This window comes from Phaethon aethereus (genome assembly GCF_964289735.1).
Source record: "Phaethon aethereus genome assembly, chromosome: 4".
NCBI classification, from domain to species: Eukaryota; Metazoa; Chordata; class Aves; order Phaethontiformes; family Phaethontidae; genus Phaethon; species Phaethon aethereus.
The window spans coordinates 64,593,465-64,737,643 of NC_138578.1; the positions used below are offsets into that span (position 1 = coordinate 64,593,465).

General features: G+C 42.3%; 3 protein-coding genes across 3 annotated transcripts; 1 reads left to right on the forward strand and 2 right to left on the reverse strand.

The window, feature by feature from the left end:
* Nucleotides 1–30,144: 30,144 nt before the first annotated feature.
* Nucleotides 30,145–35,757, reverse strand: SMIM20 (small integral membrane protein 20; the record flags this gene model as incomplete). The annotated part of the gene is made up of 3 exons (XM_081999692.1): nt 30,145–30,437; nt 31,763–31,819; nt 35,649–35,757. The coding sequence occupies 3 exons, from the start codon at nt 35,755–35,757 to the stop codon at nt 30,400–30,402; spliced, it is 204 nt and encodes a 67-aa protein (XP_081855818.1). The 3' UTR covers nt 30,145–30,399.
* An 819-nt stretch (nt 35,758–36,576) lies between these two features.
* On the forward strand, nt 36,577–73,740 carry SEL1L3 (SEL1L family member 3; the record flags this gene model as incomplete). The annotated part of the gene is made up of 24 exons (XM_081998972.1): nt 36,577–36,654; nt 40,808–41,366; nt 42,986–43,112; nt 45,958–46,079; nt 47,460–47,575; nt 50,363–50,418; nt 51,393–51,525; nt 52,464–52,596; nt 53,319–53,465; nt 53,892–54,097; nt 55,668–55,847; nt 56,986–57,105; nt 57,743–57,883; nt 59,001–59,063; nt 61,288–61,464; nt 63,120–63,247; nt 63,872–63,955; nt 66,358–66,448; nt 66,558–66,642; nt 68,816–68,925; nt 70,228–70,355; nt 71,967–72,069; nt 72,165–72,237; nt 73,574–73,740. The coding sequence occupies 24 exons, from the start codon at nt 36,577–36,579 to the stop codon at nt 73,738–73,740; spliced, it is 3,327 nt and encodes a 1,108-aa protein (XP_081855098.1).
* A 26,280-nt stretch (nt 73,741–100,020) lies between these two features.
* Nucleotides 100,021–112,606, reverse strand: SLC34A2 (solute carrier family 34 member 2). Its single transcript, XM_081999503.1, has 12 exons — nt 112,492–112,606; nt 112,243–112,380; nt 111,533–111,661; nt 110,471–110,614; nt 109,739–109,850; nt 108,018–108,213; nt 107,201–107,296; nt 104,815–104,935; nt 103,927–104,094; nt 102,431–102,547; nt 102,227–102,351; nt 100,021–100,607 (listed from the first exon to the last, which is right to left on the reverse strand). The coding sequence occupies exons 1-12, from the start codon at nt 112,595–112,597 to the stop codon at nt 100,032–100,034; spliced, it is 2,028 nt and encodes a 675-aa protein (XP_081855629.1). The 5' UTR covers nt 112,598–112,606; the 3' UTR covers nt 100,021–100,031.
* Nucleotides 112,607–144,179: the final 31,573 nt, after the last annotated feature.

A 144,179-nucleotide genomic window follows, 5' to 3' on the forward strand; every position in this document is an offset into this window, starting at 1 on the left:
CTTCTAACTCAAGCCTGTGCCATCTGGGGCATAAACAGGCTACTTCCATGTGCTACTTAATTGCACGCTAATAGTCCTCTGTCTAGGAAGCCATTGCACTGACTCACACAGGGTTTATTTACAAGGTACGTTGCAGACAGATGTTTCGGCGCTCCGGGCCAACTGGAAGCTGTGTAGCCATGTTAGAGAAGTGTTAAGCCATAGCTGCAGGTTTGTGAGCTGGGTTCTGCACCTTGCTAACTACAGTCACATCTCATATCTGAGCTCATATCTGATGGTAGAGTGACCACATAGCTATAGATATAGGTATAAGGAAGTGAATAATAATAAGAAAAGCCACAAACAAAAATTTGCTGGAATTAAGATGTCTGATACGTTTTACTTTGTTGAAGAGTATAAAGTTCAAAGATGGCAACTTTAACTTTATGAAATCCAGCAATGAGGAAGTAAACACGTATCACCACAATAAGGTTATTAATCATAGCTGGATCGAAGGTCCTGTTTAAAATGAACAGGATAAGGTAATAAAGACTCTGTGCAAAGTGAAACATCACAAAGAAGCAATCAAATGGCTTATCAAAATAACTGATTTTTGGATGACAGCTTGATCTGCATCAGTGTGGGAACAAAAGGGGTTTTTGACAGTAGCACCTGTAGGTTGAAACAGTCTGAAATTTACCCTCTGTTTTATCAGACTGAGTCAAATTACAGAATCACAGAATCATTAAGGTTGGAAAAGACCGTCAAGATCATCAAGTCCAACTGTTAATCCAATGTCCTGAAGTGCCACGTCTACACGTTTTTTGAACACCTCCAGTGATGGTGACTCCACCAGCTCCCTGGGCAGCCTGTTCCAATGCTTGACCACTCTCTCGGTGAAGAAATTTCTCATAATATCTAGTCTAAACCTCCCCTGACACAACGTGAGGCCATTTCCTCTCGTCCCGTCGCTGGTTACTTGGGAGAAGAGACCAACACCCACATCACCACAACCCCCTTTCAGGTAGTTCTAGAGAGCGATAAGGTCTCCTCTCAGCCTCCTCCAGACTGAACAACCCCAGTTCCCTCAGCCGCTCCTCATAAGACTTGTGCTCCAGACCCCTCACCAGCTTCGTTGCCCTTCTCTGGACACGCTCCAGCACCTCAACATCCTTCTTGTAGTGAGGGGCCCAAAACTGAACACAGGATTTGAGGTGTGGCCTCACCAGTGCCAAGTACAGGGGCACGATCACTTCCCTGCTCCTGCTGGCCACACTATTTCTGATACAGGCCAGGACGCTGTTGGCCTTCTTGGCCACCTGGGCACACTGCCGGCTCATGTTCAGCTGGCTGTCAAACAGCACCCCCAGGTCCTTTTCTGCCGGACAGCTCTCCAGCCACTCCTTCGCAAGCCTGTAGCGTTGCATGGGGTTGTTGTGACCCAAGTGCAGGACCTGGCACTTGGCTTTATTAAACCTCATACAGTTGGCCTCCACCCATTGATCTAGCCTGTCCAGATCCCTCTGCAGAGCCCTCCTACCCTCCAGCAGATCAACATTCCCACCCAGCTTGGTGTCAGCTGCAAACATACTGAGGGAGCCCTTGATCCCCTCATTCAGGTCATCAGTAAAGATATTGAACAAGACTGGTCCCAGAACCAAGCCCTGGGGAACACCGCTTGTGACTGGCCACCAGCTGGATTTAATGCCATTCACCACAACTCTCTGAACTCAGCCATCCAGCCAGTTCTTTACCCAGTGAAGAGTAAACTTGTCTAAGCCACGAGCCGCCAGTTTCTCCAGGAGAATGCTGTGGGAGACACTGTCAAAGGCTTTACTAAAGTCCAGGTAGACAACATCCACAGCCTTTCCCTCATCCACTAGGTGAGTCACCTGGTCATAGAAGGAAATCAGGTTGGTCAAGCAGGACCTGCCTTTCATGAATGCTGGCTGGGCCTGATCCTCTGGTTGTCCTGCACATGCCCTATGAGCACCCTGAAGATGAACCACTCCATAATCTTCCCCAGTACAGAGGTCAGGCTGACAGGCCTGTAGTTCCCAGGATCCTCCTTCCGGCCTTTCTTGTAGATTGTCACATTGGCAAGCCTCCAGTCTTCTGGGACCTCCCCTGTTAACCAGGACTGCTGATAAATGATGGAGAGTGGCTTGGCAAGCTCCTCCACCAGCTCCCTCAGTACTCTTGGGTGGATCCCATCGGGCCCCATAGACTTGTGGGTGTCCAGGTGGCTTAACAGGTCCTTAACTGCTTCCTCCTGGATTATGAGGAGTACATTGTGCTCTCCATCCCCATCTTCCAGCTCAGGGGGCTGAATACCCCGTGGATACCTGGACTGGCTATTAAAGACTGAGGCAAAGAAGGCATTAAGTACTTCAGCCTTGTCCTCATCCTTGGTGACAATGTTCCCCACCATATCCAGTAAGGGATGGAGATTCTCCTTGCCTCTCTTTTTGTTGTTAATATATTTGTAAAAGCATTTTTTTGTTATCCTTTATGACTGTGGCCAGATTGAGTTCCAGCTGGGCTTTTGCCTTTCTAATTTTGTCTCTGCTTGACCTAACAAGATCCCTGTACTCTTCTTGAGTTGCCTGCCCCTTCTTCCAAAGGTGATAAACTCTCCTCTTTTCCCTGAGTCCCAGCAAAAGCTCCCTGTTCAGCCAGGTCAGTCATCTTCCCCACCAGCTCGTCTTACGGCACATGGGGACCGTCTGCTCCTGCGCCTTTAAGATTTCCTTCTTGAAGACTGTCCAGCCTTCCTGGACCCCTTTGCCCTTCAGGACTGTCTCCCAAGGGACTCTCTCAACCAGTGACCTGAACAGCCCGAAGTCTGCCCTCCGGAAGTCCATGGTAGCAGTTTTGCTGACCTCTCTTTCCTTACTTCACTCAGAATTGAGAATTCTATCATGTCATGGTCACTAAGCCCAAGACGGCCTCCGAACAACCGCATCTCCCACCAGTCCTTCTCTGTTTGTAAACAGCAGGTGAAGCGGGCACCTCCCCTGGTGGGCTCATGTCCTGGTTTCAGCCAGGATAGAGCTGGTTTTCCTCACAGAAGCTAGTGTGAGACTGTGTTTTGGATTTGGGATGAGGAACTGTTGATAATGTGCTGATGTTTTGGGTTGTTGCTGAGCCGTCAAGGACAGTCCAGCTTCTTGTGCTGGCCTGCCAGCGAGCAGGCTGGGGGTGCACGGGGAGCTGGGAGGGGACACAGCCGGGACAGCTGACCCAGACTGGCCAAAGAGATATTCCCTACCATACGACGTCATGCCCAGTACATAAACTGGAGTTGGCCGGGGGGGCGGAAATCGCTGCTCGGGGACGGGCTGTCGATCACGGGGTGGTGAGCAATTGCTGTATTGGGCATCACTTGTTCTTATACATTCCTTTGTTGGTATTATCATTATTGTTCCCTTCTTTCTTTCTGTCCTATTAAACCGTGTTTATCTCAACCCACGAGGTTTTTCCTAATTCTCTCCCCCGTCCCGCTGTGGGAGGGAGAGTGAGCAAGCGGCTGCGTGGTGCTTAGTTGCCGGCTGGGGCTAAACCACGACAGCTCACTTACCAGCAGTGTCAGGAAGTTATCCTCCACACACTCCCAGATTGTTTCCTCTCTGCCGTATTATACTTCAGCAGATGTCCAGTAAATTGAAGTCCCCTACAAGAATGAGGGCTAGCAATTGCGAGACTTCTGCCAGTTGCTTCAGCTGCCTCTTCGTCCTGGTTGGGTGGTCTGTAACAGACTCCCAGCAGGATATCTGCCTCATTGGCCTTCTCCCTCATCCTTACCCATAAGCACTCTACTCGGTCTTCACAATCATTGATTTTTATACAATCAAAACACTCCCTAACTACAGAGCCACCCCACCACCTCTCCTTCCATGCCTATCCCTTCTGAAGAGCTTATAGCCATCCATTGCAGCACTCCAGTCATGAGAAGCATCCCACCATGTTTCTGTGACGGCGACTACGTCATAGCTGTCCCGCTGCACAATGGCTTCCAGCTCCTCTTGTTTGGTGCCCATGCTCCGTGCATTGGTGTAGATGCACTTGAGCTGGACTATCGATTTCACCCCCAACTCCAGCATGCCACCCCCAGCCTCATCTCTAGTAAGCCTGGTTTTATCCCCTTCCCCCTTTGAACCTAGTTTAAAGCCCTCTTGAAGATGCCTGCCAAGTCATAAGCAAGAATCCTTTTACCCCTTGGAGACAGTTGTACTCCATCTGCTGCCAGAAGGCCCGGTGCCGTGTGAACCGCCACATGGTCAAAAACCCCAAAATTCTGCCAACGGCACCAGCCCCTGAGCCCTGTGTTAACCAGGTTTGTTTTCCTACTCCTTGCAGTCTTCCTCCCTGCCACTGAAGGGATTGATGAGAACACTGCCTGTGCTCCTGCTCCATCAACCAGTTGCCCCAGTGCTTTGAAGTCCCTTTTAATTGCTCTTGGGCTTCTTAGCACAACCTTATCGTTGCCAACCTGTATGACCAGCAGTGGGTAGTAATCAGTGGGCCAAACCAGACCAGGGAGTTTCCTGGTGACATCTCTCACCCGGGCCCCACAGAGGCAGCAGACTTCCCTGTGAGTTGGGTCCAGTTGACATATTGGGCCCTCTGTGGGGAAGGATTCCCTTCCTCAGAAGGGAATCACCTATGACAATTACCCTCCTTTTTTTCTTAGCAGAGGACATCTTGATGCATGGGGCTGGCTGACTCTCCCTAGGCAATCCCCTGGATGGACCTTCATCAAGGTCCCCATGAGCCTGGCCCTCAAGTTCCAGACCCCCATGTCTGTTGTGTAAGGGCCGCTGGGATGGTGAGGGAGGCTGGGAAGGGATTCACCTGCCACCCCGAGCAGGGACCTGTTTCCATTCCCCCTCATCCATTAGGTTCTCTCCTTCTGCCCGGCAGCAAGAGGGCAGGGGATCCCCTGCTGCTTGTGGAGCCTCCACTGGCTGCCTCTGCCTCAGGGACGGCCAGGTGTGGCTCCACCGATCCGTCTCCCTCTCGCACTCCCTGGTGCTCCTCAGCCTCTCCTCTTCCTCTTTCAGCTTTGCCCCAGGCTGAGCAGATTGCTCATCTGGCCACACTGCACGCAGGTGGTGTCATTATGTGCAACAAGCCTCAGATATGGAGAAAAATCCATTGTCAGAGGATACCAGGGCAAGGTACCCTCTGACCCCTCAGAGTCTTCCTGGCAAGTGCCATGCTCAGTCCTCAGACCATCACGGTGGTTCATCTTCCCCCACCCTTCTCCCCCCTCATGCTTCCCAGCATTTGGTGCTGTCGTTACTGATTAGGGCATGTTTAACGTTCAGGTGACCTAAGCTGCTCCTTCATGGCTGGAAGCCACCTCCTGCCCACCCTCAGCTAAGATGGAATACTTTACAACAGATGAAAAGTGTGCATGTATCACCTGGACTATGAGATTTACTTATCTCCCTCCAGAGATGTTTCAAGGTGAGCTATTTTACCCTAAATTTAGATGCATACTTTTGTTCAGATACAGACATCTCATTCTGTCTTAGGGAAAAGAAGAACAAAGGGATAGGATAACAGAAGACTAATGTGTGCACCATCTTACTGTGTTTGGTAGTACCATAAGATTTAACTAGTCCTAAACTTTTCAGGTCCCTCATCACCTGGAAGAGGAAATGCAGTCTGCCTTCCTTCCGTGTCCTGACTCTACCTTGTAGCTTCAAGGCTGATGCTTTTAAAGTCCTTTTCTCCTAATCTTCTTCCCCAGGGTCTCCTTCTCCTTTCAGGCTCACCTGTAATGCACATCAGGAAGCGGTGGTAAGCCCACAAGTCTCAATACTTGAATTACTAGCCAGGCATCAGCGACTATCTGCCTACACACAACTACACATCTGCAGGAAGGAAGGGGTAAAACCATCTTAGACTGAAATCACCACCTGCCCAGCTGTAGCTCACAGTGTGGCATAAGTAAAAAGGCAAAAAGTACATATAACGTGCCAAAAAAGTATCTGTCTTACCACTTAGTTGTGCACGGCAACTAAGGGAGCCCATACATAGTAAAAATCAGTTTCATGTAGGAAGTCTTTTATGTGACAAGGGAGCTATAACATAGCTTTACATAACATGTCTTTACATTTTTCTATATACTTGAATGATATGCATCTGGAATTGTTCCACATTTTCAGCATATAAAATCTAATTTTATGTTTACTATTCAACAGAAGCCAAATTAATTCAGTGTCCTACATCAACAGCATACTTCGATAATCAAATGATGTATTTAACAGCAGCCCATAGAACGTGAGCTCTGACAGGTCCAGCCTCCTCCCAGCCCCCAGTGAAGTCTTGGATTAGACTTGAAGAACTGCACATAGTAAAACGGTGCATGCGAAGAGAGGGCAGGAAAGCTGCAGCCTGCACACTGGATGGCGGTGTGAGAGTAGCTGAGGACTTTACGAGCACAATGCCAAAATGCCCTGAAGGTTTTATAAAGCAGTACCATCTTAAGTAAGGACATTAAATTGGTTTCATCCATTTTGACAGTCTTAGTTCTCCATAGCTAGAGCAAGAGAAACAAAGCATCATAGGTATGGAACAGATTTCTAGGCACCACCCAATCTATCTGCCCACCTTATTACTTCTAGCTTTTAACACAGGCTTGGAAATTTATATTATTCCTCTCTTCTCTACTGTATTTGAAGATTTAAATCCCTCCTCAATTTGGTTATTTGCCATAGGTATGTTTTGGTTTCCTATCCTCTTAAAAGCAAAATAAAACAACAAATCACATATCGTAAGTATTGTTCAATCCCTCCTGGGGCCAAGGAGTCTCACAAAGCAAGCTATTGAACAGGGAGGACTACATGATGTGCAGACTCCATCTGCCCCTGAAGTGTGTGTGCAGCACCGGGCCAGCAGCGTGCTGAGCCGTGGCTCTGTTCCACAGAGACACTTTCCACGTTTATTGTTCTTGATTAGAAAAACATTCCAAATTTTAGAATTGACATTTAAGACTGAATAAAGTTCCAGTTTGGTTTTATCAGGGCAAACTTTAAAATAGATTGCCTTTGTTACTATATTTCTTTTATGAGCATGAGTGGGAAGAGCATTAAGGAAGGCCATAAATCAGATGCATACTTCTGGTGAGTGCAGGAAATCCTTTAACCTTTATGTTTCATAGAAATAGGAATAAATGTGGATTTATTCATATTGTCTACATTTTCCGAAACATCACCCAAGGAGGCATTTCCAGAAGCAAAATGATCAGAAGAAGAAAACAAAGAAAACCTAAAAAAATCCCCTGAAAACACAGTGGTGCCTAAAGCACCAATTAAAAGCCATTGCCTCCTACTCATATAAGGCAGAAGAGGAGACCAAAAAGCCCCTGCATTTTTATTTTCTTTTGGTTTTTTAGGTTGGGGGTGGGGGAAAAAAAGAAACACCATGGTACTGAGACTTGAGACAATTCTCTTAACACTGATAGCGTGCAAGCATATCCATTGGAAAATAATCTGTCCTTAGTGACTAACTCCCAGCAGAAAACTTGGCTACTTGCCAAAATGTAAATATCCCTTCATGTATGCAGGAAATCATTTTCAGCAAACCCAGAGCTGGCCTAGCAGGGTGGGAGATTCTGAGCAGTGCACCATCCATACACTCTTACTGGAATGGGTTAAAAGGTACTCACAGCAGCATGTTATGGAGGACACCAGCGAGAATTTAAGCATGCAGGATAATGGTAAAGCAATTAATAAGAGTAGTTGCTAACAGTTGCACAACGGAGGAGTGTTTTAAAATTCCTGTGCTCTTTAACAATAATGTGGAGAGACGCTGTGAGGCGGGGGGGGGGGGTGGGAAGCCTGGCATGGAAGGGACATTCCTTCAGTTCCTCTCAAAAGTTTGAAAAACCTCTGGATAGGAAAATACTATTGAGCAGCCAATTCTTTCCACATTTGGCTAAGCCCATTGCCCAAAATACACAGAACACTACTTCACTTTGAAAGGATTGCAATACTCCTATCTGAGTCATCTGAAAGCAAATAAAATGAGACCTAAACAAATAAACCTAATTGTGCATGGAAACAAATCCAGCTCTCCAGCTTGGCCATGGCTTTGTTTTTGTTAGTTTAAAGCCTGCATATGCAGTTTTAGTGGCATCAGGAGTTATACAAATATTGACAACAAATTGCCAAATGTTGTTTTTTTTCCCCTCAGTGCACAGTGTGAAGAAACTGGGGGAATGCTTCTAGGAACCTTCCCTAGTGCACTGAACCAAATCACAGCTTGATGGAATTCGCTCCAGCCTCTTCTCTGAAGGGTAGACACTAATGAGACTGAGCTTGTTGATTGTTAGCGTCAAAGACTTTTATTTTTCACTCGTGAACTCTGCTGAACACAAACCCAGGCTTTCGAAACGTAGCTCAAATGTTTGCACCATAGCCAGGGCATTGTCACATGCTCTGTCCTCCACCCCCTGATTTGTCGCTAGTTTGTGTCATCCTTAACCTGCTTCTGGTGGTTCGGCCAGGAGAGAAACAAATAACGATGACAAGTGAGAAAACCAAGCTGCTCTCTGACATCCTTCCTTTAAAATGCTATTGCCACTTGCTGGTTGTGGAGAAGGGGCAGTTGCCTTGAGATAGAAATCACTCATGAAATCCTGCTGTCATTTGTCAAAGGTAGACTTCGATCAAGTTGGTCCAAATCCTTAGCAGCTCGCAAGGAGAAATGAGAATGTGTCAAATCTTGAGCTGCTGCAAGCCAAAGTTAGGAAAAATATATTTACATTTGACTTTTAAATGAAGCCCAGACTTTCCTCTCACACCGAGCCAATGAAACAACACATTTTCTTCTTCTTCGCCTCACGTTCACAAGGCACCTACAACTTTTATTATTCTAGCTGGCAGGATAACAAGGTTTCCGTTTTGCAAAAACATAAACTTTTAATCCCAAGCTAAAAAAAAAAAAAAAAAAAAAAAAAAAAAAAGAAACAGAAGGAAGAATTTTAGAATTGAACAAAGACCCTGAGCGTTTTCACACAAAGTAACCACAGAAATCAGACTCACACACCCTCCTCAAAAGCCCAACGGTTAAGACACTTACCTACAATACTGGAGAGATGAATTCGTATTCCCATTTTTTCTAATTCATCCTGAGAACTTACAACTTGGCCTTGTACATCTCAGATCACCCAACGACCAGGTTATTGAACACCCTGCCATGAACTTCTCACTCTTTTTTACCAGAAATTGCATGCTACATATTAGAAACTCCCCTAAGAATTTCATCACAGGTATTGAATTTCCATGAAAAGTTTTAGGTTTTAGTTTTTAACATCTGCAGCAGAAAAGTTCTTGACTAATTGCACATCTCTTAGCTTTCACTAAAATAACATCCACTCTTCAGTTATTATAGCATTATATACTCAGTATATTCAGTAAGACATTAAGGCAGAAGCATCTACATAAGCTTTCTGTATTGCATTTCTTATCATGGTGCAAGTACCCCCAAGCACTTTCACAGGAAAGGGTGAATCATTAAATCAGTGGAAGGAGGCATAGTGGAAAGGCATGAGAACTTATGGGTTTGTGAGAAAGTGGAGAAAAAAGATCCTCTCTATTTCACCAACTCTGGACCTTCATAAAAAAAAACCACAACACAATGCTTGGGACTGTTCGTGCTGTGAGCAAACACTGAAATACGACAAGGCATCAAGGCATGTTGCGTTACATGATATTCAGGCAGCTGCTGTGATGGCAGTTTCAATCCACCAACTGGTACAACGAAACAAATCTGAAATGTAAAAGCTAGATTTCCACCAAAATATTTCATTGATATTACATGCATGTAAGTCAGGGAACTCAGACTACTAATCCCCACAGCTACCCTAAGTCAGCCCTGGAGGACAAAGCAGCAACACAGCTGCACAGATAGGGTCTCAGAAGGTATTCTAGGTTTCAGTTTGCTGACTGGAGCATGCAAAATCTCTCTAACAATGTTTTGTTAGTGTATTTTCTTTGAAATTTGTTGAAGGGGAAAATACCCCTTGCTCTTCTGTGGAATGCAAGTATGAAATGACTGCACACCAACATATGAAGACAGCCAGATACAGCCAAATTTGTATGAACACCTACTAGCGGAAAGTCCCACTCTGTGCAACAGACCTCAGCAACATGCTTTAGGTCAGAGGAGGAGAAGAGAGCTGAATCTTCTTCCGTTCATGATTGCAAATTAAGCACCAATGAATTTCCATAGCATATGCCACCCTTGAAACCTGGCCTGCACCGCAAGCAGTCCCATCCCTCTCTGAAGGCCCACCAGGCAGCCTGTCAGCACAGGGGGTAGGTTGCCATAAGTCCTCGCAAGAGGCGCAGACCCTTTGCGCGCAGCACCAGAGCCTTGCTTGCCCCACGCCAGCTGAAATACCCTGCAGGTCCCACACCATGGGGGAGGGAGAATGACCTATCACCAAAAATCACAACCGAGGCAGGAGAATGACACATTTCCTAGTGAAATAAGAGAGAAAGCAGGAGGGCAGGTTTTGTCCGATTTAGAAAAGCACCTTCTTTTCATGGAGAGATCCATACAAGCCACCTTCAAATTTCCAGAGGTTAAAGCAACAGGGAAGGAGAAGTAGAGAGGAAAACGTTATCTGAAGCTGTCCATAAAATAGGGCAATAGATGTCCAGATAACAAATTACCGGACATAAAGGGCACCTCACCAGACTGCTCTCTCCCTACCTCTTCTGTCTCTCACACACTCACCCACTCTTCCTTGGGCTGGGCGCCTTCTTGAGCACTGAGGCAAGTCAATTAAAACCAAATAAAAACTATAAATATCACACATAGGAAGCAGACTGCCCTCCCAACGCTGACAGCTGCTACTGCCAACCTGAACTCCGCAGGGCACCGAGTGTCATCCCTCCTCACCCTCCCTCCCGACGGCTCCCCAGAGATGGAGATGTCAGTCTCCCCCCGCAGCACAGGAACTCCCCCTGAGCATGGCAAGGCAAACGGTCATTTTCCACCCTGGCTGCTGTTGTGGGCAGTCACGCTGGTGTCTGCTCGCATTTGCACGGCACTGGATGCTGCGGAGCATACAAACTGCTCCATACGGCACCTGGCGGGAAACGTCCCGCACAGAGCGCGCCATGCTAGCAATACATTACGAAGCTGCACTTAGCAGTCATGTTACCATATAGAGCCCCTGGTCCGTATGCAACCTGAACGTCTGGATCATTATAAAGATAAACGAGAAAAATCATACTTCTCAGTTCATGAAAATGCAGGAAGAGTGGCTACTAGCAAGTCCATGCACTTTATCTCGGGGTTTTACCTGCCACCCTTCTGCTTGGTATTTGCCACATGTTTAACTGTAGCTTACAGTCTTCATTGTTCTGTTTAAATAGCTTTTACTCCTTCCTCTTAACTTTCTAGGCCACCTACTTGTTTAATATTGGATCCTCTTGTGCTAATTTTTTGACTGCTCTGAGACACTTTATCAAGTTATTTACCTTGCTGAAGTGACATAAGTTCTCCGCCCCCTCATCCGCCCCCTGTCTGTCTGGTTTCCCCCCTCTAGTCTGGCTGAAGTGACAAACTCTCTCCCCCAGCCAAACATTTGTTTTTACAAGGTATTTTTATACCATCACCTCTTCCCTGCATCTCCTCCGCCTACCCACCACAAACATATGCTGTGGTGGGAGGACATTCTGGTTTCACATCATTTGCAATGTTAAGGTGACAAATTTCCCCTCCTTCAAGTAATTTTTTTTTTCTTTCAAGATCTGGTTTGTAAAATGCAAATGGCAAAGGGCTAGTTTCTCTTTGTCCTTTTTACCCTTTGCATGGAGATGTCCTCCTTTGCTTAGTAGAAACGAGTGGAAGAGAAAGCAAAAACCGCCTGATTTATGTTACTTGAAAACTATTTATGCTATAAAAAGATTCAAAAATACACAGAAAAAATATTGTCTAGGTCGATAGATTCCCTTTATTCACCCCAAGGAAGATGGGAATGATGAACATTTCCAAGAAAGTAGGCAAATGTAACCACCCTACTGACTTCATTAGTCTATCACAGTTTGTTTTTCCCTGTATTAAAATGCATATGCAGTCACATTCACACAGTAAAAACAACCTCAAGTGCTCTAAGCATCAGGCTTGGAACCATGAAAAACATGACTGTGGCCTTCATCATATCCAATTAGGGGTACGTGTACGCAGCAGTGATTCTGGTGTGGTGGAGAAATGCCTAAGCCAGCTTTAAATTAGGCAGGAACAATCTAGTTAAAAGAGCACAGAGCCCAAATTGGGCTCAGCCACTCTAAATATTTACCCTACTCTGAGCTAGAGGTTGCAGGGGCATGCATACTACCACAGCTGGAGAACTTCCAGTACCTACTTTCACCACTGTAAAGCTAGGTCTGATGCGCTAAACGTCCTGGTCATTCTAGCAGCGTACACACACGGAATGGGCCAAATTAAGACTGTTTATAAAAAGACTCTGTTTACATGGCAGGACGGCTGAAAAATGCTTTTTATACGGAGACTATATCTATTCAGCACACACCATTAGACTTTTTGAAGCAGGACAAAGCCTAATTCCCTGTCCCAGGACCACACCAAATACTGTTCCAGGATGTCAGCTGCATGCGAATTCCCGTTTTATGCAGAACTTTTAGCGCAACACAAGACAACCAAGAAAAGTATTCACCAATAATGAATCATTGTTAATTTAATCTTGTGATTTTGTCTCATACAAGACCAAAGAAAGATAAATTTGAAAAACAAAACAGGGTGGGTCAACTCACTGCCAGCAGTGGGGAAACAAAACGGGAAAGTACTAAACAGTGAAATTTATTTATACTGTGTGGCAACAGGCTCCAGAGAACAAATTATTAGCAGGAGGAGCCAGTCACAACACATGCAAGGCTTCCCTCAAATCAAACAAATACGGCCACCACTGTGGGCAGCCAGAGAGCAGAGAGAACGAAAGAGAGAGGAAAAAACCCTCTCCACAGACTGAAAAGATTTTGTAGTTAAGGAACTCAGAGCAGAAAGTGGGTAGGGCCTTTTGTTTCACTTTGGTTATAGCAAGGTCACTTGGGGGAAACGTCCGCAGAAAATCACCAGGACTGAGCCGAGCAAAAGGAGAAGGGAACACGGTGAGTTTCTCAGTAAAAAGTACGCAAGTTTGAAGGACATCAGCTGTTTGTCCATCCCAAGAATTTTCAGAGATTGCCCTCTTTTGCATCTGTTGGAAAAGTGAGTAGAGGACCACCAGACCATCGCAGAAGAGCCATCCACCAGAATTATGTGGGGATACGTCAGAGAGGAAAAGCCATCCCCCAATGATCCTGCAGCTATCAGCCTCCAGGGCTCTGCTGGAAACTGTTCAGGGCAGTGCAGTTCTGCTGCCTTCTAACTTATCGCCTAATCCCTGGCACAAACCCAGAACCAGGTGATATTTATTTGGCAGCACATTCGTTACTAGAAAAACAGTATGAAATCCCTGCATTAACACCCTGCTGTTGGCTAAAGATATAGTCCTCTTCTGTATGCCCCTGAAGACTAACAAGTGACCTCTGGATCTCAAAATAAGCATCCAAAGAGGTATCTGTTGGTCCATGAGGAATATATGCATGCATGTGAAGAAACTAGTTCTCTCCCTTCTGGGTCACTGGACATTTCCCTGTATTAGACATTAGCTGAACATTTACTTGGCAGGTAGACATAGCACAACCTAGCCTGAACCTATTTTCACTAGTGATAAGCTACTCAGTATCTCACTTTTTCCACTTCCCTCCCCTTAGAAGAGGCAGTAGAAAAGAGAGATGTATCTTTGTGACTTGTCTTTTGTCTTCAGTCCAGGTCTTAGATTTTTTTTCCTCCTAAAAATAGGGCAACTGTATTCTTGCGCTAAAGTGACTGCAGCTCACACGCACTTACCTGAGCTAGCTCTGCACTGGCCCACTCAGGTCCTGTTACCAATGTAGCTGTGTCGGCTTGTGCTCAGCACCAGCCGCAAAATCCATCTATGCAGCTAAGGAAATACTGGGCCAAGTAGCCATAGTGGTACCAAACTCAGCGTAGGCTATATGGATGGCAGTATCCAAAACAGGCAGTAAAAAGCTGGCTCAAATATGTCCGCAAACACTGGCATTAGCCTACCTTTGTTAACACTTTCAAAACGTTCAGAGATTTTTGGGTGAAAGATGCTGCATCAGCACAAAAGCATTCCCGCAGCAGTAAACACACTTGGCTGGACCACTGCCTTTTCTTGAGCTCTGATTTGCCTCAAGTAAATACAGTAATTTATTGCATGTTTCACCTTCTCATGGAACATCTGCTGTCTGTGAGGAGCCAAATAGCAGACAGACTCTCAATCCTCCTGAGATACTCTGGCTAACAGCATGCATAGCTTTCCTCAGAGGCCAGCATGTCACTGAGCAGTTGGCTTACTATAAACCACCCCATGCTGTAGGTGTTTCCAGCTGCCTCACGCTGCATTTGTGTCACAACCCACGTTCCTGAGGAGCCTGTGGAGTCTGAGCCATGCTTTATACCTACCCCGGGAGCAGTACTTTTCTCATAAAGCAGTTCTTTCCATCCACAAAGGAGAAAAATAAGAGAAAAATCACTGGCTCTTGAGGGAAGGTCAGGAATGGAGCATGAAAGTAGGGGGGGTTGAGTGCTAGTAACACTGCTCAGCTTATTAGGACATTTCTTCAGGAACAGGGAAGGATATGAAGCAAATAAATAGAGGAAGACCACAAGGATAGGGGTGAAGTCAGAGGATGCTGGATGGTCAAGACACACACAATGAACAAAATGCAAACGCTGGCTGAGAACACACTGAGGAATTTAAATTTCATTCAAAACATAGTGAGCCAGTGAAAACATTCAAAAGCAAAGGTAGATATGACAGGATTCAAAGCAATTTTTGCTGTAGGACTGTTAGTAGACTGAATGGAAATTAAAGAAAGCAGAACTGCAGGAGGCTGTAGGTATTTGGCTGCGAGAAGCCCGGTCTGAGTCAGTGTGCTCACCGTGGAGTGGAGGAGGCAGTGTTAGAGATGAGGTCTGAGGGTATCACGAGGCTGTGAAAGAGGGAGAAGCTGGAGCAACCTTTGAATGACACAAGGAAAAGGTGACACAAATTGCTCCTCCAAAATATGGAATAGGTTAAGGTAGCACCCAGATTCTGTACTATGTACTTTAGGAGAAGGTGAGCCAGACTCTTACTAGTTTAGAAGTCTGCAGAGTCTGCTTACTTTCACTGTCTGCAAAGGAGCCGCTCTCAGTTTGCAACAGCTTAAACCTTGTCCCCCTCTGTACTTAGTGTTACCCATCTTAGTTTTAACCACGTAATGGCTTCAAGCAAGAGCACAAAGTCATGCTAATCCGGCCAAGAATTCCTCAATGCTCCCTCCCACCCCAAGAAAAGTTTTGGATATCACAAACGCATAATGACAGGTGGTGGCACATAGACCCCTGTGCTAAACTAGTCAAAGCCCAGCAGCTGAGGCTTTCCTTACATATCTGAGAAGGTAGGCTTACATCTATTCCCTCTGTTTCAGTTTTTGAAGTTTGAGGAGAAAGAATTGTTTGGCGTTTTTGGCTGTTTATTGTTGTTGTTGTTTTTTTTAATCTTTAGCCAAGCTGTTTTGTTATATATTAACATGCTATATTTGTCTGGCCTATCCAGTTTAATATAGATACAGGTTTCTCCACCCCTCCACCCAACTATGTCAGGAAGCTTGCCTGACTCTAAAATAAAACAGGATGGATATATCATTACCTTTTATTCAAGGCTGATCAGTGGGAGCTGCTTCCATAAGGGCAAGATACACCCAACTAGCCAAACAATGATATCTTATCTATGGGACAAGAAGAAGCTCCCCACCATCACCAGGCTCTGCACCTATAGAGGCTCCTACCTTACGCAAGGCCAGCTTCACTGGGTTGTTTGTCTCAGTGTAAGGCAGCAAATGGTTCCTGCACCTGCGTCACATTGCCTGCAAGAACACAACCAGCTCCAGGAACTCAACTTGGTAGTGTGAGTCCAAGGAGTGAGGATGAAGCAGAGTACACTTAGGGAGCTAATGTGTAGAAGAACATGCAGAAGTGGGATTGTGGCTAAAGGGAAACTGAGGGCTCTACAGTCCTACATGTTCAAGAAAAATCTTTTACTCCTTATAACAGGCAGCATTCAAGGACTGACTTATTTTGAGAGTCAGCCACTCTCTGGATAAGTACATCACATGAAGTGCAAACAGGAAGCCAGAAGCATGGGCAGAAAGCAACTGTGGCCAGCAACTGTGGTCACTCATGTAGCCTGTACAAGTCTGGTGCATCAATAAATGTGTAAACATGACAACAGCTTTTGGAAGAGAGAATTGGAGAAGATGACCCAAAGGCAGGTAACGTGGTCTTGTCATTGGTACATTCTACAGGCACATGGAAGACTACCAGGGACTAAAACTTGGATACTTTGCATCCCCATGAGTGTTGTAAACACCTAACTATTGGCTAGTTTTGGGGAGGGAACACTCTTTCCCATATCTTCGCACAACAAAACCTTCAAAAGTTTTGCTTCCATCCCTGTGTAAAGAAAGGAACATCATTTTAAATCTCAGAATTTCAAGGAACAGAACAATTGTTTACGACACATGTTTGTAAAGAAAATAGTCCAGTTGCGTCAAAGTACGTAATTTACCCATACAGTACAAAGGTAAAGAGCTTTCAAACTAGACTGTTGACCTAAGAGCCAACAAGGGCTACATTTTAACCTTGCATTCAGAAAAATCTTGACAGTAACTATAAGCAGGCTTACTTGCCCCATCTACTGGTCAATGGGAAGACTGGATTTACACTACAATTAAAAACATCACCACAGAGGCCCCAATTCAATTGAATTCTGAAGTTCTCATTTCTAACTTTAAACAGATATGTAAATGCCATTGACAGTAGCGTTTCAGTAAGCACATAAGTGCTTTGCCGAACTGGAGCCTAAGGCTGGTTGTTTATCATGGCAGGAATAGGGTAATGACTTGTTTCATGCTAAAAGTGCATTATTTTCAAAGAAAATACTAGGACAGCCTGATCAGTAGCACTGGCTTGTTAACCACGAAAAATTAAGTAAATGTGCCTTCTTTTGTTCTGAAGTGGTCTCAGGTCATTTAATACTATAAAATATCAGCCTGCGAAACCCTTGTCACAAAGCAGCCATATGCACTGCAGCTCAGTAGGGTCATCACAAGGTTACCATGGCTTCTAAGGGATTTTTTTTCAGAAGTAGTTCTTTACTAAATAGCAAGTCCGATTTCCTAAAGGCCTGTTGACCTCATATTTTCCATCACTGTATGCAGTGCATCCATCCCTCTGAAGTGTGTCTGTTCCTTCAGGGGGCAGGCTGGAGTCTAGAGTGAAAATGTGAAGTTTGGGTTGACTCAAAGAGGCCTTTTACCCTACCCCAGGTAGGGGGACTTGTTGGATGTCTTGCTTTGACCACATGCCTCATTCTCATCCACGTTCTTTGAGAGTAGCACCTGCGTTCATACTGTAACATCCCTCTGCTCCATGACTCCCATGCTGGATGCAGGTCTGATCAGATGTGCCCAGACAGAAGCTGCAGCCAACAGAAAGACCACCAAAAAGCCTGGCAGCAAGCTGCCCACCAACTAACCCAATATACCTGCAAGCTGATTCACCATGAGATCTTACACACGAGGCACACTCTCTCCATGACTCCAGCAAGGCTATATGACAGTTTGCTTAGGCAGATACTCAGTGTGCAAGTAACTACTCTTCCTGCAAGGCACACAAGTCTCCTGCCCAAAGGACTGCCATATCTCAAAAAGTATAAGCAGAGATGGGACTAAACTATCAGCATGTCTATCCAGGCCCAGGCATGAAAATTCACAGGGGAGTTACTGTCAAAACCACAACAGAGAATGATGAACCATCATTCTCAGCAAGCAGAGCCCAACATTATCTTCAGGAAGCACAGGTGGCATAGCACAAGTGTGAGCATCTAAAGGAGCTATGACTCTAGTTACCCAGCAAACTGTGAGAATAAACTGGCCACAGCACGGAAGAGACTGTAAAGGAGGAGGAACAGCATCCCCACTGAGGCTCATTCATCTCAGGTGACAAACCTGAGAAACAATTATGACTACTTTTAAATACATAATTTCTGTAGCAGGCAACGAAAGAAATCATTGGCAGTAGATTTAGACCTCCTGGTATACCGAGTGATGTGTTGTACATGAGAGTTCATAAAACACATGTGCTACTCTGAAGATCATCATGGAAGGTTTGCTTAATCTCCTCCCAGAAGTGTATTTTCAACTGGGTTATTTGTCTTAAGGATATGGTCAAATGTTTCTGAAATCACTAGAGTCCAAGACTCTACAATGGAAAAAACAATGGACGATAGTGTCTGGGAGCAAATGCTTGCACAGCTTCACAACTGCAGTGTAAGCTGGGATCCAGAAGTTCTAGCTGACATCCCCAGAGAGGTCACAAAAATGACCAAGAGATTTCTCAGATGAAGCATGTAGTAGCTAGCACCTCAGTTACCCGGGGACTGGGGTAGAAGAAACACTGTCAGTGTCCAGAAGTGTCTGCAAGCCCTGAGGGCTACCTCCCCAAGTTCTCTGAGCATCACAAGCCCGCAGGGAGATTCCCCGCAGGCATGCAACCACCTGGCATACTTGCACTAGGCAAATGGGGAAGCAAGCAGCTGACAGCTAAGGTGTCACCCAGGATGGTGCACAGAGATATGAACTACAGGCAGTGCCCAGAACTGCTCGCAGTGTAAACTGGCTTCCTCAAGGGCAGGTGCTTTGAGAGTCCTGTAGCTAAGCACACCTGGCTTCCTCAGTAATTTCTCAGCTGTGTGGGACCAGTAGCACAACTTAAGAGTACTTCAATTCTTCAGCCTACAAAATACTGAGTGATGGAAGAGGGGCCAGAATTTACACCTGAGAAAACAGGTGCCAACTATGCCTCGGCTTGTGAATTCATGCATAACTCCCCACACATGAAGACCCACCCGGAGAAACGTACCTCCCAACAGCTCAGGCTTCCTCGCTCCTGTGAGGATGCATGGTGCTTAGCTCCCCAAGCAGCCACCTCTAGGGCAAAAGCTTCAACCCTGTTGTGCTGGGGGGACCAACTGAGACCAGCTGGTCAGGTGGAAGCTGCTGGAAAAGGAGCCATAACAGGTAGTTGTGAAAGAGGCGACCCCACTGAAGAAGGATGCTGAAAGGATGCCAGCCCAGTTTTACTAGCCATGGAGTGGTATCACTCTCAAAAGCGGCTTCCACAGAAAAGGGTCAGACTTCATTAATTCTCTAGTCCCTCATGGCAGACACCTTTGAGAGGCCAAGCTCTGTCTTGTTAGGCTGGGAAAGCCCACTCTGTTCCCCATACGAGACCAGACTTAGACATCTGACTTACATCACAGGCTCAAAGCTTATTATGTCAATCCGAGCTGATAAACAATCCAGAAACTGGCAAAAGCAAATGCTTGGCGAGAGCTTTGAATATAAACCAGACTTTAACTGAAAGCTATGATCATGACTGCAGATAAACCATTCAGTCTTTCTTTTTCTGTTGCCATCAATGTACATGAGACAATCCTCCTCATCCCATAAGTCCCCAATCTCTCTCCCATTATCCATGTTCAGAAACAATCTTCAATGGCTATTTGCACAGCACTTGACAGATTGAGAACCCCTTTTTTGTAAATCAAGTTGAACCTAACATCCTTGTTCCTGGTTGTGAATAATTCTATAATTAATTATGTTAGTTATATACCTTTGAGGGGGAAAATCTAGCACTATTCTGCTCTGAAAGAATCTATTTTCTTGGTTACCTAACAGAATTAACGCAATTTTTCTTTCCTTTTACATTTTCCCTGGGAACAAAGTCTGCATTCTTCAGCTGTGATCACTCAGGCTACTGGTTGTTGGGTTGTTTTGGGTTTTTTTTCCAAATAATAATACACATGAAGAATACAAAGACAAACTCCTAGAGACTGAACAACGTATTTTATATCAAAAGGCAATTTGCTTTCACTGGAAAATAAGCAGCACAGAAAATACTAAACTGTAAGTTTCATTTTACATTCAGACACTTAGGAGTGGGCAATTGTCCAATTGATTAGTCTCTGTTTTAGAGGTTCTTCTGGGGTGCAGGAGTAACTATATCTTTAGTCACAGATATTCTAAAATTCAGAACAAAAGGAATAGGCAAAGCAACTAGTATATCACTTCTTGCTACCACCACAAACATTAAGAGTATTCTTAAACACGCCGCTCACTCACCAGGAAATAAACATCATAAGGAGCTGGAAATCACTGCTTTGCCACCACTCAGCTTTGACACTGACACTTTCCACCTCCTTGCAGAAGTCCGGCAGCACCTTTCTAAGCACCGCCTGCGTTAGGGCACACCGCTAACGTCCCACGGGATCAGCCAGCTTACTCTGACATAAAACTAGGCTCAGGTGCTGGAATCAGCCCAGGGGCTGAGTCCCAGCTGGCAAATCTAAAATGACTTCCAGCGCAAGGGAAATGAGAGAGGAGTGTTTGGAAAGAGCTTGCGTAGAGGGCTTCCAAATGGTAGTAGCCCTCCTTTAGAGAAATAGGAATACTGCCGAGGCTGAAGATAATAGACAGCTTGGACTGAGGTGTGTTGGAGGGATAATTCTCTTCTTGCGTCTTCTTGGACTGGGCTGAGCAGCCCCCATTCTTTTGCTGGTGAGTAGAGGGAGTTTGCACAAATATGACTGTGGCTCTTGCTTTGCTGGGTGGAGAGAGGTGTGATTATCACTCGTGCCCCACTGCACGGCTGCTTTCCAGCTGCCAAAGCCAGTGAGGCTTCAAAAGGGAGCATGGATGGCCAGTTTGCCAAGAAATAGCTCCTCAGCTCTCCTGGCAGTGCAAACACCTCTTTGAAAGCCCGTTCCACCCATACTCTCACTAGGCAGTAACTGCTGGTTATCACTCCCTCATCCATGGTAGGAAAAGCAAATACAGCTCTCTAGCTTTTCTTTGCTCTACGGACATGTAATGAGCGTGTTCCTTGCATAGACCCCTTCCCAGGCAAAGACTGAGACTTCACCATGACCCTCCACTTCCCTAAAAATACTGCAGGCTGAAGGGAGCCTTCTGGCAAGATGGATAGATCCAGTCAGTGGCATGTGTTCCTGACCAAGGAATGTCTTGGGTCCTTTCCTACATATAATTCCTCTTCAAAAACTCCCTGTCACTTTCTACAACAGCAAATATATGGAGAAACACTGTACTAAATATAGTAAATCCCCAGATGCCTAGCCTGTGCAAATTTAAGTGGATGTGGCCCTTCCTTCATTACTTTATATACAGCATTGTTGTGATGTCTTCTATGATGATACAAGACAGTAAATCCATTAGAATTATGAGGAAGACTTTCAACATAACAGCTAGCATTCAACTCAGACATACTCACATGAAGCTGACCATAAAGAATACACACTTACAATATGCAGACAGGGCTCTCCTCTGCCATGTTTCTGAGAGGGAAGTTTAATGGTAACAGAATAGTCAACATGTTAACTTACACATGGAACAGAGGGTACAAATTCTGTTCCCATGCAGGTAATATCAGCGCAGCAGATGTAAATATTACCACACTGCTTTTATGCAGTAGAGGTAACATTTCATAAGCTGTTTCATACACAAAGAGGGCTATTCACCCAGAACATGGTCTTGAAAATATCAGAAAATATTTTCAGATAGTTGTGATCTGAAAATCCTGCTGGGGATCTATTTCAGAACAGATAGACCGTGAGTGAAGAAGGTCCCTCTACCATAAGTAGGAACTACAGTATTTCCCTTTACTTATCTCAAAACCTGCAGAGGAGACAAAATTGATGAATTCTGAAAGAATTAAATGGTAAGGAGCCTCATACCGGTTTTAGATATTTGCCTCAAGACCCAGGTTCCTAAGCAAGGTAATCCTAAATGCTTCTTCAGAATGAAACTGTGTTTGTGATTAAGCATTTCTGTACTACCAGCAGAACACCTACCATGGACACTTCTAGTATTGGAGCTGTCTGCCTGAAAAAGTAGATAGGAAAAATAATCTCTAAGACCAAAAATATTCCATATATTTAGAGCTAGAATTAAAACCTGGTCTTGAAGATTCTCATGATAGTCTCAACGTAAGAGTAGCATGCAAACTTACTTTATCTTGGAAGACAGAAAGTAGCACAAACAAAATAACTTTCACCCTTCTGAGACTTAGAGATGATCAGAACTTTAGTTAGAACATGCCATCACAGGAAGATTCCTGGAAAAGGGTGGGGCAAAGTGACCGACTGTAAATAGGGCATGAAATTGGGTAAAGTTAATAATCTTCAGAATTTCTAGGAACCAACAGTGCATACAGATCATATTCCAGGTAGTTCCCAAAGAATGTGACAGTTCACAAATGAATCGCAAAGTGCCATCAGTATCATTCTGCTAAAACCATTGGCACAAATTAAATATTATATTTTTACCTTTATCTGTATCTCTTCTGTGATTCCATAGGGTTGAAGCAAAGGGAAACTTGCCTTTTTGAAAGAGTCATTATCAGGATGTCATGCCTGCCTTGTCAGGAGCCTTTCTAAGTGATACGCACCCAATGACCTGTGGAAATCAGAACCAGGTGTAAATTCTTTTGCAACCCCCTGAGTAATTTTGCTAATGAATGCAGATGTGACAATTCACTTAATCACACAAGTCAATAAGGCTTGCTAACTGCACTTACTCTTCTGTGAGTTTGGTAAGTGATGTTTTCTTCTGACTAAATAAAACCAGCCTTGTGTTCTTGTACTATGTTTACAGCCATTTTCTATTAGCCAGGTCTGGTTCTTATGAGCCAATACTCAATGACACAGAGATAGGATGAATACAAATTTCTGAGCTTTTGAAAGGAACCAACAGCAGCAGCTGACTCTCCTTTCTGCCTGGGCTGCAGAGGCAGGTCACTCACAATGTCTTGGTAGTTCTAATAGACTCAGTCTTTCATTTTGTATACATTATGATGCATCCAGACAGAAAGAGTGTGAGGATGTCCAGGTACTTCTGGGACTTCTTTTGGAAAACATCTACCTAGCTGTAATTCTTTCCAGAAGAGCACACAAGAATCATGGCAAACTCTGAAGTAATGAGAAGTGGGGACACACATGAAAATTCCCAAAGTAGAATGTATCAGAGTATTAATCTTCCTACTTAATCAGGTAACCAGCTTGTCAACATGACAAAAATTCAGGAGATATATTCCATCTGGACTTTAGCAAAGCATTTGGAACAATGTCACCTGGGAAACAATTAGTAGCTGCAAGAATTGTAAGTCAAGTATGGAAGTAGCTAAAGTGGAAATGACAAATGGGAAGTCATTGGCCTGGAGGGATTTTACTGGTGGCATTCCTCAAGGAACTGTCCCAGGACAAATTTAATGTAATTGTTTGGCACAAAAATAGCAGTACACTAATGAAACGTTCTGATTAAACAACTTGGGAGTCAGTGTCAGTGCAAAAGAACAGCTGGAATGGTAGCTATGGGACAAAATTTAGCTGTGCTAAGTGCAATAGGGAATAATAACAAGAGTTTTTGGTATGAACCAAAAGCTTGTCAGCTGAAAACAACTAGGAGGAATTCTGACACATAGTAGTAGGATTGCCAGACTTCATGTATGGGAAATGCCTCCCTTAGATCCTCTCAGCTCCTTACTGGCTCTTTCAGGTAGTGGTGCTGCTGGCATCATTGCTTTGATCCAGAGGCAGAGAGAGGTAGGCAGGGAGCAGAGGCCACAAAATCACACAACTATTACTATAAAACACACAGAAAATGCAGGCAGAAGTAATACCCCACAAGTTCTCAATGTGGGACATGGGATTGTAGACTGAATTATAGAAATTCTTTCTTATATGGGACACCCAGCAAGCCTGTGTTAGCCACACGCAGAATGACTGTAAGAAGGACCATTGGAATGGAGCTCATTTCAGAAGCTACAGGCAGAGAGTGAAGATTCTGTTACTAAGATTACCTGCTTTCCAGGCTTCAGAGGACTCCTAATGGTGCTGTTCAGCCAAGTTATGAGTTCTTGTATGAACCTTCCTCTTACCTGTAGATGGGAGGAGAGCTGGATCTAGAGCTGACCTGCTACAACCACTGGCACACCCAAAGTCACATATAATAGACCAGGAAGCAAATACTTCTGGTTAATATCCACAGTGGTTTCTATTCCTCCAGGGTGGAAGAATAAATACGTTCCTAAACTGTGCCTGAGCCATCCAGTTCTGGGAGTGAATGGGTGACTGAGGACTCCTCCTACAGGAATTTCTGCTGAAGCAACGGGACTACCTTCCTCCTCTGCCCTGACTGGTATTGCTGATACTCACTGTACTGAATTACAGGAAGAGGTTGACAGAATGCTTGCCTCTTATCTGCTGGGGAGGAAACAGGAAAGAGGGAAAGAGGTATACCAATTTGCTCTGTGAGGAGCAGAGCCTATGAAGGCTGTATTCCAATGGATTTATGTCCCATGCCCCCCACGCTCCTGCCCATTCAACTGACCAGTATGCCCTGCCTCCTCTTCATATCCACCACCCTGTCTCCAAGGCGTTGCTCCAGGGCTACAGGAGGAACACACTTTTCCCTGCAGCACCCTCAGTTCTTCCTCACCTCCTTTAATGGCTACCCAGCTTCCCCTGCTCAGTACTTGCATCTCTCTTACAAGACTTTTAGCTACTTTTTTGGCATGCAAAGATCAGAAGGGAGGACCCATTGTTACAGAAGATATGGGAAGTGGCATGTGAAAATACTGAAAATTGCTGAATCTCAGAAAATTGCTAAGACATCTGGGCCAGTAACAAAAGCTGACCAATTTTCTGGTATTTTTATGCAACTGTAGTAACATTCATACTGGGTGGCATTTCAACTTACATGTAGAAGTTTATACTCAAATTTGGACATCTTCTAAAAAAACATTAGTATTGCGGAAAGCAGGTGAGGGGTTTTTTTGACTCTCAAAATATGAATCAGGAATAGTGTGGCCAGCAGGAGTAGGGAAGTGATTGTGCCCCTGTACTCGGCACTGGTGAGGCGGCACCTTGAATCCTGTGTTCAGTTTTGGGCCCCTCACTACAAGAAGGACGTTGAGGTGCTGGAGCGTGTCCAGAGAAGGGCAACGAAGCTGGTGAGGGGTCTGGAGCACAAGTCTTATGAGGAATGGCTGAGGGAACTGGGGTTGTTTAGTCTGGAGAAGAGGAGGCTGAGAGGAGACCTTATCGCTCTCTACAACTACCTTGAAAGGGGGTTGTGGCGACGAGGGTGTTGGTCTCTTCTCCCAAGTAACTAGTGATAGGACAAGAGGAAATGGCCTCAAGTTGCACCAGGGGAGGTTTAAATTGGATATTAGGAAAAATTTCTTCACTGAGAGGGTGGTCAGGCATTGGAACAGGCTGCCCAGGGAGGTGGTGGAGTCGCCGTCTCTGGAAGTGTTCAAAGAACATGTGGATGTGGCGCTTCAGGACATGGTTTAGGGGACATGGTGGCGCTGGACTAATGGTTGGGCTTGATGATCTTGAAGGTCCTTTCCAACCTAGTGATTCTGTGATTCTGTGAAATTCCCCTACCAGAGCATAGTATTTCAGCAGTATAAAGTCCTGGGAAATTTCAGAAGTTGTTTCCTTTTGGAAAAGACTCTTCAAAATATTAAGTTCTTGGAACCAAAATAACTGATTCTCACACAAATCCAGATCTATTTTTCCTAACCATGAAGAAAACTTCTCAAGCAAGAACCAAAATGTTTTCTAGACCATCAAACTCCCTTCCCTGTATTTACCTTCATAATGCCTTGCACGGGGGGTACTGCTACTGCTATTTTACAGATGCAATTGAAGCGCAAAGGCTAAATCACTTACCTGCTGCCAGACAAAAGTGTGGTGGAACAGGGAACTGCCCACAACAGTCCTAATTTCCAAGACAGTGTCTTAAACATGGAACCATTTTTCTTGCAAGGCCCAGAGAGTCTGCACTATGCACAAATACACCTCAGATCACAGGCTAATATGTGAAAATGAGAGCTTTAGTATGCTTTGGCCTCCACTTTGTTTTTTGCTCTCTCCTATCATACACTGTCCCCATGGAAACAGTGTATATTTTGCAGCACTTTCTCACAAGCTGGAAAATAATTTCCTTCCACTAGCAAACACACTGTTTGGGCTCTGTGGCACCACAGAAAAAGCCAATGCAGTTTTTCATTTACTGCTGTGTCTGCATGTTAACATGAAGAAGGTCAGTAGGAGTGTACACAGTACTGAGAAAATGAGTAGTTAATTATTGCTAGACTGCAAGAAGAGAAAATACATGATTTATTTTGCTTTAGAAAACTGCAGATGACAAGAACTGCTTCTTTTTCTGGACTGTTTTTTGTGGGAGGGCACATGCACGGTAAAATTTGCAACAATCAGTTGAGGCTATTCAATGTGCTTTGAGTATTACAGAAAAAAAAATCCCCTCTCATCAGTGGGAACAATCTCAATAAATGAAATACAATATGCAGCATTGTACCCATTTTTCTTGCTCATATGTATAATCTGGCAACTTGCCAATATCTTTTGCCATACTTACTCCTCCTGAAGTGTTTGTGCTTGAGGGTTTAATTGCATCATCAATAGTGTGTAGTGCTTCAAAACTAAGCTGCATTTAGACCAAAATGCCAGATTTGCTCTTCATCGCACAAGTTTTAATAATTTCAGAGCTTATCAGCATACAACAGCAGGTCTAAACTTAGTATAACCAGATTTTTCTGTTGGGATGTGAAAGCATTGTTTAAAACTTTTCTCCAGTCCTCCAAAGACTGAAGTTATATTTGCTGTTCATATTCCAGCTAGAACAAATAAGCAAAATGCATTCAGATTACAGAATAGATACAGTAACTGTTTTAAAAAGATTCTAAGGTGGCATTTTTATAAAAGTGTTTTTTTTCCACACTTTCTATCATAACAATCAGAACAGGTGGACCAAACCAGTTCCTCTGCAAAAGGCAGACTAGTCCTTCCCAAGTACTAATAATTATATAAAATTATGCATAATTATAAACACATCTAACATCTTTGTGTGATTGTGTTGAAAAAATAATAGTTGTTGTAGACTACAAAAGTAGAAAACACTCTTATTTCCAGAGCAAAATAAGGAAAGAGTCCTGGGGAACACAATTTGCTATACTCAACTTCACCTGTTACTGGGCAGCTAGGAGAAGGAGAGGTCCAGTATCCACGAGCAGAACAAAGCACTGTCACAAAGCCCAGAAAGCCAGCTGCAGGATTAGACTGCCCACGTGAGTCTTGGGCAAGTCTCCAAGGAACTGGCAAATGCCAGAGCAATCATAGAAGATTTCAGTGTAAATTCTGGAGAATTATTGCAGTATGTTCCTTGTTGACTTAACAGAATACCAAAGATTTGAAAAAGACATTCATTATCCTAACACTTTAAAGACATGGCCCATCAGCCCACTTTATTGGGTGGAGCATAGCAAGTGAGAGAAGTGATGATCATTAAAACCCATGTACACCATCTTCAGAGTTTAGAGTCACTTCAGTAATACTAAAGATTGTATCACTGCTGCAAATTCTGTACAGGCAATTACAAAACTTAGCAAGATTTTTTTTTTTCTCCACTGGAATGAACTAGAGATCATGACCAACAGACATGTACAGTTCTACAAATGCTAAATAGAGTCCATGTACTCAAATGTTTTGCAACATTTACAAAAGGCTCAGCACCTGCCAGCAACAGCCACTGTTCTGAAACCGTCTAACATTTTTAGGCAAGATCCAGACTCACCAAATTGCTCAACTTCACAGAGTAAATGAGTAGCAGAGATTGTCTTCTCTCCTAACTCCAAACTAAGTAATTTAATATCCTTTGTCACATCATTTAGCCTGAAAGAGTGGTTTAATAATTGTTTCACACTACCATGATGTATGTTTTTTAAACATTTGTGTCACCAAGTGACAGAAGCAGCATTATTGAACAATTCCCAGTTTCTCCTAAAACTCTTTGTTGTGCAACTAGTCAGTTATAGATGGAGTATCCGCATTTAAGCAATGCTATATTTCCACTGGAAAGGTATTTTAGACAAAACAACTTGGCTGAAACTATCTGATGCATCAGTATAATGTTTTGTTCAAGAAAACAGGAACCAAAGCTCCCTCATTTCCACAGTCTCATTGAAGAAAGGTTTAAGTGATAAAAAAAAATCTTTGTTATTCAGTTTAATTGATTCTTCTTTTCCTAGCAAACACTGAATTAACTTTGTGACAGTGTTGCTCTGTGCTATGCAGTGAAACTTCTGTCAATATCCCTACAGCGAATGCGTACACTCAGACTTCAGCCATCATGTGAAATCACCCGAGAACAAAAAGGAATCAAATATGGTAACATCTTCCCAGCAAGCAAGCAGAAAAAATTGTAATGCTTACAGTGATAATAGGAGACTAAAATAAAATATAAACTCAGGAGAGGAAATGAGTATCTGAGTGGGAGAGGAACAACAATGACAGGTAGAAAAGGAATAGCAAGAATGGCAGAAAAAGAATGGCAGTTTGGAAAAGAACGTTGTAAACATAAGTCTTTCCTCTGTCTTCTTGACGACACCGTGTGATATCCAAAAAAACCAAAGTAACATCCACTAACTTTATAAATAACACTCACTGCGCATACATTCTTCATAACATATATGATCCTGCAATGGTCTTTAAAATGTTGTGTACCGTAATGAAGTGCTAAAAATAAATCAAGAAAATAAGAGAATATATTAAATGTACATGTTACACCTGTACTCAAGAACAATACTGGTTAGGTTATAGACTGTAACTACAGCTTACAAACTGTTTCTTTTGAAATCTGAAAACACATAGTTTATTCAGAACCTGTTATTAAGACAGACATCCAGTTTGGGTAAAGATTTTCAGTAGGGGCAATCCTTTACTCGCCTGTTCTAGTGACCATTGTGCTCACCATGAAAAAGTGCTTTTAAAAAAAGATTCTTTAAAGTATCTGCTTTTCTACCCCAACATTTGGTGTTAACCTCCTCTATGAGGTGTACCAGTCAAGGTTTCGGCAGCAAGGAAGGCAGGCTGCAGGAGCTGCCCCATGCCAGCCACAGACAGTTCCACCTGGATCTGCAAAGGGCCCACTGCAAGACACAGCTCTGCCCAGTAGACAAGTCGGTGGCACCTTTGTGAAAATACTAGCCAAGCAAAGGAATGAGGGGAAAAAAAGAGTGAGAAACAGCAGTATGAACACCAAAGTCAGAAAAGAAGGAGGGGGAGGAAGTGTTCCAGGCACCACAGCAGATACTCTCCTGCAGCCCATGAAGAAAACCTCACTGGAGCAGATATCCACATCGCAGTCTGAGAAGGAGCCCACATCAGAGTAGCTGGGTATTTCCTGAAGGTACTGCATCTCATTAAGAGCCCATACATGAGCAGGGGAAAAGCATGAAGAGGAAGGAACAGAAGAACTGTTACAAACTGACCATGACCGCCATCCACTGCTCAGGGGATTGGTGGGGAGGAAATAGAGGACCCAGAAGTGAAGTTGATCCTGGAAAAAGGGAAGCAGTGGGAAGGTGTTAATTTTTTTCTCACTACCCAAATTTCTTTTAATTGGCAATAAACTACATGAATTTTCCCCAGGTTGAGCCTCTTTTGCCTGCAACAGCAACTGGTAAGCAACCTCCCTGTGTTGATCTGGGCCCATGAGCTTTGTCATCTTATTTTCACCCACTGTCCTGTTGAGGAGTGGGAATGTGGCTGGGGGGGGGCACCTGGCAGCTGGCCAAAGTTAACCAGCCACAACTACTTGCAAAACAAATGAAAAAATACACATTGGTTTAAAAGGAAGACATTTTAATGTACAAATTTACACTCACCGTGTTATATTTTCTGCACTGATCTCTCTCAGTATATACTTCTATCATGTTTTCACAATAAAACCACAAAAAGTAATTCTCAAACAAGGGAGGAAACTGCAGTGGTCTGCATGATTTATTCTATTCATAATTTATTCTACAAGTGTTTACAGATTAACCACAAAATTAATTCCTCTTCTCTTTTCTCAAGGAAATAAATATTTCATTTCTGAACTCAAGAATAATTTAGTGCTCTACAGTCTGTGCACTATACCCCTGCATCCTCTGTCAAAACTATCATGTTTTTATCTCTTGGGATTCCAACCAGTAGCGTTTGTTGTTCCTCACGAGCCCACATAGCATATTCAGAATTCTTCTCCAGCGACACCCAAAGACACACTTCAGTGAAAGCAGAAACAGCTGAAGATGTCCATCTTCAGTTTTGCCTTGCAATACACCCAGCTTCCAACATTACTTTCTTCCAAATGGATCAGACCACACTTTTAACCCTACAAATCAGAGAATACCAGCAGTTCATAACTAGACTGTTGGAGAAAAAAAAAACAACCAACCAACAATTGGTCTGCTACTCCAGTCTTGTGTACAAAACAATGAAAGAACCCAACAATTTCTGCACTGAACTCACAACTCTGCTTAAGCTTGCAAAAATACTTAGAAAGGCAACCTCATCTTGATCTTAAGCTTCAGACAATGGAAAAAATCTACCACTGCCATAGGTAAGGTGTTCCAATATTGTTGGAACAACCATCTAGAATTGCACCTTGCATTTGAATTTATTTAGATTTCACTTTCAACTAATGGATCTCATAACTTCTCATCAGCAGCTAAATTTAGATTAAAAAGTTGTACTGAGGAGAACTAGTCACCAAGTACCTGCATCTTGTATAAACAAGCCAGGCCAGTCCTCTTCAATGTTTAATAAAAAAGGCAGGTTTACCAGACTTCTATTTCACAATACCATTCCTACTCCTCTTCAGCATTTCACCACTTTTCTGGAAAGTAAGTCCTGCACAGATGATTTAACTGATGTGCATAGTAAGGACATGGCATTAATCCTATTTAGTCTTCCCCTGATGTTGATGTTAAGTTTTTCTAAAAATAGGAATACATTACCCTTTAACATACTCAGATATGAACTGTTTCATCAAAACAAGCATTCTCACATCTTTAAACGAGAAGTGCCAACCTTGCATAATGAATAGCCAGTTCCATTACCTATGAAACAATGACTATCAAAGCTAGTCTGCCATACTTCAATTTTATTCCCCTCGTATACTTTTCTATGCCTTCTACTGGCAACAGCAGGGATCAAGAAAAGCTATTAGCATTGCATTCCAAATTTTCCTTTATGTGTAATGGATTCCTGCCTCACCCCTCCACCCATGAGGCTGGAAAGTACTGACAAAGTGCTCATAAATTGTGCTTCAGCTGAGCTGTAAAGCAGTATTCCACAAAAACAGGGTGCAATAGCATATTTTTTTACAGCTACAGCCCAGCCCACCCATGGTTCCTGTTTGCTCTGAGCTGATTCAGAAGTTTATTTCTGGTGTGGAAACTGGCATCTGTTTAAGAAAGCGTGAAGGTAACAGAATCTCTGCAACTTTTCTTGGCCAGTTAAGTCAATTTAAAACAAGTTTTATTAAATCCATAGCTTTCAAGTGAAGAATTAGCCTGAAAAAAAAATTTATGGTAAGTTTATTATATATTCTTTGAATGACTTCTTCATTGTATTACTTAAATCCATATAAATATTCAGGTCTTCCTTCAAAAAGATCTTTAAAACAATCAATGCAAACACATGAATCAAGTATACCTGCAGGCTGAATATCCTCTTGAACAATACCAGCTCGGTTTATTGACTGTTCTTTCTCTGGAAAACAGAACAGAAAGGGCACTACTAAAAAAAAAAAAGATACCAGACATCTTGACTGCACCCAATAAAATAATACTGAAAATTTTTCTCATTCTGGATGCGACACAGTAGAATTCTAGTAAGTATCCATCTACACAATTTCTGACACTTCACTGAGAAACTAACAGCTAGTCTATTCTGAGAGATTACAAACAATAAGATAATCATCTTAAAGTAATGACTACTGTTTACTAAAAGATGCCAAAATACTTGCTATGATCCTATGACTTAAAAGAATGACTAGTACTTCCAGGAGCTATCACTCATATGTTCAACATAAAACTCTTCAAAAGATTTATTCTTTCCAGAATCAGTGATCCCCGTTTTCAGGCCCTGAAAGATCTTGCATCTTATCACAAGTAGATTTCATGACAGCATCTACAAAATCAGTGTAAACTTTGTGAAATTAAATATCAGAGGGGTATTTTCCATACAATGGGCCTGTCTCAGGCTCTTCTTTTCTGTTTGAAAGATTCAACCACTTCCAAGAAGAAAAAAGGACAAAACTATACCATTTCCTCTTATTAAATGCCCCCTTGACCTTCCTTTTTCCCTTCGAGTTAAATGCTTTACCACTGTGGTACGTCAAAGCAGGAAGTTAAAGCTCAGCTGGACTAGTCTTTTGCCCATACCACTGAACTTTTGAGGACTTCAAATAATTATAGGGTGCACATTCTCAGGGAAACTCAGAACATAAGCTCACCTTAAAACTGAAATTTTTCAGCATCCTATCCCACCGAGAACGCACAGGCACTACATGTTGTTAGGCTGTCTAGGTACAAGTCTAATGCTACTGGCGACTAGCGGGCACACCACAATAATCGATTCTACTTGCAAGGGGCAGGCGCTAGAGGTAGATCCAGCTTCTCTAGTTCACTGAGCATGGTAACTGCCATTCCACCCTTTTTAGCAGACAAAATCTCAGGGAACTGCCTAATTTCAAAGGAAAAAGTACAAAACCCAGATAGAGAAAACAGAGTAAACTAGGGCAAAGAATTAGACTTATTCTAGGACATGGAGAAGAAAGATATTTAGTCGTAGATGGAAACTAAGATCGGAAGAGGGGCAGAGACCAAAATGGGAATCAATCTGAGGGATGTGGGAATGCACATGGGGTGAAGAGAAAGAGCTGTTAACTGGTCAGGCAAAGAAACGAGCGCAGAGAAGCAGCAGACAAATATGGAGACAGGACACAGAACAGTCAATAGGGAGACTGGGGTGGGACCAAGAAACAACCTGGAAAATAGGTAAGCCAAAAAAACGACAATGAGGAAGAGCCAGTCTTGATGAGAGGACAACCACTTCACAGGATGGGGAAGGAGCCGAGTCTCACAGTTCAGCAAAATCATGAAATCCACTGTGAAAATGCCCCAACGTAAACCCAAACAGCAGCTGTCAACCCACTGTTTTCATTAATCCAAGTGGAAGATGTCTATGCTGAAGATGTCAAGGTTTTAACATGGCCACTAAATTACCCGTTTCATATGAGAAAACAGGGTTTTTTGAAGCTACAGACAGGAAAATATCAGAAACATACAAGCCAAGGTACTAAAAACCTAAAATAACAGCACTTCTGTATGAAATTAAGTCAAACCACTGCGTGCACAATTTAAGGTACATATTAATAATTTGATTACATACAGTTTTTCCAAGTATCTTCCATTTTATTTGTTAAACTGCTAGGAGCTCCTCTGAAGATGTGAAAGAATTGTGCAGAAAAGTCTTCTTCCTGCAAGTATCGTGCCTCATTTGTGTAGAATTTGGGAGATACACAAGAAAAACAAGATTGAAGAAAGAAAAGATACCATTTCATGTTTACATAATTGAAAGTCACTCCAGAGAAGTAAAATCCATTCTTGCCTTTTGCAGGATTACTATGTGATGCTAATCCAAATGTGTGACTTCAGACCCCGCGTACCAAAATGCTGAAATACTGAGTATTCACCATAGCTCAAGCTAATAGGGGGTGTGAGCTTCTATAGAAATTCTGTTGTCATACAGCTTACTAGACTGCACTCTGAAAAAAATGAAATCCTTTGTACCCCAAAGGTCAAAATACTTACACTCAAGTACCACAACTGTGAAATTCCATGTATTATGACAATGAATGCTTGTGCTTCTCTCATACCGCAACAATGAGTGTCAAGAAAAGCACATAGGAAATTAATAAAGGTGCAATCAAAGGAGAGTTTGAGCAGCATGCAATAAGTAAAGTTTAGAATCAGGTATTAAACAGCAAGTTTAGGCACTTGCTAATTGCGCAACACTGATGTGCTAAATGGAGATTTAAAAAAATCCCTAACCTGTTCATGTCATTCACAAGTACAAAAGACGACGTTGTCCACTAGTTCTGTTCCTTCCTTAACACTGAGTCACACTTCTAAAATATTTTTGGAAAGTGCACCATAAACAAAAACGACTTAAGAATAAAGTTTTCAAATGAGAACCCAGAAAACCTATCTTTATGGGCAGTTTCCAACTTCACAAACATAGCTTCCTTAAATAAAAACTTTCTTGGAAGTTAAATTTTACTTCGTCTTTGATGCAAGGCTAAAGTCCCTCCAAGAAGATTAATAAGTTTGTTACCCTTTCCCTTTTTTTTCCTTCCTAGAAATCTCTTCATTTGTCTCAGCATCTTCAAGTTATTGCCAACAGCTTGCTTAGCTTCATAAAATTTAAAGTGAGGGGATGAGACTGGTTTTACCAGCACTTTTTCCCACATCCTTTGCTCAAGTTAACAGACGTTTAGGAGTAGCAGGTGCTCCCCCCACCATTCCTGTAGCATGGAGCACCTGTTTGGAGCCACTGAGACTTCACACCCAAAGCTTCAGGTGCCTTCAAGTGCTCGAGAACTCCCTGGTTACAGAGTCAGTTGTGACCTTTGATGGGTTTTCTGTGTTTCTGGCAGGAAAATGGGGTTTTCTTCAGCAGTCAATTTCAGAGAAAATTCTGCAGACTGAGACTAGCTCTAGCAAATCAGTGCAACTGGTAAAGAATCTGTTACAACGTTTTAAATTAAACTTTTCAATTGCAGCTAGAAAACATCTCAAACAACTTATAAAACCATAGAATGGTTTGGCTTGGAAGGGACCTTTAAAGGTCATCTAGTCCAACCTCCCTGCAATGAGCAGGGACAGCAGCACGTTGCTCAGAGCCCCATCCAACCTGACCTTGAATGTTTCCAGGGATGGGGCATCTACCACCTCTCCGGGCAACCTGTGTTTCACCACCCTCATTGGGAAACATTTCTTCCTTTATGTCTAGTCTAAATCTGTCCTCTTTTAGTTTAAAACCATTACCCCTTGTCCTATTGCAACAGCCGCCGATAAAAAGCCTGTCCCCATCTTTCCTGTAAGCCCCCTTTCAGTACTGGAAGGCTGCAATAAGGTCTCCCCGGAGCCTTCTCTTCTCCAGGCTTAACAACCCCAATTCTCTCAGCCTGTCCTCAGAGAAGAGGCGTTCCAGCCCTCCAATTTTAACTTCTCTAACTGCATCTAAATCCTCTTAATCACGTCAGAGAACAGACAAAGGATATTATTCTTAATCACATGCCGGCCACTAACTTGAAACAAGAGTACTACGAGTTCTAGTTGGGGTTTTTTTGTAAGTATCTCCTAGGCGAGCAGAAAGCCTCTCGGGAGTGACTGACCCAGCGGCAGCCTGAGCACCCCCCAGCCCAGGCGCTCCCGCCGCCGCTCGGCCGGGACACAAAGGTGGCCACAGCGCCAGGGCCGGCCAGGGCCGGCCCCGCCCGCTCCCCGCCTCGCGCCCCCGCGCAGGGACTCACTGTACTCCTCCGGCAGGAGCAGCGGACGGAAGTAAATGGGGTAAAAGGCCACCCCCACCACGACCACGAAGCCGCCGAAGATACCGAGTGTGCGGGACAGCCCCACCATCGCCGCCGGCAGACACAACCCGGAAGCTTATGCGGCTCCCGCTTCCGGCACACAGCGGAAGCGGAGCGGTGAGGCACCTGTGGGCTCCGGTCTGGCCTGGCACGGCAGGAGCAACGCTGTGGAGGGCAGCGCCCCCGCGCGGGGCGGCGGCACACAGCCCCGTGCCTGCCTCCCCCCCCCCCCCGCGGTGAGGCGGGGATGGTGCCGTTACACACCCGTCGCGCTTCGTTATGTCGCGTCTGACCAGGCCAGCGGCGGCACTTCCCGGGCGTCCCCGGCGCCCGTCGTGCCGCTCACGGCAGCTGTGAGGAGGCCCTGCCCTGCGTCACCGCCCTGAAGCCACGCCGCGGCCGCGCGTCGCCCGCCAGCGGGACCGGGGAGCTACCCCGGGCGGGGGCCGCGCTGGCAGCGCAAAGCCGCAGCGTGAGGGTGGGGACGAGGGCGGGGGGAGCCACGGCGGAGCCCCCGGGCCACGCTGCCGGCAGGAGGGGGGACGCGGCCCTGCGCCGGGGTGCTGCCCGGGACGCGCCGCGCCCGGGACGCCGCCGCTGTTACTGGCGTGCGCGGCGGGGCCCTGAGGTGGCTGACGGCACGGCCGGCGGGCTCGGCAGCCCCTAGGGGTCCCGGCCCCCGGGTGTCGCCGGGCACGGCCCCTCGGCGCTCCCCGCTCCTCTCTGCACCTGCGGCGGCGCGGCGCCCGGCCCGGCCCAGCACTGCCCGGGCGGCGGCCCCTCCTCCAGGAAGCCGGATCTGCCGCATCCCTGTCGGCGGGGCCGGGCGCGCACTCGCGGCCGCGCTGGGCAGCGCCTCCGCGGCAGCATGCGGCCCCTGGCTGAGCCCTCCGCTGTGCCCCGCCGCTGCCGCCCCCCTCTGCTCCTCCTCCTCCTCCTCCTCACGGTGAGTGGCTGCCGGCCCCGCACCTGCCCCCGGCCGTGGTCGCGGCGGGGGCCCGGGCCGGACGGTGAACGCCGGGCGCCCCGCGGGCGGGGGCTGCCCGGCACCCCGCGGCTTGCGGCGCTCGGCCGGGCCGGTGCGGGGCCGCAGGTCGTCAGCGTAGGGCGGGGAGGGAGGCGCAGCCCCCGGCCCGGGCCCGGGCCCGGGCCCGGGCCCGCCTCTCGGAGTCAACCCGGCGGTTGTCCGGCCTGGCCCGGCTCTCCCCGCCTCCAGCCCCCAGGATTACGCTGCCTTATCGAGCTGGTGAACGTCAGGTCGTTAAATCAGAGTCTTGAAAAGCTTTCTGACCTAGGTGACGTTAAATTTCTGGGTTTGAAAGAAGGGGGGTGCCTTTGACATCTACTCACAGATGCACGCGTGAGTATCATGCCGCACAGGCTTACAGAAACAACTGCATTTTAGGGGCATCTACTAAACTACTTTTTCCTCTTTTATGCTGCTAAACTCAAAAGTCTTTGTATGCCTGTGCGATATTGATGCTGATTGGGAGCAGATCAGCACCCTTTTTTGGCATGTCTCCTTTTCACACGTCTTGAAATCTAGCATGACGTGGCAGGTGTTCACAGGTGAAGGACTATGATTATCTTCAGACTTTGTGCAAACAGGTGCAGTTTCATAGGGTTTCATGTGGAATTTCTGCAGGGGTGAACTCGGGGAGGGTCCTGCTGAGATCTTACTCCAGTGAGTGAAAGAACCGTTTCTCAGAACTTCTGTAATATTACACTACTGAAAATTTTCAGTCTCCTACCAATTGTTGTGACTGCCTCCCATAGTGATTTTTATTCCAACATCTGATGGGATGACTTGGGCTAACTCCTTCAGATTCAGCAAGTTTTAAGGAAAAGATCAAGAAAAAAAACTTTTACAGCTTTTCTGCCTAAGTTGCCCCACGGTTGCCTCTGTGTCTTTCTTGTTGAACTCTGCCTAGTTTATGGTAACGTTTTGAATCTAGCGTGGCTGGCCTCTTTACTGTGCTGGGAAACTTATATTTAAATCTTATAATCACACTTGTTGTGTAATGCTTTCATCCTTGCTCTCTGTAGTAAGAGATTATGCACAATTAACCCTCCCTTGTCTGAGATAATGGGGAGGGAAGAACTAGGGTTCCCCGGGTAGGAACATTTAGATAATATGTACGCTATTTATCATCTTAGGCGCTGGGGAGCACTGTGTAGAGGCAATTAAGTGGTAACAGAGACTCAGCCATGGTCTGGAGGAGTTTATGGGCTGCAGTCTCTGCCACAGCTGCATTGGTGTGGCGTAGCTTAGGGGTCTTTGCACTGTGTTCCTTACTGGATGAGCCTCCTAAAGGGTTTGTTAGGTGTGGTGTAACAGCAGACCCAGACATGCTTCGTGATTTTTTTGCAGCACGTGTCTCAATACTCAGGCACTGAAGAATACAAATAAAAGTTTCTTGAGTAGTTCTGTGGGAATCATTTAGCAGAACAGGGACTATGGGAAAGGCAGTTAAGACCAGCGTGGCTGAAGCTAACCTTATGCATCAGCAGTCACAGTTCATCATGCCTAAGTGCTTTAGGAACATCGTGTAGTTTGTTCTACAAGGGTTTGGGTCGCAGAGCTTACTACCTTGAGATCCCCACCACAAAATTTCTGCCATTCACTGGAAGTTGGATGGCCACATTCATACTCTGCTGCATCTTCGTTAACTAACTGTGCCAGACCCAAGCTGTCTTTGCTCCCATATCTGTGTGTTGGATAAACCCCTGAGAAAATTAAGCGCTGTCTGTGTGTATTTTGACAGTAAATGCGTGTATGTGGTAAGCACACAGTAGTAGCACAGTGCTTTGTAGTGTCTACCTGGTAGACTTCTAAATTTTATGATAACCACATGGCATTATTTTCATAATATATTACTGTCTTCCTCATGACGCAGCCCCCATATCACAAGGATTAAGCTGTTTACAAGTACTCTTTATTGTAAACTAAAAAAATACGTAAGAAGTATGAATGATAACCATCAAGTAGAAGAGGTTTAGAATAGTTTGTGGTTGCTGCTATGCACTTTTAATGCTTTTGGAGGTATCTACAACCAAAGAAGAGTTATGTAGGAAATGTAAAAGAGTTGTATCTTTGTCAAGCCAAGTTCTGAAAGATTTTCAAATTAGTATTAAAATTAAGGTTATCTCATCAACTTTTATATCATTTTTTGTGCATGTGTGTTATTACATGACATGGTGGTAACTTTTCCGATGGACACCAGCCTCCTATTGCTGTCCCTTCTTTAGCCCCTTCAGTATGCATCATTTTTACAATATCCATTTTATAGAATGGGAAATGAGGCAGAGAGGAAGGCTGTCGCTCTGAAGAGACTGCCTATTGTAGAAAGCCTAGATAGTGACATTGTGTTTTGCATTTTTATAGCATTTTATTTGTTCAAAGTGTATATCTTGGCGCTTACACAAGTGTTTATGAGCGTTCAGCATCACTGCACATCTGGCTTCTAGTGTCTCTTGTCAGACACAGGAAGATAAAAGTACTCGGTTGTTCTCATGGAAAGTGGTTTAAGTGACAAGTTCAGAAGGAGCTAGGAACACTAAATATAGTTACCTAGTTACTCAGCTGATAGCAACGATATCCAGCTTTCTCATCCAAGAGTTCTCTCATTCAGTGAGTCTTCCAGCTTCTGCCTTAAATCAAGCCAAGGTCTTCGGTAAATAGTCTCCTCTATGCACAATTGTGTTCCACTTGCAACCGTAGAGCTCTTTTCGTACCTTTAAAGAGGCAGGGACCTGAGGGAAAAATAGCGTTTAATCACATAGTTAAATCCAAAACAAGGAAGTAGTATAGGTAAACTTAATTCTGACTTTTCTTAATATTTACACCTTCACAGGTTTTGCTGGCTTGATGTTTTTCCAGTGTAGCTCTCAAGGAGTGTCACCATATTCTTAAGAAATAAAAAACAATATAGTTTATCATTAGGGACTTTTACTGATCCCCGTATTGGTTCGTGGGCAAGGTCTTGTCCTCCAGGTACATGCCACATAATTCCGACAATTAGAAATGTACTAATGACTTGGCCAAAACTTTTAAATAGTTTGAGAATCACAGTGAAAAAGCCATCAATCCAAGGTAGATATCCAAGATAAATTTCGGTTCAATTTGTTTAAACTTAGCAAAGTTAAAAGTCACCCAAGACAGATCTTCTCAATCTAAGCAATCTTAACAACCAGCTTCCCTTTTAATTCTAAGAGACAATTCTGAATAATTTAGACGGATCAGGGGACCTGGCAGAAGTGCTGTGCTGGTGGCTGGCCCTCTGAACTGAATAATCCTCAGTATCCTTGGCAGTGTGTCAAGCCAGACGCTGACTGCAGAGGAGAAAGAAAAGAAGCTGTTTGAGGCCTTAGAGACAAGAACTTGAGCATGGAGGATAATCCTGGTGCATGTCCAAGCACTCACTTTCAAAGTATATTATAATGTACATAGGTATAGAGAGTAAAAACTGAGCAAATACTGCCTGCTGGTCTTGCTGTTCAGATCTGTAAGTCCATCTTCAGGACAGGAATGTTTCTGAAATAAGCTCCTAAACATTTTATGAATGTGAATTCATTCTCAGGAAACCATTGGTAGCTGCTTAGTTGTTATTCTTTTCTTCAGGTACCTGCATAAGAGGTAACAAAATTAGCTAACTTTAAAAAGATGCAGAAACATCAGGCTGTTGCAGCGCAAGTGAACAACAATACGATGAATAAATGCCAGTACATTTTATTATATGCTCTTTAGGCCTGATCCTAGGAGTGTGTGTAAACAGCATGACGTGTAAGTCAATATCTCAGACCGGATTCCACTTGTGGAGGGGCCGAAGGATACACCCTGTAAATACAGTTTGTTTGTAGACCCATATGTAACTTTGAAAACTTGATGTAGAGGAGTTGTTACTGTTAAAACCTTGATGGTAGATCTTTAGTAATCCACATCTACATCCTGTCTGAAAGAATCCTGGTATTTTGGAGTTTGAGTATGGTATATAAACCTTCTACTTCTGTGATGTTCCCTTATTGCTGTGAGTATATTAGTAATCATGTAAACTCAGATTCTCTGGTTAACATGTTTTGTGTTTTGGGCTTTTTTCCAGAATTTTGTGCTATCGTTTGGAAAGGAGACATTACGGACAACAGCAGTTACTCCACAAAACATGGATTACGTGGACTTCATTCATTTAAACATTTTAGAAAAGAAAGTTCTTAACAGTTCTGAGGTTTCGGTTCACTATTTATGTTCTAAGCCTTGTATCATCAACTTGGAAGCAGTAGCTTCTTCTGAATTCAGGACTGGTGTACCAGTGTATAGAAGGAGATGGAAGGATGAAAAAAACCTTTACATTAGCAGAACTCGACAAGTACATTTGAAATTTCCGAGCATCATGGTTTACAGGGATGATTATATCATCAGAAACTCAATAATAGTGCACAGTGTGATATTATATGCATGGATTAGTCACAAATCAGCTAGCAGCTATGATGTTGAGCAGAATGAAGACTACCAGGATGCAGTTGCCAAGAATTACACTCTTTTAGAAGCAGTTCCACCTTTTGAACGCCCATATAAGGACCACAAAGTTTGTCTTCAGTGGGGTGCTGACTATTTGTGGATGCTCAAGGCAAACAGGATACCTCAGTGCCCTCATGAAAGTGGTAGGTATAATGTCACTTTTTTTTCCCCCAAGGAAACTAATGGGACCCAAATAACATATTTGGTAAGCTGTTAGAAAGTATGCATACCTGTAGGAAATAGTAAATGTTATGTAAAGTTATTTACTTGGTTTGCCAAGTTGAATATGTTGTTGAATATGTAAGCTTCATAACTTTGGGGTTAGAGTTGCAAATGAGTGAAGCCATCATGTCCTTCAGAGCTGGTTTGTTCCATCACAGCCAGCCTGGAGGTTTGTAGCAGCACAGCCTTCTATTTTCTAAGTGTAGTCAGATAACTTTATTTAAAAACCACTGATGTTAGTGGACATTATTCCTTTGTCTGTCCTGTTGTTCAGTCCCTTACTGTGTTATTTCAGGGTCAGTCCTGCTGTTCTTACATATGTAATTCTCACACAGGTACTCTACTTCTGCTTGAGATGATGGCCACACACTCAGAAACATATTTTTAAGTCTTTATAGTAATAAACTTTATAGTACTACTTTTTTTTTCCCCAAAACCATAATTGACAAGCACTTCTGTTTTAAAAATAAATAGTTTTAAATAAAAAAATGCATCTTGCCAACTGTATAAGTAACTGAACTTTGAGTCAGAGTCACAACTCTGCTTTCTAGATTTTCTCAGAGTTCTGATTTTTTTTGTCTGCCTATCTCTAGCTTTACACCTGCTGACAATTCTTTTTGTGCTCAATATATTCTCAAAGCAGAACCTAGAAGGAGAAAAGTTATTTGCTTCTAAAGGATTCTCTCCTAGAAAATCCCATAATGTTTTTTGTGTAATTTATTTTCACTGCATTGGCATGTAAATCCTCTGAAGATGAACAGGGAAGCAATATTGTTGCTGCTTTCAGGGGCTTTCTAAAATACTTGTTGGAGACAGCATGTGATTTCTGACAACACTGTGAAACGTTATGTATTATCTAATTATATTAGAGATGAAAAAAGTATAACAAGAAATAGAAGGAAATAACATTTTATTCAAATTTATTTTAAAAAATGAGCTTGTAACAAGTTGCTTCGGATTTGTTTTTTGTTTGGGGTTTTTTTTGTTTGGTTGGTTTGGGGTTTTTTCTGGGAAAGATGATGATATGTCATGGCCTTGATCTTTTCCCTGTTTCTGAACAGGGGCAGCTTTATCTGATTTACTACAGGATTATGTGTATCAGTTAAGAACAGAATTGGTATCTATCCATACACGCAGTGTAAACTGGAGAGCTGAAAATGGAGATCAAGTCCAAGAGCTGCGGAGTAATGTCACGTAGGCATAACCAAAGATAGGATAAGATTTAAGCAAATAACATAAATGAAGATTTCTCCCTTACTAACTGGCTCTTTAAGTGTCTTAGATTTAAACAAGTCTATTCTTTCCCTGCTTCTAATACCAACTGGAAATAGACTCCATTTCACTTTCCATGGGTTATTTGGTCTAAGACTGTAATGTATTTAATAACAGCGAGTGAACTTGTGTTTAAGGGCTTTATTGAAGGTTTCTGTTGTTTTTTAATCTGTTGTGTGATTCAAATGTTTGACTGTACAAGTGTAAGCTAATTAATTAGTTTTCAATGCTTGTTGTCTGGCAGATTAAGAAAGATTGTATCTTGCAGATGGTGTCCAGATTCTCAACTTTATATATGCTTCCAGTGGGGAGAAAACGGGAATTGTGAAGAAATTTGAGCAATTTGAAAACAGAGAACTTGAGACAGTCAGACAACATCAGATTGATTATCCCATGTAAGTATAGGCAAATAATTGAAGTGGGCTGTAATTGATTACTGAAGGCAATAGAATGTACTTAAACTCTTAGGCTATACCACAAATTAAAGGAATACTGCCTACTAATTTGAGAAAAGGCTCAAAAGGAAACTAGTTAGCAATTCCTTCTGTTCTCTGATTTCAATTTCGGAAAGGATTAAGCTGAACCTGAGAAAGATCATTACAGTACGTGTTAGTGCAGTGCTGTGTAGGGGATACCAATAGTAGGTGTAACTGAGCTGGTTAGGTACAGTTAGGAGGGTAAGTTAGCTCTTACGTGGTGTCAGCAGTCTGATGACTGCTGTCTCATGGCTAGCTAGCCTGGGCTTTTCTGCATTACGAGGAGATGTTTTCTGCATTTCAAACATTATTTGCGGACCAAGTGCAGAGCAGGGTTTCTTGCAAGGGCAAGCAGTGTGGACCAGCTTTTTCCCCATTAATTCACACTCTAGTTTATTTTGCAGCTGACAAGCCCTTAGTGATAGAGTCCTCTGCCCCGATAAGTCTTCCAGCTTGAGCTTACACTATTACCTTCCACCGTCCCTGTGTAAACTCTCCTAGTTGGACAGGAATAAAACCCCTTATCCCCTGGACACTATTCAGTTACAGAGGAGTCACTCTGGGAAGATCATCTTTTTCTACTCTTCTCCTCTTTCCCAAAACTGTCACAACTCTTCAGTCACATTTTGCAGCTTTAGAGGAAAAAGGAAATATGGAGATACATAAATATATCTCCCACCAGATGCTGTTACCCTGGCAACATTATTACAGAAATAGGAAATGATCGCAGGAACTGGAACTTGCCTGCTGGTTTGTGTTTGGCCTGTGACCAGAAGAGTGCCAAGGAAGACTTGCCAGATAGCACAGGTTGCATACAGATAACTAGGCCTCAAACTGTAGCTCTGAAGTCACAAGTACAGAGCAATTTTTAGCTCGTGGCCTCTTCAGGATGGGTGACAGCCTGGTTTGCACAGCCTGCTGCCCTTTGGTCACCAGCACAGTTGCATTCTGCTTCTGGCACTGAGGCGCTCAAGCTCTGGTTGGGAATATATGTCATGAATTGATGCAGCTCTTTACCTGCTTCACACAGTTCCACCCTCTCTTGCCTTCAGGTGATGTCTCCAGTGTTAACATAAAGCATTGCCTGTGTGTTGTGGTTGCGTGACAGCCTGGGATAGCTCTGTTAAGAAGGGGAAGAGAGTTTTCCTTCAGCTCTCTCTATGTGGGCGGCGGTACCCCGCTGCACCAAAAGACTAACAGAAGCAGATGGATCTAACTGAAGTTACTCGTTTGACTTCATTCAGGGATTTGTAAAGGGAGGGGACTGGAGATAGACAACTGTCATTTGAGGTAGCTATGAGTGGAGAGCCTGCAGCAAGGACAGGCTGGAACTGTAAGGGACTACTCACCCTGTATGGCATTCTGCAGCAATGGGGGCTGTGAAATGAGTCAGCATTGTCCCAAACTCTGTCCCAAGAAATTTGTCCAGAGCAGTTATGTGCTCAGACTGGCAATCAAGGATTAAATGCAGACTGTGGCATTTAAGTTTGCTATATTGCCAGAAATCAAAGATGAAAGGAGCGATATAGAAGCATAAGCAGTGTTTCTGGAAGCACAGTGTTTGCCTGTAGGTCATAACAATCAATATACAAGTGATTGTGATTTACAAACCCTTCCACCTCACCCATGTACCATCTCTGGAGGATATGGTGTTATTAGCTATTTAAAGCATAGACTCTACTGGGGAAAACTGGATCATCCTTGCATTTCTTTTTTAAGCAGCAGAGCAGGTGTCAGACCTATATTGGTTTAGTTTAGGAAAAGATTCAAGGTGCTCTATGTACAGCAACTTCTTGAGAGAGAAGCAAGGAAAGCTGGCCCAATTTTAAGGTATTATAAACAAATATTGACTTTTTTTATTTATAGAAATATAAACCCCAAATAATATCGCCTTCTAAAAGTCACTAAGAAAAGAGAACTTCTTTATCAGAGATGGTAATAATTGTAATGCTTTGCTGGGTTGTACATAGGAGGTACGGTTTTCAAAGGTGTTCAGCATTGGTCTAACTGCTGTGGAAACATTATGGAAATAAATGGTCACGTTTCTGTCAAGAGCACTGAAGCAGATTTAATCTGGCACAGAGGAACTCCTTAAAATTAGATACTGTGGTATAAATTCTGCTTTTAGTGCCTCAGCCAGCTTTGTACAGAAATTTCTAAGTAGATAACATTGTCGGGTCTTCGTTTTTTTATTTTGCACTGCTCCATAGTTTGCACAGGCGCCACCTTTATTTCTCCTGTGATAGCTCTGTGACAGCTATTCATACCTACCCGTACTACCCAGAGGCTGGATTCATTTTTCACTGCTTGTCCCAAGCACATTTTCCAGCTGGCATTTAGTATAGAAGATACAGCTTAGTTTACTGGCTTCCACAATCAAGATTACAAGACCATACTTTTGGGGATTTTGTACTGTAGCCTGCATGTGGGAGCTTGGCTCCAAGTTGTCTTGGTCCTGTTTTCAGTTCCCTATTGGTGTGGGATCTGGCAGTAGCTCTGACCCACTATGCTGGAACTGATTCAGATAACACTCCCTTACTCTCCTCTCTTGTTATCACAAAAGTGCGCAGTTAAAAGGAGATCACAGATCTAAGAGTCTTAAGTACTGTTGCTCTGAAGTTTTTCACTGCAGAGGATGTGTTCTGTTCTGAAGATTACATGTGCAAAACAGGTTTGCTAAATTAAAGTGAAATGCATGCTTTTCAAATTATCTAGGGAGTTTTCTCATCAGGAGTGGATTTTTTGTTTATTTTTGCTCATGCAGGTTCACCGTTTCAATCTGGCTGTATTTACTCCATCACTGTGAAAAGGATCTGTGTGGTATACTGTATTTTATTGATCCAAAAGAAATGTATAGTACTCCTGCTGTATTTCTAAATGAGGAAGGTAAGGGATGTTATGAATGGCCTTCAGAGGGGTCTAACGTAGTCTTTCTAGATCTGTGTCTAGGAAGAACATTTATAAATACATTTTCAGACCTATTTTGTGAAACTGATCCCTTGCACAATGCTTCTTTTTTACTATAGTGTCTCAATAGGAGAGTAGCTACAAAATTAATAGGGTAAAACTGATTGCATAGCATCTAGTCTTGGCTAACTTCAGAAAATGTCTGCTTTGTCAGGAGAATAGATTGAATCTTACAGGTCAGGAACATACACTGAGATTAAACAGTCTTATCTCAATGAACAACCTTGGTTATTATTACTGAAGTATTATTTTAATATTGTTCTCAATTTTTATATATACACTACATGGAAATTTTTAAAAATTTGAAACATCCTCAGAAAAAGTTCAAATGATTCAAGGTCTTGCCTATATTGCAGTGTTCAAGAAGCACAGTCAATTTCCCTCATCCAAAAAAAAGTTAAGGGGTAGCTCTTAGTCTAGTCACACTTGCAGTAGAGGAACATTCCTTCCAGAAGATGGCCCTTCAGCCTCTGATAGAGAAGGAAATGCAGCAGCTGGTGGTTGGCTGGCAGGCTCACAGAAGTAAGTGTGCAGAGTTTTAAAAGTGCACACCTGGCTTTCTCATAAGACATTACATTTTCTCCCCTTCTTTGCAAGTTTCACAACTAATCTTTCCCCCTCTGTTATTTTTGCTATTTCTATTTTCTCTGTGCTGGAACCAGTCTAGATAATTAATCTATCCATTATAAACTGAGTGCTTTTCTTTGAAGAACAAACAAAAATGGCAGCTCGACTGGAAGTTGTCAGCCTGAAATGAGATTTGCTAGGCTAGTTTTATTCTCAGTGTCAGACGAGATTATCATAATAGCCTGTTCTGGTCTTAACAGCTCAGACCATGACTCTAGCTTCTGCAGGTCCAAGTAGTAGAAGGTGGAGTCATCTTGTATTTGATCATTGCACACTCATGTGCTAGCAGTTGAGTGTTGAGTAGATACCATTGTCTGCTGTTCCCCTCTGCTATTTGCAGCAAGTCGTGTCTGCCTTTTGGTGTTTGAGATCAGCTGTTGCGCCTTCCCTGTTTGCCTTATGTTTAGTGTGTTTATCCCTCAGACAGTTGGTTTTGAGTCTGTGATTTCATGTGGGAGCCTGGGCTCCAAGATGTGTAACTGAAATGTGGAGCACATTTCCCTGGGATTCTCTGAGAGCTCATGTCTGGCTTGGTGAGTGCCCAGATCTCTGTTGGTGATGAAGAGGATGAAGAAGACAGAATCACTATGAATAATACATTAAGAAGCCCATTCTTAATGTTGACATTGCTGTGGTGTTTATTTCCTGTTTCTTCCCTTCTTCCTCTGTCAGGTTATGTGCATATTCAGATGCACCTCATGAGAGGGGATGACCTTGCAGTGAAAACTAGCTTCAGCCTTCCTCTGAAGCAATGGTTTCGACTGGATCTCTCTTTTAAGGGTGGACAGGTATGTGTGCTACTGAGTTACAGGATCAAAACTGAGATTTGTCTAATTTCATTATGCCTCTGACAAACCCCTTAACAGCTGAGGCTGAGAGGAATACTGTAATTTGTACATGCTCACATAGCACAAGAATAAAAAATCTAAAACTAGAAATTTTCTGGGGATGTTCACACCATCCAACTTTGGGAAAACAGCTTAGATGCTTAAGGTAAGAGCCTAGAATTACTGTGTATTCAGTGGCTATCTTGGTGCACGGTTGCTCGCCAGAGAGTTCATTGACTGTATAGGCAGCTGGGGCTCCTGGCTTAGATACCTTACCTAGATACTTTAAGTTACATGGTGTGAATAGCTCTGAGGGACTTTGCACTTGGAGGCTTAGGCGTTTTTACCATTCTGATATGAAAATGTAAGTGTCTGGGCTACTGTACGGTAGCATGCCTCTTGCCTAGATGTGTTAGCTAACAGGAGGCATGTGCGGTTTCCAAGTTTTGCATATTTGACAAAGTGGCATGGGATTGATTACCATTAAAAGACAAAAAACTATTGCAGTATCCCTCTGTAGTAGATAAAATACATAATTTACATTTTAACAAATCTTGTTAAAAGATTTTGTTTTCTCACAAAATTGTTTTTTCACAAAATCTTTCTTTTGGAAGGAGCAGCTCTGAAAACACAGTCTCCCTGGTCAAGTTCTTGTCTAAACCTCCAGCTATTAAGATATTAGTGTGTGAAAATAATCAAAAACCTTAGTCTTCTATTTCTGAACTTCTTTCTCCTTCAAAATGGTTGAATAGATTACATTCTGAATTGTAAAAATAATTGCTAATCAATGGCAAGAACAGCTAAGCAAATTTGAAGTATGACGTAAATGAATGATAATGCTGAAACTGCTGTACTGAGAGAGCAATGTACAGGCTAAACTACTGCTGTTCTTTTTGCACCTTTTTTAAGTATGTAAGTGGTAAGCAGATTGATTGTCGTGCAGGAAAATCAGGTAGAAATGTGTATTTCCTTTTAATATAATATGCTTTAAAATGTATTGTTAAAAGGAAAAGTGAAAAAAAGTGTTTTCTAGAATCAGAACTGTCTTTTTCGACTTGTTTAAATTGTAGTTATAATTTAAGTTCATGGGAAAGGGAAGAACCTATGGATTTTGAAGCTCAGCTTCAGGTGCAAATGTAAAAGTTACTGTCAATATTGATACAGGGTATATTAGTCTCGACATATTGGAAATTTGAGGATTGCTTGTACAATTAGATTAAGAAAAAGTATTCATCCATCAGAGAGAAGAGTGAATTTGTTCATGTGTGAGATAAAACTTGTGGTCAATAAATTTTGACTTCTGGAAGAAATAAGGGAGCCGTGAATTGTTTAATGAGCATTCCTGTGGAAAAAAGAGAACGTAGGACCAAACTTAAAAACATTTCAGTACTTAGAACCATTCTCTGTAACAGATAAAGCTGTGGTTCAGTTCCATCTTATTGACATGTCTTCCTGTTGTAAGTTTTTAAATGCTATGATCCTCAAAAGGTACAGAAGAATCTCCTTATTTAGGCACTTCATGTCCAAAGAAGAGCAATGAATCTGGTGAAGGATCTAGAGCACAAGTCTTATGAGGAGCAGCTGAGGGAACTGGGGATGTTTAGTCTGGAGAAAAGGAGGCTGAGGGGAGACCTTATCACGCTCTACAACTACCTGAAAGGAGGTTGTAGAGAGGTGGGTGTTGGTCTTCTCCCAAGTAGCAAGCAATAAGACAAGAGGAAATGGCCTCAAGTTGCACCAAGGGAGGTTCAGATTGGATATTAAGAAAAATTTCTTCACCGAAAGGGTCGTCAAGCATTGGAACAGTCTGCCCGGGGACGTTGTTGAGTCACCATCCCTGGAGGTATTTAAAAGACGTGTAGATCTCGTGCTTAGGGACATGGTTTAGTGGTGCACTTGGCAATGCTAGGTTAACAGTTGGACTCAGTGATCTTAAAGGTCTTTTCCAACCTAAACGATTCTATGATTCTGTGATTATCTCATTTTGGTTTAGATACATTTAGTCCAGCATGATCTGAGACAAAATATATAAATTAGGGAAGGTTGGAAAATTGAGGCATCAAGAAATTAAGAGCCAGATTTTAACAGCATCTGAAGATGCAGGTGAATCCCTAAAAACACCTAGGCACTTGAGAAAATTTTGCAGGGTTGTTTTGTGAGTCCTTAGGCAACTTTTTGCAATACGAACATGTATGAAAATCTTATCTTGTCTTCCTTCTTGGGCATCTGAATTCCTTTAACCATTCTGGCACTGAAAGTCTACTGAAAGTACATCTCCTTTAGAAGTAGGAGTTGAACGCAGCTTCTTTTTAAATCATGGCCTCTTATATTAGCTTTATGGCTGTTCTTCACCTACAAGATACAATTTCTTGAAGAGATCAGTATTCTCTTCATTTACCATCTCTGCTATATAAAAGCAAAATAACCATTCACACTTTGGGAGAATAAAAGCTTCAGCAAAGTACAGATGTTTTGTAACTGAACACAGGAATGAAATAGCTGAAATAGGCAACTTCTGTGCTATTTTGCTATTTTTCGTTGGTCAGGACAGGCCAGTGCCAATGCTTTCCATTATATTCTTCTTTCCATTACATTAATTCTTCTATATCGGATACATGACACCATCCTCATTAGTGCAGAGGAAATACAACAAGCTGCGGCTGTAATATTCTGAACTATGAGTTCAAATGGCTTAATAAAGGTACCTTGTAATATTTCATTTATTATTAATATTTTGTGTTCTTTTAGATAGAAGTAAGCAGTGTTGGGAAGAGTTTGAAAAGACGTCATCATCAGTCTTTTACGTAAGCAGCATTTTCCCCTTTGCTGTGTATATATTCAGACATGGAAAATGGGAGAAGGAGAGCACAAGTTTGTAACTGAGATTCCAAATGATTTTCAAAATGTCTGTGGTCTTTTTCCACTGTATGCTTTCGAAAACAGTTTGCATTACTGTGCTTACATTAGCATAATTTTATTAATGCTGTGAGCTAGTTGAGTTAACATGATGTGTGATCTAGTAGTAGGGTCTGATAACCCTCACTAAAAACTGGTTGGAAGGTCAGTGGCATTAGGATCAGTCTTCAAATGAAGTCTTGGCCTTGCTGAAGTCAAGGGAAGTTTTGCGGTTGCTATGAGAGCGCTAGGATTTCACCAGTGAAATTGTTACTGCTTTGCTTAGGTAGAGAGTGAAATTTCTACCAAAAATGTTCTTGCTCTATCTTTTATTCTAAGCAACTGAATTTTTTTTAAATGGATCTTTAATTGTTCTCTTTCACTGTAATTTAAAATTGACTCTTTCTTGTGCAAATAATTTTAAAAAACCCTTTTAATATGGAAACTATGTAACACTAAATTGCATGGCAGACTTCAGTGTTGTTCCTTCTCTGCTATCTTTACAAACGAGAAATTGTAAATTTGTAGATAGTAACTCTAGGAGACAGATAACTTAAGTTTTCATATGCCAATTCTAGAAAAGTGCAAAGGAGAGGTGGAACTGAAATCTTTGAGGATGTGTAATCATGCATAAATCACCAGAAGATAGCTACAGGTCAGAAAAATAAAACACCCTGATGGTTTAATATGTTTCTAGACAAAGGATTTGTTAAATTTATCACACTAAATTGCAGAGTAGATTTTGAGAGTAAACAGATGAGAAAAATAAAAAATACTGGTAATGAGTTTAAGGCTGTCAGTTATGGCTGGGAATTCTGAGATGCGAATTCCTTTTTCATAGTATCTCATGATAGCCAGCTTACTTCTTTTTCATGTTCTCAAGTTTTAGGGAAGATTTCTATTATGATGACACTGCTGGATACTTTGTTCTTGGAGGCAGTGGATATGTAAATGGTATTGAAGCGTTCTTTGGACCTGTGAAATACTATCGTCTCAATGTGTTGGAAACAGAACAGGTAAACAAAAGTAGTAGTTGTAAATGTTTAAATATTAGCAGCCAGCTATGGCTGAATTATTTTTTTTTTTTCAGCTGAAGCTCTTACCACATGATAAACTTGCTATGAAGCTGTCGTGGTTTAACCTCAGCCAGCAACTAAGCACCACACAGCCGCTCACTGACCTTCCCCCCCCCCCAGTTTTATATACCAAGCATGATGTCATATGGTATGTAATATCCCTTTGGCCAGCCCGGGTCAGCTGTCCTGGCTGTGTCCCCTCCCAGCTTCCCGTGCACCCCCAGCCTGCTCGCTGGCAGGACAGCACGAGAAGCTGGACAGTCCTTAACTGCTTAGCAACAACTAAAAACATCAATACGTTATCAATATTATTTTCATCCCAAATCCAAAACACAGCCTCATACCAGCTTCTATGAAGAAAATTAACTGTATCCCAGCTGAAACCAGGACAGAAGTATAATAGTACTTGGGAATATACAGGCAAAATATCATCATTTTCTGTTGAAATCTAGGCATGTTAGTTACCACTTCAAATGCTAAAAGTTAAGACTTCTGGAAGTGAGAATGTAAAGCAACGTTCCTAATTCTATTTTTAACTTATTTTCAACATTGCTTTGTTTCCCAGAGTTTTTGTTGATACAGTATTGAACACATTTGATTAATTTATGGTTTTGTTGAAATCAGTGCTAAAAGTTACATAGGCTTGGTCAATTTTGGAAGTTCATCCATGGTTTCTTGGATTATGCTGACTGTTTAAAGTCATAGTCTATTATGGCCAGCATCAGGTTTTCTGGACCATTAACATGATGTGACAGATAAGCTGATTGTAGCAAGCAATCTGTTTCCTATTGTTATTTGCCTACAACACTTCCTTCTAGCCAAGCATAGACAGAAACAGATATGTAGATGCCATTTATCCATCATTTGCCTTTTTATAGATTTCTAACTCTCTTCATGACAAAGAAACAGTGGAACAAATTGAACTCTACTATGAGAGATGTATGGACATTCAAGAAATAGTTTATGAGTACAGATATCTTGTAAGGCAAGGCGAAGAAGCGCAAAGAAATTGTAAGTGTTGATCTATAAAAACTGTCATCTTTGTAGACCTGTTTTCTTTCCTTTTACTAGAATCTGGATAACAATTATCAAAAGTAAACTTAAATTCTTCCATAACAAGAAAAAAGGCAATTTGAAGAGTTTAGCCTTGTTACTGGCAGCTAAAACTGTGGTTTTGTCCCTGGAAAGACTTTTGTGCCATGGAGTAAAAACTTAAATTATGTTCTTGATATTTCTTCTTTCATAGGAAAGGTGCATAAAGGGACAAAGACACACTTTCAAGCTTACATGTAAGCTATTCAGTTGCCTTTCTTCCATTTCATTGCCAAATGTCCCTAAAGCCACATGTATTTTAAGCCCTTTCCCAAAAATGGGTGGTTTTTGCTAGAATGTCTCTGCCATACTTGCCTAATGTGCAGTAACTGACAGGTTTATTCCAAAGCAGCCACTTCAGCAAAAGAAGACTAATATAGCTCAGATGTGTACTGAAAACTAGCTTATGTTTCCAATTAGAATTGTGACCGGAATATGGAAGAGAGTAGAAAAAAATCTTATGTATTTGTAAGCAGCCCGTGATAGCTGTATGAGTTTTTAGCACTGCTTTGTGTTAAGGATGTCCTCATCTTTAACATGAATTTATAGCCTACCCTAGAAACATCTTTTTTGCTACCAGAAGGTTGTTCTAAAGACCAGCCAAGTCAGCTTTCATGTCTTAAATATGTTATTTCCTCTAGGTTACTATGAAAACTATTATTTGGAGCTGATTCATAAATATGGAGAAAAATCCAAGTGTGATGCCTTTATGTGGGGAAAAGAGTTCAGGGAAAAGTACCACACTTTGTTCAAACTGCTACAAGAGATGGATTTCAGTGCTCCAGATGGTAATCATATTTTATTTTATTGTTCTTAAAGAAGTCCACAATATATGTCGTATAAATTAGTATGCTTTGACTAAAGTTCATGTTTTATAATTTCTTTTCATATCAGCTAACTTAGTAAAGGAGTTCCATGTGGCTTATATGTTCTGCTGTAAATGAATAATGACTTATTACGTAGAAGGAAATAGAGATATCCTTATGTTTTTAGTGTTTAGTTACTTTGAGATGGTCTTTTGGATTTTTATTCACCCTTACTGTTCAGTAGTACCTTGTATCTCTAGGAATTTTGGTTGTCCGCATGGAGAATGCCATTCAGCATAAGAAATAACAGAATATGTCTGGGTCTCATTAAATGAAGGAGGGGAAATAAATTCCTGATTTTAACTCTTGCAATAACTGTGCATCCTATCTTTTATTTTTTGGTGTTAGAAGATGGAATTGATACAGTTCTAGAAGTTGGCCGGAGGATATTTGAGAAGGTTGCAAAGGGTCTGTCCAGCACCGAGGGCCTTAGCAATATGGGCTCCTCTGTCCCTCTCTTGGTGGATTCCAGTTGTTGTGGATACCATAAGGCTTCCTATTTCCTTGCAGTTATATTTGAAACTGGGCTTGGTGTATCTATGGATCGTACAAAGGTAGTATGTTTAATATGTTTGGTTATGTCTGTGAAATTAATTAACTTTAAAGGCAGTTTATAAGTGGGGTGAATTTATGATCAACTGAATTAAAAAAATGTGAAATGGCATCCAGATCCAGGCCATGGTTGAAGGGATTCCCCAGTACAGCTACTCCTAAACAGCCCGATGGCAGTGAAGTCTTTATGGTGGGAATCTTTATCCTGCTCATCCAGAACAAGGAAATCAATGACTTAGTAAGACTTAAAAATGGTGGTAAAGTGAACAGCATGGAACATACTGCTTTTCCCAGTCATTGAGGAGGTAGGATGAAGTAATAACCCTCAAGTCACCCACAGCCATTTGTAGATGGGTATGAAAAAAGTCTCACGTCAGGCAAATCTACTAAATTGGAAAGGTTGCATAGTACAGTCAGGAAAGAAGTTCCGTTTTACAGTGTGCAAATATGTCTCGCTGAGTATAACGTGGTCAAATGATTAAAGGTATCCAAAGTAGAACAGTTTTGTTTTGGAAAAAAAATGACCATGCTTCAGCTGAGCAGCTGCAGAGCTTGTGAATTCCTGACCTTTTAGGCAGGTTGCAAATAATTGAAATGTTTCCGTGCAATTCCATTGCAAGGTCAAATAAAGGGGAGGTGTTTATATGTCACTAGAAGTGTTTATATGTCACTAGAAGAGGGGCTATTCTGAAATTGCCTACAGATTCTTAATTGTGATATAATAGTTTAATCTAAAATGCTCATAAAAGAATAGCAGATCTGCCTAATGCAGTTACAGGATACCAAATCAGAAGAACCCCTGAGAGGCCAATCTGAGACCAAGCTCACTCTGGTTTCTCAAACACAAGAAACCTTAGACAGGAGCCTTTTTTATACCCTAATTATGGAGTATACTTAGTTCTAATTATGGAAACTAAGTCATTTCATTATTGGATCTGCTTCAGATAGTGTAGGAAATAATTTAATATCCAGCACCAGGGACACCACTGTTTTTATTTCTGTGCAGGTGAAAAATAATAGTGGTACCAAAAATGCTTTTGGCAAATGTGCGGTACCTAGACTTATTTCTAGCACCAATTAACGTGTATCTCAGGGGAGCTTTGTGCTGAAACCTCGTCAGCCACAAGTCCTTCTAATCCTGTCAGATCCTTAGGGCAAGATTTTCAAGTGCTGTTTGTTAACTTCCATACATTTCCACTGAATTCAATGTGAAAGCTCCAGTTGACATCAGTGAGACCAGTTAAGTCACTGCTGAGTATAAAAAGTGTCAGAGTATAATTAACCCTGTAATAAAGTGCCACTAAAAATTGCTGCACACTTAGTGGTGGCAGAATAAGTGCAATACTTGGAAAATATTTAGAGTCTAGTTTTTCTTTGAAATCTTTCCATACAGATAGAAGACATTTAACTACTTTAGGGCTGTGCTTGATTCTATAACTGTGTTTACATGGTATAGCTAGTATATCAGCTACAAGTATGAATGCTCTGTTCCCTGTAAATCTCCACCAAAGTGCTGAACTTGTGAGGTATGCAGTGAATTCACTCTTGTTTATGTCTGTTGATATTTGCCAGGGACTGCTGTATAGTTTAGTTGGCGCTCAAGGGAATGAGAGACTTGCTGTGATGAATCTTGGCTATAAACATTACCAAGGCATCAATAACTATCCACTTGATTTGGAGCTGTCATATGCTTATTACAGTAATATTGCAATAAAGACATCATTGGATCAACACACTATAAAAGGGGAACAGGTAAAAGAGTTCTAAGTGTATCTGAATTTGTTTTCTGTGGAAATTACTTTTCCTATATTAATATTAATTGCGTGGCCAGAACATTTTTGTCTTGATTTACAAATATTAGCTAATCTGATTGATGTCACTGCCCATGGCAAGGGTGTTGGACTAAATGATCTTTAAAGGTCCCTTCCAACCCAAACCATTCTATGATTCTATGGTTGTTACAAAATCCCTCAAGTTATTTGTAGGTATCATTACTCCATTTTTTAACAAGGGGAAACCAAATCAAAGGTAGGCTCAAATCCTCAGAATTGTCCAACTACTTATCTTTCAATAAAGTCTAAGTCTTATTCCTGGGCCCTAATTCCTCACTGTGATTTTTAATTATTAAAATAATTGGATGTGTTTATTAAGCAACTGATCTGCTGTTTCAATAGCTAGACATCATGTAGTTCATGCAAAAGATGAATTATCCTCTCCATACTTATACCTTTTCTACAATAAAATGTAAAGATTTGGCTGTTAAATAGCTATCTGATCAGATAAACCACAGTAAAATGATTTTAGAATGAGCTGCTAAATAGAAGGTAACACACCTTTGTCTGTAGAGAATACTCAGGGTAGGCCAGTACTAGGATCCTGGCTTACCAGAAATAATGATTATTGTAAAAAAAATAGAGAGATTTTGATTGCTGAAGAACTAAAAAATCAGCAGACAGACACTTAGATAAGAGTGCTGTAGGGCAGGTCTTCATCAAGCTTTCTGCCAACCTTGTTTTTATCTTTTAAGAGAGGTTTCAATAGAAACTAAAAAGTTTTAAAGGACTTAAAATCACTTCTTTGCCATTATTAAGTGCATTTAAAACTACAAAGGTGGTGGTGGTGGGTGTTCAGTTCTTGACACCTTGGCATATCTTTCCAGTGTAGAGTGCACTTACAGTTTTGTACTGTAATGAAGCAGTAAATGGTTTGTACACTGGATGTAAGGATGGTTCTTAATGCACTGGCCAGCAGAGGGATGGTGAGAATTTTAAACCCCAGAACTGATCACAAATTTTTAGGGATAAACGGGAAATGGGTAACATTTTCATTTTGGTGGCAGGTATATGAATTCATTGTGTAATAATTTTTTTTCTGTTCACCTACTCTTCAGGCTTTTGTTGAAACTATAAGGCTGATGGATGATGAACAGCTAAAAGCTCAAACAAAAGAAAATGGTGATGTCTTTATGTGGTTGAAACATGAAGCAACAAGAGGAAATGCAGCTGCACAGGTATAAAGTAATACATTTCCCCTTTCTTGGTTTTATACACACATCATGTATGTACACCTATAGACTATATAGGAAAGTTGTGGAGGAGAGTGAAGTGGACAGACATTTTCTCCTTCCACCTAGAAATGCTTCTTTTTTATGAGCTTGAACTAGTTACCATGTTTCTGTCTGATAATATCAAGTGACCATGCAAAAAGCTATAACCATGATGCAAGGCAAAAGGGAAGATTTGCCAAGATTTATCAACCTCCCTCTCTGATCATTTTCCCTGGGTTTGTATTTGACATGGTGTGGTTGTTGCTGCTGATCTGAGACCAGCAGCAATATGTTGTAATACTGAGCCATTTGCATGCATCAAATCTACCTTTATGACTTATCTCTGCACTTAAATCAAGACAGCCTTTTGTGGTACTGACAACTGTAAAAAATAACCCCACTGTAGATTTAGTATCAGCACATTTCAGCACTGGGAAGCCCTCTGAATATTCCTGATAACCAATTGTTTTCAAATTGTTGAGGGTGTATAACTAGTTTCTTCACATATTTAAAATCCCTTTAAGCCTGCAAAAGTCTGGTCCTGCAATTCCAGTTTCAATATTAGCATTTATAACATTAATGCTTATGTTGTTTTCTTTAGCAACGATTGGCTCAGATGCTGTTTTGGGGCCAACAAGGAGTGGCAAAAAATCCTGAAGCTGCAATAGAATGGTATGCAAAGGGTGCAACAGAAACAGAAGATCCAGTGTTAATATATGATTATGCCATTGTGTTATTTAAGGTAAGTCATGTTTCATATTTTCACTTCAAAAAAAGTCATTCCTATGACATGGATGTTTGTAAGTTATCTGCAGTGACACACTGTGAAAGTGTCTAAAAGTGCTTTTAGATTTACTCTGAAAATCAGTCAATAGTTATGAAGCTAATGTTGTTTTTTACCAGATATGCACAACAATTTTACAAAGAGCAGTTAAAAACAGTTTAGTGACCTTGTTCCTAGCCAGATTCAGGATCAAAATACTACCTAAACTGTGGATCCTAATTTTTCACAAGCCTAATGGCTTGTCACCTCAGAAACCTAACCGGTTCATAGGCATAGGCCTTGGTGTAGAGATGTAGGTAAAAGTTCGATCCTTTCTTAGAATGCCCTTTATTAGATCTCAGGGAATGTTTTTTTCTGAGTAGGAATTAAATAGTCTGCATGCAGTTAGTTTTTTCCCCGCTAGAAGCGGTAGACAGCAGAGGCTAAACTCAGACATAACCCCACCTGGGTCAAATAAGTTGTATCAGCTAAGTGGTGTCACCCATAAGACATTCAACAGTACTAAAGGTTGGAGATATTAGTGAAGAACTGTTAGGTCTTCATCTCATTCCTTTGACAATGGAGGGCTCTTCTCTACAAAATGATTTCTTGAGTTTTGCTTGTGTTAATTTTGAGTACCCATAGTCTGTTTGACCCATGTCTGGAATTAATTTATATGGACAGCATCAGCATAACATCTGTGTGTTTCCTCTGGAGGCACTCTGGCATTCTTTTTCAGGAAAGCTGAGAGCTGATACTCATTGCCATATGGTGAACAAGCTATGCACCTTTGAATGCTCTTCATTCTTCCTTAGTTGATGAAAATTAAAGATCTGTGATATTATTTACCCATAAAAATTACTTGTACTGACTGGTGAAATAATTTTTCCTAGACTGAATCATTGAGATTCTGTAAAGCTGTGAATGAAGGGTGAGCACAAAGCTGCTTTTTTTGTTGTAGCTGTTTAAAGCTGAATAACACCTAGTAAACAATAGTATCAATGTTAACATGCATTTTGAGTGTGTATATGTGAATTTTTATCAGCCTGTATTCTGTATTTGTAAACAATGTTTGTTTCACATATCTATTTCCTAGGGCCAAGGTGTGAAAAAGAATACAAAACTTGCTTTGGAATTGATGAAGAAAGCAGCAGCCAAGGTAAAATGTAATAAATATTTTATTGTAAATGTCCTGTACCAGGTGCTAATAATAATGAACTTGGATTTATATAAAATGCATATTGTCATATTTCTGTGTTTAAAAAAAAAAAAAGTTGCTTCTCCCAGTGTCTTCACCATAAATGGTGGAAGCCTTATTTCCCCATAGTGGGAGACTAGACCACTCAAAATCAGCCAAAATTCTTATGGAAGAAAAAGAATTGTCTGCACTTTGATCTTTTGGAACTTGATAATAGTTAAGCGACTTACAGAGTGAATAGTTGATCCAGGACTATGTTTTTGCCTCATGTTCCTAAGCATTTTCTTCTAGACCATACTAGGTATCTTTTTTCATAGGAGTGCCTGCCAGGCTTGAGCTTTTGACATTGTGATCTCTCCAGAGTCAGGCAGAGAGAACTGCTGTCTTTGAAAATCCATGCCAGCAGGCTTTGCTATAATAACAGAACGACTTTTAAGTTGTAATGTGAATGAAAAAGAGTAAAGACGGAGGTTTGGATTGTACTGCCGCACTCTGCACTGGGTGATGGTGCATTCCTGCAGCACAAGAGCTGAATGCAGAAGAATGGTGCCTTCCTGTCCTATCACTCCTGAGCTGTGGTGGTTTATGGCTAGTTCTTTCTGCTTAGAGTTATAACTCCTCCAGGGGATGCTGGTGACTGGAAAAAGTATGTGCTGTCTCTGGCCAGCTCTTCTCTACTTCAAGGAGAAGACATGGATGTCCCAAAGCCTTCTGTTTTTTCCACAACAGGGGGAAACATTGACAGGCATCACAGAGAAGAGGAGCCTCCTTCCATTTAATGATCTAGTAGAGTCGGATTACCCAGGCCATGATTTTGTCCTTAGTATAAAAATAAACGAGTACCCAGACCTTGAGTACCTTCCTAGCTCTAGAACCAGAACTAGGTTAAATTACTGACAATGACAATAGGATTTCACTGCTGACCACCCTCAGAAAAGAAATGTGCCAGAATTCTTCAGAAAAGAATTCTATTGTTCCTTTGAAACAGGAGAGACTACCTGTTCTACTGCCTGTTTGGGAAAGGCTTGAATAAACTGAGTGGTTTTCACAGTATGATCAAAATTCCCTTGACTCAGGATCCGAGGAACAGATTCCAGGAAGCATCCTAGAGACAGCAATTTCCTTACTCTCCTTGAACCCAGCTACTTAGGTTTTTATGCTCTGGTTCATTTTCTATACAAAAATAACACCGTAATTATTGAAAAGTTTAACTCCTTTTGCATTTTAATGGGTAAGCCAGCAACACTGTTCAGATCTGAAAGGAAAAGGAGTCCTTTTCCAGAGGGCCTTTATAAATGCCAGTAGTATGCAGTTCTTTCTACAGAGATTACAGAAGGAGACTGGGCAGTGTAGAAGCCAACAGTAGCAAGCAAATAACTTGTATTTGTGCACTGAGATTTTTTAGGTAGCTTTTACCTTATGTCACTGTTCTGGCACGGCTGCTATTAAACATAGTAAAAGAAGAGTAAGTAGCATGTTCACGTTTATTGGTACAGAGTAATTTGAACTGCTGGCATACTTACAGCCACCATATGATCCACGAATTCATGGAAGGAGACAGTGACTCATTGCAACCAAAATAAACTGTCCCAGGAAGATTTTTCTCCTCTTGATCCATAATTATTGATGCAAAGATGCAACTTAGTAACAGCATGTAGCACTATCTTAAGCAGATCTGTATGGTGATGGTAAAATACATTTTGAAAACAGCATCATAAAGTTCTGTGTTCTTTGCTTCCTATTTATTCTTAGGGAGATGTTCTAGTTTAAAAGAAGTGGGTTTTTGGGTTGCTAATCCTGTCAGCCAGGTTCTTGGAGTTCACACAAATAGATGTCCCATTTTGGCTTTGCAAGGGAAACAGGTGAAAAACAGTCGCAATTTGTTCTTGTCAACAAGTACAAATCTGAATGCAGACATGGCTGAGACTCTATAGAATAAGACAACACTGGAGTCTTATTCCTTGCTCTCAGTATGAGGCCATAAAGAAGAATAGCATGAAAAAAGCCAGCAAACCTTTACATGCTTTAGTCCCAGATCAGTGTAATTTTGGCTGGATCCTTGTGCCAGACATCTAGATAAGCAAGGTCACAAAAGCACGCAAAGTTGGGCAGCAGGTTGGAATTGCAGAGTGACACAAGGCAGAATCAAATGTGTGACCTGAGACTTGACTTCTCTTTCCCTAAGGGCTTGCCCCAGGCAGTGAATGGATTGGGATGGTATTACCACAATTTTAAAAGAGACTACAGAAAAGCAGCTGAACACTGGTTAATTGCTGAAGAACTGGGAAATCCAGATGCATCATACAACCTTGGTGTGCTTTATTTAGATGGGATTTACCCTGGAGTACCTGGTAGAAATCAAGTGAGTACATATTTAATAGTACTATTTCTTACATATGGGCCCAGGTTAGAAGTTTGTGCTTCTTTCTTGAGACTGCTGTATTCACTCTGAGTCAGATTTTGATACCTTTTATCACACAGAAGGGTGATTCAGTCAGATTGCTTAGAGAGAGAGGTTACTCGGGTATCTCAGTCATACTTATGTGTGTTTGTGTTTCTTTAATTTAGAAACAAAACAGGTGCAGGTTTATCTCCAGGGACTGCCCCTGCTTTCCTCCTTCCAGTGACACCAGCCAGGCTAGTGTGTACTCTCACATTGTGTGATCCTTTCAGTTTCTCTCAGTTTTAGATTGGAAAGGATGCTTTCCACAATAGGTGAAAGCAGCAGAACCTTTTCCCTGAACTTGCAATCAGCTATGCTACGTTCATGTAGCTTCTGTGAACATCAGAACTGCAGTAAAATGCCTTCAAGCCAGGCTTTGATATATAACTGTTTAATATAGTCCTAATAAACTGCACTGTTTTGATTTGTCTTCCTGTGACACGGTCCATTTATTTAATTTTGCATGTGTCAGTGAGAAAAGTTATTCTCCCCTAATAGGAAGGGTCTACTTTGGTTATTTTTCTTTTAATTAACTTTGTAAAAAATGCTTTCTATAGGTAGTTCACAACTGACAGCACAAACATAGTGAGGTAGGCTGTAATAAATGCAAGCAGACCTTGTGCTTGGAGCTAAAAGATGTTTCCAGTGTGGCTTTTGAGTTCTGAAATCTGGATGTATTCTACACCAAGCATTTCTGCTGCCAACAGCAGCAGTGCTCACCAACATATGCATTTGACAAACGCATTTTCCTTTTCCGGGGACCAAAATACACATTTCGGAGTGGACTGATTTTAGGTGTACACTTATAAGTCCCACACAGGTTTCCTTATTCACCAAAGCCATTGGAAAGAAGTACTTTATTATGGCTGTGATGGAGGCTCTAAGGTCCATGCTCACTCAGAGAAAATACATATCGATGGTTAAAAATTTCCTGAAATAAATTATTTAAGGCTCTATGCTGCTTTGGTTTACATTACAGATTACTGTTTCTGAGTGCAAAACATGGAGAGTCACTCAGCCCTCCTGCTTCTGCAGCCCTGCCTACTCAGCCCGTGTTATCTTTTATAAACCAGTTTCAGAGGCTTGAGCCACTGTGGTTGTGCACTGCTGGACGTACAGAGCATTGCCACTTCTCCCCAGCCTTCACTCAGGCATCGCCGATGTAGAAGTCCTGTTCTGTCTGATCTTTTCTGCAGGATCCCTTATTAATCTCCCTGCTAGTGAATAACTGATTTTACTTTTGTCAGTGCACATGAGACTTGTATGCTGCCAGGTGTTAGTTACACACTTAAACACTTTTCTACTTGATATTCAATGTAAGTAATGCATTTAGACACTTTGTTTGACATCCAATGTGTTACCAGAATTTACATTTTTAAAAACCTTCTTTCCAGCCTAAACTATTAATAAGTTAGAAGAAAGGAATTCGGTTCACCCAAGTACATTAAAAGTGGTTAAACTGGTTTGCCCTCATTAGCCAACTGCCTCTTAATTCATTTGATGAGATGAGTCCCAGGAAACATAACTCAACATTAATAATGCAGAGTTGCTAATTGTGTCTTCTTTCTTCACAGACAGTGGCTGCACGCTATTTCTATAAAGCTGCCCAAGGAGGACATGTAGAAGGAACTTTACGGTGTTCTCTGTACTACATCACAGGAAATATGGAAAACTTCCCTAGAGACCCAGAAAAAGCTGTAATGTAAGGAATGAAACTATTTGTTAAAGGAAAATATATTTCTGATTGAATTCTTTTGATTATTGATGATATTTTAAGTCCGTAAGTCCTAAATATCTTGTACCCAACAAAAGGTTCATCTGCAGTAAAGTTTGATCCACATGAATATGTGTATTATTTAAATGACCAGTAGATTTTGAGAGGTGCTGGGTACTTTTAGTGGTTTTTTTTCTGGAACAGCTCAGAGAGGTTGTATCTAACAAAACCATGTTTATTTGATTTTCAAGAAGTATCAGGCTCCTGATGTGGTAGAACTGGTATTTTGCATCAAGAGAAAGACAGATAATTAGTTGTAGCACTTATTAACTTTGTTTGTTTTTTTTTTTAAAAAAAGAAAAAAATTAAAGTAATTTTGCCAAGAAAAAACATAGGATGTTGTATGCACACGGAGATGAATGAACAAAATATTCTCATTTAGTCAACAGTTACAAGACTGATGCAGCAATTACTGTGAAATCCCATAGCTTGCCTTATGGAAGAAGTCAGAAGGTGACCCCATATCCTTTTGTGTCCTTTGAGTCAGTGTGAGCTGGGATAACGTTACTGGAGCACTGCTGTTCATTTTTTAGTGTTTGTTCTTTTCTACAGCTGGGCAAAACACATTGCAGAGAAGAATGGCTACTTAGGTCATGTCATCAGAAAGGCTCTCAATGCTTATCTGGAACTTTCATGGTATGTTTGTTCTGTTCTCTTCCAGTTCATTTTTCTATTTTTCACTTAACTTCATAGCATGATAAAATAATTAACATTGGGCCATCACCTCAAAAAAACCCCCACAAATAGCAGCACCACTGAAATCAGTAGCAAAACACCCATTGACATAAACGGAAGGAGGAGTTGACCCAAAGCATAATTCAGCAGTTCTGACAGAATCAAGTGAAAAAGAGGGAATTTGTAGAGTGAAACTGTATTGTATCTGCTGTCTGTAATTTTCATCCTGTAGTACTGTAAAGTATAATGTGCACTGGATTAGCCAGAGGAATACCTTTCACTTTTAATATTCCCTCTGTTCCAAAAACCACACTTTGATTTCTCTCTTATGTATAATTCCATGTCATGAAAATTCAGGCTGCTGGATTAGATTTGTTCTTTTTTTGTACATAGTTGTCTTTTCTGTAAAGTATAATGGAGGCCACCATATCCAATGAGCCGACCAAGAAGTTTCAAATTAGCCGCCAGGTTAATGCTTCATTTTTGCAGCAACCTGTAGGCATGAGTATGAGATACTGTATGTGCAGGCATCAGACTGTCATATGTGATTAAAAAGATGGCTTGTTTAGTCCTGCAGCCTCCCCCTACTAGTACTTAATTAGTGCTTCAGGCTTAGGAGACTTACAAGAAACGGTCAGTGGACTGTTCTGGAGTAACCCATTCCTGGAAGTTTCTTTTTATTTGGTCTGTCACAGACATTACTCCTGAGACTTGACCTCACTTTTCAACACTGAAAAACTCTCAGTTAATATTTTTGTAGCATGTTCTCATGTACAAACCTGTGACTCTACCCAGCTTGTTCTGCATACAGTCATATGAAAGTCCCGTGCACATGACAGGTAGGGTATTAAGGTCCCAGAAGGTCTGGTCTCAGCAGCTACGAGGAAAAATCTGCTCAGAGTTCCACTTGAGATGCCAGTGACTGGGAGTGTATGGATAGTCACTTACTTATAAATACTGGTCCAAGTCATCTCTGGTTTTAGGAGTATGTTCATGTTGAAATCTTTGCTTCTGAGTATTTCTTCATGTATCTTGCACAAGTGTGAATTCTTACACTGCCAAGGAGACCAAGTAATATGTGTTCCTTAGTTGGTGTTAGCAGCCATGTGTTCTACCCACCTGTTAGTCATGGTAGTTTGGTCTTCAGAAACTGATTTAAAGGCCTTAAATGTAGTTTCTTTTCTGAATTGCCCTTTGAGACTTAAGGAACAGAAGAACTAACTTTCCATCTTAGGTATCCTGAATGCCTTCTGCGGTGCCAGGTCTCCATTGTCCCAGATACTTTTACAGGGCGAGTACAAGGAAGAATTTGTGATCTTGCAGAAGCAGTTGGGAAACAGGAGGTTGCACCTGCTAATTCTGTAAGGGCAACTGCTTTCACAATTTCATTTAAAGTTTCTTTGCTTGAGCACCTACTCTTGGAAGTCAAATGCATATTTAACCATATTTGCTTCCAGTTAAAGAAACCATTGAAACCTGAAACTTGCCACTGTTTTAGCTTTGTGTTGTGGAGAAGACCACTGGAAGCATGACCCTTTAATAGGAAGCTTTAGTAGGAAAAAAGTACACCAAGTGTGTTTTTTATCTTGTAATTTTAAAACCAAACACATGATTTTGAAGACTTTGTCTTACTTTTGAATACTTAGTTTTCATAATATTGAGTAGATGAGTGACAGGGAACATGAAAGAGATGCTCTCCTCTGGAATCATGAGAAGTTCTGTACTGCTGCTATACAGCAAATGCAAAATTAGCTTTTATTACTTGCTTTACAGTCAGTGAGGTGCCTAGAGTCTACAGAGGGACTGAGACTGTTATTTTATTCACACAGTCAAATATAATGAGAGACAATTCCTGTTCCAAAGAACCCATAGTCTAAAAAGACAAGGCAAGCAAGTCATAGAAATAAAAGGGTAAAGCATGCTGAAGTACTCGGATGAGTGTTTGACAGATATGTACACAGCTAAGTTAATTACAGATTTTTTTTTTTTTTTAAGTGGAGGTAAGAGTCTTTTAAGAATGTTCTATCTGAAACATTTAAATAGGTAATTTGGCTTAATATCAATTTAACTTCATCATCATCAGTCTTGCACTTAGTGTAAATGCACACTGGAGCCAATCTAGCTTCAATACAAGAGAGAAAACACTGCAAATTCTCGAGATCCAGCATGGCTTGTTACACCAAGCGTTGCCAGTAGATGTAGCTGTTGCATGGGTTTGCCAGCCTCTTGATTTTAAACCTTGTACCAAAATGTTGCTCTTAGGTGATTTTATCAATTTATTTAGGTTTTTTTTTTAACTAAAACAACTGCACTGCTTGTTATTTTTGTTAGGGTTTTCACTAATTTATTTTATCGAACATTAGGCATGAAGCTCTGCTGCACTATATCTTAGCAGCTGAAACTGGGATTGAAGTGTCACAGTCAAATTTAGCACACATCTGTGAAGAAAGACCAGTAAGTAAATGTATTCGCAACTCATTATCCTAAAAGAAACACTTGTTAATAATAATGTGATCCTAATCTCTTATCTGTGATATGAATGGATCAATTATTTTCTTTCCAGGACCTAGCAAGGAAATACCTAGCAAGTGATTGTGTTTGGAGATACTACAATTTCTCTGTTTCTCAAGTCAATGCACCTTCATTTGGTATGTATAAGGAATTCTTTCTGAATGTTAATTTTACTTGGTTTTTTTTAAATTTCAAGAACTATATTTGTTAACTTGCTGACTCACACAGAATTTTTAAGGGAAGAGTAATCCCTGCTTATCATACATTCTCTTTTTAGTGTTTTGATAGGAATATCAGGGGGAAAAAGGTATTCTAAGCAAGTGTTGTGTGTCAGGACAGCTTTTCTGAGAATTTCCTTTTTGTGGCATAAAATGGATAAAATTTGCATAAAATAAAATTTAAAAGCTATGCTCTGAGAAGGGGATAGGTACGTAGGAGCCAGAGCAATTGTCTCAAGGTTTAAGAAAAAAAAATAGCAGTAGACTTTAGGAGCTCATGCCGTTTAGTTTATCAAAGAGAAAATCCAAAAGCAAATATACTTCCATATCATAATTGAGTCATGAGAAACTAATGAAGGCTAAAGAATTCCTTATCTAATTTGTTATGAGTTTTTCTGTTAGGGTACAGAGTTTATCAACATTGGCACAGCTTAACTTGGGGAACTAAAGGATTCTCTGTTTAAAAAAAAAAAAGCCTTTCTGGAAGATGTTTATTTACATATAAGTTACATTCCTCTGGTTTTAAATTTTACTACTTCTGTGACTTTAGTGACTAAGTAATTTTGGTGCCTTTGAAAGAGTTGTTCAGTGTTTGCAAACATTGATCTGATTGTCTCATGAGAAGGTTTAAGTGCTTTGTAATACGCATGTGGAAAAGTGGAATGTAAAAATAATTCAAGCTATTCATTTAAATATACAGCAGCATGGAAACTGAATACCACATTGATACAGCCTTGAAGCCACAGGAGCTGACAAACCCTTTTAGCTTTCGTGAGGAACTTGTACGTAATACCACCTTAGCCGGGTGCAGTTTGGATGACCCTTTGGCGGATCCACTGTACAGTGTTACATTAGAAAAGCTTCTGCAGGTCACTCCTGGGATGAGACTATGATTCTATTCAAGTAAATGAGAGACTTGCTGGCTTCAAGGGAAGGATTTTATTATTTTATCTCTTCTTCATATGAGTAACACAAGGGGAGTTTTGTCTCAGACCCCTCTCTGCAAGAGTGGAGGATCAAATCCCCAGTGTAGGGCCTGGGACAGAGAGTTTAACCCTGGTAGCAGAGATTACCAGGGCTACGTTATCAGAGCAACACAGGGTGACCTCAAGGCCACTGCCTATTGCGGGAGTGCTTCCCAGGCCAGGGCTGGAATGACACAGTTGGTATGGTTGAGGGGAACTCTCTTCTTGATGATTCACTGCAGCGTTCATGGCCACCTGCTCTGCATCTGTGCCAGCCCAGTCACGTAGTCTTTCTGCCTTTGCTGTTGGGCCAGTGACCGACTTGCTTCCTGGGAGAGCTCTGCTATAGTCCACTGTAAAAACAGGTGGGATTTGTAGATAGCTGCCATAAACACACAAGGCAAGGTGTAGAAGCGTTTCAAACCATTTGGGCAAAGCATAGGTCAGGTAAGTGTACACATGGTCATGGGAGTTTTTAAACTCTTTAGCCCAGATAGTGCAATGTTATGCTTACTCCTGTCTGGGTCAATGCCCGCTCTGTTGGTGCATTTCATTATTGTGCAATATCACAGAAAGATGTTTGTAAAATATTTCCTAGGCTTTGCTTCCTTCTAGACCAGAAAAATTCTATACTTATTGTTGTCCTAGTTTGGGTTGGATTTGAAACTAATGAAATTATCATCAGCAAAGTTCTGTAACTTTTGGCATGGGTTCAGCCACCATGGTGACAGGTACAGACCAAGCACTCAACATGTTTTTAAGTCATCAAGTTAGTATGGCTAACCTGAATAATAAGGCTACAGGTTGCCCAAAGACAGATTCAGCAAGTGAAGAGGAAAATAGTATTCAAGTCTCTCAGTCTTAGTTTTTTGTAAAAGTAGCAATATCATTCACTAAATTCATTAAAGAGAAACCATGAGAAATTTCAGCCAGGATAAATATTTTCAGTGGACAGTCTGATGTAAAATAGCCACAGAGACAACCAGAGAGAAAGAGTACCCCCTTTTTTTTTTTTTAAATATGCTGCTTTAAATAGAATTATTATTAACTTCTCCATCACATTAATAGTTGGTTAATTCTATCTCTACACATAACTTTAAATGATCTGCTACTGGTTTCTTCCACAGCTTATTTGAAGATGGGTGATTTCTACTACTATGGTTACCAGAACCGGTCCAAAGACCTTGAGCTCTCAATGCGGATGTATGCACAAGCTGCATTAGAGGGAGATTCACAGGTGGGTCTGCACTTGTTATGTGTTTATTAAAAAAATCAAAGTTTAGAATAATCTGAGGATTCACATGAGACTGGTTATTCTGCTTGCCTGCATCTGTGCACTGGAGAGACCTGCTAGAATAAGTTACAATTATTTCAAAATACCATGTAAGTCAGTAGTTGCTGTTTCATGATAATAGAACGTAAACCTAGCATAGATGGACAGTCCTCGAATTAGGCTGTTTTGAAAGCTCAAGGCAAATGGCTTAATTCAGTGCTACCCTTCCTTGACACAATTGATTCTGTTGTGACCTTGGTATTTTTGCTCCTGCAAGGGGAAGAATTAATAAACTGCTGAGTTTTATTCCAGTCCTATCTTCTGCTATTTTAGAAAATAAACAAGACGACTGGTCCATTTGGTCCTTGGTGTATTGAGTGAGTCGTAGGGTGAATTTTGTTCACTCCATCAACAAAAGCTTCATCTTAAAATGTTTTGTAATGAAAAGATACACTATGTCACATTACGAAAGACATGCAGTGTTTCAACACTGACTGTCCTACCCTTAGACCCTCCTGAAGCATCCTTGATGCAGTATTCTGTTCTCCCTGTCCCTATGACAATGTCCCCAGACAGTATCTTGTATGTGAATTTATTAGAGTTAGTGTAGTTGGGTTTGGTTTTGAGGATATTGGGACAAAACATTACTGCTAAACTAACAAAGGAGATAAGAGATCCATGAACAGTTACTTTAAAGTAGGAAAGCCAGACTCATGGGGAATCCTGTCATATGCCTCCTGTATGTTCATCTTCATGGCTCTGAAAAGACATAGGGATGCCTAAGACTAGTCAAAACTGTAAGACTGAGAATTTAAATTGTGTGGAGGAAATTTCTGCTCTCAGTTTCACTATTCAGATTGCTATTGATCTATAGAGCTAGGTGGAACGGAATTAAATGGTGACAGAACAGGAATCCATTTCTGCTTTCAGACTATATTTCCCCAGTAGATAAAAGATTACAGGGTGGTATGGTGGCTGTGTTTAAAGAGCAGCTAAAAATGAGAAAACTCAGGTCTTTTTCCAGATGATTTCTAAGAAAATGGTGTCACAACAAATGAACACTAATTCTTTTTGCATTTTTAGTTTTTACCTGGCTATATGGTTAGGAGAGAAGGCTCTTGTAATTACTCAGTGAAGATCACATTATAACTAAATAATTTATAGAAGACAGTTATAATTATTTAGATACTTGATGCTTACATCAAACCTTAAATATACATGTGAAAATTTAATGGTTAAAAAGTGTGTATCTTTTTTTATTGCTAGGGTTTCTTTAATTTGGCCCTTGTCATAGAAGAGGGCAACTCGATACCTTCCTACATTCTGGATCACTTGGAAATTGATCAGGCATTGCATTCTAGTAATACTTCACTTCTTCAGGAACTTTATTACAGGTGAGCCTTTTTCCCCCTTAATCAGCATCTTCTGTTTTTCCATATGAGTAGCATTTGCTCTGGAGAACAGCAACTCCTGTAATTATTAACTTTGTTCACTTGTATGATTTAAGACAGGTTAAGGTCAACACGCTTGAAATGCTTAAACGGCCTAAATGTATTTCAGTTTATGCCTGTTTTGAGAGACCTGATTAGATGTGGTCACCTGAAATAGCAGGGACTAGATTTAGTGATCCAGGGGGTCTTTTTCAATTCTTTATATTTAAGTTCCTAAGTTTGGCACTGAGAATTTGTATACTGTCCAAAACAATATTTTCAATAGCAGTCCCAGCCTGTTTCTGCTCACACTGTGCCCCAGAGCATCCTGGCACAGATGTTGTGGCACAGAATATGTGAGGAGGTTACAGGTCTGCTGTCTGAACTGCCTGTCCCAGCACTGTTCATGCACAAACCACCTAAAGACCTATGGTTCCGGTACAGAAGACAGATTTCCTTTACCTGGTAAAGCAATATGTATTGAAAAGCACAGTGGGAATGGGAAGCTTACACAATGTTTGGTGGACTTGTGGAACTGCCTTTCAGATATTTAAAGAAGGAGGAGCTGACAGTTAATACATGAGGCTGTGAACAAAGAATGAGTGGTTAATCTTCTGTTTTACTACTGAGTGTTGAGTGACCCATAAAAAGTGGAGATGATATCAACATTAAAACCTCATTTGTCAATTCAGCAACAGTCCACTGAAATTCTTCGCTGCAGTTAGACTGAACTTGTACCCTGAATTACCTTCACTCCATATGAAATTACCAGTCAGATAAATAGGGCTTCTGGACCAGCTGGTCCATCTGGGATTGTAAGCTTGAGTCGGATTCGGCCCAAAAGAAGGCAGAATTCAGTCTGCTTTGCAGTAAGAATAACTCCAGAGCTGACAGCACTGCAGGGATTTCCCATCATCATACACTGTTGTCTAGAAGGGCCCATACTTTCACACCCACCCACTCCTCTCCCTCCTCAGCTTGGTAGAAAAGAATCAATTGTAGCTTAAAATAGGTGCCTGTGATTGAGCTGTCTAAGCTCCCTTAGTTGGTAAAGTCCTAACTGATGGAACTAAGAAACAATTGAGCTCATCCCACAACAGATACCTCACAGCTAGTCAGCTAAAGCACTCTTTAAGATGTGACTGCATTATGTAGTAGTCCATGGTCTCTAAAGGGGGTTTAGGCACCAGTCTCCTGCATAGGCAACTAGATTTTGTACGTCTAATCCTGAATCAAGTCCTACTGCTGTTGACTCCCATTAGTTAGAAAAAAAGAATCTTGGATATGACCTTGTACTGTTACTGCTTCACAAGGGTAGCATGGATGCTTAGACCCGTTTTTGACTAATGATAAAATAAAAACACACTCCTAGGGTAAGGTATTCTGCGCTTACTGAGGTTAATCTGGTATTTCTATGAATTTTTACTTCACCATCTGTGACATAATGATGATAATATCTGCTTGCTTTTTCTGGGTTACTGAGGTTTGCTGCAAACCCACTTGAGATTCCCAGATGATAGATGCCACAAAATTGTAGAGCAGGACTAATTAATTGTTATTATCTTCTTGTTGTAGGTGCTGGAATAACAGTAACCAAGAATCAATTAGTCCATGCTCATTAGCTTTGCTTTATTTTTACATGAGAGTTTTCTGGAACAATATTTTACAATCTACTCTGGTATGTATTGTTCCTTTAATAGATGCACGGTTCATTTGGAGCACTACCTTGGCTTTGCACTATACTAATGTAAGTTTTTAAACTTACTGTCACAGATCTACTTCATTGGAACTTTGCTTCTATCGTTTCTGGTTGCATTTGCAGTGCAGTATTTTCAGTCTTTATCTGGTAAGTATTTGTCATAGTAAAACAAAATAAAGAGGAGTGATCCTTTTATTTCAGTAAAAACTTCACAAATAAAAGCAGGAATTCTAGATTTGGTAGAGCTACCTCTGAACAGCAATTTTGACACACAAGTGAGTTTTTGATCAGTGAAAAGGGGTGGGTGAAGTGAGGCATAGGTTTAAAACTGTTGGCTTCTGGAGAATTTCCCTTTATAAAGGAGATTCTTAATAAAAACACTAACTGAAGGAAGCTATGACTGGAAATAAGAGATTATTTCCCATGTCTCAACAGGTAATATTGTTAATTATATTACTTTGATTTCATATGTTGTCTCCCCAGTATGCGATGAGACTGTGTTCCCTGTTTCATATGACTGGATCCATTCAGATGCAAGGTGGGAGGAAAAAGTGAGGTTCAGAGAGCTGGTACATTGGAGGAACTTAGGAGGAGGCAGTGCAGCCTCTTCAGACCAATAACAGAATCAATGAATACATTCAGTCAGCACTTGCAGACTCCTCCTGTCCTAAATGAGAAAGGTTTGCTGTATGTTCTGTGTTCTGATGGGACAGAGAATATTGAGGGACAGAAAACCAAATGCCAGACTTCAGTCTCTTAAAACTCCCATTATTTTCTCACCATATTGAAAGAGATGGTGGAGACAAAGCTACATTGCTTAGGAAAGGGGGGGAAAAAAAACTTCCTACCATCACATGCAAAAGTAATGAGTCATCATTTAGAAAGCATTGCCAGCTTCAACCAGGTATTTCACTTTGAATTGCAAGACAGGATCTTGATTGTGAAGTTGTGAAATGAATATTACCAGTTATGAAAATAATTTCTTCCACTAAATACATTTTCTTATGTTGTGGTTTAACCTCAGCTTAAGCCTATGTCAGAAAATACTGGTTTCTGACATATTTCTGTAATAAAACACAGAAAAAACTACTTTCCACATTGACAACCCACACCTATAGGGAATGGTATTTAAAAAAAAAAAATCCCCAAAACATTAAATATAAAAAGATTATTTGAATTTTACAATTGCTAGAGAACATTTAAGACATGTAGCTGTGAATAATACACTGACTATGGAAATAATTCTGAAACCTTGCTTTCCTTTCTTACTAGCTATAATTGATGTAACTTGGGAATCATACTACATACGTATAAAGTGTATAGTTAAAGTTACAGATATTCTTATTTCAATGTGTCATCACCTTTGAATATTATCTTGATATTGTGATTTCATATCCACATCATAATATTTAAATATTGATGAATAGACTTCCTATATGCAGTGGGGTCTTTTTTAATCATTTCTTTTGATGTTTTTCCAAAGCCCGTAATTCTCCTGGAACAAGATCAGAACCATTGTCAGATGAACCTTCTTCCTCAGGGAATAGCAATGAGGATGCTACCAGACTAGTACAGCAAGACGAATCTACTTTTTCAAACAATTTAGCACAGCAGCATTCAAACCCTCAGAATCCTCTTGTTACGAGCTGAAGTGTTGTTTTCCTAAGGATAACATCCCATGGGGAAGATGAGATATGAACAACTACCAATCTAAGAACTGGCAACCGACCATGTTAGTGGCATTAATAATGCAGTCCAACAGCCAAAATCTTAGGGGAATTCACTGATCTAATTTCTCCACCATAGAGGAAAACCACCTCTACAATTTATTTAACACTCCAAACAGATAATGCAGATTATCTCACTATACCAAACACATGATCACACTGTACTGCATTGAAGGACTGGAAGAAAATATGCAAAGTCTTTGCCTAACTGAAGAATGAGCAAATCTCCCACTGGTTTTGATGAAGAAGAAATTTTACTCACATACCTATATCTTATTAAATTGTCTTTACTGCATTTCAGCTTATTTTACTGGTGAAGTTACCGGAGTTTTCCAAGTTGAAAGCATGGAAGTCATATGAAAGTGAAACCCAGTCACCAACCCTTTCCAAGTTCCATGGCACAGCTGCCGGGACTTCAGTACATGCAGTGATAACAATTACTTTTTTGGTGTTTTATATTCCATCCTAACTCTTTGATGTGAAAAGTGTTTTGTTTTGAAAGCAAAACACCAGGAGGATTTGTAATATGATCATAACATAGTAGTTCTGTAGGCTGACCCTTGAAATGTCAAAGTTTAACGAGTGTCAGCAATTCCCCGGGGACACAACTGTTGTTTCCTGCTCTGCCAAAGAAAGTAGCTTCCCTAATGAGTAAATAAAAGAAATTTTAATTGTGAACAGGTGACACAAAGTGAATGAACAGTTTACTTTTGGATTCTTGCATAAATAAAATTGGAAAGGGTTTATTTTATGTTTTACCATAACTCATCTGTTTAAATTACAGTTTATTTGGTAAATGTTAGATGGGATAGATGGATAGTAAGGATGGAGTGCAGATGGCTTCTGTCTGATTTAAAGGTGTCAGGTAAGTGGCTGTAGGAAAGGTCTGACCTGTAAAGCCGATGTGCATGCACCTCTGCAAAATGATGCAGATCACAGACTATAAATGGCATCAATCTATGCATTATTGAGAGTTAAATCCACTCTCCTTGCACTACGTTATTTACTCTTGTAAATAAAAATATTTTTCTAATTCAGCCTGTATGTGAAGGATTTTTTTTTTTTTAAAGCACCTGTCAGATTAAATTCTCTCATCATAATATCTTGCTGTTGCAAATTCTCAAGAACATTATTTAGGTGTCTGTTTTCTTAGCTTCAGGTGGTACAATCAAGTTTTGCTTTCTTTGAGGAACAGAGCAGTGTTTTGTTTTTCAATCAAGACATGGGATTTTTCAGTAAGAAAAAAAATTAAAAGGAGAAAAAAAATCCCAAAACACCCCCTTCAAGAGACATTAAAATATATATATAATTTTATGTATATACATATCATTAGGCTATGTTTCTCTTGCAGAAGACTGAAAATGCAGTAGTGTTTGGAGAAGAGTTGACACTTCAAGACAGCAGTTCCACCGAGTAAGCAAGGGGAAAAAAATCCAGGTGTTGAAGCTTTCTCATTATATGTGTGGAGAGAAAAAGAAAGTGACTTGTGTGCCACGTTACTGATTTTTTTTTTTTTCATTTATTTGAGCAAGAACAGGGCAATTAGAGTAGTGTTTGTTCCTGCTACAGCTGTATATAGAGGCCATATAACACATTTTGTTGCGCTTTTTATGCATGGATTGGTATTATTTCTACTAGGTATTTTGAAGTGTTACAGTGGAGCTTCACTTTTACATCCTAAACAGTTCTTGACTTGCAGAGGTTTTATGCTATGCTTTTGGTATCCATTGCAAATGGATCACCAGCATTTTTTGAGTCTGAGTTATAATCTACTTTAGCCTCACAAGGTTTTACATCATATTCCTTAACACAAATGTATAGATATTTTAAGAATCCTCTCAACTTTACATTTATCACTTAAAAGAAAACTCTGCATTTGTAGTAAAGCTGGCAAGGTCAGCTGGTGAACCCAGAGGTATTGCAGAAAGTCAAGTGTAGCCTTTGAAGACGAATAGACAATTTTTACCACATAGGCATGACATTAGGCACAAAATGGCTCATAGGGTGGTCACAAAAACCCCTAACTATTGGGACATGCATAGGGCAAATCTTGCTTGTAGTAAGCTATACATGTAAGATGTATTTTACTACATATGTCATATCTACATAAGTGACAGACCCTCTACGCACAGAGTGCTGCTTTCTTTGAAGCCCCTAGCAAAGTATTAATCCCAGGGAAGTTTGGTGGTGGTAGCATGATTGCAACCCATGTGTTGAAATCTTGGGATTCTTGGCACAGCAGGGGTTTGGGTTGTGTACATACGGGTCAGAGTTAAGTGTTAGCAGTCAGGCTGACTGCATTTTCCCCTCCAAAAGTAAGCCCATGTTCTCAACTTTAGTAATTAACTAATTTTGCCAGAAACGTGATTTCACATCTGTATTTCAGAAGACAATTGCAGAAGCTGCAATATATTTCCTGACGCCAGCAGTTAATAGTTAGGTCTTTGTTTCTTGTTACCTATTACATCAGAAGTTCCACCAAAGAATAGTTAAAGTATGTTAAGATAAGCAACTCTTCACAATAAACTGGCAATACTTAAGGCTAAAATAATAATAATTACATTATTATCCTTCACTTCTTATAAGATCTAGAAGGCTATTATTTGACAACCTAGAGAATCAAACAATTTCCGCAGAGAAAGAGAGGATGATTAGTTAAGCAAAGCAGCTACATAGTTCTAGTACATCCACAAAAAAAAAAAAAAAAGGAAAAATAAACAGAAAAAGAAGTAGGCATCCTATGTGGGTGACTTGTGACTGCTGCATGAATCTGTTCCCTGGTCTGTGCAGTGATGAACATTACATCCTGATATACAGGCATGAGTGCATACTTAAAGTTGTATATTAATACATGTTGAAAATTCATACCTTGCCATGGAAATTTATTCAGTGATAGAAAGGGGGCAATTCATGGAAGTTAGTCCTGGTACATTGATTTTGATTATATGATTATAAGTATATCCCCTGTTGGGACTTTTGTATTCCCACTTGGGCTACAGGAAAAGCATAAATGGTCTTTCAAAGCATGCAGGAAACATGGATTACCTGTGAACAGCTTTGTTTTATAGCAGACTCTTGTCTATGTAAGCTGTCCTCACTGGCTCATGGGCTATATGACATGTAAGACTGGCTGTTGACGCTTGTTCTGGACGAAATGCAGCACACAGGTATGAAACAGGTTGAATAAGCTTTGGATGAGGAATTTCACCCATGCACCCTCTGCTCCCTCCCATAAATGCATAAACTGCATTAGGAGATTGGGATGTAGAAAGAGAACAGGAAAGAAACAGCTGGAATTTCTGAAGAACAAGCCCAAGTGTAAGGAAGCTAAAGAACGATGAGGAGCAAATTCCCGTGCTGTCTTCTAAGATCTAGGCGACAGGAGCAATTCCTGAATAATTAGCAGAGCACTGTAAACTGAGAAGCAGCAGTCAGTGGCATATGGACATGCTGGAAATGCATCACAGCTTGAATGTTTATGAAAAGACACAATTCCTAATTCCAGAAGGCCAAATTATTATTTACAGTAAAAAAAGTAACAGCAAGTCTCCGCCTAAATACAAGGTACTTGTGTTAAAAGCAGCTGCGTGCAGGTTCACGTACGTGAGCATCAGAACCAGGAAAGATCAGGAGTAATAAGTAACCAAAACGGAAAGGAAAAGATCACGTGTGTAATTGCAGTACCTGCTGACGTTACAGCAAGCATTAGATGTGTTTTGGGGAAAAAACAAACACACACACCCCTAGAACAAACAGAAAAACAAAAACCACTTGCTATAGATATTTTGAAGCACTGAGGTTCCAAACTTAAATTACACCAGTGCTATGTGCCCGTTAAGTTAAGGGGCTTGGGTTCTTTGGTAAGTGCTGTCAGACACCCATCCACCTTTGGGCATCTTAATAACCCCTTAGAAGAAAACTGGCTGCAACAGGTTTGTTTATAACCCCGTGTTCAGTGATCTTTCCTCTCTGCTAACGTATTCCTTGACCTTGCTTCACTCTCCAGTTTGCTTTTTCCAATTCCTGTTGTCCTCCCTCATTTGTCCACGCTGACCTCTCCCCTTAGGCCCTCATCAACCTTCTAGATAGCTCCTAATACTCAGCATTGCTATCAATGCTATAATACTCAGGGCTCTTATCAGGTCTGCCAGCATTAATAAGCTAATGAAGGCCAAGCTCCACTACCTGGCTGTGAGTAGTTAAACTCTTCCTGAGAACCCAGTTGCCTCGTGTACTGTTGGTTGGGACCAGCCCTGGTCCATAAAATTCCCGGAATGGTGCCAGGCTGTTGTCTAGGGGGTACTATTCGAATGGGCTCAAGTTAGGCCAGGAAGCACACCGCCAAATAGCGGAGATGATCATAAGCCGGTGCCCAAGCACATCCTTTAGGCCTCGTTTAGATTAATTAATTGTGCAGGCAAACCGAGACCACTGGCCTCTCCGATTTAGGCTGCAAGTCTCTGTTCCACCCCCATGGCCCAAGCAACTGCTCTAAGGTCCATCCTGATTCCACCAGCCGGTGTGCCAACCAGCACTCCAGGCATGTTCAGAGCTGTTCTGAAGGCTCGCTTTGTTGGGGTCGGTGTGCTCAGCAGGTGTTTGGAGACCACAGGGCAGCCATTCCAAAACACACCACTACTGACTGACTGAAATAAGACAAAGTCTCCATTCGTGCTTCGCTTTGTTCTGGGAGGACCAAAGCATAGTTTTCCCCTCTCTCTGCAGAGTTGTCCCTGCCTGCTCATCCCCTACCAACTCCATCTGCTGTCCTACCCAGCTGCCAAGGTTTAGAGGCTCACCTCTGCTCATCAGTGTCACGTTGCCCTTTCAAGCCCGCTCCAGTTGTGCGTGGACAGCTCTTCCAATGCCATTTTTGAGCCAACCACAGCATGCTAGTCCCAGAAAACAAGTTAACCAATTCAGTGGGTTACAATACCAGTAGGGGAAACTGAGGTACAACTACTGTAATGAAAGTATCTGGAGTTGTCTACATTAAACAAATATGGGAAACTGTGGAGAACCAGAAATCTTTCCTCTGGATGTTTTTAAATATTTACTGCTCAGCTGTGGCTGGTCCCAAGCAATAATAAGTTATATATCAAAATCACCAGCAGCCTTCAGAAGCACCAATAGGCCAATATTTAAGAGTTCATTCACTGACCTGGAAAGCTGCAATAGAGACATGAATCCCAATATTCCATAGCCTAGACTAATTCTGGCCAAGTTCTTCAGATACCCAACTTGGACTAACAGCATTAAAAGTAGTCTCCTACACTCATTAAAAGCACGTAGGTGTCCTTAAAGAGGCTGAAATCCAAACCAGAAATGACAGCCATGCAGAGAGAACCATGGCAAGCGCAGATGTGACCTCGGAGGCTCTTGGGGCCAGGGTCCGGAGGCAGCAGCGTTGCTGCACACCCTGTTTCTTGGGCTCTCCTAGGGCAAACTCTTCTGTCCCGCGTGACGCTGCATTACTGTGCTCTGCAAACATACCCTCTGTGCCTTTCCAATGCTAAAGGAGATTAAAAGCTTCGCTTTCAGACCTTGCGTATCCGGCGAGAATACACAGGAGATCCTGAGCGCTTGAATGCTACCAGCGCCAGATGGGTTTGCACAGAGGAAGAGCAATTAGCAAGACATGACAGAGTCAGTTACGCTGATGCTGATATCAGGAGTAGGAAACACCTTGTTCAGCATTTTAAGTAATAAAATACCTACACACCTTTCCAAGAAAGCATTATTACACCATGTGCTAATTGAGTTAGCAAGGCAGGGGGTGGGGGGGTGGGAATCAGGCTGCCCTCCAAACCGCTACCTTGTGCCTATTTGCACCTTGTGCCCCAATACCATTATCCTGGGAATATTTAGGTTCTTTTGTGATGCATTAAATCCTTGTTAAGTGTATGTGCATAAAATAAAATCCCTCTTTCAGCTGCAATAATTTTTATGGTCCTAAGCTTGCCTTTAAAAACCATAACAGGTAAACTCCCCAGGCACCCACCTACCCCACTTCCACTTGCAGATGAAAGCAGAAATTTAGATAGCTACGCACCACTTTGGGTACCTGCCTTATATAATTCCGTAACTATTTGAAGGGCTGAAGGTGGGAGGCTCGGTTTAATAAAGGCCCCTACTGCAAATACATAAAGGCACCTAAGACGGTTTCTTTCACTGAATCCAGTAAAAGGATTTTCTCTGAAACATTTAGAAGCTTGTGATAGCGTTAACAACCACACTCCTAGGACAAAAGAAATTCATCTTATAAGATGCAACTTTTGAAGATACACAATTTCAATGCTATGTAACTGAAGAATGATTCATCCAAAAACTCTTAGATACTTGTCTCACCCCTGATCTCCTCCACACACAAAACCATCCTGCCAGAGTCTTGTGCTTTAAATTGAGGCTAGCTGAAAGAGAAAGCCATTTTTGTTTGGCTGTGAATAAATTGAAACAAGGGAAAAAGAAGGGAGAAGGACACGCCAAAAAAACCCAAAACTCCACAAACACTGGAGTCCTGAGAATCTTCCAAAGCCTTTTACAGTCTCCATCACTCTTCTATCCAGAAAAAAAGAGCAGTTCTCTGGGTCTTTTGTACTTTGCCCTGGCATTGATGGCCGTATTGTGCTGGGGGAGCTGTCTTGTGAAGGGGAAGGGGGAATACATCCCACTCCTCCTAGCCAGAGTTGATGTGGATGGTTTTATTATGCAGGTTCCAGGTCTTTACTGCAGTTTCCTGATAAATACAGTGACTTTGTCTACAACAGCACAGAAGGGCTTAGAGTATTCTCCTGCAAGTCCATGTGTAGCACCAGTCAAGACAGAGTAGTTCAAGGATGATTCTTCAGGGTAGTTCCTTGCATGGTGTATTGGGTCTGGCTGAGATGGAGTTAATTTCCCCATAGCAGCCCTCATAGTGCTGTGCTTTGTATCAGTAGCTAGAAAGGTGCTGATAACACACCAGTGTTTTGGTTGAGCGGTGCCTGCTCACCATCAAGGCTGTGTTTGCAACATTCCCTCACCACCAGTAGGCTGGGAGTGAGCAAGATCTTGGGAGGGCACATGGCTAGGGCAGCTGACCCAAACTGACCGAAGGGGTATTGCATTCCATATGACATCTGCTCAGCAAGAAAAGCTAAGAAAAAATGGGGGGCCATTTGTTTTTTTATGACATTTGTCTTCCAGGGCAACTGCTACACATACTGAAGCCCCGCTTCCTGGGAGGTGGCAGGACATCACCTGTTGATGGGAAGCAGAGAATAAATCTTCTGTTTTCCTTTGTTTCCCTGTGCAGCCTTTGTTTTTGCTTTATTAAACTGCCTCTATCTTGCCCCACGAGGTTTTTTTCCATCTTATTTTCTGCCCTCTGCCCCCCCTCCACTGAGAGGATTGATAGAATGGCTTGGTGGGCACCTGGCATCCAGCTAAGGTCACCCCACCACATTGCTTTTTGGTGCCCAACATGGGGCATGAGACAACAGCAGTTTTGTGCTGTGTGCTACGGCTATAGTACTTACTAGATGGCAAGCTCCTGTGCGGGTCATGGACTTTGTTGGCTGCACTGCTTATCTCTTCATTTTGCTGAGCTTGGGAACATGTCAACACAGGTACTGGCTGTGTCCTTTGCCCTGGCACTGATGGCCGTACTGCGCTGGAAAGGAAGGGGGAATATATCTCGCTCTTCCTCCCCAGGGTCGTTGTGGGTGGGTTTATTTTGCAGGTTCACAAGGTCCTTGTTCACCCTCACGTGAGCTGTTTAATACTGCTGAGTAACACTGATAGCATATTCTGGGGTTTGTGGCATCTGGTCGTGTCCTGGTGTAAGAGAAGACAACTTTGGATGAGGTGATACTGACGTGTGCCCTGAGGTGGCTGGTCCCTGGGCAGCAGGGCGTGTGGAAGGGTTTGGGCAGGTTCCTAGGGTGGTTATCACCTCCCATAACCTGGGACTTGACACCCGAGCAGGCAAGCAGCCCTGACAAACAGACACACCACCCGATAGAAGGGTGTCTTGCCTACCCCGATGAAAACCAGTAGCTTCTAGCTCTGTACTGGGCCTGGCCTGTGCCTACCGAGCCACAGCTCAGTACTTGGAGGACTATGGCTGAGGCAGGGACCCAGCAAACAACAGCAGCTACAGTAACTGTCCCAGTAGTGAGAAACAAACAGTGGGCAAGGAGAACAACGGGTCCATATCATCGGGTAGCAAGGGAGGAGGAGGAAGAGGAAAGGTTTGATCAAGAAGCCACTCCTTGGACAAAGAAATTGGAGGAAAGAGTGAGAGAATTCAGACAGGAAGCGGAAACTGCCCGGTCCCTGACCTCATCAGAACGACAAGACACACAGAAAGATTACAGCCACCATCGGGTGAGCAGATTGCTGCCTGGCTCCTCCGATGCTGCAATAACAGGGCCAACAGTCAGCAGCTGGAAGTTAAGGAAGCCCAACAGCCAGAATCCCTTGCTAGAAACCAGAGAATTGAGAGAGGAATTGGAAAAAAAGAGGCAGCAATTTGCAGCCTCTGGAGATGTCTCCTCTCAAGTGTGAGGGCCAGGTATCCATTCAAGGAAAATCTTGTGAACTCCCCAGGAAAGTGGGCTACCATAGATGGAGGCATCCAGTACCTGAGAGGATTAGCGGTGCTGGAAGTCATCTCCAGTGATCTCAACACTGACGAGGTCTCTAAAGATCTGGACAATGTTCTGTGCACATGGACTATGTGCAGGAAGGTGATTCAAAGAGCCCCAGCGTCATATTCTAACAGCTTGGCTGCAATGTATTGCCCAGATATGGATACACCAACTGTGGCGAGGGTGTCGTCTTGGCTCCAAAACTTTGAATAAAATCCCTGTACCTCCTCATCCCTATGGGCCAGCGCCTTGGCTGTCAGCAGCGCCCCAAGATGTGAGTCCTCTCCTGCCCCGGTCAGAGGGAAAGGGAGCCCCAGGCACAAGCCCTGTGACGCGCTCTGGTTCTTCCTGCGCAGGGGCTATCCCAAGTGCTATCAGCAAGTTATCCTCTACTTGCTCTTCAGTGCAGAGATAACTGTGTCTTTTCAGCCAACAGTACTGGGCAAAGTTGCGGGCAGCAGTAGTACCTGAACCCTGCTTGAGTTTATAAGCTATGCTAGATCGCTGACGTTGAGTGATAACACCACCGGGAGCATCACAGCATTTGAACACTGTGATCTGGGGCTTGTACCCTGTAAATTTTCCATACTGTTGGCCTTGCCATCATTCCCATTCCACCAGCCCCAACACTTATCTCAGCCACTCAATGCTAGTCTGCACCAGCTTACACTTATTGGCACAGGTGAAATAAATTCATGAGGTGCATAATCTACACTGCAAGACAAATTTACTTTACCTCCATCAGATTAAGAACATTGAGTCACTTTTGCAGTGTCCTGCTTCAAGGCTTCTGCTTGCTAGAAGCAAACATAAAAGCGTGCCCTCAGGATTTGTGTCTCACCAATAAAAAACATAGTAATGAATTAGATTGTTCCCTTGGTCATTTCACTTCCAGATGAAATATTGTACACGTTCAGCAGGACAGTGTCCGATAGAAATGGGTTATTGTTGCAGAAAGACTGGACTTTATACCACCATGCAAATGAAACGGAGTGCTCCTGAACAGTTCTGCTCACCATAGAAAAAAAAAATATCACATGACTGTCCTTGTGTTTTACAACAGAAAACTGCATTACTCTGCTAGACCTGACTGTGAATATGAGCCTTTACAGGAATATATTTTTCCAATTCAAAGACCATGGGAGAAAGGCCCACAGACCTTCGCAAGTGTGAGTATTTGGGAACTAAAGGCAAATTTGGGACCTGAATGTCCAACTTCATTAAAAATTAATATTTCTAACAGTTTCTTCCACATGAAGGTAATAGTCAATTTTTAAGAATTCAGAACAGTTATGTTCTCAGTCCAAGACTTTTCCTGCTTTACAAGCTGAAATTAGACACCTAATTTTTGCTGATGTCTGCAATTATAACCCCCCAAATCAATTTGAAATACCTGTCCTTACTTTTGCCTAGTTTCTTCCAGTACTCTTAAAGGAGTTAGAGAAATAGCAATAAGGAACTCAAAACTCAGAGATATTTGCGGTACATCTTTCTGACTAACTTTGATTACAGCTTCTGGTTACTGTAGACACCAAAAGTCCTGTCTGTGTGAAGGTGCCCCAGTGCCTAGCATGTCCAAGAATCTGCTACTCTACTGCTGCCTTTTATTTTTTTATACATATATATATATATATATATATGTAAAAAAAAAAGTATACCTAATACACTGGTAGGGCTGGGTGTTTATACTACTGTCCTTGTATAAAAAGGCAGCTTTCTTATTATCAAAACCAGCTTTGTGACTGGAGAACCTATCTAGGATGAAGCAGCCCTCAACAGCCTCTTAGTCCCAGGAGGTTCATCTCTCACTCCACAGAAAACCGCCCTGCCCCTACGAATTACTGATACATCAGAGAGAAATGTGAAAGTCCTGTCAACATCACCTGTATTTATGCCACAGGAGATAGGAATGGGAGCTTGGCTTCATAATGTGTCTAGTCCATAAGCATTCTCAGGAGTTTTACACTCCAGTGCTATTCCAACCCAGAGGCAGCATTTTGGGCGCTGCTGGTATTCATGAGTGTTTTCTCAGTTTCTCCCTAGTCCTGCGGAAACCATTCCAGGGCTAAGATTTCTACAGGTGGCTACATGCAGAACCACCAGCTTGCTGAAGGTGCCAAGGGGTCGTGCAAGGCTGCCCAGTCTAGCAGCCACCTCATACATAGCCCCAGAAGGATGACTCTGCATCTTACGGGGGGCTTTTTTTGGCCTTTTTTTTTTTTAAGTTGGTTTTCTTTACTGGTGGTGCCTGATCTAGGACACATGCACCTAGTGCCCTTCCCAAAAGGCTAACAGGAAAAAAGCAGCCACCACCTGCCTGTTATGCCAATAGCTCCTAAATTCAGCAATATAAATTCATATCTCCTTTCTGCTTAGAGCTTTTGAGCCAGCCCTGGACTGGAAGACACCCAGGCTACCTCAGAGTAAGCTCAAGTCCCTGAAGCAGTATTGCCACCTCACATCATCATGGAGGTGACAATCCACACACGCAGTATTTCCATGCAGTATATAGACTATGCCCTTGCAGCTCCGGTGCTACCTACCTACCTATCCACCAAGCTGGAGCATCTCGGCATCACATTGCACTAACCCTCACCTCATTACCCTCTCCAGTGAATGGTTTCCCATGCCATGTGGTGGTTGTCAGGGCAAGACCCAGCATCAGCACAGGCTGGGGGATGAAGGGATGGAGAGCAGCCCTGCTGAGAAGGACTTGTGGGTACTGGGGGATGAAAAGCTGGACATGAGCTGGCAATGTGTGCTTGCAGCCCAGAAGGCCAACTGTATCCTGGGCTGCATCCAAAGCAGCATGGCCAGCAGGTCGAGGGAGGGGATTCTGCCCCTGTACTCTGCTCTGGTGAGACCCCACCTGGAGTGCTGTGTCCAGCTCTGGAGCCCTCAGCACAGAAAAGACATGGACCTGTTGGAGACGGTCCAGAGGAGGCCACCAAAATGATCAGAGGGATGGAACAGCTCTCCTGTGAGGACAGGCTGAGAGAGTTGGGTTTGTTCAGCCTGGAGAAGAAAAGGCTCTGGGGAGACCTTATTGCAGCCTTCCAGTACTTAAAGGGGGCTTCTGAGAAAGATGGGGACAGGCTTTTTAGCAGAGTCTGTGATAGGACAAGGGGTAATGGTTTTAAGCTAGAAGAGGGCAGATTTAGACTAGATATAAAAAGATATTTTTCACAATGAGTGTGGTGAAACCCTGGCACAGGTTGCCCAGAGAGGTGGCAGATGCCGCATCCCAGGCAACATTGAAAGTCAGGTTGGATGGGGCTCTGAGCACCCGATCTAGCTGAAGATGTCCCTACTCATTGCAGGGGGGGTTGGACTAGATGGCCTTTAAAGGTGCCTTCCAACCCAAACTGTTCTAACATCCTGTGATTCCTCTGTCAGCTGCCTAACTTTCCTTCCTGTTACAGCGGTGTTCAAATGCCTGAAGCTAAGCAATGTAATGCCAAATATTGTGGTGCTTCAACTTTCCTACCAGGACAGGAATTCTGCCTCTGAAGGCAAAGGAAAACAGGTGAATTTTTGCTATATTAAATGCTGTATTGCCTCACAAATATGAGTTAACCATAATGTAGTGTTTCTCAACTCCATTTTGTTTCTGTAATCCAGTATACCGCACATTTTTAGTGAAAAGACTTTCAGTTAATAAATGACATGCTGGAGGATCATAACCTGTTAAGAACTTTGCTACACTAATATTTTCTGCATGTTTATCTTGATGCGTGTAATATGTTCAGAACAGTAGCATCGGTGACTATCCGATTCTCAAATGGTTCAGCCGGAACGTGGACTAATCTCCTGTCAAAAAAGTATTTCTGTCCCTTTACTCCTATCACTGTCACCCAGCAGGTTTCCCAATCTGCTTGTGGGCTGTCCTGCCAGCTACCAGCCCTGCATGGCACAAACCTGACCTATCCAAGCAGAGTGTGTCTAAAATGGATTTTAAAGACTGCTTTGCAACCTCAGTTAAGTGCTCATATCCATTTCATTGAATCTTTCAGGTTGGAAAAGACCTTTAAGATCATCGAGACCAACCATTAACCTAGCACTGCCAAGCCCACCACTAAACCATGTCCCTAAGCAGCAGATCTACATGTCTTCTAAATACCTCCAGGGACAGTGACTCAGCTGCTTCCCTGGGCAGCCTGTTCCAATGCCTGACCACCCTCTCAGTGAAGAAATTTTTCCTAATATCCAATCTAAACCTCCCCTGGTACAACTTGAGGCCATTTCCTCTTGTCCTATCGCTGGTTACTTGGGACAAGAGACCAACACCCACCTCACCACAACCTCCTTTGAGGTAGTTGTAGAGAGTGCTAAGGTCTCCCCTCAGCCTCCTCTTCTCCAGACTGAACAACCCCAGTTCCCTCAGCCACTCCTCATAAGACTTGTGCTCCAGACCCCTCACCAGCTTCGTTGCCCTTCTCTGGACACACTCCAGCACCTCAACGTCCTTCTTGTAGTGAGGGGCCCAAAACTGAACACAGGATTTGAATACAAATAGAATTCCCACTTTGAGCTTCATCTGGCTTTTCTGCAGGATGACAACTAGATGGACAGGAGTTGTATCCCCAACCTCAGCAGTGCCCCTTGTTTCACAGGAAACCCTCCTGTCTCAGGGGCTGCCCTGATGAGTTGTACCCTTCTGTTATAGTTTAACCCCAGCCAGCGACTAAGCCCCACGCAGCTGCCTGCTCACTCCCCCAGTGGGATGGGCGAGAGAAGTGGAAAGGCAAAAGTGACAAAACTCGTGCGTTGAGATAAAGACAGTTTAATAAGTAAAGCAAAAGCCGCACATGCAAGTGGAGCAAAATAAGGTGTTCAGCCATCCCCGGGAAAGCAGAGCTCCATCACACATACAGGTTACTTGGGAAGAAAGCCACAACTCCAAACATGCCCCCCTTCCTCCTTCTTCCCCCAGCTCTTCATACTGAGCATGACATCATATGGTATGGAGCATCCCGCAGCCAGTCTGGGCCACCCGCCCCACCAGCATGAGAAGCTGAACAGTCCTTCACTACTTAGCAACAACTGAAAACATCAGTATGTTAACAACATTATTTTCATCCCAAATCCCAAACACAGCCCCACACCAGCTTCCATGAAGAAAATCCCAGCTAAAACCAGGACACCTTCACATCCAGGTGCCCCTACTCTCAGGGGCAGGCGTGCATGTTCTACCCAAGCAGTAAGAACTTCCTCAAAGTTATTTATTTAGCAGACAAGCCACCATGCCTACTCAACAGCCTTGGGTAATCTCCTTTAATCTGCTTTACTTCAAAGTTCAGTCTCAGTGAGTGCAGCTGACACCAAGTCTTGCCCTTAGTAAGCCCTAATAAATCGCAACAACTGCTGGGTTTTTTTCTTCCCTTTCTCCTGGACCTCTGTCATATCTAACTTCTCACACTTGAATCCAAGCAGGTGGATAACTCCATAGAGAAAATAAATAATAACAACAAACAAGAAAAACCCCACGAGCACACCTCACCAGAACCTCTCTTTACTGAGTGCAGGAGGCTGAAGACGTTCAAATCCTAGTCTGGCTCTCTCCAGACTGTTCTCCAGACACAAGTCAGAAGCTCCTGCTGCTGAAGTCCCCCCTGGAAAGGTCTCTGAAGAAGTTTCTACCCAACTTTTACTGCCAGGTACTTCCAGCATAAGCAACCATACGTTACTTAAGGTTCCCTTCCTATGCTCCAGCAGCAACAGCTGATGAGGAACTGCCCCCCATTCCTTCCCTTCCCCCAGCTTTCTCTGGTTTCAGAGAGAAAACATAACAAGGGGCTGCTCTTGTCCTGACTTGCCTCTTCCTTTCCACTGTCCTTCACCTTATCTTGACAGAAAAAGAAAAAATAAAACCTGCTTAGCAAACACAAATTCAGCTACCCTCTCTGAGGCACAGCTCTAACTCAGCTGCAGAGCCGTCTCCTCCTGGCCCAGCAACATCCCTGCAGGTCATCTCCTTCTGGAGGGCCAGCAGCAAGGTTTTTATTCCCAGGCACTGCTTGCCAATGCCTCTGCTCCCCAGCATGGCCTCTCTCCCTCATCATGCCGGCGCTGCGTGCAGCTCGTTTCTCTGCCTGCAGATCCTTCACGTGCCGTGTTTCTGGAGAAGAGGTTTCTCTAACCACCCCAGCTAAAACTCTCAGCACTTCAGTTCCTCCAACATTCTTTTAGACAAGTTGGCCGCATTGTGTAGTGATGGTAACCAGTGCTAGTTAGCCACGTTTTATGCCTCCTTTTCCCACAACAAAAAGCACAAACTTTCTTCAGAAAGGCAAGCATTCTTGTCTTCCGAAGAAAGCACAAAAATCCAATCCATCCCTCCTAAAGCATTATAGCAATAGCGAGCCCTAAGTACGTGCAGATATCTATTGCCCTACTTGTTTTTCCTCTCCTAGGAACAAAATAGCCTTAACTAATGTTTATCCGTCATGTCCACCACAGAGCTAGCAGACAGAATTACAGACTTAGTTTGTACATAAAACCTTCACAGAAGTTAACTCATGACCAAGGAAAGGGGAGAAATTAATAACATCCCTGCAATAATACAAAGAGATCCTCAATGAGTCCATCTTTCAGAACATCACTGATGCGACCAAGCAAAAACATCCCCCGCTTCTCCCCAGACCTCCTCTGCCTCAAGGAAACACTCAGTCTGAATAGAAACCTCCTTCCCTTCTGCTATAGTACGATGGATTCCAACTAACTAACTGGTGCTAAATAATAAAAAAATTACCCACCTCTTCTGCGTAGTTCCAAGACCATCTTTGCCTACTGCAAAGTAATCTTCAGAAGCTTAAACATACAGCAGTTCCTAGCTCATACCTTTAAACCAAAAACTGACTGCTCATAGCAGGATTTTTCTTCTTCAGTCACTTTTCAGCTGTTTTTGATCATCCCTTTTTGCTTTAAAGCATCACCAGCTGTGCCCCAGGAACCCTGATTTAGCTTTTTGAGATACTTTGTCTCTCTAGAACAGGTTTTCTCATCCTTTCTAAGCTGAAGAATTGCTTGAAGCTTTTTTTTGGGGGGGGGCAGAATTTCTCAGCCCATCTTGAATGATGTTCATTTGTAACCCAACAGCTATTAAGAAAAAATTGTGAGTGTTTATTTATTATTCATTTCTACTTCATTTGCTTGTTTGCATGTGTGGAACTCCATATGGATATTTAAAAAAACAGTTGCAGCTGCTTGTGATACCTTGCACACCAATTACCCTACTAGTGGCTTGCAGACCCAAGACTAAGAAACGCCTATCGTACAGCACGCACGCTCAGGCACAGGCACACTTGGGAAGTCGTGCCCTACAGAGGCCAAAGTCAATGCCCATTCCTGAGGTGAGGCACCTGGCCCGGGTGAAGCAATTTTAAATTCCTCTGGGATGTGCCTCTAGGAGGATTGCCAAGACACTTCAACAGAAGGTGCTGATATGGCCCTTTCTACTGGTCAGCTGGGAAATTCATTCTCAGCACTGTGGTATTTTCCACTAACCATAGTCTGCTTTGTTGAAGATGCTGTACATATGTGGAAGGAATTCTGCTGTCCAGCCTCCCTTGTCATCTTTTAAAAGGTTGCTAAACTTTCATCTCTCTAGAGCAGTTTTTCTGACCCTTTCTAAGCTGAAGAGTTGCTTGAAGCTTTTAGGGGGGAAAAAAATTTCTCAGCCCATTTTGAATGGTGTTCATTTGTAACGCAGCAGCTATTAGGAAAAAATTATGAGTGTTTATTATTCATTTCTACTTCATTTGCTTGTTTGCAACCTTTTTAAAAGGCTGCTAAACCTTTTAAATCCTAAATTTGATGTGAAAGCTCTAAGTATTCGCACTCCAGTGAGGAACAAGGCATTTCACAAAACTGATCTATGTGACATTTTGGCTTAAATCTGCTCCTGAGCAAAAGGGGGAGGAGCCCCCACTGAGCTTCCTCTACATGTTGCCCCATGCCTGAGCCAGTCCCGAGCCCTGAGTCCTGGTGGCCGAAACCCTGGGAACCGGGCTGTCCCCGGGACCCAGCAGCCCCACCATAGTGGCGAATGGAGTGTGGGGCCAGCCCCAGGAGAACACACCTGGCTGTTGCATCCTGCTACGTCTCCTGATTCCTCACCACCCTACAAACACCTGAGCACACACCAGGGGTTATGCTTTGCCTTTGCGGATGCTCTGTCCAAGTCATCCTTCCAGTGTTGTTTTCCTAGCTGTATATGTCGCTGGTACCTGGTTACTTTTTTCACATGGGTCATTCTTCCAGCTGCAGATATATGTCCTAAATGTACCGGCATATAGTGCTTGCACCCAACACATCAGTACCCTTCCACGTGTGTGTATGCCGCAGGAGAGATGGCCTGGCTGCTGTCCTGCAGAGGGAGAAAGGTCTCCTCCTTCCCTCCCCAAGCAGTGCCCAAGATGAAGCCCTGTGGTGGGATGCCCCTGACCACTGGGTTGCTTTTTCTCCTCAGCAACTTCAGCAAATGCTTTGAGTCCACTTTATTGAGGGCTTTGCGGAGATTGTGAATTCATGGCTGGTGGTCTCTTATCTGACAAGGAGATATGGACAGGAGGTGCTCCATCACAACCGTGACCATGAGGTATCCAGAGAAGGATTGCCAGCTCCATGAGCCTGGGATTAGGATGCCTCGCTGTGCTCACCGGCCGTTTTGTTTTACGCCAATGGAAGTAAAATGGATTCCTTTCCCTGCATTTCAAGCCAGTATTGAAATTGCTGCTGATGAATCCAAAGTGATCTCTGCCTGCTGTGATGTACATGCAGTCTTTAACCACCAGGTCCAACCTGCCACCTGGCACCAATATCAATTTCACCTCATCCGAGCCCCAGAAGACCTGCCTTATTTTGGAGCTCTGTTCCTCCAGCCCCACTCCTCCTCTGTCCATGATTACTCAATCCCCAGCATCCTAGGCTTGCAATGTTGGGGAGGGAGGGAACAAAACAAAATATCATTCCCTGCCCCTATTTTTCCCAAAGTGGGTGAACATCAGCTTGGGAGTTCCTTGGTTCAGCAGCATTGGCACGTTTGAAGGGAGGGCGGGAAGAGCTGTTCCAAGGGCACAGGACTGAAGGCAGAGATGGGGTCCCACCTGAGCCACAATATGCTGCTTGGGATTTTTCCTGCTCCTTTCCTCTTTCCCCTTTCCATGAGAGAAGGAGTCAGCTTTGAGGGCAGTGAGGATATGCTCAGCCTGGCCAAAGGCAGCGTGCTGGTTTTGGCTGGGATAGAGTTAAGTTCCTTCACAGTAGCTAGTACGGGGCTGTGTTTTGGATTTGTGCTGAAAACAGTGTTGATAACACAGGGGTGTTTTCGTTACTGCTGAGCAGTGCTGACACAGAGTCAAGGCCTTTTCCGCTTCTCACACCACCCCACCAGCGAGCAGGCTGGGGATGCACAAGAAGTTGGGAGGGGACACAGCTGGGACAGCTGACCCCAACTGACCAAAGGGATATTCCCTACCATATGACGTCATGCTCATCATATAAAGCTGGGGGAAGAAGAAGGAAGAGGGGGACATTCTGAGTGATGGCGTTTGTCTTCCCAAGTAACCATTACACGTGATGCAACCCTGCTTCCCTGGAGATGGCTGAACACCTGCCTGCCCATGGGGAGTGGTGACTGAATTCCTTGTTTAACTTTGCTTTGCTTATGTGCGTGGCTTTTGCTTTACCTATTAAAATGTCTTTATCTCAACCCATGAGTTTTCTCACTTTTACTCTTCCGATTCTCTCCCCTGTCCCACCGTGGGGTGAATGAGCGAGCAGCTGCGTGGTGCTTAGCTGGGGTTTAACTATGACAGTCCTTTTTGGCGCCCAACTAGGGGCTCAAAGGGTTTGAGATAACGACAGATTTGATTGGAATGTGCTAGATAGATAGAATTTATAGCTGTTCTTGCTGTTTACCTATTAATTAGCAGACTCCTGTTCTTGCCGTGGAGCTTGCTTGCCTCACTGTATATTAGAGTCTAGTGCTCGTTAGTGGCTGCTTTTTGCTTTGCTGCTGCCGTGCTGCTGTACTGCTCATCGTCTGACTCTGCTGGGCCTGGGAAGATTTTGATAACAGCAATGTCCATGTGCCTGGGCTGGCGGATGGCCAGGGCATCGCTGCTGTTTCTGTGCTGCCATACTGGACAGGCTGGAACTCCAGCGTGAACTGGAGTCAAAGGGACAGTGACATGCAGATGAGTCCACATGGGAGCATGACACCCCGAAGCATCTGTGGCCATGAATAAGTCTACACCAGAGCAGGTACACCTCAAAGCATCTGTGGCTGTGGTTATTTATGTCTGTGCTGCAGCAGGTATACCTCTGAAGGGATTGTGGTCCAAGGATAAGTCCACATTGGAGAAGATGATACACCTCAAAGTGACTGTGGCTGTGGATAAGTCCATGCTGGAACAGGTATAGCTTGAAGCATCAGTGGCTATGCATGAGGCTAGAGCACCTCAAAGCATGTGGCTGTGGATAAGCCAACAGAGCATGTACATTCCTGGAGGGACTGCAGCCATGGGTAAGGCCATGTTGGAGCAGGTTTACTTCTGAAGGGACTGTGGCTGTGGGTAAGGCCACGCTGGAGCAGGTATATCTCTGAAGGCATTGTGACCCATGGAGAAGGCCACACTGGAACAGGTGCACCTCAAAGCAGCTGTGGTTGTGGATAAGCCTATGCCGCAGCAGGTATAGCCCTGGAGAGACTGTGGCTCATAGATAAGGGTCCACTTGGAGCAGGTACTCACTTAAGGGACTGCAGTCTGTGGATAAGTCCAAGCTGGAGCAGGGGCAAGGGGAGGAGTTCATGGCAATGTTAAACACTATGGTCCTGTCCAAAGGGCCCAGGGGTGGAGATTGTAATGGAAATACCTTTAAATCGTTGTAACCCATGATCTGAGCTGCCTGTTGTAGGAATTATTATAGCAGGAACCAAGTGAACCAATGAAGGACAAGCCTTACAAGAAGTAGTGCAAATGCAGCAGTGATCCAACCTGAGCTGCCTTTGGTCCCCAGTAACTCCATGCAACACACCACCTCCCCTGTCCTGAGTGACCACCATAAGAGATGGAGCCCAAAGTTGTGGACTAAATGAACTCAGTAGACATTTTTTTGGACATTTATGGACATTTTATGGGGGTCCATCTACTAAGGGAATTAGATCTGTGTATTATGTCAAAGGTTGGGAAGGGTGATGGTGGGTAATGAGAATGTATTGGATAACGTGGGACCTGAGCATGATGTAAATGGTATGGAATAAGGGGTGGAGAACGTTTTTATTATTGCTGAGCAGTGTTTACACAGAGTCAAGGCCTTTTCTGCTTCTCACACCACCCCACTAGTGAGAAGGCTGGGGATGCACAAGAAGCTAGGAGGGGACACAGCTGGGACAGCTGACCCCAACTGACCAAAGGGATATCCCATGCCATATGACATCACGCTCAGCATGTAAAGCTGGGGGAAGAAGAAGGAAGAGGGGAACGTTCCGAGTGACGGTGTTTGTCTTCCCGAGTAACCATTACGCATGATGGGCCCCTGCTTCCCTGGAGATGGCTGAACACCTGCCTGCCCATGGGGAGTGGTGACTGAATTCCTTCTTTTGCTCTGCTTGTGTGCGCGGCTTTTGCTTTGCCTATTAAAGTGTCTTTATCTCAAACCATGAGTTCTCTCACTTTTACCCTTCTGATTCTCTCCCCCATCCCACCATGGGGGAGTGACCAAGCAGCTGTGTGGACCTTAGCTGCTGGCTGGGGTTAAACCATGACAGATGGCAACCAAGTTAAGCAGATTTCCCCAGGACACACTTAGACCCCCTAAGTTTTCTTCAACTTCCAGCATACAAGCCCATGACCTGCGCCATTGTGCTGTCATTTTCATCAGAAAAGCTCCTTGTGTCATACCTGTCCTCAAGCACGGGCCAAAGGATGCTGTGTACCTAGTGCACAGGGGTAGCCGTATGCTTCCCACTCTGCTGGGGAGTGTTTGAGACTGTATTCTAGCACATTCTTTGAGGAAGACAGAGAAATTACATAGATAGGTACCTTTAAAAATATCTTTTCAGGCAATATAACAGCTGGAAGCAACAAGCAAGAGTCAACACCGGATCTAGGCTTCTGCTGGCAACCATCTGAGATCCAGTGCCTGAGACTATTGCATTAGTCAGTTAAAATAGGGCTTAATGCTACCCTAGTTCACACGTGCACCAATTTTCCTAATGTCAATTATGGTTGCACGTTGCCTAACCAAGGGCAGCATTTGGTCCATAAATTGTTTGCATGCCCTGTAATTTATGCTTTTTGTATTGTGCAAAAAAACCCAATCTATCAACTGTGTTGTTGGTTGCAAAATATCTTCTCCTGTAATTACCCTGATGGTTTATGCCATGGTAACATGTCCTTAGACGTTGAGCAGTGTAAAAGGATTGATACACCCCAAAAGTGTAAATGGCAATTAGGGAGTTTCATCAGGTGCTGAGTAAGATGGAATGTTTGTGACACTTTAATGCTAGCCTTCGCTCTGTTTCTCCATCTTGTTAAAACTCTCGGATCTCAGTTGTCAGGGGAAACCTGCTTAGGGGACAGCTCAGTGAAGATCAGTATAATTACTATCCCGTATGCAAAGTAAACACTCGGCCCTCTTGTACGAATCGCATGTTTCCTTTGTAGTAGAATTGCAATAAAGGGACTAAGATCTGTCGAGGATTCACTGTAAAAATATCATGAGCGGGTTTACACATAACAGCGTCATGCCTTTGGCATGTGGGAACACCAGGATCGGCCATCAGCTAGAGAAAGAAACATCCAAATGCCGATAAAGCACTTGCATGGAAGCACAGCCTATTGAAACCACGCAACTGAAGCCTGGCCTGGCATTCCCGGTGTCGGTATGGAGTATATCCTCCCTCGCGCAGCTTTCGAAACAGTGGATTTCTGCTCAGTGCTACGCGCTATTTATTTTTAACTCACCGGATCAGATCCCGTGCTGTTGCGTGTTGGTTAAGCTACTGCCAATGGTACCACACCAGCCTGCACCCACAAATAATTAGCCTGAAATCAGAGAACAGCCTTTCTCAGCGGCGTGGCCAGCGGCTGTCTTGGCGACCCAACCGGCTGCCCACCGCTACGTGGTAAGCTGAAGAAAGAGACGAAGAAGCATTTAACCTGCATTTCTGGCTGATGGGAACTCTTCGCAGTGGTAGGCCTGGTGCAGTTAAATGCAGGGGTACCAAGAATTTGAAACTGGGGGAAAACGTGAAACTTCAGTGGAGGGTAAAAAAGCACAGGAACCCCAGAAGGAGCTGTGGACAACACGGTTAAGTCACAAGCAGAGAGGAAGAGGATTGAGACCGGTCGCAGGAGCAACTAGGCAATTAGCTGAAGCATTATTTTGAACGTTTTGAAGGCTTCCGATCAGCGCGGCACTTCATGACGTACCTGCTGTTGCATACCTACAGGCATTGCTGACCTTTGCCCGAGGTAGCTCTGCAAAGGGTTTGGAAATGGAAGAGATGGATGGCACAACCTGTCGTGTTTTCTGGATGCGCGTTGATTCCTCATGGACAGCGAGTCATGGAGGGTGATGACACACAGTATTTCTGCATGGGTGTAAGAAGCTGTAAGTTTTAAATCACGGGCCTAGGGTGCTTACTGCATTTTTAGAAGACAACAATTTACACTGTAGTGCATAAATATTTGTGTTATAAGAAATACTTCTGCTATCTTCATTTCATTAAAATGTGGTGTTATTTGGGAATGGTAGTTGGTTTTAGACCTGGTTCCTCAGCTACTGTTGAACTCATAGTCAGGAAGTCTAAAAACCTTTTAAAATAATCTTTAAGGCATTTAAGGAGTACTTTTTATTTCTCTCTCTCTGTTTAATTTTAAGCTCCATAGGTCATGTGTGCTTAAAAAAAAGAGTGAGATGGTTATTTTTTCCCAGTTATAAGCCAGACATCACTCAGGTTATGGGATATAAGGAGCATTTTGGAAACACCCCGTGCACTATCTTTCACATAGAAAGGAGAATCTGAGCCTAGCACAATGACACAGATCTTTCGGTATAACATCATGCATCCTGTTGTTACAACAACCCTGGCTTTGCTCTCCCATGCTTACCTTCACTGAGGACAGCCTGCAGAACCCTGCCAGAAAATATCTTGACCCACACCATCGCACTGAGCAATTCTTTTTGTTTTTCTCCATATGAAAATCTCTCATTGATATGAAAACGTTGAGCACACAGGCTTCTGGTGGTTTTCTTTCGTGCTTGATGCTAACCTTACTTCTTGTACATTGCATGAGGTCAGACTAGAACTTGTCTGCATACTTATTTTTCTGCAAGCTTACATGATATGTATGTAAAAAGATATGATTAAAAGATGTTATTTTCTTAAAACTTCTCTTTATTTTTACATTCAATGCACGAGGACAGACAAAATGAATATTCATGACAAAGTATAAAGTCATACACTGTCCTCAAAACAGTTAAAAGACACAGTGTTTAAGAGTTTAAAAAAGTATTTTAGAAACTTTGTATTTCCAAAATGCCTCATTACAGAAAATTCAAATCTTTTAGAAAAGTAGAGTCCAATGTCATTGTGCATTAAGCCATATTATGAAAGCATGTAGGTGTTTTTCACCTTTACGTTAAGAAATCTGTCTCTGCATTGCTAACAATCTTTACGTAACCTACTGATGGAGCCAACAGCCTCCGTAAAACACAGTATACACTGTTACAAACAATTTGAAAAGTTATATTACAAAATATACAGTAGTTCCTTTTTACATTTTTATAGATAAACATTGCATAGTTTTCAAATACGTAGTATATAACACAATTACAAGCCTTTTTCTGTATAACTTAAGAAAAATTCTGTACACTCAAATAATTATAAATAAAGTGTAAATATCTTTTGATTGGGGGGGGGGGAAATATGGCAGGACATGTTGTGCTGTCAAGTGTTAAACAGAAATCGTTGTTGGAATCTGCCTAAAACAATGAATGGCACAATATGGCCTGCAGCAAGGAAAGAACTGAATGTATCATTGGGGAAAAGTTACTGTGAGGAACCATAAAGTACTGATATGCCTGACTATTAATTATTACCCTTTTACCTTTTGTAAGAAAGAACTGCTTTTCCACAGTTATTATCACTGTGCTTGATGGCTTTGCTTCAAGATGCAAAATAAGGTGCACATGGTTTAAGAAATGAGTAAAAGTAGATTAAAATTTTTCCTGTTTCAGCGGGTGGTTAATGGAAACTTGAGATAACTTTGAAAGAATTCTGGATTTTTTTCTCATCTTTTTCCCAAAGAAACAGAGCATGGAAAGTGCATGCTGGGATTTAAAGAAACAGATTCTGGGAGCATCCAGAATTGTGAGAATAAAACAAAGAAGAATTAGTGAAGATATCAAAGTTCCACTTTAAAAATGACATACTGACAAAATTCTGTTTCGACTATAGGAAGGACAAGGAATACAAGTTTTAAAAAAATAGTTTTACATAACTCTGCTTTCTGCTACTAAACCCACAAAGAGCAGAACTATACTAAAACGAGAAGCTTTTGGAAATTCACTCTGATTCTAAGCATTTTATAAGTCTTTTTTATATATATATAAAAAAGTTTTTTATATATATATGTCTTTTATAATCACTTGATTCACATTCTTCAAAACTGTTTTTTAAAAAATAAGTGTGAAGAGACACCTACTTGCTGAAACTTTCAGAGTCGCTTAAACAGAATAAGCATATACTGAACAAAACAGTACATTCCCTGCTCACCTTATCTTATTTTCGTTCTGTAACTGGCTCACAATTACAGAAACAGTTGGAATCTCAGTATGAATGCAATTTGCAAACACATTTTCAACAACATACTTTGCCAATTTAAATGTCAGTTTAAAAAAGTAAATGGAAAGAATTTTCACTTCTAAAATGTACATATTTACCTGATTGCCAAATTCAACCTACTGAATTCCAGACTTCTTCAGAAAACAAACAGCTGTTCAGAAGTCAATGTGTTCTAGCAGCACTGAGCGGCTATGTTAAACTAAAGGTCTTTTCAGCATTTCCATTACAAATTTAATCTACAACTCAGCCATGTAAACTGGCTTTAAATTGGGTTTCTGGCTTTAAATGACACTTGGCCTACACTCAGCCACCTGATTTTTCTTTTAACACTAGTGGTTGGACTTCAGATATTATCCCATACTCACTGATAGTATTGAAGGCCAGCAGAAGTACAGTGCATCTTTGAAACGCCCTTTTTCTGGCATTGAAATTATGCCTTTTGTCAGCCCATGATTCACAGCAGCCTCACAAGCATTTGCTAAAACATCAGCAATGGTAAGGTTGGAGCACAACCAGCTTCCCACCAAGTGCTACGCTACCTATAGGTTGACTATACATGGTAGTGACTACACTACTTATGGATTTTATTTGGGATTTCGATTGCTATATACAATTGCCAGTAAAATTCACATTATTTCCAAGGAGGGTGGTTCAGAGCACGAAGGGGTGGTGCAGAGCGAGCACTCCTTTCTCGCCAGCGAACGTTGCTTTGCGTCCCGCGCTAGCCATAACCTGCTCTCCAGGTTCCCTCTCTTGTAGCTCTAAAGCCAGTCTCCACCGCTACTCTGAAAGGTCATTTTGTGGCTCATCTGAGCTGAGCCACGGTTGCACACAGACCTCCTGGCACCAGCCCAGGTTTGGGCAGCTGTCTCCTCCCCTACACTGGCCACTTGTCCTCCCTCCATCTAGAGAGAGGAATGGCCACACAACCACATCTTGAGTCCACCAAGCCCTTCCGTAGCCACCCAGCATCTCCAAACCTTTCAGCAGGCAGAGGGATCAGCAATTACTTTTATGGCCTTTAGCTTGAGATAGAAGATTTAGAAGATTGTAACTCCTGTCTCCGGTGTTAAAGGAGACAGAGTGGGCTCAAAATGGGCTTGTGCACACCCTTATGCCAGAATAGGACTCCTAGAAGGAGTCCTAGCTTCTGGACTCCCAGCTTCTGAAGGGTATCCCCGCATTTCACTTTCCTTCACACACGTAGAATAGATTTGTTCCGTACTGGGAAAACTACTATCTTCCATTTCGACCACTGCAAACAGGCCAACAAAAACATTAGGATTATCTCTCTTCCCCCATTTCCAGAGCTTTTTAGATATTGTAATGTGACTTCTGCTGAATAAGCCAGTAGGTCAGAAAGGGTGTTCTACAAGTGCATTTTTTGTTTGTTTGTTTTTTAATTGAGTTTGAATTGGTCACCACTCCTTTCATGCCTCTCTTCATGGGACTACATCAGGATTTCTTTTGTTTGGTACTGATAGCATTGGATGAAGGTACCGCACAGTAGATCCTCTGTAAGCAGATCTGTTATTAGGTTTTCAACTGATCATAGATTTTCTAGACACTCTGTCAAGCTTGTCTGACTTCATTCCTTGAGGAGTGATATATCACTGGCTGCAGGAGCCTAACAAAACGTTCACCCTGTCCTCAGTCCATTGTCCAAGGTGGTTTTCAAGAGCCTGACTGTCCTATCCTGTATCTCAGCTAATATGGGTTGATCCACTACTATAAGGCTGTGTTGTTCGTGCCTGTTTTTTCAACACAAGCTGTGGCTGGTGCCCTTCTTCCACCTCTTTCTTCATCAGCCATTGCAATGGTGTTTTCGTAAACCTCCATAGTTTTTAGCTGCTTGTCTTTGGCACCCTCCTGTTCTGCGTTGACTTTACAGCACTTGCAGAAGCCACAGCAGTGTTTCCCACAAAAGGAGAGTGAGGACATAATTATATTGTCCCAGGGCTCTAGGGAGTGCATCCAGATGGGTAGGAAATCCCAATTTTGGAGCTTCTCAGGCAGCGAATGTGGTCGCTTCGACTGCATAACATTAATTACAATCACAGCAATAAAAAGAGCAAACAGGGGAAGGCAAACACCCAAAAGGACTGGCCAGCCTGCCAGTGACAGACCGAATACAAACAAAGGCAAAAGAAAGAAGCAGACGAGAAGATAAAATATAGCAAACCATCTGTACTTGGCTGTTATGTTTCCCAAGGTCTTGCTCATGCGAATTGGCAGCCGGGTAACAGGTAGTGGGTAAAACAGAATAATCCCAGAGATATTGAAGAAAAAGTGGCACAAGGCAATCTGAAAGCAAAAACGTTTGAGGAGTTCGTTAATTAAAATGCCTTTAAATGCTCCTACTCACATGATAATAATTTCCAGTGGCACTAAGACTCCATAGTTTCCCTTCCCTTGCTTCCCACAGTTTTTTCTTGTCTTTCACACCGTTTCACTGCAAGGCCTTTCCTAGCATGAAGCAAGGACTCGGTAATACCTCATACACTGTGATGATCACTGCCTACAAACAGGGGACAGCATTTGGAAACGAGGCAAGCCTAACGGGGACGGCGTATCTCCCCGCAGATGGAGAAGTCTCAAAATGCAGCTTTCAACCGCAAGAAATGGAGGCCATCAGAAATAAAGACGACAGACCAAACCGCTATTGGGAAACAGTTCTGTTGTTAGTAAGGCGTGAGAGCCACATGAGAACTGTTCATCATTGAGTTCTTCACTCACAGATTTTCGATTAAAAGATGGGACGCGTAAATTAGATACTGCATACAGGCTATTGAGAAATTGCTAATGGTACGAAACTGGATTTTCCAAAAATTAGCTAGAGGTTTATAGAGCACTGAGGAGATTCCTGGAATGTCACTTTGGGTCTTTTATAATCATTTGATTCACATTCTTCAAAATTGTTTTTTTAAAAATAAGCATGAAGAGAGACCTATTTGCTAAAGCTTTCAGAAGTCACTTAGATAGAATAAGCATATACTGAACAAAACAGTACATTCCCTGCTCACCTTATCTTATTTTCATTCTATAACTGTTATCAGACTAAAGCAAACATGAAAGTACAGGGGTTTATTTTTAAAGTATGTTATAAAGACTGCAAGTTATCACGAAATCTGAGCTTGGTCAAGATAGTATCTTCTCATGATTACATCTGTTCTATCATTCTGGAGGACAATAAAATGACTTCTGCAATTTTCTTAATTTATTGTGGCTAGTAAAAAACATTCATCCTATTCACAAAGGAAAATTCATTATCTTTTCACTCTTTGATGTAGAGGGTTCATTCAAATGTTATCTTCTGTCTGGAATGTTCTTTACTAGGTGGTAAATGGGAGCCCAAAGCCAGGCTGCCCACTTTTCAAACAGTCTGAAGCAACAAGGAATTCAATAAAACCCACTCAGATTAGGTTTACAATGAGAAAATAGATGTCAGGTACCTCAGGTAGGTAGACAGCGTTCCATCTTACAAGTTGTACGGTCCTCACTTAGGTTACAGGAGTCTTTATACACTGCATGAACTGAGTTAGGGTCCTGAGGAGGGAACTTACAGAAACTAGTAATCCTCATAGGGCACTACCTAAGAGGATTGTCAGAGATGTGGACACTGAATTCTAAGCTGCAGAGACCCCACACTCGGGGGTCAAGGGGGCAACCCTGTCTCAATTCTGGATTAATTCAATCAGATAAGCCCAGTTTATGAAAGCAAGATTTTACTATGCATCGACATTTTGAGAACGCTTATTAAAAGCCTTTTGCTCTAGTAGTTTAAATTAATGATCTGCCATTAATAGCTCAAAAACAAGCATGGCATCCATGGCATATTTGCATCAGAGCCAATTTTGTCAGGTTTTTCTTCAGAAAAGTTGCAACTTGTAAATGAAATCAAGGAAGCATTAGTTTATACTGACCTGTAATGAATATTTTAATGTACTCCCTGGACTTGCTAAAGCTGCAAGTATAGCTGTTGTGGTTGTGCCAATGTTAGCTCCTAAGGTAAGGGGATAAGAGCGCTCAATGCTTATAACGCCAATGCCTAGGAGAAAAGAAACAGGGTTGAGTGATTTCAGAATGATGGAGAATATAAAACATGGGGATAAAGACCGACAACTTACCAACAAGGGGTGTAATGGCAGATGTGAAAACAGAACTGCTTTGGACAACGAAGGTCATACCAGCCCCTGCAAGCATAGCCAGGTATCCAGCTAGCCAAGTAAAAGGAAATGGGAAATCTAAAAAAACAGAGGGAGAACATTGTCTTTAGGATAACCAAATGCTCTATGTAACAGTAACATAACAGTGAAAAGACTATTAAGCATTTCAGTTGTAGATATAGTGTTTGCATATTGTCTCTTACATGATGATTTTGGGTCAGAGTCAGCTCTACTACTCAAATTTACGCTGTTTGCTGTACTCCCTTTCCAGCCTTCCATCACTGGATGCACTTTGAGATGGATACTAGACTAGGTAGACGTTTGTCCTGACCAAAGGTAGCATTTCTGTTGTAATACAGTTAGGTACCAGGAATGTTTCCACAGAGGTCAACACAATACCTTCTAGGTGTCTTCAGTGCCTTGGTTTTGGCAACCAGGTACCTGCTGCATGGATCGGATATTCAGAAAGCTCTGAAGACCATCCTGAGAAAATCAGGTTGTTTGTTCTAACTAGTTTCAAGCAGATCACCTCCTAAAAATTCACTTCTTAACTCTTGCAATGAAAAGCTAATCCCGCTGATTAGAGAAACCAGGCACAGTGGTCCCCTGTATTCTGCAGATTTATGAGTGAGCCAAAAAGTCGGGAGTTAGTCAAGAAGACACAGAGGAACACAGAGTAGATCACAAATGAACAGCAACTGGCTGCTGATTACTTTCTACCCCTCATTTTTGATTCAGGCAGTGTTCTTTGCCCAGGAGAAGAGAAGACAGCATAGGGACCACTTTGTTGCCTTCCCTATTGCTGTGAAACCTCTCTTCAACCACAACCGGATACATGCCAGGACTGCTTTTCTCTGCTACAAGTTCTAACCTCTCTATCCAAGGGAAGAAAAGAGCAGCCAAGTAAAAAATAAAAACATTTGCACTCAATGGATCCAGGCTGAAAACACACCTGGAGAAGACAGCGGAAGACAGCAACCACCACTGTTCAGGGCTGCCTTATCCTACTGAAGAGAGGGTTAAGGAGTGGAACAGGGCAAACAAAGGGAATTAGATCATTAGTCATCACGAACTTCTTTTCAACTTTAGAAGAAACATGCAGGCTCTGTGCCAGAGCAGGCAATCATGATCTCAGCACTTCAGCGCTATCTTTTGAGGATGGGAACATTACATTTCTAACAGCTAATGATTATACATCAAGAAACAGAGCCTGGACTTTGGTCTCTGTTGCTGTTCATCTGCTGCAGTTCACAAGCAAGCTGTTCACTAATAGATTTTCAAAAGAAAGAAAATAACATGCTGAGGAGAAAAAGGAGGGGGGGAGGTACTGTGATTTTGGTTTAATACTATTTTCTTTAAACCATTCTATAATATCTGCCAGAAGAGGAGATATCAATAAATGTGCTCAGTGTCCTTGTCATTCCTGGAAACAATCTTCAGGAAAAGCAGATAATTACCAGTGTTGATTGTCTTCTTGATAACACTCGCCACTTGTCCTTTAAGCACAGAGTTTAATAGCTTAACTATCATCACCAAACAGGAGCACAAAACAAGCAGGGACAAAGCCAGAAGGATGAGACCGATGGCAAGATCAGGGAGGGTTGTGTCTGCAAAGAGGTGCCAGCCTGAAAAAGAAAAGGAAAATGAATTTGCCTAGCTGCATTTTTGCTTCTGATCCCAAGCCCAGCTCTGGTTTTCATATACGCCCCTAAAAAAATGGAACCAAAGCACACAGAGCTTGAGGGGGTGATGCAAAGCGTGAAAACCTCACCTCCCTTCCTCCACAAACACCACGTCTGAGGTGGGCAAGAGGGCCTCTTGTATGGACACGCTTATAAAATACACGGTGGGCACCCCTGCGAGGCAGGCAGGAGCTGGGGGACCACGTGCAAGGGAGAGGAATACAATGGTGTGAGGAAATTTTGGCATGCTCCGAGCTGGATGGTGGGTCGGCTCATCCCAGGGGTGGCTGCACGCCGGAGGAGGGCTGTTCAAAGTCCTGAAGGGCACGCGTGGGGATGGAGATACCCAAGCAACCATTACAGCAAAGTAACTGTAGCTCCAAGTCACCTGAATAGCGAGGGTGACATGATACTGGAGACCTCAATTACTGATACCAGGGAGCATGGAAAGAGATCCATCTGCAGCCAGATACCATGATGATGCTGGTAACTCCAGCTGTGTAGCTATAACAGAGCACGGGCTGCTCTGCACCTGCAGCAGTACCTTGTGTCCGTGTACAGGTGAGCGCCTCAATATACCTCTGAAAGGGTCTGTTAATACCATTAGAAAACCATATACATTTGTAAAGATATTTCTGAAGGAGAAGGAGTTCTACTACTTACATTTACTGATATATTCTGTTTCAGTTACATTCTTCATGGTCCATGTCAAATTTCCTTTGGTCCAGCAAAGGTCAGGAGACGTGCAGTTTTCTGAAGGTGGAATTGTGACATTCTGCAGTGTCTAAAGATTGCCAGACAAAGCAGATACTTCAGTCACCTACAAACCTTCAATAAAAGCTTATGCAAAGTTCTAGGTTCTCACTGCAACCAAGCACTCCTCAGCTGAAGGTGCATCTGCAAGCTGGCATATAAGCTGGCACGTTAATGACACGCCAAAATTTCTTGCATTCTTAAAATAAATGGTTGTGTTGTTACTCAAGTCAATCAATACAACATTTAAAGATTAAAATACCCCCCGCATCTTCTTCCTGGTAATAATCATAGCACCAAGTCATCAGTAGCTAAGAACCTTAACTACTGATGTCAGGGCTGATGGAAAGAGGTTCATGCTGGGCTGCAGCTGGGGGACGGTGGCATTCCCTTTCCAGCCAGAGCCACAGCTTCCCTGGGTCAAAGAAAAACCTCTCTACTGTCACCTTAACTGCTATTAATGGTCTGCACAGGACTGTGATTCAGAATACTAGCACACTGGTGCAGCCTCTGGTGCTGGATGAGCACAAGCTGCTCACACTGCCTTTCTGTGCCTCAGTTTTCCTACCTGTAGAAATAGAGGTGCTGCTAGTACTTTTCTTTTTAAAGCTCAAATGCTGTCTAGGAGCTAATTACCAGAACTCTGATTAACACTAGTATTACTGAGCTGAACCTGAATTTCTATTTCTACTGTGGTAAAGCCTTCCTTGTCAGAGCTCCTAGCCCAGACCTATTGCATTCTGACGCTAGGTCCATGAGTCCTTACGCAGGTTAAGGAGCTGTTTGCTGACTGAACTGTACGCCCCACAACAGCAGCTAACAGCCAAACGGACTCTGAACCACACTGCTGAACAGGAGGTATCTTTGAGAAATGTTTGAGTGATTCTCTTTTGCAGAAACAGGGAAAGAGAAATCATATTTTCTGGCTGCACGCTGCCTGCAGACACCCAGCTGCATTAGATCGAAATGTTTGTTTTGCTTTAAACATATGGGGTCTGTATGTATTTATCCCTGCCGTAAGTCTGTTTAATCACTTTTGCCAAAAAAGTTTAACCCACTAGGAATGTAAATAATTTAAATTACCTTCCTCTTCCCCCACCAAGTTGAAGTCAAGCTTGTAGGGGTTTCACGTGTCTTTGCAATTTGACTATATGCTTGGGCAGTAATTACACAACCAAAATATCAACAAACACAGAAAAAAATTTGCATATGGAAATGTAACCCCCAGCCTACACTTTCCATGTAGTTGCTCGTCTTCTAAGAGTGGGGGGACTGTAGGACTCAGGGGCTCAGGCCTCTCTGAGAGTTAGGCTGTGCCTGCCTGGGCAGTGCGGCGAAGGGGTAGCCAAGCGCAGGCTGGGGACCTCAAGGCAGTACAGCTGCCTAAGCATCACACCTCCTCTGAGATGAAATATCCAGCTCCTCAGCAGCATAACCTGAGCAGTTCCACATTAGCACAGCTCTGCTCCTGGCACTATCTCTCTACACAGTGTCTCACTGGCCATCCAAACCATCATTCAATAGGAGCTGGGCTCCTCTGAAAACCCAAGCTCTAAATGTTAACCTCCGCTGTGTGTCCTTAAGTATCTTCTGCCTCAGGACTTCAAGAATTACTTTTCTATACACACCAACAAGTAGAATAGTCTAATTAGAGATCCAAGGCATATTTAATATTCTAATAGTTAGTTAGGTCAACAACGCAAACCAAACACTCAGCTCCACAGTTTACCAAAATACTCATTGGTGTTGATCTGGGCAACAGATTCCCTCAAGCAACAGTGTTCCTGGGGTGAAGAACAATGGGACGTAGCCCCACAGAGGTTTTCTCTGAGGGCAGTTTTCCAAGAAAGCTGCAAATAACCAGCTGCCACCAGATCACCCTGAGACACGCAAGACTAAAGCTGGTTAGATCAATAGATAAATGGTGGGCAAAAAGATATTTTTTTTGGCTGATATTGCAGAATTTTTCCACTTTCAGGGAGTTGGTAGGAGTATTGAAGTTTAAAGGCATTTGGATGTGAACGGAGTAAAAGACTTGGCTCCAAACCACCAGTTCTGATAAGCGAGGGCCTGCATGGTACCGAAAGCAACCAGGTCAAGCTCACCACTGGTATGACATCCTCGGTTTAAGTGGAGCAAAAGATACATTAAATTTTTTTCATTCTTCTACTGATGCAAAAAAAAACCCACCCTCATTTAAAAATAAAATTTCACAATCTCGTGATAAGGAGTGTCAACTACAGATCAGTAATATATTTTCTGAGGAACCTGACAATGAATTTAGCATGATACTCACCACATTGGTTTCAGTTACACACCAAATCTTTACCAGGCTTTTGTTTTTTGCTGATTCATCATTTGTAGCAATTGCATTTATTACTGATTTATCAAGCTTGAAAAAAAAAAGAAGGGAAAAAAAAGCTTTATTCCAGCTTGCATCACACACTTCTGTTCAGCTCTACTCAAATAACTCCCCTTGGAAGCTCAGCCACATAAAGCCTGCATGACCATCTATAGTGCTGGAGCTGCTGCTCAACAGCTAGGAGGAGGTTTACTCCCCAAAAAAGGTACAACTCTACATGCACAAACACATATTCTCCCCAAATCACCCTCCACCTCATCTCACCCTTTCTGTTTAAACAACTACACTGACACAAATGTGTTTACTGTCATTTTAGGAGCTGTGCACATCCCCTCTGGCCTCCATCTGCCCCTCCAGATACATCCAAGCTTCTCATAGTTTCTTTATCATCTATGTAGATCTCATGCAGATCTTCTGGATGTGCTAGGTTCTCTCAGCTGGTACTATCTGCCAATGTCTAGGCAACAGGCTGCCATCCCATCCATCCCATGTGTCTGTATTTGTCCTCCCCTCCCTTCCCAGTCCTCCTAGCCAGATCTACCATCATTAAGGTGAAATGTGGGGGAAATAGAAACAGGAAATGTAGAGCTGAGGCTTTATGAAATGTGAATAAAAAGAAGAATCCATCTGCTAATGAGCTTTACCTCAAGGACACAAAGAAGTGAGTGAGAGCCTCTCCCATATTTAGAGCATTTTGATTAGCCATGACTGAACCAAGTAAGCCGCTTCCTTGAGGAGAGAAAGAGCTTACCTCAATGATGAGCTTTGTAAAGGGGTCTGTGATAACTTTTAGTAGCTCAGGGGCATCGTCACCACTTTCAAGATGAAAAGACTCAACTATAGCATTGGTGAGATGGTAAAGATACCCAGAAATAACTTCAATGGGCAACAGTGCAAACACAGCGAGCCAGTTAAAGAAATCATGGATTGTTGCTCCAGCAAAAGCCCTTCAAGGAGAAATTAAAAAACAGAGCTGCTTTTAATCAAATAACATGTGCACAACATCAATTAAATATGATATCATAGAGGCGGGGATGAAGCCCATTTCAAGATGAGAATCATTTAATTTCTGGGATCACAGGAGATGGCTGCTTTGCTATAGAGCACGAAGTTGTCTCCACACCATTGACTGAGTGAAAGAGCCAGCCAGGTGAGTGAAACAAGACAAACCAGAACAGGCAAAAGTGTTCCTTAACACAAGGCTGCCAAGAGTACTTGTCTGAAGAAAGAAGTGTCTGTACAGCCTACGTATGTTTTGCCTCTCACCCATTTTTAGTACATTTTTAATCCTCTGCCAGGCGTTGCCTCTGGGACCTGCTCTCCCTGACTCATGTGGGAAGATGGCTCTTTGGAGCCCTCACATGTTCTTGCAAACCGCTGGTATACAGCTCCCTTCCAGCTTCTCCTCCTCAGCCTGAGGAGCCACAGCTCTTCCCTCAGAGGCACTCTTTCCCACCTTCCTAATAGCTGTTTGTGGTCTTCTTAATTCTCTGCCATCTGCCTGTATTTGTTTTAAAATATAGCTCCTTAAATTAAGCATTGTGAAGGAAGAAAATGTGGAGGAAAAATTCCTTGAAATGCTAATCCTGTAATTCAGGTTCCTACTGACAAACTGCCTGAGGGGAAATCGGGGGAAAATTCAAAGTAGGCCAACAAAATTGATGGTGCTACCGTCTTCAGTTTACAGACTGAAGTGATTGTTAGTGATGTTAATGAATGTTAAAAATCAACTTCATTCTCATTATTATTTAAATTATTTTCCTGACCAGATACTAATAGGCTACTTTGGTGTTAGAAAGTGAGTGACAGAGAATAGCACAACCAAAGATTCAGGACAGTAAATCTTGGAGAACTGTGCTTTGGCTAAGTGTATTTCATGCTTCTGGTATGCCATAAATGACAAGGTACCAAAGTCTCATATCCCTCCCAAGTTCACTGCTCATCTGCAGTAAGCCATGGCCTCTTTCAGCGATGATGTCAAGTGCCAGACTAAAAGTTGTCACTGTATATATTTGACAGCCAGAACATTTCTCTACAGTTACCAGCTCTTGCTTACCGTAGACTTAAAAAACCTTCAACATTGAAGTCTCTTTTAAGAAGACTAGACCAAAATACTGTAATATTAACTTCTTGTACAGCCCTCCCATAATTAAGAGATACTCAAAGGTGGGTGGTATAGTGGGAGCCGTTGAAAATTCAAACATGTGCAAGGTCCAGTTAAAAATGGTGGATCCTTACAAAAAAAAAAATCTTTTAAAGGAACCTAATATGCTTTTCTTCAAGTATATGAAGCCATATATCTAGACAGCATTATACCTTGGCCATAGCCATGCTTGTGACTTTCTTAACTAGACAATCAAGTTTTGGTCAATAGAAAGGTTAAATGGCAGTAGTAGTGATAGGGAATATAGAAGAAAACCTACAAAGAAGGAAGAAAAGCAACTTTTCAGATCTAGTGTTTAAGTACAATACCTTCTAAATTCATTCCTGTCCCCAGCTTGCATGAGTGCCACAATCGTGTTTGTAACTGAGGTGCCAATGTTTGCCCCCATTATGATAGGAATAGCTGATTGAACAGTCAGCACTAGAAAGCAGAAAAGGAAGCACTGAATGAAAAAAATCAGATCATCGGCAGGCTCTTTGTTCCAATGAAAATTTACATCTATTAATGTCACTGGAACCCTGACTTCCCTTGATGTCACTGGGATTAGGTGCTCCAATCCAGATAGGTTTGCTTTAATGAAGCGCCCTGGGAACGTGGTACTCCCATACTCCCACAATCCCCACTGAAACTGCAGCCCATGGTTATCCGTTTTCGCCACATGTTAGAGGGCCAGAGCAAGATGAAGCCTCTTCTTTCACAGGCATTTTCCTACTTACTGCAGAATTTTGAAACAATGCCAGCGAAACAAATGAAGTTCAGTAACTGGCTAACATGAGAAAAGTATGCAGATACTTCCAAAATTGATGCATTCAATGCCAAGGCTTCCAATGATTTTCATTGCAGGTAAGGACTTACTAATACTACTATTATCATTATTACTTTTTAAATTTTTGTATCAGGGCAACAGCTGTGAAAATCTTTTCCTGCAGTCTCTACTCTTACACCCTAAGCTTCTACAAATTGAACACAGGTGGGAATATTTGCACCCCAGACCAAGTTTTATGACTGATCTCTAGGAAGATACTGTAAAGCAGACTTACGTGTGGAGGACACCATGCTGACCACAATGGATGAAGAAGTGCTGGAGCTCTGGACCATAACGGTCACCAGAACTCCAATCACCAATCCCGCAACAGGATTAGACAGCACTGAATCATCTTGAAAAATGTCCCCTGCCGCTTTACCTACAAAACACCATATTCTCAGAGTGAGGGAAGCGCAAGGTAAAGTCCACAGGAATTATCAGAGCATTTAATTAAAGATCATTCAACCATTTAATTGATACATATATAGCCATGCTTGCCAGCCAAAAAATGTACAAGGTTATGTAGCCCAGGGATCCAAATTCAGGTCCTGAACTCTCAGTTTCTCAGCTGTCAGAGAATACTTTACATTCTCTCATTTCAGTGACTGAACAAGCTCTGCTGAAATCTGCAGAGAACTATATAAAACTACAGCCATCAGAGGAAAGACTGTAGGACAAAAAACCACACAGGCGTAGATTTAAATGCTATTACTGCCTTGTTATTTTTGGTTACTGCATCAAGGAAAACTATTTTAACAATCCTGAGTAATTCTGTTCCTGTGGCTTTCTGTGTTGCCAAAAATCCAAAATACCTCCCCAGAAGCGTACATATTTCTCTGATAACCACTTCTGAATCCGTCAGCAGAATTCAGCCCGTGGACATAGGTAAATGTAAAACATACATTTCAGTAGTTTACACCTTTGAAAGATCTAGGGGACATTTCAATGCTGGATGCTTTTATCAAAAGCACAATTTTCATATTTCACCTTGTTAAAATGTCTTTCACATAGGACAGATTTATGCACAGATGCATTCATGTAAACTGCCACTAAAGTAACAAGACCCTACTAAGAAATCAGGGCCAATAATCCCTACATCAACAGCTCTTTGGAATTTGAGAAACAAAGGCCCTTTCAAACCGAAAGTCAGTCTTCGATCAGAGCAACTTCCTTCTGAGTCTATATCTCAACACACAAGGGGAACGTTCTTGAAGAGTGATATTTGTAATTTAGTCACTCAGATGAAATTTACTGCCTCATTCATAGTTTATTCTTGATATTTTAGACATTTTCATACCTCCTACCAGTTGAAAAGCAGAGCTCAGTACATCCAGAGAACACACGAACAAGTAGAGTAATCCAAGTAGCATAATAAACTTCCCTATCCCATAGAGTACACGAATGATTTTTCCTTTTCTATCCAATTCTGCAAAACAAACACATTATGCATAAAAGACTTGCTTGATGTGTCTGGTGTTCCCTCTGGAACAGTCTACCACACAAGCAGAGACCATAGGTTCAGAGAGAGTGTTATGACCCCAATGTGTGATTAAACCCAAAAGAATGTTCTTCTTGATCAAATTGTAACTGCAGAAGCAGGTAGTTCATTTACCTAGTTTTACCATGTAAAAGATTTTGGTGTATGACAAAAGCTTTATGAAGTCTGAGATTGACCCTTGGTTTTACACAGTCATCCTACTGAGTAAACAAAGACCAATAGGAGCCTGGATATAAAACCATATTAGTTTTGGATTGTTTTGCATATATCTCCTTGTGTTTTAAGGAGGGTAAGCAGCATGATTTCCAGATTCTTCTTAACTGACTAAATATAATATCCCCATTCACTGTTCAGGAAGGTGAGACAGTGAAAAGCCTACATCTGAAAACTCCTCAAATCTTAAATTCATTTCTGCAGCAAATACAATTTCAGAAAAATAACTGAGACAAAGGGAGCAGAAGTGATGGAAAAAATAAATGCAGGTAACTTATTTACTGAGAAATGGCTACCTGACCACTTGACCCCAGTGTCCTGCAGTTCTGGCAGAGCCCATGGGTCACCTTCTTCCGGCCTTGTCTCATCTATCAAGGCTATTGTGGAAAATGCAGGTTGAATTTCCCCTTTATTTCCAAGTGAAGACACATTGCCTGATGAAATAGAACATTTAAAAAACAGATTAATTACCTTCCATCTTCTCCAAGGAGCCCCAAAACTTACATATTTCTGTAACTCACAGGTGAGCACACCTTTGTAGTTACCTTTGTAATTTTCTCCTTCTTTCCCAGCCATGTTCTGGTTTTGTTTGGAAGAGTCCCCAATATAGTTATTGGTTTCAGGCTTTTCCACCTCAGGCCAGGGAGCCATGATCTGCGACTAACAAAGTAGTGCTGATTAAAATGCGTGTGCAGTCAAAATATTCAACTTACAACAGGGTATGTGAGAAATATGATTAAGTTTAAGAGCAAAAGAGATGCAAATGGAATGGAGGCAATATGTCCTTAAACACAGCTTTCTACTAATCTTTGTGAATTATTCCTTTATTTACAAAATTGATGTCTCAATTGTTTTTTAAATCAGACAGTTGCTTTATTTGTGCAATTTACACAATGAAAAATAAATTTCCATCTCACCCCTGTCTTTTTGTTCACTTTTAACTGTCATGAAAGCAAAGATTCTTCTGCTTTCCAAACCTTAGCATTTCTTTAATTCATTTAATCTCCTTTCAGCAAACAGTCAGAGGACTGTTTTACTTTCTTCTACCTTCTGGATTTAACTGAATGCCTTCACCAAACTGGTAATTCAATATACAGACCTTAGCAAAGAAAGATCTTCCCTACAGCATTGCCTAGTTTGGGTCACATATACTAAACACCATCTTCTTTATTGGTTCTTTCCCATGGAAGCATGGAGAGGAACATGACTCTGGGCAAGGTAGAGGAAGATCCCAGAGCTTCAAGCTCCAGAATGACGCTTGCTGAATGACTGGACAAGAGCGTAATTAGACAGCAGTGGCCATTTGCAGGTCTGTGTTTGCCTGTAACCCACAGCTGCTACTGCAAGCAGAGCTGACTTAGTGGCAGCAAGGTCAGGCTCACCCATCTCACGTAGGGTCTCTGCCTGAACCTCTGCCTTCCTGATGCCTTTTGAGCACATTTGACATGCATTGTAGTATTAACCAATAATAACTTCAAAAATAAGGCATCACATGGCCAAATCCTGCTGGCACAGGTACAAGCACATGTGACAGACCTATCCCAGCCACAAAAGGAGGAGGCAGCTGTTCCCTGAACCAAAGCCTGGAAGAGCCCTACTTACTTACTTCACCAATACTGGTAGCCAGAGGGAGGGACATGAAAGAGGAGGAAGGTGACCATGGGGAGCCAAGGCAATATATGATAATGCTTCTAATTTTCCAGGCTTGTAAGGCTGTTGGTTAGCTTAGACAGCATGACTGAAAACTCAGCAGAAAGGATGGGAGAAGTGAACCCTACCCAGAAAAGCCTCACCTTTGGGTCTGTCTCTTCCACCTTCTCTGCCACGCGAGTTGGTCAGTGCTGCGGGCAAACCTGCCCCGCGGCCGCCACCGCTGGGACCCACGTGGCTGAAACATCGCTGAGCAAATTTGCCTGCAATACTCCTTATAAACACGGCACGTGTGCCCAGCCTCCGCAAGTCAGTGTCAGAGTTTGTATCATGCTCCCGTAAACAAGGCTTACCTGCATTTAGCAGCCACTCTAAGGGAGTATCATTAATCATTCATTTAATCATAATCCTTTATGGAGCTGATGGTGAAAATGTTTTGTCCCTGCCCATGTCAATAAGCCACACATCCTCCTCCTTTCGCTGGGAAAGAAATGTCACAGACAAAATCACTCCTGTCTTACTGTAACAGAGGAGAGTATTGTTTTCTGGCACTCCACAAAGGAAAGAGTATCTCCCCTTCTGTATTAGCAGGAAAAATCATTCTACAGTCCCATTAGCAAAAACTATGCTTTTACACATTCTTTATCTGTAGCGTAAGATCCAGAGCAGCTCCCAGGATACACAAAGAAAGATCTGAGAACAGACAGAAGAAAATCACTCTTGCCTGTTTCAACAAGGGTTTCCATTTGCTTGGAGCAAATGCTCATATTTTCACCCATGCCAGAACAACCTCCAAGCCCCACCCATGCCAGAACACCTCTGTCTTGTTGAACGAGTTTCATTTATTCATGGTCAGCATTTAAAGAGCTCTAAAAAAAAACCCAAACCTGCTCAGCACCAGTGCTTCTTAAGTGAAATACAATTGTGAAAATGCATTGGAAATTCAGATGTGAAGTTGCATTGACAACATATTCCCACCATGGAGAGACACAGAACATGCTGGACACCACCAGCCCTACAGACGCCATCTGTACTTTTACAGCTCTTTTGTTAAGCTCAGAATGGAAACGAAGGATTCAGCCTGCATGATTACTATATGGGAACTGAGCCGATGCATTCACTGGAGAAACTGGAACTTGAAAACTTCAGCAGACAAACAGCATCTATGTCTCCTAAATAAACTCACCCCATTCAAGAATTCAGCAGGGCATTTTTTCATAATAAGCATCTCTCATGTTCCTGAGGTGCTCAGCATCCCACAGGTACGTCATGTATTATTATTGTTTTTGCTTTATGTGATTAAATACCCTAGAATGAGAGTTGACCACCTCTGTGGAGGAAGTTTTTTTTATAGGTATGTATACAAAATTATTCATAAGATTCCTTGCCAACCTCTGACCTGGGAAGGTAGACTTGAATACCGGAGGTCCTTACAGTATCAGCCCTTGTGCATTTGGGTTTGCAGAGGTATTACTAGAAGAACCCGTTCGATGGGATTGGTATCAAGGACTGATGAAAGCAGAACCATCTAGATCCTCAAAGCGCTACCAAAGCTGACAGCTTTCTCCAGATCCTGACTCTTGTTAAGAGGAACAGCTGAGAAGATAGTTTACAGCCACCTGATACTCTGTTTGCTAGAGTCCTGGCCACAGCTACTTACTGTTAATTAATTGCTGTGCTACAAGGATAATCTACATTCTGCTGTTCTCCCTTCAAAGAATTCTTCCTTGGCCCAAATACAGACATTAACATATTGAGAAAATACAAATCTGGGTGCTGCGGAGGAGCAGAGCAGTGGGTGACAAAGCTAACTGCATCATTCCCTGGCAGCTCATATTAGCTGCGTCTTTGCAAAGGCTGACGTCAGGCGCGGTATAAAAGACCAACATCATTTGACGCAAGATATAAATGACAATGAAAACCCTAATAGTGGTTTACTTTTGAACACCGAAGACATAACTACACTGCAAAGGAACATGTTAGAGAACGGGCAGAGGATGGGCTGGTGACGACGCACACCGCAACAAGGAGCTACGTTCAGCTGGACACACCGGTCCAGGTCCATTGGCAGGATAGCCACAATTGCTGGACGAGGTGCCCGGAGTGATGAGCGCTGCCCGTCCCCGTGCCAGCCCGGGTGTCTCAGCGCCGTGCATCCGCTTCCCACCTTAGCTGGCAGGGCGCCAGCCGGGATGCCTGCACCCGGGGCGTAGTCATGGAGCTCGCACCCGGATAAGCGTTGGCGCTTTGGGTATCCACCTCTTCAAAGCTGTGCTGAAACGGGAGCCAATTTCCTCCTGAAAGTGGCGGGTCAAAATATGCTATGCATATTGCAAAGGTCTGGAAACTAATGCCTACGTAAACAGTAATCCAGTCCGTTTCGGTGAACCTCACGGCAAATCCTCTCACGCCACCATGTGCGCTCCTTTCGCTGTAAGTATAGTCTTTCCCCGCCTCTGGAAAATGCTAAGTATGTGTGACATCCTTTCTAACTCCAAAAGAAACTGAAACCTCCCGCTCTGAAGAGGGAGATAGATGGCAATCAATGACATTCAAATTCTGAAGCAAAATGTGAGAGAGTCGAAGCCAAAGTGGGCTCCCATGGTTTTATATCCATACTGACTCTCTCACTGCAGCGTTTCAAAGAGTTAAAGTCTCTGGGGAATTAGGGAATTATCTGAGCAACACTAGGTGTCATGCAGTTGCGTTCCTCAGTGACTCACTGGGCTGTAACAGCATTGCCTCTGTTGCAGGGCTAGACTCTGGGTGCTTTTCAGTTTTAAATCAGGAACAGTTGTAAATGCATTTATTTTGCTGGACTTAACACCAAGAATGTGAAGTACCACTTGCATGTGCCTGGACGGTATTGTTTGTACCTCTCCACCCGTGACAGCTCACTGAAAGGCCACGTTGTGCCTGAAATAAGAACTACGAAGCAGTAACCCTTAAAGAAATCTCACCTCCAGGGGAACAGACCCGGTCAAACCAAGATGAAATAAAAGTACTGGAGAAAATAGCAGTATTGTCAAAACCAACTGGTAATAACTGCAACAACCACCAACATGACCATACATGTGCCTATAGGTTGCTTAAGCAGCTCTAAATCAAGTTTTGGGTTCAGCCAGGCTTTCCCCTCTCTCGCTCACTCGCTCTCCTTCTCTCAGCTTTTCTACAAAAGCACATAACTCTCTTGTCATTTGCCACTGTGCTACGGGTTTTATGTTAAGATGGGATTTATCAGCTAATCTGATATCTGACTATGTGACTTAGTAAAAACGAGTATTTACCATGCATACTTCATAGGAGTAAACACCAAGCTACATAGCCATCCTTCTTATACACAGTTTGAAGAAATATTGTCTTTTTTCCCCTCAAAATGTATAATTTCCAACCTAGAAGTACAATATGTAAAGACAGGAAACAAAAGATCTTCAGCCAGCACAAATTCATTCAGTAGCTTTACATCAGCTGATAATTTTGCCCCAGAACCTGTTCCATGGCAGCCACAAAGCCCCAGGTGCAACAGAACAGGCAACGACTTAAATAAACACCAGCAATGATTCAGCCCTGCTAGGAGCAAGTCTTGTCTTTGCTCTGGCACCAGCTGCTTCCTTGGGGCTTTTTCTCTGAAGAAGTTAGCAGGCTTAGCCAGCATGTAAACCTTCAACTAGTGGAGTAGTAAAGGAAAAATAGATATGTGAAAGCTAAAAAAAAAATTATCATTGTGCTCACTGTTTATTCCTATGGATCCCTGAGACTTAATGCTCACAAGCTTGAATGTAACACGTAGCAAAACTGAAAAAAACATATAAAACAAACTATTAAAGAGAACTAATTTCTAAGCATGTGCAGAGAGGAAACGAACCCCAAACATTAATTTTTGCTTTCACAACCAAGCAAAGCATCAGACACTGCCACTGAGGAGCCAGAGCCAGGAAATATCAGTGGACTACTTGAAATGCCTACCAGGTGTTTAAATAAAACAATTACTTTTTTAGAGTAAAATAACAGCAGCAACAAAAATCCCACCAACAAGGCACTACAACAGATCTACCCCACCCCAAACACGAAACACATAGTAAAGAATTGAGAGAGGGAAAAGTAATGACATAAAAACCCCAACTTACTGATTTAATGGCAGAGCTGCTAATAAAAGTTTCTGAGAAACCAGTTGATTTCTGCCTACTGCCACATTAGTTGAGCTAACCACATTAGACTGATGTATTCCTTTTCCCTCCGTGTATCAAACTGAATTAGCATAAGAAAATGTTTCCATCAAGAATAGCCTGACACAGCCATAGTGCAGCACACAGACTTTACACACTATCTATGCTAACACACGAACTGACAGTATTTCCTTCCAATGTTTCATTAATCATAGCCTAGACATTTTCCAGTATCCAATACCACTGATTACTATGACTTAAAATCTCACTTCTTTTCAATCCAAATAATAGTTAAAACATACTTACTTATGCTGTAGGCAGTTATTTCTGGTTTTTTTGACACATGCTAATAAAAGGCTTTTTTTCTTTACCATATTCCATAAAAATAGATCTCGTTATTTGCAGATAAAAAGTAGCACAGTTTGTTTTCAGAACTATGATTTTTTTATCACTTCCTTAAAATATAAATGCAGTTGAAAGAACACAGGTGAAAATGCTAACAACTGGATGACATTTCACATGCCACTCAAGTTCCCCAGGTTAGCTCTCTGTTGCCATTCCTTGAGCTGCAAAAGCAGAGCTCTAGATTTATAAGCTAAACAAGTTCAAAAAAGAAGAAAAGAAAACTTGGTCTTAGCTATTCTTACTTACCACCTCTTTATTCCCAGACAACAGAGCGAACGGATCAACTGGGCAGCCACTGAAACCTGCAATATATATAGACAGGTGTTGAGCAAAGTTTGCTTTCATCACTGCTCACTAGCATTCCTATTTTACAGTCCAGAGGCACTGCCTACCTGCAACTTAATGATCACAATCAACCTTTTTTTAGCAGGAGTGGGCAGCAACCAAGACTGCTAAACCTACGGGCTATTTCATACTTATCACATTCTAAAAAATGTCCCATCAGCATTTAAGTATGAGTTACTAATGTGTTCATGTGAATGCTGGGGAGCGGTTTGTTCCAGCCTGAAAAATTGCCGTCCACCTGATCATTCAGTAATCTTTTTTCCAATAATAATTTTCCAAAAATATTTTGCCATCTCAAAAGTCTGTCAAAAGAGGGTGAAGAAGATGTAGTACTGTTATTTGTCTGTTCAGGCGCCCATTAATCTGCCTAAGCACAGAAGTGAAGGAGAATCAGATAAAAAGCGGTGTAAGTAGGAAACACGTAAGAACTTCTTTGAGGACAGAGGATGGAGTTTCATTCTTATCAGTACCCAACATTTACAATTAAGGCGAGCTCATTAGCATTTTGGCTGTGGCTCTCCTTCTAAATGAGATTTAAAGATGTAAGGACACCTTTGATAATTGCATTCGGAACGCTAGCGAGGAAGAAGACTGTATAAAAGATAAATGTGGGTAGATATTCAATAAATACAGCATGGTAGTACAGATTAGACAAAGCAGTCACCAGCAGTGCCGTCTGTTCTACCGTACTGACCAGCTTACTGAGGAGTTGGGGTGGGCTGTTTTAGGTACTATAGCTTTATTATCTTTGAATTTTTTCCGTTTCAACAAGCAACTTATACCGAGAAAATAAGCTGTAAACCAGCAGCCTAATCAGCAGATCTGCTTTGTCTGCGTGCACGCAGTCATATCTCCCAGCAGCTTAGTGACTTAGTAACCTAGAAAAACAAAACTCTTGCTTTTTTGCATCTTGCAGCCCCGCAGACACCCAGCCTCCAGAGCTGGTGTCAGAACTTACTCTTCACCCGCGTCGGCACCAGGAACGTTTAACCGGCCGGCGGTGACCGTAAAGCCCCCGCAGGCAGCGGCGCACCGCGGCGGCGGCGGCACCGAGGAGCGCCTCCCCGGCCGCAGAGGCTGGGCGGGCGCGCAGCCCGCCGCCCCCATCACCCTGGGCACGGCTGGCCTCGGAGCCCCAGGGTGAAAGCGCCGGCCCTGCCTCGCCCTCCCCAGCTGCCGTTTGCACAGAGCTGCCTACTGAGAAGAAACGGATTTTTCTTCAGTCCGAAGTGGAAAGAAGGGATGGAAAGCGGTCCCAAGGTCCACCCCGGTGGTTCACAGGCTCAGTTTTCTTAACAGAAGTGTACTTTAACATTGCGTCTAAAAACAGCAGGTTTCACTGATGCCCTACGTGTAGGAGATCAGGTGAAGCTTTTAACTGAGAATCCTTGTGTTTCTCTGAGCTGTGTCTTATTCTCTTCTGAGTCACTGTTTGTGAATCCCAGCTCTGACAGTGAGAAGGTACGAGATGTGCACGTTCCGGGTGCCCAGTTAGGGCTCAGCCAGAGCGTGGTGACGTCTTCTACAGCATTTTTATTCCAACGCTGCTCATTCCATTTGCTAAGCACAATCCTATGCACTGACCACATTAATGTTTTAGGAAGGGAACAGTCCTAGATCGGACCCATCATGTTCCTAAAAAAACCTTTAGGAAAGAAAAAACAGTCGCTCATGCAAAGGCAGGCGATGTACAGTCTGTCTTTGGAAGTCCGGGGTGGACCTTCTGCAGAGTCAGTCCAGAGGAGCCTCCATAAGGAGCCTGAAACTGTCTTTTCCCAGCAACAAGGGATGAAGGTGGGTGTTATTTGTCCCAGAAGCCTTTCCCTCATTCAGGATCTAAGGAGCAGAGGCTGAAAGAGAGCGATAGGATGAGAGGAAATGGCCTCAAGTTGCACCAGGGGAGGTTTAGATTAGATATTAGGAAAAATTTCTTCACCGAGTGGTCAAGCATTAGAACAGGGTGCCCGGGGAGGTGGTGGAGTCACCATCACTGGAAGTGTTCGAAAAACATGTAGACGTGGCACTTCAGGATATGGCTTAGAGGGCTTGGTGGTGTTGGGTCGATGGTTGGACTTGATGATCTTAAAGGTCTTTTCCAACCTTAATGATTGGTTGGAACCAGACCGGGGACTTTCCTGGTGACATCTCTCACCCAGGCCCCAGGGAGGCAGCAGACTTCCCTGTGAGTTGGGTCTGGTCGACATATTGGGCCCTCTGTACCCCTCAGAAGGGAGTACATAATGAGAAAAAATTCCTGGTGTGTGCAAATTCTGAGAGAGGTGAACTCTGTCCAATCACTGTTATATGTTGCAAGAAGTTATAACACAGGCACGAAACATGTCTCCGTAACAGAGATCTGTTCTACAAGTTCACTTACAGCTCTCCCACACAAAAGAGCGACTTGCTATGGAAGTGTCAAGCCCATTCATCTTTAAGACCCAGGCCCTAGTACAGTAAACCAAGTGTACCCAAGTCAGAACTAAAATCAAAATCATTAAAGGGAAATAAAAGAAATGGCTATCCATCACTAACAATAATATTCATATGATGAGGTTTGCTCTTTCAGTAGACACAGCTTAGAAAGACACAGGCATGAGCAAGACCCTCAGCTAACATCAGGAGAAAAACTCTCTCAGAGTTTAATTTCACCTTCGGTGTTCCACAGATGCAAAGAATGCACAGCTAAACACTTATGGTGCATTCAAGACATTGGGACTCTAGAAAACAGCTACATGGCTCGTTACTGAAGAGAATTGGTATTGTTTCCATCATTTGGAAACAACATTGTCCATTTTAACTTGTTTCAGAAACCTTGAACAAATCTAGTTGTCTACATTTGGGAACTGCATTACTGCAAATCAGCCTTTCCTCTTCTGGGTATGTGTAACACGAAGCACTGATCAGTAAAGAGAGAGACAAGTGCTGGTTTCAATATGAATTACAGCCAGAACAGTTATTTAGTTGAGGACTTACCCCTACTCAGCTGAAGAACACCTTCCTTCTTCATGCAATTACCTGGAAGAATTTAAGCCCCAGCTTTCCCTATTGTCTAAAAAGTATTCTGCATGTAAACATTTTAACAATGCAGTTTATTAATGAAAACACCCAGTCAGATATATTTTAAAATACTAAACTCCACATTGATATACAGCTTGGTATTTACTAGGAATCAGTATTTGTAGCAGACTCTGACTCTAGCATTATATAGGATGCTTTGATTTTGGAACAGAATGTAACTACAACTTTGTAGTTGATTAATCCATTTATTTTCCATTAAGAAGTGTAAATTTGTCTTTGAACTTCGATGCCTGTTAGGAAATTTTCTGCTTTTAGCTACCTCGTACTCTTCTGCTTTAGGTGGGTATGTCTGCAATGCATCCTTGGAGCAATTTTTTTCCCCAATATTGCTACTATAGTTGGAAATAGTAAAGAAGAACTCCTAGGGCTACTTTGACAGCTGTAAGGAAACACCTAATTAAATGTATAACGAACCTGGATCCTATCATAAGGTTCTGTAATATAATACTGTGCATTTCATCTCACATAAATGATTCACAAAAAAATTAATGGAGTTCTGGTAGTTAACATACTTCTAGAGCTGAGTAATGAATAAAGTCACAAAGAAGCAGCATCCAACAGAGCCAATGCTACGAATGGAAGGGGGAAATAAAATGTGAAGTGAAGGAGTCACAAAGAGAAAAACTACAGGAAGGGCTTTCAGAGAAAAAAAGGAAAAGAAACACTGCAATACAGGAAAGAGAGATTTAAGAAGGAATAGTACGGCCAACAGTTTTAGGCAGATAACTGTGTTTGAAAGGAAAGGGACTCTCTTTTGGTCTTATAATAATTGAGCAGCCCCTTCACCATAGAACCAGTTTATTCTCATTACAATCATGCCTTAAAGGTTTTTGTCAGTACAAATGCATCCCTGGGCTACAAGTTAGTGGGGTTATTTTGTTCACAGCCTCCGTGATAGCTATGTTTTCCATTAAAGTCACGTAATACAATTGTTTTTATTCTTCCTGGAGTATTTAATTTTAACTTCCCATTCAGTCGACGTTTTGCTGCTAACATGTATCAGTACCCATTCTCAACATTTACCAAAACGTAAAGGACGGCTCACCCGGAGCCTGCAGTACGGGCTCGTGGGTTCGGAGCGGTGGGAGCTCTGCCCAGCCCTGCAGCGAGAGGGCAAGTGCTTCCTCCTCTCTCCTGGGGCACAGACTAAAACATGGCACACGTGAAAAAAAAAGAAAAAAATGCACTGGTACTAGCCATAATTTTATTTCAGCCAGAATGCTAAATATATGAACCCTATCACATGATTTGACAACTCAAGCCCAGATAAATTTTTAAAACTTTTCTTATCATAGCTGCTCTAAACTTGTGTTGTTTGTCTTGAATGTTTAACTAAAAGGTTTAAGAAATGTCCATGAAAAGAAAACAACCCCAAAACAAAGATCTGCCGATGCGTTTGGGTAAGAAATTTTTAATCACAGAAGAAACCCAATATTATTCCCCTCTTGCTAACCTTTCCTTACTCTTTATAGTCTCTCCCCTTACCTCGCCCCCATCCCACACCCCCTCTCCTCCCTGCTCCTGTTCACTCTCTCAACCAATCTTATATTCCACACCCTCCCGGTGCTTCCTACTTTGGGCACATATTCATGAATGCAAATAGCATCTTCCCAACAAACAAGTAACGGGGAAGAGGAAGAAGAGAATAAGTGAAGGGAAATGTGAGAGCCCTTAAATAAATAATAATATTTACACTCTTACGTAAACCTTAATTTACAGATACCAAAGTCCTTTGGGAAAGTAGGCATTGTTGACTCCTTTATTATTCACAGACAGGTCAAAGATTATTTTTTTAAGAAATCCATTGTTTTCTTCCTACACAATTTGTTAACCCTTGGCTGACGCTGGACATGGTGTTGCCAGCAGCAGGATGAGCAAGTGTAATTACCGGCAGCCAGCTGAGCATGTTTACGCTGAAGAGAAGACTCATCTCACATTTCCAACCTGTCCACTTCTTCTGCACCTGCGTTGTCCAGCCCGCTGGTCTCCACGCGCTGCCTACAGAGCAGCGTCTCAGGTACAACAGCCACGCTTATTTGCCTTCTACCCCAATGACTTCTGCCTAAAAGACAGATTTTAGAGTGACTTGAAATGAGAATTCTTGCTAAAATAAATAATATCCCACAAACAAGCTACTTATTCAAAGGGCATACAAGCACTAATTCTATATAGAATTGTACATTCCAAATAAAGCATTAAACACGTCAAATTCCAGTTTAAAAATTGCAAATTATTTTATCAATGACACCGTTTGTTACTTACTGTTGTGAAATGCTTGGCAGTATCTACTTTCTACATCTTCATCCCTGAAACAGCTTTTGGACAACTCTAGGTGAGTTACCTAAAGGCGATCTGTTGCCATAAGGTGAGAGAATAAATGTCTTTTCTCTGAACTTACTTTGCATACAATTAATTATCCAACACTCTAACTCTGTATATATCTTTAAACTGAATCTGCAAAATTAACAGCAAAATTAATTGGTATTTAATAAATCTCAAATACAGTAACTTTCCTTAAAATATGAGCAATTACCCATGATTATAATCTAATATTTCTGCCGCTGAAACCAGGACACAGAGTAATCAGTAAAGGATCTCAGGTCAAGTCAGGTCTGAGGATGGCCCTTTCTGGAGTGAGCACTACAGGAATTTTCTTACTGCATTAGGAAAACTAGTTTTGCTGCATAGTTGTGAGATCTTGCAATTAGGAGACCTCTCTGTGCCACGTATGAGAAAAATTTTCTCCGTCTGTCACAGCAACTTCTCCCAATGACGCCTGTGCCACATGAACTTCTTTGATCCAATCCTACTGTCATCTGTAAAAACTGGGGATGGTTTTGGAGGATTTTATTCTTGGAAAGATGACACTGTACGTGGTGCAGGAACCATCCCCAGTCTCCTTGCAGTTTGAGTTGGATGTTGGTCCTCAGCCTCCACAACAAATTACACATGGAGAAACATAATGCTTTTTTTCTTTAACGTAATTCTGTTCTCGTGGACTTTGTATAGACTTCAGGTGCCCGTCTTTAAGAATCATGTAATGAATGACTGCACTGGGATAAGATGACAGTCTCCATCTGTTAACAGCATAGCTTCTTGTAAACTATTGAAAATTAAAATCTACCACAGATGCATAATTACAGTTCCTATTGACTTAGAAGAACTTACACGCACATATGTAAGACATCATATGGACAAAGGCATGCAGGCAGCAGCTGCTTTTTAATTGTTTGCAGTTCATCATTTTACTCAAATACTTCTGGCTTTATAAGGGGTAATTAAGGGAGTAATGAGACTATTATTTGCTTTTCCAAAGGAAGACTGTAATAATTACAACATAAACATAAAGAAGAATCCAAGACAGAAAGCATTTCCTCACTGCCCTCACTCTCAGCCAATATGCAGGGTTTTCTCTGCCTCTTTCCATTAAAAACCAGAAATTTATGCAACTGCTTTTACTGCAGTTATGTCTCTTTAGAAGGAAAATATATAACAACCTTTCACGTGGGGACACATAAAGCGGAACCCAAAGGTATTGAATAAATCTCTGAACCTTTGGGCTCAGTGCTGGCAGAAAGATTCTTCAAGCAGTGAGGCAGGGAACAGTAACCGAGGGATTTAAAAATCAAATCACGGCAAAATATTCTCTGTCCTGTTTTTACGCTGAATTCATGGAACGGGAATTTGAACATCTCTTGGAAATACAGAAGGATCCTTCAAGGATACCCGACTCCATCACTAAATTTTTTTGCCTAAAGCAAACAGTTCCAAACTTTGGCCGATCACTCAAGCCCAAAGAGGTAATACTACAGCAGAGACCATCTTCTTGCTGTAAAAGGTGGATGTTGTTAACTATTAAAAAGATTATGAACAATTCCTTTGCATAGGAAAATATAATTTTACTTCTCTAAACCAGATCAAGTTATAAACCTCTGGATACATAGTTTGGCTGCTCTCTAAAGCCTCTTCAAACTTAAGCCCAAATATTATGCTTATTGATGAGCATAAATTTCCTGGCATAATATGACCTAATTAAGCTGTTGCTTTTGAGTCTTACCAAGTGTCTCTATCACTCTGTAGGAGCAAAGTCTTAATAATCCATTACTCAGTTAATGCACTTTCATTAAAATTGCTGCAGTATCCATAAAATGAAAATATCACGAGAAAAAGATTTCCATCACTTCAAAATTAAGTGTTTCTTTGTTTAAGTAACAAGCATAAATTAGTGCAGCGAGAAGACAAGAAATGCCTCTTAATTGTACTGGAAGGATGACTTTTTTTTTTTTTAACCTGAAGGTAACAAATGTCATTTTGCATATATTAAGATTTAAAGAGTTGTCTCTGTTACAGCTGATGTGTAACTCAAGACTCACAGAGTTGTAAAACTGTAACTTTATGCTAATTTCAATAAATTATGTATAGCCCATTTACAAATATGTTATGTGCTGTCCTTGATCCCCACACGATGCTCGCGTTGGTCTGCTATTTATTTATCAGCTTAGTCTCCACAGCCCTCATAAACTGTTACTGGTTACAGGAAATAAGATTTGACTTACCAGCCTTCTCCCCTGTTAGTCACAGCAAGGGTTTTCATATGCCATATACCACAGCAGCACTTTGTTTTCTTATTACGTGAGCTTGGAAAAAAGTCCATACAGCTGCTTTATTTGGAAAATATAATTGAATAAAATAAAAGAGGATGAAATATTGGGAGATCCAGAGGTGTTTCAGAGCAGACATTTCAGCTTAACTCTTATGCATGTTTTTTGAAAACACTGAAGCCCTTGATCAGATTTAATCGTTCCATGCTTGCAGTTACTCTTTTCACTGAAACGTAGAGTTCAGGAATAACACCCAGGACTTCTTTCAGTCCAAGTGCGTTAAGGACAACAGGGCGCACCGTGCCTGGGATGACAAGCCATCCGAAGCGCTCGCCGGGAGCCGCAGCCTGCAGGGACAAACCATGCTGGGACGCGGGGAGGAAGGAGCCGCTGGCCTGCACTCGCTGCCCTGGGCTGCAGCCCCGGCTGTGCCCCCGCTCCCGCGAGGGTGCTTAACACACGCTCCGACGGCTACACCTAGGCCTAGCAGCAATCGAGCGTCAGTTTCCAGATGTGGGAAAGCCTTGGGAGACACATGGCTATTTATGACGAACAAAGTAGTGCGAGGAAGTACAAGCCCCAGGAAATAGGAACATGGCAAGCTGTCGAGGTTCCTGGTGGAGTTTACAGGGTGATTGCACACCCCAAACAAGCGCACGGGACTCGATCCAACGCCCTCCCCTTTGATGGATAGAAGAAGTCCATGTAAGTGCTCTTAAAAGTTGCAGTTTGTGCCTGTGATATGTTATGCACTTGCCTGGAAAGACGAAGCACTCCTATGTAGCAGGATATTACAGAGATGAAGACCACAAACCATCACAGCAGAGGGTAGTGTGAGAGAGAAGAAAGAGCTCCTGCAGCCCATGTATTGTAATCATAGAACTGTCAAGGCTGGAAAGGACCTCTAAGATCATCAAGTCCAACCGTCAACCCAACATCACCATGGCCACTAAACCATGTCCCGAAGTGCCACATCTACGTGTCTATACTGTCAAGCACATTATTGTGTCTCTTTTACTGACTTACTGATATTTCCTCTGGAAAGTCACTGCTGCTTGGTGTATTAGTCCCACCGTTTTCTGGTAGGTGTAGTATTTTCTGTGTGGGCAGATTCAGCTACTGGGTTTGCACTTTGAAGATTAAAGCAGACCATAAATGGTATTAATGCAAAGCCAGCACGATCTCTTCAGGAGGCATTTATAACAGTTTCCAGCACCTTCGATGTAGTCTGTAAACAAAGTACATAAGGCTAATTATGTCTGATAATAGTATAATAATAACTTCTGATGTTTGTACAGCGCATTTCACATTAAAGGGAGTTAATCTGTTACAGCATGTTGAAGATGTAAGATTAAGAGAGATACAAATGGTTAAGAGCAATTCCTGGTGAAGGACAAGTTAATGTTGCCTGGGATAGATACCATACCATACATGAGACCCCAACACACGTCTATTTTGCAATCTTTGTTTTAAACTTTCCAGATGTCAGGTGGTCCTGAGCTTAAAATTGTTCTTTGAAGAGGAAGACAGGGAGATGCCCATTTTGAGAAAGTTCTTTACTTGAAAGTGCTTTCTTACAAGAAGTGGTTTAGTGGCCATTTTATGCATGCCAGCAAGCACAGGAACATTGGGGTGGCCAATTTGAGGAAGCTGAAAAGCTTTCTGCCGAGTCGTTCAAGATGTGCCACGGAGCAGGTCCCTCCGACTCCCTCTGGCCCCTCGGCCACCCGGGCAGGCTGCCCGCCGCACCCTGGCTCACGCTGTCTGAAACAACATTTGGCCTTACACAAGGGAGCGGTGGAAACCTTCCTGCCGCAGCCACAGCCCTCTCTGGGACGCTCTGCTTTGAGCCGGACCCCCAGGGACGGCCATCGGTGCAGAGCACCCCCCCACCAAAGACCTTCCTCTGCCCAGGCGGGCGGCCGCGCCGGGCCCCAGGGCAACCTGGCCGCAGCAGCCTGTGCTCTCCGATGCTGGCAGAAGCGGTGAATTCATTGCAGGCACCAGCAGTCACAGGCCTCGCACCACTTCAGGGGCAGCTGCCGCTCCGGGGGACGCGGGAGCAAACCAGCACTTCACCCCGTGAAGCTGTCCCGGCATCACATGCCAGCGCCCACAAAGGCCGACCGTCCTCTGGGGACAAGCTGTGGGTTCACAGCTCGGCGGTGAGGAGGAGCGGGCAGGGCCGGGGAATGGCGCAGCCATGCCGCTGGGCCCCATAAACCGCACATCAGCCAGCTGGGCCGTGATTTGCAAGGACAGGCACGCACGGAGGAAGGGAGAGGGAAGAAGGAAGGGAGAGGGAAGAAGGAAGGGAGAGGGAAGAAGGAAGGGAGAGGGAAGAAGGAAGGGAGAGGGAAGAAGGAAGGGAGAGGGAAGGGCCGAGGCGTTCTCTGCAAGGTTGCGCTTGTCAATGCACGAGCTAGCCCTCACTCAGCCACCAGCAAACCCACCTCTGTTGTGACGTGTTGCCACGCGGAAACGTTCGCCAGTTCTAACGTACGGGGTGACATGCGCGGATCTCATCCTCCCCGAAGCGCTTACAACCAGCCAGAGGGAAAGAAAGTTCGGAGACCTGGAGGTTCAAGGCATAACATGCCGATGCTTTTGTCTAGTCCACAGGTCCCAGTGATACAGTAGAGCTGTTCACGGATAAGAAAATGCACAGGGTTTTGTGGGCTTGGGATTGCAGGGATTGCAAGAAACATTCGCAAGATACAGCTCCACCTTTTCTTTATTTTTTCCATTCTGAATTAGGACAATCTGGATGCTAAGGCCATTTCTGCCACAGTAGTAACTCTGGCAGGTGGAACAAGCCTCGCTAAAGGAATTTTAGCCTTGGCTTAAGATTCGAGAAGTTAAAGCTACAGTGGGGTTTCTAGTGTTGGAATATGACTCCTTCAGTGCTACAGAAGAAGAGGGAGCCGGAACTGGCTAGATAAGCTGCAGTCCCTAGACTTACTTCTCCAGCTCATGCAAACAACAGTTGACTCCTAATATTTTTGCCAACTACCGATTTTGTATTTTGTGTATGTTTAAACTGATTTCTAGTACTGCAGCCCTCAGGGGTTTCTGGTACGATACTCTGCACCTTGTCAATACTGATTGACTCATACATCTGTCAGATAGCTCTTCATCAGTGTCACACTTCTCACACTAATACTTCTCCAGATTTAGATATTGCATCCTTTCTGAGAATATACTCACAGTTTCACAGGAATACAGATAAGGAATTCAGCAAGCCTAGAAAATAAAGAGTTTTATTAAAAAAAATTTGTGGGTTAGCACAACCTACCTGCACTCGACTTTCTGTTTTGTCAGCCTCCAGATGTTAATAATTATTCCCTTAAAAATTGTTCTGAGACCTTGCACAGTACAACAAACCTGTATTGGTTTGATCAGTTTTCTCCCTTCTTACATGGATAACGTGCTACACTCACTATTTTCAGTCCTGTTGTCACCCCTTGGACTGGTAGACATGTAAGCCACCTGACCCACTATTCCCTCTGCTCATTATTTCAGAATTTTGGCTCACAGCTAACCAGCCTCCCCAGCACACTGCAGCTCTTGCTGCCATTTCAAATATGGTTCATATATTCCCATACCTCTGACCCTAATAGCTACCCTACGTTTTCCCCCAGGAAGAACAGTCTTTTTCTTTTTTCTTCTCTAAGATGCACTGTTGACTTGGTGATCAACAGGAGACACAGATACTCACAGAGACAAATTTCTCTTAGTGGTAAAGAAAAGAAGAAACCATCTGAACAACATTTAACAAATCCGCTTACCTAAAGCCCGCCATGGAGTAGATCCTCCCTGTGCTAGGTGTGTAAGGAAAGACAAATCATCTGCTATTTAAAGACAAAACACACACCTATTGTTTCCACAGCCAGAAAAGGGTTGTACAGAGGATTTGTTCTGTTTTACACTCATTAGCCTTTTGAGGCTCTAGGCTTTTGAACATAACATCACTTTTTTAAATTCTCTTTTTTTAGGGTAGATCTTAGAGGTGAGAACTGCCTTACAGAGCATGTCATCACCTCAGCCACTGTTACATCAAATAATAACCTATATGAGCACACTGTATCTAGAATTGCACATGCAGCATGGGAACTCGCTGGAAACCCTTATTCATTAAATGCAGTTGCATACAAAGCAGTGTGTCAAAAATGCCTGAGAAACAAAATGGGGGACGCTTTCAGTCATTACAGTAAATGCTTTCCTACTTGACAGCAGACAAGTTTTATTTAGTGTGTCATGCAGAGCAGCTGGCATAACCTTCATCTGGTGCCAAGTCACACAGCTCGTGCCACTGAAAGGTACCTGCTGAGTTCAGGACTGCTGCTCACAGCCAAAGACACAAGCAAACAGAGCCAGCTAAGGATGGCTGCTAAACTTGCAGTGGCAGGTCTCCTATGCCCACCTGAAATGAAAAGACCGGGACAGAGGAAACCTCTGAGGAGCGAGAAACCACTCCATAGCCCTTGAGTACAAAACCAGAAGCTATTAAAGCCCACAGGAAAGTCCTCCCACCTTTCCTGGGAACTTGCTCAGGCTGGCCAGCGCAACATGAGCCTTGCCCAATACAGAAATCACTGAGTAGGAAAACCAGCATGACAGATCTCAGGGATCCTGGAGAAGGAGGCCACTCTACCACCCTCCACTTTTAAGCCCTTTCAATTAACTTTGGTTTTCTTACATTTGATTCAAAACAGTTTGTGTGATTTATTACTTCTATTTTGTAAAAGGCCAGCACAGTAAACACAGGCTTGTATTCAACAATAGCATACAAAAAGGTAATCAGGAACTTGGAACGGAAATTAGGTATGTCAAGCCACTCATTGCAGCTTGACGGAGCAACGTAATACTCCAGTGTCTCACTGGCCATATATTCAGGGTTTTCTCATTTGAGCGCTTCAAGAGGAAGGGGGGCGGAACACTCAAGCTTCCTTTCTGCAGCATTGCCTAAAACCCCAAGGAGACAGGAAAGGAGATTAAAGATGGAGGTCTTTGGGACCTTCCACTTCTTGGGAATGCTGATTTGTCAAAACTCTTTATGATTCATACATTTTTTAATGATAGAACTGCTGAAGGAAAGATTTCTTGGACTGGGAATTGGACTGTTGTTCAAACAAGAGGAAAGGTTTGTGGGATGTGATCCCAGAAAGTTTAGTTCATGAGTAACTCCCAGTAAGGCTTGACTGTACATCCTCTTCCAACCACAGCTATTCCATGCAAACACCTGTTGACGGGGTCACTTGAATAGCTGGGGTCAAGAGCTACTTGAGCTCATTTTCACTTGAAAAGATTAGGAGTTGATAACCTGAGCAACACAGCAGCAGAGCTGGCTTTGGAGCAGAGGTGGCCATCTGGCAGGGGCCTGAAGATACAACTCATTTAGCTAACACAGTTGCCCTTCATACAATAAGAAGTGACCAAAACTTTCAATAGCAACAAGCATATCAAATTTTACATGTTTAACACCACGTACCAATTGTCTGGTGAGAAGGACTACAAAGGAAACATGGTAAGATTAGAAATGTGTATCTTTTATTCACCTAGTGGTCAGAAAATAGAGAAAACAATAGCCTTTTTACCGTTGCTCATATCAGATGTGTATCACTCTTGGATGCAAAAAGAATTGAGGGCCCACGAGTGAAAGAAATTTTGCATCCTAATAATAGCAAGTCACAACAAAGCTCAGGAAATAAAAAAAAAAAAATCATTTATATGCAAACAAAACATAAAGGTCATAATAAATGAAAGTTTAAAAGATAGAAGTTCAAAGAAGGGAAGGAGGAGAGAAAAAAGATAATGGGTATAGACATTAATTAGAGGACCACGTGAAGAATGTTGTTAAATATAAAAGTTGAGCATGCATTAAAAAAACCAAAACAAACAGATGTACAAAACAGAGTTTCAAATTTTAATCATTTCCTTAAACATGTCTCTTCTACTGACTCATAGGAGTAATCTGAGGACAACATTTTTAAGAGGTCCTCCCATGGAAATACCTCCCTTGTGCTGTTGCTTGCCATATATTCCAGATATGTATGCAAACTATAAGACAATTCCACCTTTCTTGGAGCATTAATTCACATTAAAATTCCCTTTTCTCAACACTGCTGCTTTTAGATTCATTTGATTCAGATGCTTAAATCTGATTAGATCTAACAGTGACTGTTTATAAGAATATCAAGGAATTGCCAGGAAGAGGTAAAAAGTAATTGTGGATGTGATGAGTATCATTAAAGAACTTGGAAATCTGCAGAGTTTAATGGCACTATGAAAAGCTGGCATTTCTAGCGATATAGACCAACAAGAAAGTACACAACCTTTCTAGTGCTGATCTTAACTTTCTCTGTTTAGAAATACACAGCTGCTCTGTAAATCCCTTATTCCCACTGGAGAAGAAGAAAAAGAAGATATTTCTAAATATGGTATTCATCCAAATGCTAGGCAATGAGACAAAATAAAATCAGTTCTTGAAAATTTGAAAAATGTTGAGCTGAAGAGAGAAAGAGGGCAACCTGTCAGCCAGGCCTTTCCGTACCGGAAACTGCCCTCTAGTAGCTTCCGCTTCACAGAACAGAAATAAAGGACACGGTTGGTTTTACACGGAAATGCATGTTGAACATCTGCTTTAAAACCAAGATTTTAATTGTAAGATATAGCTACTGATCTGTAACTACTTTCCATAATTTCAGCTTGCGGTCCTTACTTGAAGAGGACCTAACTACAGAGGTGGTAAGTTATGATCTTGTACTTCTCTTGAGCTGATTCCTTGTTCTCATCCTCCCAAGTGTAAAGACCATCTGGCCACTGGAGCAACAGAAACACCGAGGTTCCTTTCTAGTCACTGGAAAACCACGGATATCTCCAACAGCTGATTCATTCCCCTATGTAAAAAACTTTACCTAAAATAGATTGATCTGCTTTCTGTTAACTGTAGGCAGCCTGCACTACCACTGGTCTCTTCAGAAGCTAAGCTCACTGAAATGAATACTAGCATAATACTCACTGTCTTGTCATACTGTTAAAAAAAAAAAAAAATCCTTACAAATTCCTGACATCTGTATTTCACTTACCTCCACATGAGGACTCTCCTTTTCAACCTATGGATAAGAAAGCTATAAAAGCACTAAGCAATACACAAAGGTGCTGGAAGCAGTCCATCTGCATCAGTCTGGGCCAGCCTGCCTTCAGGTGCTTGCATTAGGCCAGTTCTTTATATATATTGAACATGCTCACGCCAAAAGAATTATGGGTTTCTTATCACATAGCATTTGTTCTGACAACATATACCTTCGCTGCAGAAAGCCTTGTGGGTAATTTGGAAGATGCAGCAGATAGAAAGGCTCAGCAAGAATATTTGTCATCCAGAACAAAGAGAGAAGCAATTGGAAACTGCAGAAGAGCACACAGCTGCATGCTTGGGTTAAAATGACTATTAGACAAATGATGTAAGAAACCTGAGAACCGGTAACCAGGAGAGGCACCAAAATAGCTAGCTTTAGCCTCAACAAGGTTACTCTTGCTAGTTTCCAGTCAACCACAATCAATGGAGAGACCTGCTCTTCCAGGCAGTGTTCAGAAGGCAGCAACATGCCACAGTACCCCTGCAAAAAGAGCTTCTTTTTCTGCTAATTGAAGAGGCAGCCTACAAATATTTGCTCATTTGAATTCTTTCCCTAAACTCATTTTCTGAACTAAATCAGTACACTGTGACCCCTGTTGACTGATGGGTTACATCAGGAGAATAACCTCGGTATCCTGAGCTCCCAGAAGGCAGTGATAAGCATCTTTCCTGTCCACTAGACTAGGTTGAAGGACTCGATGACTCTAGACATCGCAGCAGTGGGGCTTCTCCTTGGAAGGATGGCGCTTCCTGAGACAACAGACCTAAACAGACCAAGCCCACACTTAAAGCAGCAGGGTAAGGTCAGAATGCAGGAGAAGTAAAGCACTAAGAATATTAAGGGATGGTCCCTCAGGAAGGAAAAGAAAATGGGGGGAAAAACTCCCAACATGTTTCCAGTTATGATGTAGGCTGGACCACAGTCTGAGCCTGCTGTCTACCAATGACATTTGCAGAGGTCCGAGATACTTGATGTGCCCCATGGAGTCATTATTTAGATTTGCTGACCTACTGCCAAACCAGCTCCAGAACTAAAATGGTGTAACTGCATCACCTGAGTGCTGCAGAGAGGACACTGTAATTAGTCTGGAGATGCTGCCATCCTACAGGAGCAATACCCTTCAGGTGCCCTTGCACTGCAGCCACATTACTACATTGTACCCACGCTCACCTGTCTTGCAGAGTTCAGGTGGGACAATGCACAGTGCTTTGCAAACATCAGCAGTTATCCCAGGGGTGAAGAAAGATTGGGTGTTGACATTTCAATTACACAGTTCAGGAAAGAAATGTCACAGGATATTTAAACATAGTAAATACTCAGGAACTCTAATTTATGTCCAACTCACAAGAAGGAAACAAGTAACAGTGCCCCAAACCTAATGGCATGCAAAGCATGACAAAGGAAAGATTTCTCGTTGCTCAACTGTTGATTCTGCATGCTACAGAAACCTCAGCTTTGCCTCTGGTGAGAAACAGCATGCAAAGTATGAGGAGATTACAAGCCAACACTCTGTGATTGCAAGCCAAAAAAAAGAAAGAAAGGGTAAATTAGATGTTTCCTGTTGATGAAGAGATGCCATTCTCAGAAAAATGGCTAACTCCATAAAACATGTGGTGCAGCAGAAGTAGTTAAGAAGCTCTTCTTTCGCTTTTAAGTAGTCAGGGGATTACATCTCTGTATAGTTAAGATCCCAAACCAAGCCACACCTAAGCAACATTGCTTGACTTTCAGCAAGAGAGAGGAAGACTAAGTTTAAGATAAAGACACCCTAAAATATGCGTGTCTTGTCTAACTCGATTGTTTTAATCTTTCCGCAGTAGTGGAACCTTTTAGGTAAAAAAACCCAAAATCATAACAGACTAATAGCATAACAGCCTCCTGTTCAATATAAAGAGTAGTCTGGCTTCACCATTCCCATCAGCTCGAGTTTATAGTTTGGATTTTCTGTAGTCTATTTCTGGTATTTCTAAAAGGACCTGAAAGAGGTTGCATCAGCTTTGTGCTCCAAGGAACTATGCTCTGGATCTATGTGGATGTTGCAAACTTTTTACACTTATCTACTGTTAAAATTCAACATGTATTCTAGAGCAGTTTCAGTTATTCCAAAAGTAACACTACGACTTTAAATAGATGCTTTTACCAACTTTGTACACCATAGTGCTGATTAAGAAATACTAATATATGTAGGCCTAGATATGAGAATTTATTGCTCCATGTGTAAGCCTATAAAAATGTATAGTCATGCACTATATGACATCCAACCCCAAATGTATTAACATTCAAAAATCTGATTATTAATTTCTGTTAGACTTGTGCTACATTCATAGATACGCTGAATTTATACTATACCCAATCGCCAAAACCAGAAACAGACGGTACAACTCTTTACATTGACATCAGTGGGACAGGGTGTTAACAGCTTCTGGATGAGCAAGTGCTGGCCAATGTTTGATGGAAACTTCAGAGGATTCAATACAAACATAAGACTCATTTGCATCCACAAAATGGGAAGGCAATGGGCAAGTGTGTTTTCCTTTTGTGATAACAATTAATGCCAGACCTCTTGTTTTTATCCCAAGTTTATTCACTAAAAGCTTCATTCTGCTCAGACTTTTCAGATGGACTCCCTGGCTTCCATAGAACTAGTCTTGTATCTAAAACAAGTAGGACTGCAAGAAAAATTGCTTCATGTGTATCCGTGAAAGTGCCAAGGAGCACACCTTCCTACACAGCAGCGTCTCGGGCTCCTTGCTTGCTTACATCGGTCTCCGTGAACGGCTGAAACAGAGCAGAGATACCCCTGAGGGAGCAGAACTCAGAAGGATTAAGTGGTGCAACCACATAGGTGCTAAGCAGTGCCTGAACAACCAGGTGATACGTGATAGGGTGCAGCATTTCTCTAATGCAACTGCCTTGATTTTGGATCCAAGCATGCAGTTCTGTGCAAAGACACTGTTTATGAACAGATGAGCTTGGGTTGGCACTACTTCAAGTCTTTCTCGTGCCACCTTCCAGTGGCTGGTGCTGACCTGCCCTCTGTGAATTAGAAGCCCAAATCCCACAGACATCTAATGAGACTATTTCTAACATTACCAAGAGCTTCATTTCAATGCGACGAACACTCCTCTTCTGGCCAAAACAGTCAAGTTACAGGCACACATGAGGAACCACAACATCCCACGTTTCAGGGTACTTCTTCAGTGCCTCTTATTCTCACAGCTATTCAAATGGTTGATCACCAATAGTCCTCATGTCTCTGAGTATAATTAGAAATATATACTAAAACTATTTTAATTTTTAAATAGGAATAAAACCAGAAGCTAGCCTTGTAAGAGGAGAGGCACGGATGGGACGGCAGGCTGTGAGGTACAGCTCTCCACACCTCTGTTGCATGGGCAGCAGGACTCCAGATTCACACCTTGCAGCTGGCAGTTTCCAGAGCAACATAGAGGATGCTCATAATTAGCAGATGAGAGGCTTAACCTCTGAGGCATTGGTGGTGTTAAATACTAAAATCTAGGCTCCATGCATTTGCTTGCACTTTAACACAAACACCCTGCAGAAACATTCCTCTTCTTTGGCCTTATAGCCTGGCTATTCACTTGTTAAGCTTCTCACCAAATACAGGTAATAAAATTTTTTCTGTCATTTGTAACACTCATGTTCTGAGGGTTTTGCTAAGAGCTACTTGTTCTGCTCTTGTGTTTTATCCTGTGTGCTGATAGCTTCATAGCCAACAAAGCATAAGAAGCTGAAATACAGATGCAAACAAATAAGTAGAAAAGTGATGTTAATGGATTCACCCATTTCACAGAATGGGAGAAGAACATGAAAAAGGTCTGCCAGAATATATTTTTTACATCAGTTCTGCTTGTCTTCTATTTTCCAGTATCTGAATGACCAAATACCTCCAGCTGAGGTGGCAATGAACTGCAGATAAAGACAGATGAAGAAGCTGAGAAGCCTAGATTTTTTCTGGCCTCTGAAAATGTCAAATTCTGCAGGCTAAGCCTCTGTTGAACATTTAACATTGCTTCATTCCTGCAAAGTATCACACAAGACAGCTTTATGTTCCAATTTATAAAAAACAAAACAAAACAAAACATTTTGTTTGAAAACGTTGTTAGCCTTTCAGATAAAGTCAGCTTAGCTGCAAACCTATCTATCAAAGCTTCATTTGATTACAAATAAAAGAATCCAAATAAAAAGGCCGAACAAACACCAGCCAAGCCTGAAGACTTACATATTCCGGGTTCCCTGATTCTCTCTTTGGGGTTTTTGGCTTTGTAGTCATGATTATTCATTTCTATTTTTAGCCCAACAAGGTGCTTCTCTAAATGTTAACAAAACAAGCAGAGTCGCATTCCTACAACGAAAGGAAAGTCAAGCAGACAATGGAGCAGCCCAGCCTAGTTCTGGGAAGACTCTGCACTGTGGAAAGAGTAAGTCCAAGTAAATGAGTAACACCCCCTGTGAAGCTTGCCACTACTATGCCTTGACCGGGCAAGTGCAGGCACAAGCTGGCATATAACAGGACCCAACTATCTTGATTCCTGGGCCAGTGACCAAAAGGCGTGTTTCTCCGTCAGCAGTGCAGGCTCACCACCCACTGACTTCTCAGGGAAGAGCTGAAGCTTCCGCCTTTGCAACCGAAAGAAAACCAATATCCAGAGACACGGCTCTGGATAAAACAGCCTTTGCAAGAAATTACTTAGGTAACAATAACAAATGAACGCTGGGTTCTAAAGCCGCGTAACACCCAGCACTGCAGGTATCCCCAACGCTGACCGATTTAGCACTGTGTGCTCGGATGTCTAAAGAATAGGTCTTAGTTTGGGAAACTGAGAAAGTTGAGAGGGTACAAACCAGTGAGCGCTGGTTTGCACTGGGCTGCATATTCGTGTCCTCACTCACAGTAAGCAGCACCTTGCTCCCTATGTAGGCCTATTTAAATCCCCTGGCCTATAGCAAAGCTTTCTCAACCTAAGTATCAGAATCTAATGGATGTATTTTCCATTTACAGACCTGGACCTACTCCAGAAAGACAAGAGGAAAGACTCCCCTAATAACTTGGAGAGGGAGAACAAGCAAAGCATATTTAGGTGATTTATCCCTTGCCGAGAAAGAAGCAATGGCACTGTCATTAGTTTATTAATAGGTTGGAGACTGCTATCTGCTCCTCTTTGTCCTCCAAACCAGAGACTGCAGCTGCCATACCTTATTGTTTAATTATGATGATAATTCGAATTGTTTCAGTATCTGAGAACATGTGCTATATCCTTGAAATACATTCAAGAAAGTGTAGTGTTCTAGAAAAGCAACAACTGTGGAAAAAATTTTATAGATCGAAGAGGGAATGATTATTTATTATCTGCTCTGATTTGCACAACTTCGGTTTCTGAATTTATCCAAATGTCTTTGCATCAAACCCACAATTTTAGATTAAGTTGAAGCAGCAAGCTTACAGAAAATACTTAGTCTTGGTTTAACGAGACCAGATGGTGAGAAAGCCAATACATCACTGAATTAACTGTTTCCAGGGTAAATGATCCTCACAATTAAAAAAGTGAACTGTATTCTCTCTGTCCATCCTTAAGATCTTGAATATTTTTCTTGACGCAATGAAATTAAATATCTGATACTATTATTCAATATATATACTTACCAAACGAAAGGTATTGGGCCACACCCTATCTCACACTAGGTGACATTCAGAGGTAATGCAATGTTTAGTTTCATGAAAACCCTCTTGCCAAAGTCTGCAATGACGTCAGCCTAGGCGCTGCATCCTCACCTGCCTTCGACGCAGGCACCTGCGCTCCTCTGCATAGGATGTTGCCTTCCTTCTGCTTCACTGCCAGCCTTCTGCTTTCTCTCTTAATTCTCTTACAGTTCTTCCAAAAGGTGTTTGCCTTCCCAAGTCCTCTGCCACTCTCCTCCACTTTCTATCAGCGTCCTACAGGTCTTCGATCTTGGTTTCTTTCTCTTCACCTTCAAAAATTCCTCCTAGAATCTCAAGTGCAAACAAATTATAGCTACCATTTCCATGCCTCTGAAGTACTAAGGGTAGAGAAGGTCTTATGATTTTTTTAAAAAAAGCTAAGACTCATTTACAAAATAAAAACAGCATCTTGTGTTAGAGAGCTCCTCCAATGTTTTGATGACTGGTTTTGTATGTAACTTCCCTAAAACTTTATATACAATATAAAAAAATTAATCAAGCCAGAACTACTACAGAGCTGAATTCATTCATGTTCGGTCTTACAAGATGCACTTCAATTTCATAGAATATCTTGACTTGGAAGGGACCCGTAAGGATCATCGAGTCCAGCTTCCAAAAAACCTGGGGAAAAAACCCTGACCTGAGAGCATATTACTTGAGAAATTATACGTTATATAACAAAGACTTACAAATAAACAAGCAGCAGCATAAATGTTACACATGCAGCCTTACATGCCTGTGTTTTGACCTCTGAGTACTTGCTACAGGCATTTTATGTTTTCAGTTAGTTCCTTGAGAAGCACACCCTGCAGCATGCTATGCTTTCAGCTTTAAGAGCATGGGAAAAGGAAGCTCTGACCATTGTGAGACAAATCTTGGTCCTTCTGAAACAGGTGTCAAAATCTCTGCTGACAATTCCAGCTAGCCTTTCCTCGTCATGTTCAAAACCAACGTAGCCTATTTTTGAAGCTTGATAGAATATGTACAGTCTGCACCAGATGAGAGCATTGCTATGCTTACCGTAAGCATAAGCACTCCCAAAGAGAGCAGAACAACACAAAAGCCCTTAAAAATGCCAATAAAAAGAAAAAAGGAGTTTTATATTTAAAAGTCATCAGAGCTGTCTCCACCACAGCACAGCTCTGGACTCTCTGTGCTCCAGCATTGCAAAGCACACACCAGCCCAAGCGGCAGGAGCGACGCGGGGTGGTACCAGCACGGGAGCTGGGACCGGGGAAGCCTGGTCTCCGGTGCCTGTGGTGGCCTCCGTGACACTGCAGAGCGCGGTGGCAGGGAGTGCCATTTCACCTGAACAAAGGTGTGTGGAAACAACAGATTGGGAGAGGAAACAGGTTAGAGTCTGGGAAGAATCGATTATCTAATAGCGAGGAGTTGCAGTCATAGCTGGTCATCAGGGTTGGCTAGATGAAGAGATTAGGGTTTAGAAATTAATGAATTCTCTAGGATGAGCAACTAGGGAGGCAGATCTGGGGAGAAGTACTGATAAGGCTGGTGAAGAGTGTGAGACAGAGCCAAGAAACAGGGAAGCTTTGAATGGAGGAGATGACTGGGGAGAGAAATTATGCTTGAGAGGGAAGGAAAGATTAGCAAAAAGGGCTGTTAGGTGCAATAGGAACCAGCTAAACAAGAAAAATGGGGAAAAGATACTGGGGCACTGATGGGGGACAGGACAAGGGCACCCCAGAAAGGAGAGTGGTGACTGGGGAGGGGGAGAGATTTGCAGGTAGAAAGCTCAAAGAGCTTGGGTAGTGATTTCCATAGGGAGCTCAGGGGGACATCTGGGACTGGCTGGAGAAGGAGATTGGTAGAAGACACCTAAAGAAAGCAGAGGAGATGACAAAGCAACCAGGGTGCACAAGGGACAGGACTAGCTCAGGCTCAGATTGCAGAGGCAGGAAGAGACATGAGCAGCTTGGGGAAAGGGAGGAGGTGAAGGAGCAATTGAGTCTGTGCCACCAAGCACACACTTTTTTTCAACCCCTGGGATGCAATCCAGCATTTAGGAGCCTCTTCAGCCTTTCCCCGTGTCCAAGCTACAGTGCTTACTTTCTATTTTCAACAGCAGCACACCTGCTTTGAAAAGGAGTGCCTGCAGGAATTAGGAGTTCATATCATGTTATTAACCACCACTTAGCCCAGAAGCAGTTACAGATCTGTTACAAGAAACTCGAGGGGGTTTGTACATCACTTTCTGATCTTTGAGTTCGAGTGGTGGTTTTTAACCTGTTATATTTATTATAATAACATTTATTATAGCAAGGGAGAACACAGAACTTGAAAATTTGTAAACAAGAGCCATCAACATTATCTAATGATTCATCTAGCCTGGTTAAGGAAGCTGTATAACTCATTAAGTATATTTCAGGAGTTGCTTTGTCATGAGAGATAATGTCAGACAGTTGAATTCTACAAGGATCATTTTTTCTCATTATTTTAATTCTCAAAAAATACTAGAATTAGAGAAAAGCATAATGAAGCAAATCTGTTTGTTAATTTCATTAGTGAGGTAATGAATTAAACACAGTTATCAGAGTAGGAAAGCACTTCTAAATCACTGTTTATCAACAAAGATGAAGCTGAGCTCAGAAGAGATCATCTGAAACCAGACAATTAGACATTAGCTTGATGAATTTGTTTATTATCTTTCTGGTCTGGCCAACAGCACCTATCAACATCTAGCTACAGGGTAAGAACATACAGCCAGCGTAGCATGAGGAAGATGGGGCTACACCTTGGTGACAACCTGTTCTCAGATCAGTTTACATCAGCAGTGAAGACTGACCCCTTTGAATATATCAACCAACTGTAGACCTATATTCCAGTAACACTTATTTGTGCTTGAGAGAGCGGGTATTGCATAAAACTGTTTCACTTGCAGAAGAAATCATTTTCACTTTCACTTAGGAAAAAAACAAATAGCCTTTTTTAAGACTACACAATGACAATTTGAGGACCCAGTTTTCCTTTTTTCTCAGGATATATAACTTGTATCTGGCAGGCAAATAGGAACAGTGTTGACAAAGTGATTTATTTTTTTGGATGTGAATCAAATTCTTTTTGCTACGTGTATGTTTACATATACATGTGCAAGGATTATTTGTGAAAGACAGCTTGATAGCTGCACATGCAGATTGTTATCTTTCAGGAAGGACAAAACCAAAATGAACCTACAGCAACTATAAAAAAGTATTTACTCACTAACCTGCACTGATATGTTTATGCCAAAACCATTTCCTCCCTCAAAGGCGGCATTCATAATTTCAGGATGCCCTGTAAAATTGCAAGTTGTATTTCCTACCTTATCTTCATGGACCTTCCTGACCCTCCCCTACTTACCCCAATATTGAGAATGCCTCTCCTCGTGCAAAGCCCCTCAGGTGGTGGTTTAAGGTTTCCCCCAGAGCAATGGGGAGTCACTCTCCTGTCTGTCCCTTGCAGGAGAGGCATCCGTCTTTGGTCTACCCCAGTGGTGTTCTTTGTGCTATGACCTCCAACTGCCTCAGCTCTTGCATTTCCCACACTTACCTGACCACGGCCTTCTCACAGGTGTGTCTGAATACATCCTTTCTTCCCCCCACCCCAGATCTGCAGCCTCCAAAGTTTGTTGATATCACCCTGAGAGTCCTTGTCCCCTACAGTGCCAAATGATCTTAAAGACAAAACAAACAAAAGCTTATTTAGGAAGATTTCAGGCGAGGCTAGGAGACTGAAAAGAGAAGTATCACAGGTGTAGAACACAACCCAGCTGATCTTTAGCTGGATACCTTCTGAGATGCTTTTGCCTCCCTTGCCTGAGAGTTCCCAGGTGTATCCCACTAGCTAGAGCCAGGAACACAAGTTTTACAGCACCAACGTGTCAGCCAGGTGTGGGCCAGGTTCTGAAATTTTCCAAGGCAAGTTAGAGGAGGAGGAAAGGTTGGGTCCCATCTTCCCCTCCCTCCGTCAATTTTACAATTATCATTACAATTGTAACTTTCATTTAGTACCTTCTTCTCAATATAAGTGAACTTAATATTGATAAAGCTTCTTGACAATTAATTCTATGTCAGCTTTCAGCGTTCCCTTACTGTGTTTGGGGTTAACATCTTACTTTTAAGATAACAAGTTGCTATTTTTGTTTTGTGAGCAGGAAGAAACTCCCTAGATGACGCTCTATCTCTACTTTATGACTGTTAACTAATACCTATGCCTTATCATCACACTGAATTACCTGAAGACTGAACCTTGACCTCACATAGAACATATTATTGGACTTAGTTTCTGTTCTGGGGTCTGATCTTCTCATCCAATGACAAAAATTCTGACATCCTAGATACATGGCTTCATCCTACACCATTTGCTCATCTCACAGCAGTTACAGGTTCAAAACATCAGTAAAATTATCTGTGAATTTTTCCATGTTTAACTATCTTCTTCCAGTGATAAAGTTTTCAAGCTTGCTTTTATGTATTTATTAAATTACGGCAATATTGTGAAATTTTTCATAATAAACCATTAACAAAATAATTCTTCTTCAAGGGAAACACCTGGGTTAGGATATGTATTTCCAGTAGCAGATTCCTTGTAACAGCAAATAAACCAAATAGGAATCAGTAGTACAAATTCCTAATTCTGTTTCCTTCCTGAGACATCCTTCACTCCAGTCAAGTTCCTTCAGACTGAGACCTCAAAGTATGGGAAAACACATAGTGGCTTCCTCCCAAGAAGAGCCAGAAAACAGAAAAAAATAATTGCTATCATTTTTTCATTCTCCTCCTATTTGCAGGGCCCTCTTCTTCAGAAACAAAGTTCTTCTACCTTGTAGGCAGGACCTTGCCACCATCCCTCCTACACACTTGAAGCTCCTACTCTTTCTCTGGTACCAGAGCTGCTGAAGTCAAATCAGGTGTAAGGAGAAGACCATGGAGCATTGGCCCAGGCACCCGAATCTGAACAAAGGTTTGTGCTTGGGCTGTCCATTTGACGCGTACCAAAAAGTTGCTAAAACATCCTAAGAAAGGTTAGCCACTTCTGGATGCTATTACAGAACGTCGGGAACCAAGGACATGACTTTGTATTTTGAGTCTGCTTTGCAATTAATAGCTACTTCTTTTCAGGATGCACTTA

Excerpts from the sequence above, each read along its gene's own strand:
- SLC34A2 (XM_081999503.1), bottom strand. The coding sequence starts at position 112,597 with ATGGCTCCCTGGCCTGAGGTGGAAAAGCCTGAAACCAATAACTATATT. Across the intron at positions 110,615-111,532 it reads TGCTTTTCAACTGGTAGGAG|GTAAAGCGGCAGGGGACATT; the intron begins GTATGAAAATGT and ends GGTGTTTTGTAG. Across the intron at positions 102,548-103,926 it reads CAAGAAGACAATCAACACTG|ATTTCCCATTTCCTTTTACT; the intron begins GTAATTATCTGC and ends CTGTTTTTTTAG.